The sequence below is a fragment of the Drosophila nasuta genome, chromosome 2L (assembly GCF_023558535.2).
Source record: "Drosophila nasuta strain 15112-1781.00 chromosome 2L, ASM2355853v1, whole genome shotgun sequence".
NCBI lineage: Eukaryota > Metazoa > Arthropoda > Insecta > Diptera > Drosophilidae > Drosophila > Drosophila nasuta.
This window is the reverse complement of record NC_083455.1, coordinates 1,390,475-1,512,370: the sequence shown is the minus strand read 5'-3', so window position 1 is coordinate 1,512,370 and position 121,896 is coordinate 1,390,475. Positions and strand designations below refer to the sequence as shown.

The 121,896-nt window shown below is 37.0% G+C and overlaps 3 protein-coding genes and 2 non-coding genes across 8 annotated transcripts; 4 read left to right on the top strand and 1 right to left on the bottom strand.

Annotated features, from left to right (window-relative positions):
• Positions 1–1,075: 1,075 nt before the first annotated feature.
• On the top strand, positions 1,076–1,147 carry Trnap-agg (transfer RNA proline (anticodon AGG)). Its single transcript has one exon. It is a non-coding gene; the product is annotated as a tRNA-Pro (tRNA).
• Positions 1,148–1,520: 373 nt separating this feature from the next.
• On the top strand, positions 1,521–1,592 carry Trnap-agg (transfer RNA proline (anticodon AGG)). Its single transcript has one exon. It is a non-coding gene; the product is annotated as a tRNA-Pro (tRNA).
• Positions 1,593–1,666: 74 nt separating this feature from the next.
• Positions 1,667–71,569, bottom strand: LOC132798972 (protein outspread). Of its 4 annotated transcripts, XM_060811023.1 has the most exons (12): positions 70,321–71,569; positions 35,700–35,723; positions 33,123–33,203; positions 12,510–12,575; positions 11,875–12,448; positions 4,813–7,607; positions 4,618–4,752; positions 4,210–4,349; positions 3,991–4,140; positions 3,812–3,923; positions 3,257–3,590; positions 1,667–2,866 (listed from the first exon to the last, which is right to left on the bottom strand). In XM_060811023.1, the coding sequence occupies exons 1-12, from the start codon at positions 70,525–70,527 to the stop codon at positions 2,589–2,591; spliced, it is 4,896 nt and encodes a 1,631-aa protein (XP_060667006.1). In that variant the 5' UTR covers positions 70,528–71,569; the 3' UTR covers positions 1,667–2,588. The 4 variants fall into 4 exon arrangements, with proteins under 4 accessions (XP_060667006.1, XP_060667007.1, XP_060667008.1 ...); XM_060811024.1 differs by lacking the exon at positions 35,700–35,723 and having other exon boundaries at positions 1,668–2,866; XM_060811026.1 differs by lacking the exon at positions 3,257–3,590 and having other exon boundaries at positions 2,730–2,866; positions 70,321–71,568.
• LOC132798976 (alcohol dehydrogenase) lies at positions 15,207–17,110 on the top strand. Its single transcript, XM_060811032.1, has 4 exons — positions 15,207–15,297; positions 15,963–16,098; positions 16,176–16,580; positions 16,657–17,110. Exons 2-4 carry the CDS (start codon positions 16,006–16,008, stop codon positions 16,921–16,923), a joined length of 765 nt encoding a protein of 254 aa, XP_060667015.1. The 5' UTR covers positions 15,207–15,297; positions 15,963–16,005; the 3' UTR covers positions 16,924–17,110.
• On the top strand, positions 17,186–18,377 carry LOC132798974 (alcohol dehydrogenase-related 31 kDa protein). The gene is made up of 3 exons (XM_060811029.1): positions 17,186–17,324; positions 17,385–17,789; positions 17,848–18,377. Exons 1-3 carry the CDS (start codon positions 17,229–17,231, stop codon positions 18,166–18,168), a joined length of 822 nt encoding a protein of 273 aa, XP_060667012.1. The 5' UTR covers positions 17,186–17,228; the 3' UTR covers positions 18,169–18,377.
• Positions 71,570–121,896: the final 50,327 nt, after the last annotated feature.

Sequence of the window (121,896 nt, the reverse complement as noted above, 5' to 3'; positions counted from 1 at the left end):
CGATGGCTTGGTGTGTCGGTGGCACGTTGGGTTTGTATGTCGATGGCGCTGCGAATTCATCAATTGCTCGTTATCTTGATCGAAAAGAGTTGCAAATTCGCCACCATATTCTAGCCTTCAATTTGTTTTTGCTCATAGTGAAACTTTCTTTTGACTATATTTTGTTCTCTTTCATGCATTTTTTTTAATTAATGGCGAATAAAGACAATACAGTTGCAATCCAATAAAGGTTGAAAGTGTTTTAGAAATTTCAATTTATTACAAATTGATATGCGTAAATATCGCAGCCTGATAATTGTAAATACAATGTACATTGTTAAGTCCACGTTGAACTATTTTCTTCAACTGAAACTAAATTTTAACTTGAAAGTGATTCGCCTGAAACCCAATTTCGATTTCCATTTAACTGCAATAGTTGCGGAACTTACATCTGTTTAAGTGCATTGTGATTCCAGCAGTCGTAAATCTAAACCAGAAACAATTCTGGAGACCAGCCCAAATTCCTTCTGCAGCGAGTGTTCGTTCGACAAAAAGTATGCCAGCAACATTTGAGGCTTTTCTGATGCTAGTGCAGTTAAAGTGGCACGTAATTGTTGTTGTTGTTGCACGTCGCTTGTCGCATGTACTTTGTTACTTGCTACATGTTGAATACCCCAAGATGCGATGACACATTAAAGTTGTCGTCGTCAATTAGTTGAATGGCTGTATAAATTTATGTTATCAGCCCTCAATCGTAATATGCTCAAAGCGTCCGAATAACAAAAGACTAAAAAGTTAAAAAAAAACAAAGAATCGATTAGCTTTTCCCCTATTCAAGCATAGCTTCTTAAACTCATTATAAGGCGCATGTATGTGTGATTACATAAAAAAAATGTTTGGTTCTTACATTTTTGCTATATACAAACATGATATGAATATAGATATTATTTTTTAATACACATTTTTTCAATTTTATAGAAAGACACTTTATTTTGGTTTTCTGTTATTCATTTTACTTTGACAACAATAAAATTAATTTAGTGTTTACTATTTGAGATGTAATATCAAATAACTTTTGACCAGCCATCGCAACACCGGCTCGTTGGTCTAGGGGTATGATTTCCGCTTAGGGTGCGGGAGGTCCCGGGTTCAAATCCCGGACGAGCCCAAGTGCTAATATTTTTTTATAAACATTTTGGAAATTTTAAATTAAAAAATAATGGTTTCTGTTTTTTAAAATATAAATCACTCTTGGGCTCGTCCGGGATTTGAACCGGGACCTCCCGCACCCTAAGCGGAAATCATACCCCTAGACCAACGAGCCAATATGTTTTGGTTAACTTTACATTAAAAATTGGCCAAATTAATATAATAATATTAATATTTATATCTTTTCTTTAAAATTTACATTTTTTAAATTTGTTGTATATGATTTTACATAGTAGCATTAATAAAACACAAACGTCATTTTCATTTTATGAAAAAACCAGTATTTTGGTGCCTTTGCCTTAAATATCTTAGTTGCCGCCAACCATCCAATTGGCTCGTTGGTCTAGGGGTATGATTTCCGCTTAGGGTGCGGGAGGTCCCGGGTTCAAATCCCGGACGAGCCCAAGTGAAAGACTTTTTTTAATTGTGTAATCAAACAAACTATAGACATTGTTTTATAAATTTTTTTTATTATTTAATTTTGTTTCACAAATAACGACTTAATTTTAAATAATATTAAATGTATTGTATTTGCCACTAATATGGTAAGCTTAAAATTCCATCAGAAGTAAAATATTTCATTAATACCAATGGTTAACAAAACAAATATGTATATATGTGTATTTAGAGTTCTACATTTACATATTTATATATACACACATACGCAAAGATATGCATGCTGCAAAACAATTTAGATATAGTATTAAGGACATAAACACAACAAGTTACATGCAATGCCTTCGATGCATAAATACAATAGTTGAGCAATTAGGTTGTATAGTATGTATTAGTTATTGCTCTTCGATTTGATTTGATTTCAATTCATCTAAACACTATATAAATAAATGACACATTGTATGGACATAGAAAATTCTGGTAAACGTTACAGATTCAATAATAGAAAAGCTGTTGATAAATACATAAATTTAATGCTTTTTTGCCAAAAGAAAAACTATTTTGTCTAATAACAGATAACAGATACACGTACTGTTATTATTGTGAGTTGTGAGTTGTGTTATTGTTGCTGTTGTCATTAGTCATTCCATTGCTCAACGTCCCTTCCTATATCCATCGGAAGGGGGTGAACAGTCGTTGTTAGCGTTTAACTCAATCTTTTGCTGTGTAAAGTTTACAAGAAGCTTTGCTGCTCCGCTGCTGTTGTTGTCAACATCACCAACATCATCTTTGTTAATTTATAAAATGATTTTCGCATATTTACATGTAAGTGTGTATTCTTGTTTGATTTTTGCATTTGGTTTAGTTAATTATATGTTAAATAATTAAAATTATTTATTTATTTATTATTAGCACTAATTATTCTTTGGTTGTTCCACTGGTTCTGTTGTTGTTGTTCGCTCTTGGTTATTTGTTTTATTATTGTCGTTATTTCATTGCATTGATCATTGTGCTTTTTCTTGTTTTATTGCATTGTCTGCGTGTTGCTGTTGTTGAATATTAATAACGGCATCTGTCTTATAGATTCGATTGTGACTGGGTCCCTTTTTGACGGGGCTCTGTACTATTATTGTTGCTGTTCTTCGTGTCTCTGCATTTGATGGTGATGTTGATGACGACGATGATGATGCTGGTGATGGTGATATTGATGACAATGATGCTGGTGATGTTCTCGCAGTGGATTTTCTTAAATTCTTTCCAAACGTCGAGTTGCTTTTCAAACCTTCAATAAAACGTAAAAAGACATTAAGGTTTAGCACTGTGCATTTCTGGATATTGGTTAACTGTTATATTCTAAAACGAATATTGTGTTATTTTTGTGGAAGCCAACAGGTGAGTACTTAATACTAACAGAAATGTGCTTACGTATATTTAGTATGTATGTATGTATGTCCCATACCCAAAAACAAAAACAAAATAACAGCGACAGTGAAAGACGAAGGCAACAATAGATGAGAAAGAGGAGGATTATGTTGTGTTGAGGAGAGTGTGGGAGTTTTGTATTGTGATCAAAGTGTGTACGAGAGCAAGAGAGAAAGAGAGAGAGAGAGAGAGAGCGACAGAGAGAGAAAGTAACGGAGAGACTTAGAAACGAGAAATGCATTTCGTTTACCTTGGAAACAAAAACGATTCTGATACAGGGCAAATATATCGCTCGGCTTGTAGCACGGTTCATAGACGAGCTCATCGATGTTATCGATTCTATCGAATTTATCGACATTAACGATATCAATGCCACTATCAGGTATGCTTGCAGCAGACACTTGGCAATGATTTTGCCTATGGTAGGGTATCACAAACAGGTTCTGATCCAATTTCTCGGGCACTCCCGATGCAGGGGGTTCTATAGTTGTTCTTCTTGTTCTTTTACTTGTGGTCGTTGTTCTTGTTCTTGTTGTTGTGTTTGTACGAGTATCAACCATTATTTGTGGTGCACACTGAACAGGCTTTGTTTGTGATCGAAATTTTGATATTCGATTGTTTTGATTGTTGTGGTGTTGTGTGTTGTGTTGTGGAAGATGGTAATAAAGTTCAGTTAGTTGCTTGTTTGTCCTTTCTCTAATATTAGGGTTAGTCACAGGTATTGGTCTTTCTACCAATAGGTAGAAATCACTTAAGCATAATCACACTTCACAAATCCAACTCGCATAATCAGAAGAATGCTCACCTCGCTATCTTCACAAGAAGCATCGTCTTTGGAGCCAGCTGTTAGGCCTTGGACGAAATGCACATCGCTGCTAGGATCGTCAGATGCCAGATGGGCGCGAAATTGTTGATTTCTGCGATATGAAATTAATGATGGTTAGTTTCTGTTTCTCTGATCAGTTCTGTCAGATTGAAACTTACCTGAGCTCCAGCTGTTGCATTTGCTGAAAATGCCTTAACTTCCCGTTAGCCAGATGCAGCTTCTCCTCCAATGCTGCGTTTTCCACACACTTGATGGAATATTTTTCAGAAAAGGACAGTATCTCCAGACGTAACTCGTCGAGCTCCTCTCTGATTGTTGTTTAGAGTTCAGAATAAAATGGAAGTTAGGGGTATTTCATTGCGGTAAAAACGACTTACTCTTTTAGCTTGGCGCCATCTCCTCGCATGTGCTCACCCCGTTGCACCTGATGCAAAAACTCAGACTTGAACCGTGAAACCTCTCGTTGCACCTCACTCTCATGCGCCTTACGCATGGCGTCCAAAGCGGCCAGTGTTGCCTAACGAATTATAATCATTAAGATGTAAAGAATTTGAATGGAAAATTGAAAGACAGTTATCAAAAATATCAATAGGTATAGAAGCAGGAGCGGGAATTGTTTTCAGCAACGCCAAAATGATTCTTTTAAATATATATCCTGCTCTATAACATGGATCAGTAGTATTTATATTTGATATATTGATACCCAAAGTAAGGCACCAATATGTCAAAGGAGTCTTATAATTAAGTCATATAGAAAGCACTGATGGCAAGAGAGTAACATAAACCTGTGTCTCCTCAGCTAGAGCTGTTTCCTTTTCCGCTAGCAATCGATCAATTTCTATCTTGTGCTTCTCCTCCATATCGCATATAAGTCGGCGATGTGATGATTCCATGGCACTGAGACCCTTTTCGCAGAGTGTCTAAAATGAAAGTGTCTCTCGTTAATATCGAGGGGATATCAAAAAGGGGACCCTATTTACCCTCAGCTGCTCAATCTCAGTCTGGTAGCGCTTACGGAAACTCTGATCCTCTGCAACATTGTCATGCTCATGACGGTATACCTCGCGGAGGCACTCAAGTTGCTTGCCGTGCTCCCTTTCCAGAAGATCAAGACGCTTCTCAAGTCGTTTGCAGCGCTCCTGTTGCCGACCCAGTTCATCGCTGAGCTCATTACGCTGTTGCAGCAAAACTTGCTGCTCATTCTCCTGGCTGGCACATTTCTCCAATGAGATCGCTAGTTCTCCCTCGCGCTGTTCCAGCAGCTGCTCACTACGCTGCAAATCTGTTTCCGTTTGTTGATGAAGCGTCGTCAGCTTCTCAATGCGCTGATGAAGTTCGCTGCACTTGTGGCAGGCTTCCTGCAAGCAGGAGAGTTCCATCTGCTCGGTGACCAGCACACAGGTCTCGACCAGAGCTCGTTCCAACTGCCTGAGTCCATCTTTGCGTTCATTTAGCGGCGATACGGATCGACGGCTGCGCTGACCAACACGCAGTTGCTGCAGCTGGTTGAGACTTTGCTCCAGACGCTCCTTGGTGTTCAGCAACACATGCTCCAGACTGTGCAGGCGTTGCAATAGATGCGCATTCAAAGGTGATGATTGACTACTTGAGTCCCCGCTGGACTCAGTGGTGCTTGCTGTGCTACAATCGCCGGACTTATGCTCAACAGTTTCTCTTTGCAGCTCACTTAATTTCAGTTCCAGCTGTTCCTTGCCCTTAAGAGAGAGAGACCGTCTTCGTTCGGACTTGGCTAGTTTCTGCTTCAAGGCACGTACTTGTCTTTCCGATGTGCTGTACTTGATGGTCAGATCCTGAATGCGTGCTGCCATCAGCTGCAGCTGGGCGCCGTCTTCCATCTGGCAGCGTTCTAGCTTTTGTTGCAGTGCTGTCTGGATCAGTTCCAGAGCATCGTACTGGTTCTGTGACTGTTTGAGTTCTCGCTTCATGGCTCGAATCTCATTGACTGCCTTTTCGAATCGAGTACGCAACTCATTGTACTCCTCGGCAAGGGAATCTCTCTGCAAGCAGTAGGGATCAATGTCGCTAATAGTCGTTAGATCGCTTAGAGAGTCCATGCGCTTCATCTTGTGACGCTGCAGATTGCTCAGACTGGCCACTTGGTTGTTGTCCACTTGGAAATCACGCAATCTTTTATATAAGCTTTCGTTCTCCTCAATCCCCTGGGCCAGACGATCCTCCAGCTGTTTGATCTTACACTGGCTCTCTGTTAACTGCAGGCTTAGAGTGTGGACCAGCTCCGCAGCACTCTGTTTGGCACTGGTCAGTTCTCCATTCAATTGCTGCTGCTGCTCCTGCAGACGGGCCGTGAGTTCCTGCTCGGTACGTTGTAGTGTTGTAAGCAGCTCGGACATCCGTGCCTCTCTTATCTTGGCCTCGGTGCGAAGCGTCTCGCATTGTTGCTTTAGCTCACGCTCTGGTCGAATCTCCTCCGGCACGGCCATTAGGGACAGCTCATCGCTTGTCACGCTATCCACGGTGCTGCGGCGTGAGCTTGGTGGTGAGCTTCGACTGCGCTTGTGGAGACTGGCCAGGCTCCGGTTTCGCAGACAGCTCCGTAAAACGGGAGGAGATGGGGACAGCGGAGAGCCCCAGTCTAAACTATCACGTCGTCCGCCTTCTGATGCAGTACGATACTCCTCGTCCGACGAGAAATGTGGTCCATTTGCCGGTGTACACGGTGTTCCTGGCGTTCCAGGTGTAGCTGGACTTGAGCTGAGCGGATGTGTTGAATGTTGTTGCAACTGCGCTTTGATAAAATCTTGCTCAATGTCGCTGGACTTTATTATGGCTGCAGATGATGTCGCTATTGGTGTCGTCGTCGATGTCTCTAGTTGCTGTGTCAGACCTGCCGCACTCCGCAGGATCGCTAGCCAACTATTACGTGAACTGGGTGACAAGCTGGCCAAAAACAGTCGCTGCTTGTCCCAAGTGATCAGCTGAAACGCATGCTGCTTACTGGCACTAGGTTCCTCAACTACAGTTGATAGGCTGTTGACGTCCAGGACACCATCGAGAACGCCGCGTTCTTCGCAAAGCGGATCGCGATAATAGAAGAGTGCTGCTCCACTCAAGGTGAACCAATGCTTGCTCCATTCGCCTGTTCGGTTATCCAGCTTCATTAACCAGCCCTTTTTGGCATTTAGCGATTCCTCAACACTTTTACCCAACGTCTTATTAGCTGATGCTGCATTCTTGTTGCTGTTGTTGCTTAACTTGCTAACCGATCTCAGCTCATCCGATTTGGACATGTAGTTGGCGCACAGTTCGTCCAGATTGCAGCCACCATCTGGATCCCCACGTTCATGCTGATAATGCTTGGCCGATTTCACTTGTAACTGCAGTTCTAATCGACCAGAGGACTTGTTGTTCTTCGAGGTGTCTTCTTTTAACAGCTTCAATGAGTGTTGTTGTTGTTGCTGCTGGGAGACGAGTACCGTGGGTATCTTCTTGACTACTGCTGACACAATTGCTGGCGTCGAGTTAGCGGCTAGTGGTAGTGACTTTGGCCTTAAATTAACAATTGTCTGTGGCTCACTGCCAACGTTAAGAGATTTGCCCGAGGACATCACCTGGAAATCGGTCTCGTCGCAAGATGTATGGTATTGGTAATGATGTTGATGTTGATTATTCAACGCATTGTTCACAGCCATTGTGGACCAGCGTTTGCTTTGTTGTTGACTTAGGTTCGTTATTGTGTTGGCTATATCCTTGATTGACTTTTCATCCCGCCGTATATCCTCGATCAACAAACAACCTGCAAGATGGGAAATTTAATAAGTTTCAAATTAAATACTAGTTTTTTTGTTTAATGTAACGATTAAAGGTTTTTATGTATTAGGTATTAACTCTTATATTTAAGAAAATAAAAATATTTTACAAAATAAAAGGTTTATTTCGCTTTCAAATAATCATTAAATTTAAAATTTTAAGAATGTTATGGCTGTCATTGCAATGTTTTCCAGAATAGCTATTATTTTTGTAGGTTAATTCGATGTCAATAATTTCTTAGCTTAACAATATAAAGAACTTATTTCACTCTCACGAAAGAGGGCCTAACAAGGATAAGTTAACAGCCCTTATTTCCTTTAGCGGACCCTGTCGATTGGAATAGTCCCATCCCTAACGATTTTTTATGGCAACCATAAATCCATAAAACGCAGTACTGTTAAGTTATTCGTGGGCAAATATAATAAAACGATGAAAACAAGTTGAATGGTAAGAGGATCCTCCTCAGGTGATGTGCGATAAGGCGAACAAGTTTGCTCATCTAGTCTGTCAGGAGATTGAGTCGATAAGTAGCTGAAGGGAGAGCACCTGAGCAGGTGAGGGACCAAGATGGAGACATAATTTTATTAACACTCAAGTAAGCTGAGGATCCATGGGAAGAAGTTGTCCCATAAATATGTATGATTACAAAATATATATTTAGACAAAGCTGTTCTTGTCCTCTGGGCAGACCTGTTTAGGTTTATTATGATTATGATTCGAATTTCCGACAGACCATTAAAATCTTTGTGAGTCTGCGTGACTGACCGGAGTTTGAGTTCGAGTTTTGATTTTGAGTGCGATACAATTCGGTCAGTCGAACAGGTTGCACTCATAGCGAGCAACACGACGAAAACAGCAACGCAGCGTGCAAGCTTAATTTTTAGACATTTCGGCCAATCGAACTCCCTGCATTTATCTCGATTAGTTGGCCAAGAACCATAAGAGGAAGCATAACTAATGGAGCATCAGGCATGCTGGCTGGCTGGTTGTGTGAACTCCTTTGACTGACTGAGTGACTGACTGAGTGACTGACTCACCTAGCAGGTTCAAGGTTACTGTGCTAAATGCTGAGCTCTATACCTTTAATTGGCCGACTTGTTGGTCCCCAGTCACTTGCTTAAATAACACGACACGACAGGGCAGGGACAGGGACACAGACAGAGACTGGCAGGAATTGAAAACTGGGGCTGGTAAGGGGACCACGACGCCATCACTGATTATACTCAGCCCGAAAAGCTATGAGTATGTCCAGTATGTCTGCAATGGAATTTATAATGCTTATGATATTATACACACTGGCATTCAGGCAGGCTAGGCCTCTTGGATGGAAGACGGAGGAGAGATACTGCTTCGACGATTTACTGTCAAGTTAAAGCCGAAGCTATTTTACTCTCACCATTCCATTGAAAAGTGTACTCAAGATTGATTTGAATTCTTTAATTGCGAGCTTTATTGGCGGATGTGTGGCTAAAGTTTCACAATCGAATGATATTATTTTCAATGATTTGATACCAGCATTTAATTTTGAGGAAATGAGTTTATGATTGATTGAGTGGACTCCGTAAATATTGCAAATGGTTAAAAGACGCGTCCTTTCTCTTTCTCCTGATATTTTTTAATTAAGCATATTTGATTAATTATATCGACCATTACGACAAACTAAGGAACCCACTTAATCATGGCCAAGTGCTTCCTGTAACTTACAAAACAACTCCGCCTTTTCATAATAAATAAATAAAACCATTTGCCATGTTCTAAGCTAGCATCTTTTGAGGCAATGAAACGAAATGAAAGCGAAAATTGCTTTTGCAAGAATCTAACCCATGCCACTTACATCTATACTACATACTCCATACTCCATGCTTCATTCTTCACTCTCCTCACCTTGGGCAGCTCACATGATGACTTTGAATAATTTCTAACTGACTGGATCGATGCATAAATTGAGCGCCAGAGCTTCTTGGGCAGGAACGGAGTTTTTGCACTTATGAATATTTATTGCTTGCTGCGATGCCAAGCCGGCAACTCTTTTGAGTCTCTGGGGTCTCTCGTAAATTATAAAAAGCGTGTCTTTGGTCATAGTATTCGCCATCTTTGTACTCTTCGTCTCAATTCAGATATTGAACTATCGATGCCAGTTTCTATTGGCAGTGTAATCCAAAACTTGATGCATTATGTTCACAAAGTACGTTTTGATTTAGCAAAGATTTCTTAAAATTTCAAGTTTCAGAATGATCCTACATTCTATGGTATTCTAGTCATCCGACTTTTGAGAGCAATCAACATTCGAAAAATCCATTCTCTATCGCTCTACCCCCTCAATTAAGGTTTGCAGCACGCCAAGATATATTAGTACTGTAATTATTCACTTTGTGGCAACTGCCGTGAATCTCGCCCATTACAACTTCCAACTGGCCACATGCATCCCGGTCTACGGAAATGTATAGGGCGGAGGACTATCTAGAAATGCCAGCTTCAGCGAGAAACATACAGACATATATGCATTCATTTATACAAATGTATGTTCTTATGTGTATGTCAAGAGTTTGTATATCAGTTTCAGTATGGGCCGCCTAAGACAGCCGCAAGCCCCGAGGACATTAGGTGAAGACAGTTTACAATCTTTGTCGTTGTGCATTTTCAAAGTGCTCTTTCATCGCGAATGTAGCCAGAAAGCTTCTGTCTAGGTCAATAAATTGCCTCATTTGCTGGGCAATTTGGCTCTCTGATGGAAAATAATAAGTTTGTGTCAGCTGAACAATTCATAAAACTGCTTTCAGTAGTAATAAACGATAGAGCAGGTGATAGTAATAATAAACTTAATATTTGGAATAGGACACAAAATAGAAATGGAATTGTCTTTGAGTTATCAAAGAACCCAATGAAAGATGGAAAATGTGAAGCAAACGATTTGAAAATTGCAATAAGCATTATATCGATTCACGAATAATAACTTGTAAATAGATCGAGTTTAAATTGTTAATTTTGTTTTTGTAACGCATTAGCATTTCATGACATGTTAAAAATTTAAAACTCATATGAATCATATAACGCTATGCGTACGTATTTTTGGGGCATCAGAAGGTATGAGTATGTTTGGCGGATACACTATAATTTAAGCGTGAATATCATTTTTCCATGAACAAGTATCCTGCAGCAATGCATGTGAGAACATTCACAGTATCTGCAATTACGAGACTCAGCTCGGTCAGCGAGTCAGTTCTGAAGCAACCTGAGCTGAGCTGAGCTGAGACCCTTCTGAAACCCCTTTTGGGCCATTTGGGCATAAGCTATGAGGTAGAAGAAAGACTCGCAAATACTCGTAAGTGTGTGCATCTGTCTGTCCGTCTGTTGGATCTAAAGAAAATTTATGAAGCCTACCATTAAGTAGGGATCTGGGGAGAAGCTGGCCCTGCACGTTTGTGCCTATTATTGTTGTTGTTGTGGTAACTGTGCGAATTCAAGGTTAATTTTGTAGCTGCGGATTTAACTAGCTGCTCCGCATTGCCCTCTTTGCCAATCAGGAAAGCATCTACCGCCGCAACCGCCGCCCTTATGCCACCCAGCTGAGAATGTGTCTGGGCCCTTCTGGTTGATAATTTTGATTGCTTGAAGCCATAAATGATCATAAAAATTATAACAGTCGGTGCAAAGAGGCCAGCAAAATGTGAAAAAGGCAAAATACAACAACTAAATACTAAAACAGCCTGCGAAGGGTGGGGCTTAAGCAGAAGAGAGATGGGGGGAGAAAAATAAAATCACAATCATGATGCAGATTGTGCAAATATAGGCTTTGAGGCAAAAGTAAAAGTCGCTTTATCATCTTCTTAATACATGTTTATATGAACTCGTTGCTGTATTTTAGTTGGCCTCAATACAAAGAGATCCTTGACCAACTGTTCCATTATATATATATATATATATATATATATATATATATATAAATATATAATATATATATATATATATATTCCTTGTGTACCCGCTACCCAAAGGGTAGATATTATCATTATCAAATCAGAAGGAAGTATTTCCGACGCCATAAAGTTTATATATTTTTGATCAGCGTCAACAACTGAGGCGTTATAGCCATGCCAGTTTTTTTTCGATAGCACTTGTTATTTTTTTTAGATTTTTAGCAGTGGAGTATTTATGATGTTAAAGTATGTTGATATACCAAACAAGCCTTCGGTATATTTTTGTATTTTTCGGGTATGAATGATTTTTAATTTTATCAAAATAGAGTTTCATACCTCGATTTGTAATTTCGTTGCCTGCATTGCGATTGTTCTCGTCCTGTCCTCCGATGCTGCTAGATGATGATGTGACTTTGGCTTTTCGGGACGTTGACACTTGTTGCTCCTCATCATCATCACCATTGTCATTTTCGTCATCATCCTCATCTTCGTCCTCCCCAGTTTCAACACCATCATCTTCATCATCATTGGGTGTTGAGTTTCTTGAACTGGGACAATCAAGATTACCAATCAAACTTGACGCGGACTGTGAGGACGTCAGCGTATCCTTGTGATATGAACTATGGCGATTTCCCAACTTGATCGCCAAGTCTACATTGGCGGATTGGCGAAGACAATTGATCTGACCACCCGGCAATGTGGTACTCCGCTTGTGACGACCCTTCGACTTTGGAAACGCTGTCAATATATTCAGCCACCATTGCGATTCCTCTGAGTTGATGCCCTTCACATAAGTCACTCGCTCCGGCGCTGTTATGGCAATGGAGTTTGTGTGGCCGGTTACTTCCTCCGCGCTGCTTACTTCCATAACTTTGGTCATATCAATGCAAGCCTGTGGCACCGTCTCGGGCTACACAGAAGATTTTGGTTTAAAATGTTTCAAATAAATAGTAAGTTTACTGTTTACTTACAAAGTCATCCACTGAGTAAGTGAGCTCTCCATCGTCATAAAGCACAAACCACCGTCTCTGCCAACGCTAAAATGGTGAATAAATGGAAAAATTGTTTGTTATTTATAACGAAGTCTCAAAATGTGAAATAATTAGATTATAAAAAATGTTCTGTCGATTTTTATCAATTATCACAATTATTAATTTTTACTATTATTATGGTAATATATTACCATGTGGTGCCTTACTCACAGCCAGAGCCAGACAAATATCCAGAGCCTCAGCCATACCTATAACTATGGTCTTGGTTGTAACGCCTCCACAGAGGAAATCAGCATTCATATTTCATTCATATGCCATCGGGTTTTTTGCTGACGATCCCTCTCAAAATTGCGAGTCAATGCCTACGTTTATCTTAACACGACTTTGATTATTACTGTTGTCACGAAAGATTACAACAACAACAAAGATGGTGCATAGTCTACACCTAGGCGGAGAACCGTCTCTGCTCGGACTGCAGAAAATTGCAGTGATGGTGATATTTATGCAAATTGCTAAAAGTCAACACAAATTAAGCCAAAGATTCAAAAAGATGACATTGAAATGTTGCATCGTCTTTTAGTTCGTTCCTAAACTGTATTCCATATATAACTTGATTTTCCTGCCTCCCACATTAAAAGCACAACAAACTATTCAAATAATTCCAAGTATATACATGTATTCGTGTGAATATGGGCGTGTCCGTGTGAGGTGTGTCGAGTGATTTATTTTTAAACAATTACTATTCGCCAAGTTGGTGAGCATTCATTGCCAGCCTATCGCCTAAAATATGAATTCAAAGAAAGTTTTTTTTTGCCTCCTTTTCAGCGTAATATCCAAATATTATCATATGTTATTTATTCCCGAAAGATGGTAAGTCCATTGAAAACTAATACAGTCTGAGCAAACATATTTAAAATAACTTCTAGAAATATTGCTCACTAAATTTTCGAAAAAATATATTAATCTACTAATCAACTATGTATAATAAGGAAACTAATGCTGATAACTCTCGGTATGTACTATTGGGAATGATTGATTACGAGTATGCAATTTTCAATGTAAATTTAATTATTTGGAATATAATATAGCTCAGTTGCTATGGCTAAAAATGTGGCAATACACATGTGCTGCTTAAAAGGGGCATTAAGTGCAGCCTTTAGTGTCTGAATACTAATTAGGGCTAATCTCAATACTGATTATAATAATTACTTCACTCATTGATTAATATATAAATGAGAACATATATGACAAACACTTTCTAATAATATATAATATCGGATGGGTCAAAATAATGTTAAAGAGTGTAGTTCGGCAACGATTTTCGGCAACCGCTCGCGGCTGATAAGAACCCATATCGCCGCCAGACGTCTGAGGTTTCTTTTGGGTCTCAATCAGTCGATTACATAGCTCGAAGCTCATGGCTCTGCACGATGCAAATGGCCAAAAGTGTTGCTAAGAGAAAGAAAGCATTTATATATTGAAATTTTATGTTGCGATACTGTTTAATATACTTTATGGCAATAACATGCGATATAGAATGTGTAGATCATTTTAAAATGCCATATGATGTGCTCTGCATAAAAGACCAATAAATTTACTTAACTACACTTGAAGTGCGTATATAGTATTTAATCTGCTGCCCATTCTATTTACAAGCATATCTCTCATATGTATAAACAAAACAGGCAACACGAGCCCACTCTTTCGACTCATTTATATCACAGATTGTAAACAAGTTTTATTTTTATACTCTTTAGGAGGGTCTAGTAAATTGATTCAACCAGAGTGATTATAAATCCAATTTACCTAGGCAATTTGTTGTGTTAGGGTATCTCATTTTTGTAGAGTCTTTGCACGATTTTTCCTTGCTCGTGTATTCTGCGTCTATTTAACATTTTTCCGCGTTCTATCTCTTTCTAAGTGTCTATTGCTTTATTCTACAATCCAGTATAGTTTCTTTAACCCTATTACGGTTGCTGAGCTTCTATTACTTTGATTCACTTTATAAAGATATCAAGATTAAATATAGTTTTTACAAAAATGAATACATAAGGAATTAAAGCTAATATATTTTATTTCTATAATAAGTCAATTAAACCAGAATTTATTAGGGTTAAGACTGATCTCTCCATGCACATGGCAAATTTATTTTTTGCGCTCTTTGGCGACTGTGGGCTCGGCAATTTAAGGCAGCCTGATGGGATGCGTTTCAGCGGGGAGAGAAGGTGTGTGCGGGTGTGTCTCTCTGTGTGCTCGTGTGTGTGTTTGTGTGGTCTCCTCACCACACAGTCTGTCTTTGCCTGTCTGAGTATGTGTTAAACTAGTGAGAGGCCAAGCATGCTGATACCCGTCTTGATGCCCCCAGCCAACCTAACGAAGTGCTGCTCGGCTATGCAAATGAGCCGATGTTCAATTTGTGACCACAACAAAGCAAAACATCTTGCCTACGTCTATTGATTTGACTTTCAGCGAAGGTCAGATCTACAAGCGTGCTGCTATTTATGTACTCTCAGTCTTTCCTTCTGTCTATCTATCTCTCTCTCCTTCTCTCATCCCTCCATGTTTCATATCGTTTGTTTGTTTTCGTTTTACACTTGCACATTACATTATACATGCACACATATGTATATACAAAGTATGCTTGTGTGTATGCCCGACTTGGATAGCGGCTTGGACTTGGGCGTATTTAAGCCGTTACTTGCTCTGAGGCAAACGATTATTGTCAGCACTTTGAAGGCAGTTAGACCGGACTCATAATCTAAGCTAAGTAAGTAAATATTATTATTCTAGCACAGTGCCATGTGTTCCTTCATCTAACATAAGATATGAGTGCGATAAACTAGTCGAAAATGTGGCGCGTGCAGACTAGATATGTCAGTGGTTTATAATTAGATAAGGCCTCGCAAGGGGCATTTAAAGAGGAGTATATGTGTTGCACAGAAGGACAATTAATCGCAATTATAATCGCAATTGAGGGCTAGAACCTTTATCAGTCGATAGATGGGCAATCCCACCTGCAATCTACATCAAAACGACTTAAGAATCATTCTACCCGCGAACAGCAACCGAAAAATGGGCAAACGCACACGAGCATAATAAATAAAACTAAATATATACGCCATGCGGCTATATAAAGCCGGCGAAAAGTTGACTGGAAAAAAACCAAAACAAACGAAACAAAAACATACGTAAACATACGACAGCAGCTGACGGTGACATCGACAACGTTGACGTCGACGTCGACGACGCACTGAACATCGCAGTCGACGTCTGCTGCGCTGTAGACATCTCTGCCGACAACACGCGTCGGCAGTGATAAGCCGTTTGCAAACGAGACGGTACGGGAGCCACTCGGAAATCTATAGAGAACTATTTCAGCTATAAATAGAAGACTTCGTCTAGCGAATCTAACATACAGTTCTTCATTCTCAGCCCATACAGGTGCTCAGTTGAAAATACGCAAAACAAATTCAGAATGGCAATCGCTAACAAGAACATCATCTTCGTCGCCGGTCTGGGAGGCATTGGTCTGGACACGAGCCGGGAGATCGTCAAGAGCGGCCCCAAGGTAAGTGTTGCACACTTTCCAGACGTCACTGTGAATGTGTCCTTCATGAAAATTCTCCGCACCTTATGGTATTTTAGAACCTGGTGATCTTGGATCGTATTGAGAACCCCGCGGCCATTGCCGAGCTGAAGGCAATCAATCCTAAGGTTACCGTTACCTTCTATCCTTATGATGTTACTGTTCCGCTGGCGGAGACCACCAAGCTCCTCACCACTGTGTTTGCCCAGCTCAAGACTGTTGATCTCTTGATCAATGGCGCCGGCATCCTTGACGATCATCAAATCGAACGCACCATTGCCGTCAATTTCACCGGTCTGGTCAACACCACGACCGCCATTCTGGAGTTCTGGGACAAGCGCAAGGGCGGCCCAGGCGGCGTTATTGCCAACATCTGCTCAGTGACTGGATTCAACGCCATCTACCAGGTGCCCGTTTACTCAGCCTCCAAGGCGGCTGTTGTCAGCTTCACCAGCTCATTGGCTGTAAGTATCATATATCAGGAATTCTAGGGCTGTTTTTTTAAACTTCAGAGTATACAATGAAATATTCTTCATACAGAAACTGGCCCCTATTACTGGAGTGACTGCCTACTCCATCAACCCTGGTATTACCAAGACAACTCTGGTCCACAAATTCAACTCTTGGCTCGATGTGGAGCCTCGCGTTGCCGAGCTGTTGGATGAGCATCCCACTCAGACTACTCTCCAATGCGCCCAGAACTTTGTCAAGGCAATTGAGGCTAACCAGAATGGTGCCATCTGGAAACTGGACTTGGGTCGTTTGGACCCCGTCAACTGGACCAAGCACTGGGACTCTGGCATCTAAAGTGTTTAGGCAGTTTAGAGCAAATCATTATTGCGCAGTAGGTTAAGGTTATAACATATATTGTAAATATTCACGTATCTCGCGTTCCACTCGTTTTTAATTCGGTTCGAATCGTTCACTACGTTCTATTGTATTTTGAATATGATAATAAACATAATAAAAAAATCCATGAAATTCAAACAACAAATACGAGATAAGTGTGCTCAATTAATTAAATAGATAAAAAAATGGACTAGATGGGTTGCTTGCTCCACTTAAAGACTCCGTCAGTGGTAAACCAGAACTCGAATCGTCTAGTAGGAACAATGTTCGATTTAACGGGCAAGAATGTCTGCTATGTGGCTGACTGCGGCGGAATTGCGCTGGAGACCTGCAAGGTGCTGATGAGCAAGAATATTGCTGTAAGTGCGAATATTCGAAACCCGAGCTCTCTCTGATTTAGAAACTGTTTTTTATTTTAGAAACTAGCTATGTTGCATAGCGTGGAGAATCCTCAAGCGATTGCACAACTCCAAGCCATTAAGCCCAGCACGCAGATATTCTTCTGGACCTACGATGTGACCATGGCAAGAGAGGATATGAAACAATATTTTGACGAAGTCATGGTCCAAATGGACTACATCGATGTTCTCATCAATGGAGCAACCCTCTGCGATGAGCAGAATATCGACGACACAATCAACACAAATCTCACGGGAATGATGAACACCTGTGCCACGGTGCTGCCCTACATGGATAAACAGCAACTGGGCAAGGGCGGGCTGATTGTGAATGTGACCTCTGTGGTTGGATTGGATCCGTCCCCTGTTTTTTGTGCCTACAGTGCCTCCAAGTTTGGAGTTATTGGATTTACGCGCAGCCTGGCGGTAAGAAAGGCGAAAAATATGCTTCAATTTTTCAGACGCTAAGTGCATCCTTTTATAGGACCCACTGTACTATACTCAGAATGGAGTGGCTGTAATGGCGGTTTGCTGTGGACCAACCAAAATGTTTGTCGATCGGCAACATACCGCCTTCCTCAGCTATGGACAACCATTCGTCGATCGTCTACGCACAGCCCCTTGCCAAACGACCTCTATATGTGCCAAGAATATTGTGAAGGCCATCGAATGTGCTGACAATGGTCGAATATGGATTGCGGACAAGGGTGAACTAGAACTGGTCAAATTACATTGGTATTGGCACATGGCTGATCAGTTGGTCAACTATATGCATAGTCCCAGTGAAGATAAGGACGACGATTAAGGCAGACAGTCAACGGGGATGTATCTGTAGTTCTATTCCAAAAATAAATGATAATGTGAGTGTGCCTAAAGTATGCTTTGTATTTCTAATCAAAAACAACCCCAAGTAATATTCTAAAGCCCATTAATATTTGTGGCGCACAAAAGTATGCATTCGTATTGAATAAGTTAAAAAATATATATTTCATGCAGAACTATTTTGTAATAGAACGAGGTCGTTAGTAATGAAATTTTAATGGAGTTTTTGCTCAATGAAGTTCCTTCCACGAAAATATGACATGTCGTTGGCTTACATTCAAAGTCGCACTTAAAACCAATACAATTTGGAATGAAGTAATGAATCAGAAATCAACTTAGAATATTCTCATGCAGATTCTAATCTACGCCCCTGAAAGTATGCTCAAATCTATTACTAAAATATTTACCCACAAGTGTTTTTAAAAAATGAAAATAACCTCTTACTCGTGTTTCTCATTTTACAACGTCACAAAGTTAATCGAACTTTGGCACATTTCCTGAGTTTCGCTGCGAATCGCATGCAGACCGAGAAAAAAAAATTATGAGAAGGTATTCGGATGTTTTCTTGAATAATCAATAGCCATTAGCCGTAGGAACAATAAAAAAATAAATAATAAAGCTACAGTTGAGAGTAGAGATATGAATAAAAGGAAACCAATGCGGTATTCACTTTAAAGTATACAAAATTAATATGCCGCAAAAATACTAAACATATACCGAATGCTACATTTGGTATATTGATATAATACTACATTCATAATATACTGCATACAGTCCAAATATATCAGATTGTTAGCCAAAGCAAATAAGACCCATTGCAGTAGGAGTTTTTCCCCATATGAAAGTATTTCTAGAATAACTTCTACACTATACTATCTACTATAGTTATTATTGTATGTAATAAAAATCCGCTCTCTTCAAAGTTATGCTTGTTATTCGAGTTTTGTCCTTTTGTTGGACATGAAACAAACTTGATCTGCGTGCAAGCATAACAAATGCTGTCGAAAAAAAAGCATAGCTCTATCTCTTATAGTCTCTGAGATCCAGTGTTTCATACGGACAAAAAGACAGCCAGACGAACATAGCTATATTGTCTCGGCTGTTGAATCTTATGAATAATATATGTACATACATATATACCTTATGGGATGAAAGATGTCTCCTTCTGCCTGTTACATACATATTCTGCAGTTATAATAATTGTCATTTACAACAACAAAATGTGTTAAAAAAAATTATGAAAGCATATTTAATATTATTTTTTAATAGAAACTAAGCAAAGCTTGCAGTCACAAATTATTTTATGTAATAATAATAATAAATACAACAAAGAACGGTGAGAGAGAAGAGGGAGGGATTGGTAGAAAAAGAGAGCGAGAGCGAGGTAGTGAGGGAGAGAGAAAAAGAAAGAGAGAGGGAGTGAGACAGAGACAGCAAAAGAATGTACGATGTTGCAGTAGGTGGAGATTAATCAAAATGCTGTTTAATTTGCATTACGTGCTTGGTCACCAGCTATTTTTTATTAATTAACCTGACGGATGAACGTTGAAGCAACGAAAGATTATAATTATAGTATTACGAGTACGAGCACGGGTCGCGAGTCGAGTCCAAGTGCACATAGCATGGGCCTGTCGACATTCAGTTGATATTATGCATTATCTACATAATCATGCATACTTTTCATAAGCATTCCTATAGCACGAGAATTTTATAATGAGCAGAGTGAGTGACAGTCAAAAGGAATTAATATTGTTGCTTGCATATGGAAGGCCTTACTTCTTAGTTAAATACCTCTTAAGTGAAGTATTAAATAATACTTAATAAATAAAATTGAGTATACATATATCTGTTCTGATAAAGTCACAAAATCCATATCTACCACCAAAACTCTTAGTGTACATATTGTACATATTCTTAATATTGAAATTAAATATAGTTTGGAAGGGATTTTAGTCAGAGATGAAACGTTTATGTCTTCTTTGTTAAGGGATTCGTTGGCACGTGACTAAATTGTTTGGAAATTGTTGGGCTGCGATCAATGTTACTCATTACTCATTTTTTGTGTGCAGAGTCAGCTCAGGTATGACGCTGAGCAGCTGGAGCAAAAAAGACAGTCTTCAACCGGTCTACAGAAACAGGAAGTAAGTTTAGTTTTGGATGACTTCGTTGTATGTCCCGTCCCATCCCGTCCATCGTCAAGTTCATTGTCATAGAGTTGTGCAATTGATCTGGGCAGCAAGCGAGCGTCACCCCAGACTTGACGATATCGATGATGTTAAAGTTGTTGGGCGAGTCCCAAAGCCTTTTACCGGTCTCAGTCCTGCTTGGGGCCTACTCGGTATGCGCTTTGCGTGCCTGCCTGCCTGGCTGCCTAATAGAATTTGCTTGATGCGATAGTGCCACAAGTATGTTACCTGCTTCAACCCCTTATTCTCGATTACTTTTTTCGCCTGCCTTCAAAAAAGGCAGCTGCATTGTCTATTGTGTGAATAAACTACCATTCTTGTAGATTGGTGATGATGTGCGACGCAATCGTTGCATCAATCTTGGCCAGTAGTTCAACATTTACTGTTATTGGTTGCACTTTTATGCAATTCTTTTTGGGTGTGTAAGATACCAAGAAAGGCGATTGGCGATCTTCAGAATAGTGTGCGTAGAACAAAGTTGAGATGCTCACAGAAAAATTGTGGAATGCGGCAAATATGAAACTGAAATAATATATTAAATATATCTTTCCATAAAGAATTGCTTGTCCTGATTGACTGATTCATCCATTATTGTTTTGATTGGGGTTTGAAATATATCTTTGTAATTGATTTTCCTTATTAACTGATTAAGCCGTTGAACTTTCAGCACGTAGTGTTATTATTAACAGCAATTTCTGCATATGATATCAACAATAAAAGCTTATCGAAACTAAAGACACTTTATACAATTGATTTGTAATTATTATTATTAATGTACCAAAAGAAGAACTACGTCAGATTAATACGTTGAAAGTGTAGGTTTTTGAAAGAAAAGCTGCGCTTTTGTGTGGAGACAAACAATTTTGGGGTAACGGTGAAAAACTGAAGCTGACCAATGAAAATAGAGTAAGTTCTGTTGCCACTAATTTGTATTTGATTGCTAATAGTAAAGTAATTTAATGGTATAGGGTGACAAAATTCAGTGAGAACCAAAATATATAATTTTTATTTTTGGAACGACGCGAATATTCTGAATCGGAAGGTTTTTTATCGTTTAAAAAGAGTCATTCAATAAGCGCTAGAACTCGTATAATATAATTTGATATCGTTTTGCTTATATTTTTATATATTTTGGCGTATAAAATCATTGTGTAATTGTGTATCTATTGGCTGTTTAATTTAATTTTAATTGAATGCCAGCTTGAAGTTATTTTTATTGTTTTTATCGTAAAGTTAGTACAACAGCTGCCAGCTTTTAAGGAAACTAGTGAAAAACCACTGAAGCAGAACGCCAATCAAATGTTGCGTGTGCGGCAAAATTATCTTGTATTTTACTGGTAGTATTTACTGAAATTCAGAGAGGAAAATCTATTGCGAAATGCTTGTTTGAAACAAATGTTGCTGTTGTTGTAGTCGTTGCTGTTGCCGCTCATTTCGAAGGCAGCTTTTGGTATTAGGTACTCTATACATAGATAGACAGGCCGACAGACAGCAGACGGAGACGGAGACAGAGACGGAGAGAGACACACACACACCCATAAATGGATACCACAGAATGCGGCCCCAAAAATAAAGTCATCGATGTGTTGCATACATCTGTATGTGCAACGCCTCGCGTGGAATGCTGCAACTGCAACTGCAACCACCTGGGAAATGGCATGGCATAGTCGAGTACTCAGTACTGCGACTGCGAGTACGGAGTGTAGCGCAAAATGCATCTACCGTTTACCTTGCTGGTCGCTCGTTTGCCGCTTGCTTCTCTTTCCCGCTGGAAAACTCATTCAGTCATTAAATGCCGTTATCTGCTGATTATACAATAAAAGCAACCATAACAAAAACACAGCTATAGCAACTACGGCAACAACGGCAACATTGGAGGCAACATTGGAGCAGCAGCAAGTGGGCGCTACTGGGTGCCCAAAGCTAAAAAACCCAATTGAAGCGCATCTGTAAAAGAAGAATTACGACAGCAGCAACAACAGGCAACAACAACAAAAGGCAAACGACAACAACAACAACAACAACAATAGTATAACGTAACATTTAGAACATCTTTGTTGCAACTCGCACACAACAAGTAATTTTTTTAGCTGGCATCATTCGAGTGGAGTTGCCTATGAGACTGGAAATATGGGGTGGGGCATGAGGCATGAGGCATGAGGCATGCAGCATGCAGCGTGCGGCATGCGGCAGGCCTGCCAGATTTGTTACGTTTGCTGTCTGTTTTCGTCTGTCTTCCTGTGCTGCGGCTGTCGCCTAGACTAGGACATGTCAGAACAACTTCCCCAAACTGCCACACAATTTCTGTTGGATGGTGCCTTTCACCACGCATAGCTGTTTTTTGCTCTCTCGGATGGCAATCAAAAGTGCGCAGTACTAAACTAAGCAAGCACGCACACAGCACATACGGTTGTATAAATAGCTGGATACATAAATACTATAACGCATCCGTACCTTTCGTAAGCACTCATTTTGTCCAGTTGTACAATTCTAATTCAGCTACCATACAACAATAATTCTATATTTTATTGATTAAACAAAATGTGATAAGTACTAAACAAATAAAATTAAATAAACAGACTATTGTAAAGAAAACTCTCTTAAGAGATCTAAAAAATAATACAAAAACATGTTAGTGATATACATATCGAAGACACATAGATTCATATCAATTCTAACCCACTTGTATGTGTATGCAATAATTGAATGTAAATGAACTTTACTCTAACGAAGGTCAATTGCTTTTAGCGAGTGTGTCTCGATGCTGTCATAGTGCTATAACACTCAAGACATCTGGTCGACGATACTTGCAAAATTCGAAAAGCTAATTACGAGCTCGGCGTTTAACTCTTAGACGTTTCCATTCCCCTCGCCACTACAAAGAACAAAACTGATTGAGCCGGGAAACAATACACGTATTGAGTAACGTTGAAAAAATAGTAAAATAAAAAACACATTGTGGCAATTAGTAACAGAGAACACAGAATAAGAAACAGGTGTGCGAAAAATTATAAATCTTTCGTAACTTACTGGTTAATTCATATAACGATAGCTTATAGAGTTCACCATAACTGACATTTATGCAGAAACCCGACCTTAGATCTCTCAATTACGAACAGTGCTCTCGATTAAGTACTATTTACTTAATTGACTGGAGTTTGCACGTCGATGGTCACGTTACTCACCTGAAAATAAATGAGAAGAACGAAAAGATCTATTAATAATGTGAATGCATAGAATATGAAAACATTTAAATATTTCTTCAAGTTAAGGAAGCAAATAAGATGGTTAAAGTTAAAGAGTTGAAAGTAGCCTAATTTTGCAATGCTATTAAAAAAAGCAGAGTAAAAGCAGTTTATGAAACCAACGAGTTTTAAGTAACGAGAGAATTAGCACCACAGCGAGAACATTTGATGAATTGTCAATCATGATGCAATCTTTAAGTAATACAGCAGGTTTATAATGGTATTCGTCTCGTTTCTCTTTCTCTCTGTGACACTGTCTCTCTTTCTTTGCTGCGTCGAGAGCAAAGAAGTACACGGAAACTCTTGCAGCAACTCGAAATGATCATGCGTTTCAGACATTTTACCGCTTGGCATGCGGCGCTTACACAGATCTGAAAAGAATGCCAGACTGATCATCATTTATTTTACTTTGGACACAACATCTGTGGCACAACTTTAAAAATATTGAAAGTAAACTCTATTGACATGATTCTTTGGAGCAGCTATTTTGATTCGATTGTTTCTGACCATAAACTATAACATGTTGATAAACGCCCTGGGATACCCATCATAAATCCCATCTATGTATGTATAATTAAAGGGCAGCGAAGAAAAAAACTTCTTGATTTGGTTTTATTGTCATTTACAATAGAATACTTAAAACCGTTTTCTTCAATTGGAGTTTATAGTTAACAAGTCAACTTTCCTCGATGGTTTGATGCATATTACCATCGTTGTATATTATTAACTAAGCAGTATATATGTATGTGTTTTTTAAAATTGCCAAGTCTAGATCAATAATTCCTTGAACTCTTTGAAATATTATATCCCATTTTTCACATTTAAAAGTTGTATTTCAAAATGTTATTTGTTCTCTGCCAAGCAATTTGTACATAGATACCCAACTATTTATTTTTCTTAAACATGCTAGTGCATTGAATCAAAATTTACAAATATGGTGTCGATAAAGCTGGTTTATTTCTACAACTTCCATGGCACCGAGTGCAACCAAGCTCAACATTTGTTTACACGAAGACCTAATACTCTTGTGTGTTGGTCAACTGAATTGCCAAGCGGAAAGTCGATTATCGATTATGTCATTAGCGGAGTTGAGCGGTCTAGATTTGAAAAGTGAACTCGCACGAGCTTGCGTTCAAGCATATTGATATTCGTTCGGTTGATTGGCGGCTGGAGAGCAGCTGTCACAACAGCTTCCTCTGGACTATTAACTTGTCAGTGGTGTTTTTTTCTCTTTCAGTAATTTGCGTGCCTATTACAACAAAACAGTGCTATATAGCCACAGGTAGGGGGTCTCATTTTAATACCCCGATGGTCGCCCAGTCGCCCAGTTGCCCCGTCACACAGTCACCCAGTCGTCAATCATTTTCGTTCATTCGTTTTGTTAAACGTGCCAAATAGCTCGCAGCGGAAATCGCTCACTTTTTATGGGTCTCTGATAGCGAGTTTATTAAAAACGCTTTGTATGCCAAATGCAGTCGGTTGCAACATCACTTCGCTGTAATGCAAGTGACTGCCACGCCTAGAAGCGAAATGGCTGACACTTCAAGTAGGCATAGTGTATTTGCATTTGTCAAAGATTGGCACTAACAACAAACCCATTTCGCAATTGAATATGCATCCTTACCATTCTTAATGACACATTTTCATACGCTGTATTCATCTAAGAGCCAAAGTACAAAATTAAGTTAGAAGGCTACTGACATTAAAAATCTTTTAGTGACAGCACTTGCCAGCACACATCGTATGTTTAAAACCAAAGAAATCTATTAATATTATGAATTTGATTATAATTATATATATATATATATATATGTATATATATATATATATATATATATATATATATATATATATATATATATATATATATATATATATTATATATTATATATATATTATTATATATATATATATTATATATATATATATATATATTATTATTATATTATTATTATTATTATTATTATTATTATTATTATTATTATTATTATTATTATTATTATTATTATTATTATTATTATTATTATTATTATTATTATTATTGTTATTATTATTATTTATTTTATTTATTATTTTATATTGCTGGAATGGACTAACTGTACTTGCATTATTCATAAAAAATTCACTCATTGCTCCAATCTCTTTTATTCTCAGATTAATGGCAAATTGTGCACATAACAGTTGGATGTTAGCTTTGTATGTAACCTTCTTTTCTATTACGCCTCAATCTCTTTTCCCTCTATCTATCTCTCTTACAGTCTCTGTCCCTGTCTTTGACAGTTTGTCAATGTAACCACACGAGCTCAGTTACCTTCCAAGTTACCTACTATGCACTTCCCCCTAACCATGCGAGACTTTGTAAAGCCGCCGTGCGCCGTTGCCCAATGACAATGACGGCGTGGAAACCGAATACGTGGATCCAAGTCAACGTCATCCCCGTTAGACGTACAGACATATACACCTATACATTTACGTATATGAGTCGTACGTATGTCTATGCCTTCCGTTTATGTAATTTTAAAAACGAGAGGGAAAAAACTCGACAAACTGATGCGCTATCACGTTGAAAGCTGGACGCAGAGAGTTGCCATCTTTAAATATGACTATGAACCATATGGAGGTGTCATTTTTACGTCAGTTGTTGCAGTTATGTTTTGCCACATATGAACTGAGTGATGGCCTCAAAGGCTGGCGAATAGTTTTTCTTCATCTTTCCTCATCTTTTAGCATTAGTTGCTAGTCATGCAATGCGTTGGCGTTGACGTTCGCGTTCGCGTTGTCTGTCTGCCGCTTCCCGTTAGGCACCCAAAAGCAATTAATTAACACACATCCCAAGTGACGCCTACTCTGTTGACAGTTACAAATACATTTTAATCATAATATGGCAATTGCAAGTGTATGAATGAGTAGGAGCTAATTTGAAGTTGGCTGCTTCACGTACTTCCAAATAGATCTACAGTTTTGCATTTAAATTTATGAATGAAACTTGATAATAGGAAATGACTGAAGGGGAGTTGTAGGAATTGTGCTTGTGTGTTCATTACTTGCATATTGAAATGAAATTCATTTTCTAACCAAGGTCAGTATGCTCCGTCCAAGTAGTAGCCGCTATTGCTGTTTATGGTAAAGAGTTTAACACGCCAAGATCTATTAGCATGTTAAGCTAATTGTAATTTATTAGAGGAGCGGTAGAGAAAGAGAGATAGACGCACAGATAGACAGACAGTCAATCCGTCAAGCTCTCTGCCTCATGCTGTTCAAGCTTCTATATGCAAATTTGCTGCATATCTTTAACCCACTTGCTGCTTAATAGAATGACGAGCAGATTAACAATTGTTTGAAAACAATTATTTACATATGTACGTACATACGATCATTTTAAGAAAAAGGTCCACCGGTACATACATACATATATCAGTACATATTTCTATATAGTGGATATTTGAATAATTAACTTATGTTCACATAAGATACAAAAAATTCAAATTATCTCGAGTGTGCTGGACTGTCAATATAATGCGGTATTACTCATATACTGAAAAATATTGAAAATATACCAAAGCCTATATGTGGTATATATATACTATTAAATTTATATTATTACATTTTAAATAAATTATACAGTACAAAATATCTCAAACCGATTTTGTGCAAACACAAAATGTATGTAACAGGGAAAGGAAAGCATCTACAACCCCATAAAGCAGTGTCGATATAGATTGGACGGTAGACTGACCTTTTGAATGAATATGTCGCAAGAACTTTAAAAGATAAATCTACAATTTTTTTTTACATTACAAATTAATCTTCTTTTTTTGAGTATTTTATTAACTATAAAAGTTGGCCACGATCAAATCAAAATGTCAGGACTTGCTTTGGTTGACAATGTGGTATGTTTTCTATCTTAGGTTTTTGAATGTAAAACTATATCTTTATAACAAATGATTATATTTCAGTATTTTTAAGTTGCATTGATATATTTTAACTATAATAAATACCACTTTACCAGTTTTTATACCCGCTAGAAGGGTATTATAACTTTGTGCCGGCAGGAAATGTATGTAACAGGCAGAAGGAGGCATCTCCGACCCTATAAAGTATATATATTCTTGATCAGCGTCAACAGCCGAGACGATCTAGCCATGTCCGTCTGTGTGTCTGTCCGTCTGTGTCTCCGTCCGTCTGTCCGTATGAACACCTAGATCTCAGAGACTATAAGAGATAGAGCTATAATTTTTTTTCGACAGCATTTGTTATGTTTGCACGAAGATCAAGTTTGTTTCAAATTTTTGCCACGCCCACTTCCGCCCCCGCAAATCAAAAAAATCGAATAACAAGCGTAACAATAACAAGCGTAGCTAGAGCTGTGAATTTTGGTATATACTATAATTACTATAGTAGTTATAATTCCTGAAAATTTGGTTGCGATCAGATAAAAATTGTGGAAGTAATTAAATAAATACTTTTGTATGGGCAAAAACGCCTACTTACTAGGGGTCTGAGTTGCTTTGGCCGACAATCTGGCACATTGTGCCGTTTATGGTATATTTTGAATGCGGTACTATATTGATATACCAAACATACCATTTGGTATATTTTTAGTATTTTTAAAGTATTTTCGGTATATTTTGAAAATAATACCGCAATATTTTGCCCTTATTAAAAATGGGTAGCGGGTATCTCACAGTCGAGCACACTCGACTGTAACTTTCTTACTTGTTTGTTGTTGTAATAGAAAATAGGAAGTGGGTATTTCACTGTCGAGCACAACCGACTGTTATTTAATATATTATAAATATTAAAAGATAAAACATTCTCTCTATATAAAAAAATCATTAAACATGCATTAATTTAATTTCCTAAGTTCCACCAATGTACATAGGTTATTTGTCATTTCATTTCATTGAGATTTGATTCAATTAGATTGCATTAGATTCGATTCGTTTCGTTACACTTGTTACACCCACATGCTTGTGGTCTGAGGTCTGGCTACACGTGAAATAATTGCAGTTGGCACTACTCTCTCTCTCTCTCTCTCTCTGTATTTCAATCCCATAGCATTACATGTCAAATTGTTGACTGTGTCTAATGAATTTGGTTGCGTTTTTCCGATATCTAAAACGTGTTTCAGATGTAAAAACCAATTGCAAATGTAACGGACTGTTCAATTTATTTCTCATTTCTTATTCTCTCTAAACAATTCCACTCCCTTTGGAGAATTGTAATTAGTTTTTCCAATCACTTAACAGGAAATTACTACTACGCATTGTGGGCGTATCATAAAAAGAAACCAAAATGGCCCCACCTAAAAATCATAAACGTTTTTATAGTAAATGCTGCCATCAAGAAGACTATAAGCTGAAACGCCTCAAATTCCAAAAAGCAGCAACAAAAACAGTATAATACGCAACATTTTGTGTAATTTTCATAGCGCAAAACCATTTCCTTAATAATGGTAAGACATTCCCCACAACCGACGAGTGAGTAGGACAGATTAGAAGAGAGGGAAACGGAGATGGAGGGGACCAGGAAGAGGACGGAGACGGAGACGTTCCACTAATGCGTGCATAATTTTTAATAAATATTTCAAGTTCTTGGCATGACTGCAAGCCTAGCTGGTGTCTCGAAGACAGCCTATGAAGTCTCGGGCAAACACTTCCTGGTTTAATTAATAAGCCAGACACGGATCGATGACCGGACCACGCTATGTTGCAGCGAACTGACAAAGACCTCGGGACTTGGACTTGTCAATCAACAACATTTGTGGATAGTTGCCTTACATAGATGATTGTGATTATCATCAACTGCATTACTCAGATCAGAAATCTGGAATCTGGACACTTCACTTTACTCTACACTGGCACTGGCGTGGCAAATACTTCCGTTTTGACGGCCAGGTACGTTGAACCTATTTTTAACAGCTCTTCGCTTCGGTTATCCTTCAAAGCAAAGACCGAACCAAACTACGCCGCACCACAGAGGACCCCTACTTCTTTCCTCCCAGAGCTACAACCGATCTCATCTACATGTTGGCTTATCGGTTGCTGCTCAACCAGCGCTTAACTTGGCCCACGTGTTGTGTCTCCGGTTATGTGCGTTTCTCCCTCTCTGCCTCGCTCTCTCTCTGTCGTTGGGGCCCCTGCTCGGCAGGTTTTCTTTCGAATGAAAATTGTGCACTTTGTATGCAGAAAAGCTGACTCGTCGATAAAAATCTACATAATTCTGAGCAGTACGTTTATTGCCGTTTCCTAGCGCGTTAAAAAATGCTCTTCACGGGGGAAAAAGAATGGTACAGAGTGGTAACCTGTTACTGCTAGTCGTGAAAGGTTGGTAAAGGGGCGACGACGGGAATTGAAAAGGGAGCGGGATTGGGGACACAGAGTGAAATAGTGCTGTGAAGGGCCGTTGCATGTCCCTTGAATTCACTGCATTCATAATTGTAAGCTGTATTACGTTATATGTGTATGCTAAACTATCTTAACAAAATTGCACCAGTGCAGTTCAGATTTTAATTTATCTTATTGCTTATGATGGAAGTTCTAGATTTACGGCCTCTCTATAATATTAAAATGCAAATGTTAAATACAGATGAGAAACCAACACTAACATTTAACAATATTCGTTGGACAATTGAACAATACAGAAAATTACTGGAGAGTGTGTTCGAGTGTGAGATATCCGCTACACATTTTCAATAAAAGCAATCATAAAGCGGTATTAATATTCCAAAAAATAGTACGAAGTTGTACTGAGGAAAAAAGTATCGGGACTGTGGCCCACTGACTTTCTATTCGTTTTGAGTTTTTAATTTCATGGCCATTAAATAGTCCTCACAACATGCAATAATCTTTTGACAAAGATTTTTTCAGTGTGCACAATATACTAAGTGAATTGCAGAATTCAATTTTTTGACTGCATTTCCATAAATTATGCGTGTAATATTTCATTAAAAATATCCGCTTTTGGTTTCAATACACCGTTGCTGAAAAGGCACTTTTTTCACTATCAAGGATGGATATATCAAAAACTAAAACGTATTTAAACTAGTAATCTTTAACGAACATCTATAACAGTGTTGCATTTTTTGCTTTTAGAATTGCGTTGAAATAAAACCTGCACAGTCCCGACACACAGTAGATATCTGAAATCATTTTGGGTGAAGGCCTTCAAATATTAAAGAAAATGTAGATAACTCCACACTCTAATGCTTTCAAAGATAATGCGCTTATAGTAATTTGACTTGCGAAAAAGAATGTACTGATGACTTAAAGGGTTTGCGATATATTAGATCTCAGTCAGAGAGACCACCTGCTAATAAACTATTTAAGGTTACCCAGTGCTGGAATACTTTCTAAAAATGTAGTATACTCGAAGTCACTAAACTTCACTGTGTGTACAAAAATTGATAACTAGTTTTTATTTTGCAATAAAAATGTTTTATTTTATATAAAATAGTCCATTAAAAACAAATTCTAATCATATATGTATTAATGTGTCGACGTTGCAGTGTTTTGTTTTGTTCACTTTCGCGCTCTCTGTTTCTTCTACTATCTTGCGCTCTCGACGCTGGTTAGCTCTCCCTCTCTTTGCATTGTTGGTGGTTTTTGTCTATCTTGCGTCTCGCTCGACCCGCACATACTCTCTGTGCTTGTGTTTTGTGCTCTTTGTAAGTACGGATCATAATAGTTGCAATTTAACCCTAGAGTGCCAATTTTAATTTTATTTTATTGCATATATATTATTAGGCAAACGCGGACGAGCTTCAGAGATGTATCGCGGGCTTTAAAAACTCTCGGATAGTTTCTTGACTTTTGGATTTTTGGCTTAAAAGTATGGACTCTTGATTGAATCTCTAAAGCGCAAAAAGGCCAAAACGCATATTTCCTTGAATGAGTTTTCTGTCCCTGATGATTTTTCCTTTTTGTCTGTACCATCTGCTGGGAAACTAACGTCATTTAGTTCTCCGTCTCTTCAACCCTAGGTAGTTTTTGAGGTTTTACATAACGGCATTGCTTCGATAAATGTCGAAGTGCCTACTCCCGCACTGATTTTGGTGTTTGCAGAGATGACGACGGCTGAATAAATTCAATCTTCATGACTCTCTGTCGAAATCATTATTCCTTCAACTATTTAAGAATCGACTCTAGCTTCTACTTTAGTTGCACATAATATGTTAGTTGCGGTGCACCGCTTATACAGAATTTTGGTTCAAGGCTTACTCCTAAAACGACATCTGATGATATTGGGGTAATATTAAACCAAATCTCTAGCTATTGTTAAGGCGGACAAATTTATTAAAATAAGTGAACAATTTAGCAAGATTTGCTGCAAAGAGTTTTGGCCTAAACACCTATTATTTAAAGAATTTGTTGCTGAGAAGAAAAATCAGCCTCTGGTTTTAATTCTTAATAGTAGCAGTAATTATAATTCTAAACTTCCTTCTGTCAGTTCAGAAAACTAACATAGTTATTTACACCGATTTTAGGAAAGTTTTTGATTCGGTGAATCATTATCTCCAAATACTGTAGTTGTGTACTAAAATTCGAGTAGAGGGTATACAAATTAACAAGCAATTATGTATCAATATTTCATTCATTCATTGGGAGACAAAAAAAGAGGGACTTGGGTTAAAAAAGAAATGAAAAAGATAGTGAGAGAGAGTGTGCCTCGCATATCCGGTCACAATGATATGCTAAGTCTACCCCATGAAGAAAATGTTAATTAAATACCTGTCTAACCATGAAAAACATACAACAATTTATGCTGTTAACTAGGAAATGCGCATTTCGCATATGCACAATTTTATTATTATCAGAGACGTTGATGTGGATGTTGATGTCGATGTGAGCGTTGATGTTGACGTTGCTCAAACTTCAGTTGAGCACTTGGCCATTTCAATACATATTTTCCCTCAGTCTCCCTCCTCTTTAAAGAGGCATTTGCATACGAGTTTTGTCGCAAATGCTGGCGGCTTAAATGGTGCCTTGCTTGCTGTTGCCTTCAGCCTGCAGCCTGTTGCAACGCCGCGACGTCATTCGCTAATTGGTCGAGATACACATCGGGAAGAGAGAGAGTCAGTGAGTAAGTGAGATAGAGCGAGGGGTGGAAAGGCGTTGCCTGGTCTAGACGAGTATTCGCAGTATTGAGCATCGAATACCGGATAGCCGAAAGCGGGTTGCGGGCTGAGATGCCATGCCAGGGATGTCAGTGTCATGGTTTTTCGACACCATACCACATCACGCCATATTGTCGATGCCACTGCAACGAACTGACACTTTCTTTATCCAAATAAACCAAAATCTAAAAGCTAAGCTTGCAAATTTTGCAGCATAGTGCGGTTAATTCGTTGAGTTTTGCATTATGATTTTTGCAATTTACTTGTACGTTAATCTACTGGAGTTTATAAAAGTGAGCAACTACATCTTCTATGTTTATATCCTGGATTTGCATCCTATATATCTATTTCTAAGTAATGACACACTGATTAGGAACAACATCAAACTCACCTTTGTTCTGTACAACGGATTGCTGAAATCCCAATCTGGTGCGACAAACAAATATCCACATTTGGAGACTTTTCGCGATGCCTGCAAAGAAAGGTTGGTAAATTACTTTAACATATTAAAATAAAATAAAGTGAGACTCTGAATTTGTTTTCTAACAAAATATGAGTAACAATGTTTGCCTTAAAATATAACATATAAAAATAAACATGCTCCTGACGATTAATTTTTATATAGAGTCATATGATGTTTAATTAAATATTTCATTCGTGGACACATTTAATAAAAAAAATCATCAACTTTATTAAGAATTAAACAATATCACATATGAATTTTATGTACAAGCACGATAACCTCAAGTATGACTAATGGAATGACGTGTACTTATTTAACTATCTACGAGTTTTTACTTGTTATTTTTGGGCGCTGGCAAGTCCCATAAATTACCCACGATTTCAAAGTACTCGAATTCTTGACAAATAGATTAAATGTTTAATAACTAGCCGCCTTTACTTAAGTGTCTAGGCGAAGCAAGGCGAGGGGCAACAGAAGGGAAAACGAGTATGTCTGCGTTGGCACCACTTGGTCGAAAAGACAATAAAACACAATTGGCCGCCTTAAAGTGGATTTTGACACTGATAGTTTGTCATACCAGTCAACTCGGAATGGTTGGCTATTAAACCTTATATCCTCAGTCTATCTGATCTGAATTTCAGATTTAATTAGATAAGTGAAGCTACATTCTATGTAGAAAGTGAACTTAACGATCTTAAATAATTCAAAGCTTAACTTTGGAAAGCTTTCTGTTTTCGATTTCAGAAAACCTTGCTGTCTCCAGTTTCTAAATTTTGTAAGATCCGGAGTTTATTGTTGTATTACCTTTCTACATTAGGGTATGCAGGGTATGAATAGATTTTAATATGAAAGTTTATAAATAAATATGTATTTAATTGTCTTCCTCAACATTATAAATTTTGGAAACCATAAAAAAGACAATTGTCTTAGTGTGGTTAAAATTCTTGGAATTTCAATTAATGCCAACATTTAAAGCTAATAGCATTATATCAAATGGGGATATTGTAGAATAGATAAAGGTAATTTCAGCGCCAGCTAGAAGAATTTGACAGCTCTTTAACTAAAATTACTGGGGGTAATTTCATTTATCGTTTTTCTTGCCATAATGTTTTTTCTTGTGAATTTTTGCTAGCGTGTTATGTATTGTAATTTTTATGTTTATTCGCACGTTTTGTATTTAAATAGGATGAAAAGAAAAAAAAAACTTTGCTACTGTGTTAACCTGTATTTTTGGCCAAAGGGAAATTTACATGGCTGCAGTTACCTTCATAATTGATTTTTACAACTCCAACACTAAGCACGTTTTTCACATTAATTGAAATAGAGTTGGCGATACAAGATGCCTAATTGGTGGCAAACGTGGGACAACTACAATTTCCTTTATACACCTTTTGAATACGAGTATTAACGACTACTTATCATGATCTACAATTCTCACATTTGGAACTGGAATGTATATGATGCAAATTCAATTTATTTTACCAAGTGTGTCATTAAGTTTAAACATATGAACATGGCTTAAAGTGTCTAAAGACTAATGCAATGCCAATAAAATCTTTGCGAGCTAATGGGTCCTAAAATATGTATGTATGAAGCAAAAACAAAACAAGCAACAGCACATTAAACTGCCAAGAATAATGAAGTAAATTAAAGCTGCTCTTAAAAAACTATGTATTTTGATGTACCCCTGGTTAGATGTTTATTAATAAAAAATGTATATTACTATTTAAAATAAGTAAGTAATAAAAGGAGAAGCCGTGTGCCTTATTCTTATCATAAGACGAAATGAATATACCACAAAAGTACTGAAATATGCCGAAAACTATATTTGATATATTGATTCAAACTAAAGACTACCAAATTGTCAGCCAATACAAGACTCGTAGTCATTTTTTTTCCATACAAGAGTATTTCTAAAGTAACTTTTACAATTTGTATCTCCATCATAAAACTGTAGTTATTATTGCAATCGCAACTCTATCTCCAAACTGACTCTCGGCTGATCAAAAAAAAAATATATATATATATATATGTTACAAAGATTATTATACTCTTCCAGCCTATGGGTAGCGGATATTAAAATGATAATAAAGATAATGTTTACATAATTTTACAAAATACAAAAAATGTATGTAGGTAATTGTATTTTATTGTCTACACTTATTCTTTCCGTTGCAATACAATAAAAATACATGAATTGTCATTTTTAACCGAAAAATATGTCACAGTAATAAAAAGATTAATTTACAAATGTCTATTTTTAAAATTATCAATGCACAAGCCTTCACAAATAGTGTATATTTTATAAAATGTTGAATTAAAGTGTGGGTAATTAAGTTTTGTGATGTACATTAATGCGTAAATTATACTGCGGCATTTCTTTTATTTTAACTTCGACACATGCACACATATGACACATTCTTCCATGCAAAATATAATTGTTATAGCATATGTGAATGAAGTATCAGTGATAAGTTCATAATTCCTTTTTCAGTTCATACTTACGAGTAGTGCCAGAGTCTTTAAAGACTGTTTTGTAAGCGTGCAAATGCAATATAGAATGCATTCGATTAGTTATAGAATACATATAGTTATTGTAAATAACGAGAGTGATGAGGGAAGAGGGCTGTGTGGAAGACTTTGAAAGCTGCAATATTAGCTGATGATGATAATGCATGACATTTAGTTAACTCTATGCTGAGATGACATTCAAGTGGCGAGCCTCGAAATGAATTTCAATTGCCATCAACTTGTTTTCGATTTAATTTGATAACGAGCCAGCCAACCCATCGCTGTCGTCTTATGACTGCAAAATGTCAAATCAAAAGTCACGTTTTTCTCGAAGCTTAGCCAAGCCACTATCAGAGCAGTAGCTTCAGCTTGAGATACAGCTTCAGTTTGGGCTCCATCTTCATCTTTATGTTACTAAGAGCGTTGTTCATAAGCCGAGCTATTGCTCGAATAAAATTTCACTTTTTCTGCTGAGACCGCGACTAATACACCGATTGACAAATAAACAATTTGTGGCGCACACAAAGCATAGCGCATAGCACACATAACAAATACAACGAAATAGATACATACACACGAACTAAGTGTATACTTATGTATAAAGACTTATGAGACTGCTCAGACATATCGAGAGAGACGCACGCACACGTGGACGTGTGTCCAGGTCCAAATCAAATCCATCTCTAAACTCGCCACAGCTGGTGGAAAGTTGTTTGCATTGTTGATGTTGTTGCTGTGGTTATTGTTGTTGTTGTTGTTTTTGTCGTTGTTGCTATTGTCGCTATGAGATACTTGGGCTTTTAACTCAATTTCAGGCTGGTTTTGTCGTCGGCTTTTTTGCTTCTTTATTTACACAAATGTGTTTTTGTATTTTCAATGCTGTTTAGTTTTCGAACCGTGGCTTAACAAGCCGCTAAGGCAGTAGCCAAATCGATTCACAGTAAAGCCACCAGTACCAATATTAAAACAACATCAACAAGCTACAGAGGAATATTCTCGACTGTGAAATACCCGCTACCCCTTTGAAATAAAACCAGATTCTATTAATATACCTTGAAATACTAAAATATACCGTACTCTACATTTCATAGAGTTTAAAATATACCAGATTGTCGGCTAAATCAACTAAGACCCACTTCCAATTCATGTTTTTTGCCATTCAAAAATAATTGTAAAATAACTTCTACTCTTTTTATCTGAGATATCTGATAATTATTATATTTTTTTATTTGCAGGGCAAAAATTTTAAACAAACTTGATCTGCGTACTAAAAAAACGTACACCTCTATCTTTTATTGTCTCTGAGATCTTAAAGTTCAAATGGATGGACCCACAGACAGACGGACATGGCTATATCGTCTAGACTGTTGTTGCTGATCAAGAATATATATACCTTATATACTACCCCAACGAGTAGCGGGTATAAAAACCAACAGTTTTGGTTACATGTTTATTATACTTATACAATAGTAATTATCGTAAAAAAATTAATAATTTCTATAACGTAAAATTAACAATGTTTATTCAGAAATCGTTTTTGTGTAATATAGTTATTTGAGAAAAGTACAAAATATGTAATATCATCCGATCAACAGCAAGTAGAGCGGATACTCGGTTTCAAAACAAGAAAAACACCAACTCCGATCAAATGTTTCATGAATGAAATTTCTTTAAACAAAAAATACCATAGTGAATTCCAGTTGAGGATCGATGATTGCTGTGCCAGTGCACGTGTGGTCGCAGAGGCAAACTAGAGATCGGGTCGAACAAATCGAAAATATTTCAGAAACGAAAGAAAAACCAGCCTTTATATTCGTAATTAATGTGTGAGAACAACTTTCCAACGATCAATGACGACGGAGCGGCGCATTGTAGCTGTGACTGAGACAGAGACAGAGGTGGAGACTGCGACGACTACGACTGTGACTCTCTGATCATCATCTCCGGTCGAAAGGCTGACCATGACTTGACGTGAAATAAAAAATGAAAGTGGTCGCCCGATGCGTTGTCGGACAGAGGCAAAAGACCCAACCAAAAACTCGGTGCGGCGAGGCAAGTTGATGTTGATCAAGGGCCACTCTCGGTTATTAGTCGCGATTAAAGCGAATGGAGGCTAATCTTGGATCATTCATAAATACCACACATGAAATTGGAAACGTCGCGATGTCTGCTTACGATGTGATATGATTAATAAGTTTCGCACGCCTATTAAGCTTCCCCACTGCGATATGTAGAAAGTGTCTGTCTGTGTTTGACAAATCTCATACAGAAAAGCAAAAACGAGATGCACTGTGAACTTACTGATAAGCTGACATCCAACAGGTTAACATTCAGTGTCAGTGACCATAACGCCCAAGAGGTGTACACTAATTATCGTTTCATACAAAAACGTTAGTATAAAGTAAGTATTTTTATAAATTATAAATTGCTCATCTGCCTAAGATGATGATTGAGTACTATCGCATAGCTATGGCGAACTTTAGTTGGTTAACATAAACAACGCGCATACCTTTTTGGATTTTCAAGGGTATTAAAATCGAAAGCATAAAAGAAATCGAAAGCGAATGTGGAACGCCATGTTAAGCTACACCGTGGAACTGTGGATCGGAGTCAGAGTCGCATTCGCCGTCTCAGTCGCAGCCCGAGACGAACATCAAGTGCATCGAACGAAATGAACCGATGAGCAAGTGCATGCGAGCCGAAACAGAGTAGAGAGAGAGAGAGAGAGAGAGAGAGAGCAAGCGAATGGAGTGGGGAGAAACTAAACTGCGCGAGGTGTGGAATGAAGTAGTAAGGCAATGGCACAGCACAGCACAGCAAGGCACTGCACGACATCATGGCATAGTCAGAAATGTGAGTGACCATCTGAAGCGACTGCAGCGCGAAATGAAAGCGAATGTCGTCGCTGCTGACGCTGCCGCCGCCGTCGCCGTCGTCATCGACGGCTGTGACTGAGACCGCGGTCGTTGTGGTCGTCGCCCCGCGGTGCGCAACAGTTCAAGCTTCATTAAAAAAAAAAAAAAATGTGCAGTTTTTAGATCACAACATCTATTTTGGTTCGTTTGGGTTCGGGATTCGATACGAAGATATAGATAAAGCTGTTGATTACTTTTTGTTGATACTTCAAGTGCTGTTTCTTTTACGCATTGAATGAATCAAGTCAACGCCCTGTTTTTGGTTGTGGTCTCATTATCATCTAACCATCCGCACTTATACAAATTATGAAACTAAGAATATTTTCACTTTTATTTATATTTTACATCTAACCAAAACATAAGTATATTTGAATTTAGTGAACACTCTCAAAGGGCAAGAGTAATTTAAAATGTATTACAAATTTAGAATTTGTCGGAACTTTCGTTAGGCATTAAGTGTTGTGGAGATTATTTTTATTTTAATCTTATATGAAAAATAAAAGTAAGAAAGCTACAGTCAAGTGACAAGCTTGACTGTGAGATATCCGCTACTCATTTTTAATAAAAGCAAAATATTGCGTTCAAAATATACCTTAGAGTGTGAAATATACTAAATTGTCAGCCGTAGCAACAAAGTTGGTTACAATTTCTATAAATACTGTAGTAAAGTTATGCTTGTTATTCGATGTCGAAAAAAACCAGTAAGAATGCTACAGTCGAGTGTGCTCGACTATGAGATACCCGCTACCCATTTTGACTAAAAGCAAAATATTCCGGCATTATTTTCAAAATATACAGAAAATACTACAAAAGTACTAAAATTATACCAAATTAGGTATTTGGTATATCGATATAGTACCACATTTAAAATATACCATAGACAGTACAATATACCAGATTGTTGGTCAAAGCAACTAAGACCCCTAGTAAGTAGGCGTTTTTGCAAATACAAAAGTATTTCTTTAATAACTTGCACCAATTTTATCTGATCGCAACCAAATTTTTAGGAATCATAATTACTATAGTTATTATTGTATATACCAAAATTCGACACTAGCTTTAAAATTACGCTTTTTGTTGATTTGCGGGGGCGGAAGGGCCGTGGCAAAAATTTGAAACAAACTTGATCTGCGTGCAAACATAACAAATGCTGTCGAAAAAAAATATAGCTCTATCCCTTACAGTCTCTGAGATCTAGGTGTTCCTACGGGCTGACGGACAGACAGACAGACGGTCATGGCTAGATCGTCTCGGCTATTGATGCTGATCAAGAATATACTTTATAGGGTCGGAGATGCCTCCTTCTACCTGTTACATACATTTCCTGCCGTCACAAAGTTATAATACCCTTCTACCCTATAGGTTGCGAATATTAAAAGTCATCACAGGCTACATATACAAATACACTCTCAATTACATGGGTGGAGAATAGCAAAGAGGGAGGGATGTAAAATGCGTTTGTTATCGCGTCAGATATTACAAGAGAAAAGATGTTTGAAATTGATTTTCCATATGAAAACTGTAGAGAGTTGGAGTAAGACAATGATAATAATAACAATGGTAAACAAAAGATGTACAAAAACAGAAAATCAAAAAATACAGCTGAGCAACATTTCACTTTCGATGGGATGCGAAGAGATCTCAGTGCAGCCCCAAAAGCGAGCCCGAGGCAATCATTTATATGGATGGTAGTATGTAGCCACATAGCTACAATACGATAGATGCTTGTAGATAGATATACATATGTATATGGAAAGTACATACTCGTACACATTTAGTAGGTAACTTCATCATCTCTACCGCAATGTCTCTCTTTCTCTATCGCTCTCGCTCTCGCTCTCACTGTGTTTCTCTAATATATTTTGCTCTCTCACACACTGTTTTTGTCGATCTATAACTCCATCTATGTATCTCGCATTTTTACTTTATGCGTTAAGCTATTGTACAATTGTTGCTGAGTTTGTTGTCTCTTCAATTATGCCATTTGAAAGTCGAAGTCGGCACTTGAAATCGACGTTTTGGCTGGTGGAAAATCGTGCACATGAGCTTTTACTAAGTAAAAGTAAAAATCACCTCTCCCCAACACCAACCAACAACATTAAGTCTGAGTCTAACATTAACTGTTTCGACTTCGACTGTTTGACTAGATGCTGGCGGATTGTTGTTGTTGTTTTGTTGTTGTTGCTATTGCTATTGCTGTTTAGTTTCGAATTGTTTCTCTGAATTTGGGCGCCGTACTCGTATTCGTATTCGTATGTGTTTGCATTTTGTGTTTTGTGTTTTGATTTTTATTTTAACTGCCGCCGCACATGAGCTTGCAACTTGTCTTTGGAATGGCACTCTCCAGCTGCTGCAGTAGATAGGCATCACAGTTCGTGCCTGCTAGCGACAACAACAAAAACAACAACAAAAACAGCGACATCGACAACAACTACATCAACTAGTAAGGCATCGACGACTACGAATACGTTGCCAAGCAAGGCGAGTCCATGTCATATTACAATTCATTTAAAACTGCATTTAAAAATACATAAAATACTTTGAACACTGACTGCAGTGTATAAAATGAAAGTGAATACTTGTACGAGTAGTATGCCAAACGAAAAGGAAAGTTTTGTAATCGCAAAGTGTGACCAGACTAACTGTTTTTTTCGTTTTCTTCTTTCATTCCGTCAGGTGAGTTAAACTGTCGTCACACGTTACACTTTTAAAATGCACATTATTCATGTCCAGTTGTATCTACAGTATGTCGTATAGACATCCATAATTATAGCTTTCATATTAATCGATGCAACTGGTCAAATTGAAGAAAGTCAACAACAATGATAACGACAGCTTCCATCATTATTTACGGCGATTGCACAACGTTTTTTTCTGTAAAAGGACCACCCGGATAAATGCTCAAACAACTCAAATTAATCATCTGTCCAAGTCGAAAAGCAGTCAACAGTCAGGAGACAACAACAGATCATACAATCGGACTTCATAAATAACAACAAAATCGTTGTCGTGCCCTTGTGTGTCAAATCCATCATTAAATGTCAACGCTTCGGGCGACCTTATCCGAAAGTCTGATGAGTGCAGCTTTTTTCTTTACATTTTGGTTTTGGAAAACGGGAAAACTGGTAGGTTCATCTAAAAAGGTCAACAGCTCGTTTCCAATTTAGTAACTTAACAAGGCGGCTGCATTGCTCAAGGAAAGACCACAAATTTCATAAGCCGAACCAAATATGCGGAACGCTCACGATGTGAATGCTCGACCAGAAGATGCCCTATGCTATATGCATATATGGTCAATGTAACTGTGTGTGTGTGTATACATTTATTTTAAATATTAACAATTATAATTATTACATTTCACTTATATTTTGCTTTTGAGTATTATTTTTTTGAAACCTCAAAAATAAAATGTAATATCGATTTTTATTATAAAAGTCGAAAAATAAAAGTTAATTTCAAATATTAATGATAAAAATTATATTGATGTTTATACATATTGTCTATATATAAATGTTTTTATATATGTGCATAAAAGAATTGGCTTATTCAACAAAATTATGAATGAATTCCTTATTGTATTGACAGTTTCTTTTTTCTTTTTCTTTTACTATAACAAAATACTTTTTTGGCAATTCAGAGCATGAAAGCTGAAAGAATTGCGATAGTTAGGAAATTCGCAGGACAGTTCGAGATATCAGCAAAGCAACTCAAACTTTCGTTTTCAATATAAAATGTGAAGAAAGAAAAGCGAAAAATGGCAACGAACCTTCAATAGACGGACAAAGTCAAGTTTCCCGCATAAATTTCACAGTAACTGATTGGGGGGAAGACGACATTCCCGGTGGAAGTAAGAGGCGAGGTCGTCAGAGCAAAACGAAATGCTGCTTGCTGATGAAGATCAATGATTATCATCATCAGCATCAGCGTCGGCTTCAGATTCAGCTGCAGCTGCAGCAGCAGCAGCAACAACTACTTTATTGACACTAAGTGAAAGTGAACTTGATGGGACGTCGTCATCGTCATCGTCATCGACTCATGATCCATGCTTGCAAAATAAAGGAACTTTTTGGAGAGAGTTCATAACCACAGCTAATATATATTCCGTAGTTAGTTAGTTTGGGGAATAGAAGCATGAGGTAAATTACCTGAAATTAATGCATTTGAAACTTATTGAATCTATTTTCTTTCATACCCTCATTACATAATAGTTAACTTGTATTTATGGGTCTTCAACAGACTAGTAGATTCCAAATGTTTCGTCTTGACCGACATAGATAAGGCGAATGAATGGCATTATCGCGTTTTACGCTTGGATTTAAAAGGTGCTCTTACCTGAAAGTAGATAAAAAGTACACACAATTAGGTGGGGGCTATGATAGTGTTATGTACGCAAGTATTGTACTAACATATATGTAAGTAGTTTGTGCTTCATGAAGAGAGTGCGTTCCAAACGGGTCAACTGACCGCTGGAAAAGTGGCACAAATGTCTTTATTTGAAGAACAGCCCGAAATGGTTTGCTTATTCGTTCATTTGTTTGTTTGTTCGTCGTTCGCTTTAACCGCCTTATGCTCGCTGTGAGCCAACTTGGGCCGTTGTGATACGATGCCGGGCCGCGGCTAGCGGTATTGTTGTAATTACAAAATTGAGTGTGGCGCGACTGAATTGAAAGCTAGGCCTCTTCCTCTAATGCCTCCATCTCAGCAAACCTGAAGCTACCGCAATTCTTTTCATTTTTATGAATGAATCCAAAGTCGGTAGCCAGACAGTTGTTTATCTATTTATGGCCGCAACATGACTTTATCAGTTTGGGTAGGATTTCAGATTTCATTCACTGGAAAACCGTTGATCAATAAGCGAGAACCGAAAACTGGAACAACTTACCTCAAAGACAAGTCTATGAATGTTCATTACTTCCTTTTTGCTATGTTACTGTATACAACAGGAATCTTTGAGATTTTGCACTCGGGACTATTTACTTATCTATCCATTTAAAATATACAAAATAATGGAATTCGAGTTTTTGTGCTTAGTACAGGAAATAAATATATCATGTAGAAGGAGGTATCTTTCACTCCAAAAAATATATATTTATTCTTGATCATAGCGAACAGCCGAGACGGTATATGTCCTGTTGACTGGTTTTCAGTATGAGCACCTAACAATTTGGTATATTATGTACTCTATGGTATATTTTAAACAGTAGTATAACTTTATACCGTATATGATATACCTTTTGGTATATTTAGTACATTCGACTATAGTCGAAGGTAGGCAAATTGTAATGTACTGCTGTTATATACATATGTATGTATATTTCGATTTCAACAAACCTTCCAAGCAAAAAGTTCATCTAACCCCATTTTTATAGTGCGTATTTTTAATTGGTTTTCTGGTGATCCAAATTTGAATTCACATTTATTACCGCTTACATATTTAGGTATCTTAGTGACACTTTTTTTTTGTTAGGCTATTCAAGCTGGAAGTAATTTTACAGTTAGTATGTCAGTGGGTCGAGCGAAGCGAAATTTAAACATTAAACGAAATGTAACTGAACTTCATGGTAAGTGGTCGTTTAAGATAAAAAAGGGAGTGAAGCCGGTGTATGAAACCAGCTGCATAATTACATAAACCATCAAAGTGCTTGGGGACCCAACTCAACTTCCGCTTTGTGACCATAGCCTACATACTTTCGCTCTTATTTATGGGCGTAAACTGATCTCGAATCCCTGTGGTAATAAAGGTAAGAAACAGGAATCTATCGAATGAAAGGAATGGAAATTCAGAATGAAGGGCGATTGTTAGGAATCAACAAGTTAGTTAAATATCATAAAAATTCTCACAAATAAATAATTTTAAATCAGTTTAATATCAAGGATGATCATGATCATGATCATTTGGCTTGTTGAAACGCCGACATTCAAATAACATAAATGCATCTAATTATACATACATAACTGGAAGTTGTAGTCGAATGTGTATCTTATTTTATACCATAGTTTTTAGGATATATATAATGTATATTATTCACAATTTTAATGATATCTATTACACACCTTATCGGCTGGCACTAAGCAATTACGACGTACAAAAATTAATTTTTGCCTTGGAGTGCAACGTTGCAAACAACACATGAGGTAGAACGGTGCAAGACGACGCAGAAATTGGTAAAGCGAAATTACTAAAGCTAGAAAAAGAACCTGCTAGCAAGACTTGTGACCGTATTTGTTATTGCTTAATAGTTGTTTTTGTTCTTATTGTTGTTTCAGCTGCTACTGCTGTTTCTGCTGTTGTTGTTGTTGTTGCTGCTGTCAGGTTGGTTATTCAATTAAATGGTTTTCTTAGGCAGAGAAAAAACTAGTTGGCTACTTTTCAAACTGAAGTAGGAGTTACTGACTGGAATTGCTCAATTTGTGCCTGCGTCGACTGCGACTGCGGCAGCGGCAGAGGCAGCGACTGTGGAAAATACATCAGAAACAGTGGCAGCGTCAACAACTCAGAATAAATAAGTCAACAAACGGTTGACAACATGGCGACGCTGGCTGAGACGTTGCCAAGCTGCTACGTTGCTACAACTATCAACGCCGCGTCGTTAGCAGTCACAATTGCAACTACAATCGCAATAGTATCACCAGCAAACAGCAACATCTGTGTGTTAAAACAAGTTAGCCTAACACCAACGTTTCATTCCGAAAATGACATACAGCAATCTTTGGTCTTAACTCTACAGTATCGCTAGAACCCTTTCTATTAAAAAAAAAAACAATCAATCAGTTTATTTGTATGCACGCTACGACAGAAGGAGTCACTTCCGACCCTATAAAGTATATAAATTCTTGATCAGCGTCAACTGCCGAGATGATATAGCTGTGATTCAGTACTTCTGCCCAGCAAATAAATATAAGTCGAACATCAAGCATAATTTTGAAGCTAGAGACGCGATTCTTAGTACATATTTATGGTTATACATATATCATGATGATATATTTTGAAAATATTTCGATATACCAAATATAACCTTCGAATATTTTTTCAAAAAGGTTTTATTGACAATGGTTAGCCAACATTTCACAGTCGGGAACAACTCGACCGTAGCTTTCTTATTTGTTTTTATTTTTTTTAGGCAATTAAATTACGTACGAAAATAATTATAGCGGCAAAGTGCATATTTACACTAGAATACTTTTTATAAAGTTTAAATTATTGTTTGTTATTGGAAGTTGCGATTGTTATTATGCAGGTCTTAGTTACAAATTTTAAAATTGTTGGTGTATATGGTAATAGTTGATTTGGATTTGTCTACAAATGGAATAAGCCAAGATTTCAGATTTTTATATCGGGAACTCTGACTAGAACAATACCGTATAGAACTGCATGTGCTTATATAACTATGAAATACTTGATAACATTTTATTTTTCATTCTTTTATTGGTTTGAAGTCAGTTTCAATTTGAAATTGAATTAAAAATTACGGCTTCAGAGGTCGCTCTCGTCTCGTGAATCGATTCAATGAATTTAAAATGCATTTAAGTTGAAATTTAGGTCAAAAGTAGTTGTTGCTGTTGCTGTTTTATTGGAATTACTGTTTGCCGCCAGTGCCGGTTACCGGTTGCAAGATGCAAGTTGCAAGTTGCAAGTTGCTAGGTTGCTGGTACAACTTGCTGGTTGCTGCTGCTGCTGCACGTTCGTCAAGTATAAAATATTCTTGCATGGCATTTGGAAAACAACTTGCGGCTTAGAATTACTGGCTTGGGCTGACTGCAGATTGCCGACTGTGGACTATGGACGCCGACTGGTTTCTGTGGAAAACTCTGATCTGAGAAGATTGTGTAGTGTCGGTAAAGTGCGACGGACTGCAAACGGTGACTGCATACAACAACTGCTTGAACGAACGGTGACTACGACTGAGACTGCGACTGAGACTCCAACTCTGTTGCCCTACGCCCCCGTGCTCCTTTATCTCTTGCGCTGACTATTGCAGCTCATTCTAATTGCACTTTTAGCACAGTCTTAACTCGGAGGCCGCTAAGAAGAGATCCAAGTGTCCGAGCCTAGGCTTCAATCAGATTCTGACTCCAAGTTGCAGACTTCGACTCCAACTCCAACTTCGACTCCGACTCAGAGTTTGAGTCTGTCTTCGACTGTGTCCATTTACAGCTGGGAAAACTTGTTTGGTTTTGTCAGCGACTTGCGATTGTGTGTTGGCCGTAAATATTTATGAGTTAAAGTCGGACTTGGACTCGAACTAGCAACATGTCTCAGGCGTATAGCGGTAGCCGGCTAGTCATAAAAATAAATCAACTAATATTTCGCTGATTTTCAGCTATTCAAACGGCAAGTGAAAATCTGTCAGTAGCTTGCGCTTAATTATACGAGTTTCATGTTCTATTTGTCTTACCAAAATGACAAAAAAAATAAATTGAAACGAAAAGCAGGTAAAAAACTGGATTACAAAATCTAATATATCAATGTTAATTAGTGGCTTGCTAGTAACTTTCACACTTTCCAGTTTCACACTATAAGATTATTAACTAAAAAGAAAAAATAAAATCAAGATCAAAATACAAAACGAAACCCAACCTTAGAGGTATTTTTTTTTAAATTCAGTTAACAGACTTTTGCTGTATGTTTGGCAAATTAGATTATTAAATACATTTTGCTTCACGAAGTATGAATTTGTAAATTTAAATAAAATTTAAATGTTTAAATTCTATTATGAAGATATGAATTAAATATCGGACGTAGACAATTCCGTTAGATACACTTAAAAAATGCTACCAAACATGAGCGAAGTGAAAGACAAAGGCTAGAGGGAAGGCTACACAGAGAAAAAACCGAAATTAAACAAATGTTGACTTAAGATATTTTCGATCTTAAAATGAATAATCTTGAAATAAGATTTATTGGTTTAAGCAATCTTAAATCAAGATTTTTATGCGTAATTGGTATTAAAGAATAAAAACATCTTATTTTAAGATTAAAATTTTGAATCAAGAAAACTTTATTCCAGAATGAAAAGCAATTCTGGACTTAAGACCTTTTCGATCTTAAAAAACAATAATTTCGTTCCTGTTTCTTAAAATGTTGGAGTCCCTTTCTTTAAAGTTAGAACCTAATTTTTGCTGTTGTTGCTGTTAGCTCAGTAGAGATGCCGTAAATCGGTTCCTATATAAAAAAGGGGTAAATGTTAAAATAAAACTTAACTAACATTAAAAATAAGTAAATATCACACATAAATGTGTTAAAAAAAACACAAAATCTATTATTTTTTGGTTTATTTTAATCAATCTAAGTTTACGATTATTTTTTGGTTTATTTTGATCAATCTAAATTTAAGATTATTCTATTTTTTTTTAAAGATTTTGCCTTCTTGGTTTAAGATTTTTTTTTATTCTTTAAACAAGATTCTTATCTTCAATTTCAAGATTTGGCAATCTAGTTTTTTGTATATTTTCGATCTTGATTTAAGAATAAACCTTTCTGGTTTAATTTTGACATAAGCACAATCTTGATTAAAAAGTTTATTCTTGATTTTAGCACGTTTTTTCTTTCTGTGTAGAGGAAGACCGTCACAGAGACCAGGAAGCAAAGAGCATACTGTGAGTGCATTATCAAAATGGTAAAAGGCTTCTGAAGCAGTTTTGTGCTGCATACTCTGACGATGTCGGCGTACCGACTTGTCAATCAAGCTATTGACTCTTGTACCAAATCCTAAAGACAATCTCGATGTACTCATCCAAGCCAAACGGTGACGATATCTTCGCTGAGTGTCTCAGCATGCTAGGCACAGTTCCAGTTGCAATTTCAGCGTCAGCTACAACCTCAGACGCTGCCCCGGTCCTAATCGGAATAGCAGCTTTAGTTGCAACTGCAATCTAAGTACCAGTCCTCGAGTCCATTCCAGTTTTGGTCCATTGTCCAATCTAATAAAAAAAAACAGCACTGTTGGGCTAGAATATGCCATTTCTTGGTTTACGTTAAGGCAGCAGAAAAAATATATTCCTTTGCCTAATTTGGTTAAAATGGAAATTCCGCACACCATATTGTACCGAGTACTTTAAATGACAATGTCTTTGTCGATAAGAACACAGAAAACACTCTCTATACCTCCGCGGAGTCGAGCTTTATTTGGTACGAGTATTTGTATCCAAATTTCAGAAGGAAAGAATCACGTCCTTGGATTTGTTGTCGGTTGAACTATGCTATCATGAGCATATAAAAAATGTTTTAATATTATCCTAAAATATAATTGTTTGAATATAAGATAATAACAAGCCAGTAGACTAATTATATTACTTACTATTATAGTTATTAATGTGCATACATATTTAAACAGTACAAGTTCTAAATCTGTTAACTCTACCTATTATTATCTCAGCGCTCTAAGTGTTTCTATTAATATATTGATATTGTTATTGCGGGTGAGTTCTGTGTAAGAACTAATGTTTAACATTTTTCTTTTACAATATTTTGTAGGTTATTTTTTGTCACATGCCACAACGCAGTGTGACCTTATCATTGAGTGTATTTAATAGTCTAACAAGTAAGAAAGCTACAGTCGAGTGTACTCGACTGTGAGATACCCGCTACCCAATTTGATTAAAAGCAATATATTTTGCGATATTTTTCTCAAAATATACCGAATATACTGCAAATATACTAAAAATACTAAGAATATACCAAATGGTATGTTTGGTATATCGATATAGTGCACCATTCAAAATATACCATAGACGGCACAATTTGCTAGATTGCCGGCCAAAGCAACTCTAGGGGTCTGAGTTGGCGTTTTTGCCCATACAAAAGTATTTCTTTAATAACTTCCACAATTTTTATCTAATCGCAACCAAATTTTCAGGAATCATAACTACTATAGTAATTATTGTATATATTATAATTCGCAGCTTTAGCTTTAAAATTACGCTTGGTTTTCGATTTTTTTGATTTGCGGGGCGGAAGTGGGCGTGACAAAAATTTAAAACAAACTTGATCTGCGTGCAAACATAACAAATGCTGTCGAAATTATAGCTCTATCTCTTATAGTCTCTGAGATCTAGGTGTTCATACGGACGGACGGACAGACACACAGACACACAGACGGACAGACGGACATGGCTATATCGTCTCGGCTGTTGACGCTGATCAAGAAAATATATACTTTATAGGGTCGGAGATGCCTCCTTCTACCTGTTACATACATTTCCTGTCGGCACAAAGTTATAATACCCTTCTACCCTATGGGTAGCGGGTATAAAAAGGACACCCAAATGTGAGGGCATATTTTTAGTCTAACTCGGTGCACTCCGACGATGTTTCAACTTCTGTCGATAATCGATTTTACTTTTACCTTTTATGAGCATTCCTTGTTAGTTATAAAACCTTTCTACTATACATTTCGCCCCCAAAAATTTTGATTAGGCAACACTTTGATTTCACACGCTTTACTGACTAGGCAAATAATTCAAATAGATGAATGAATTGTATCGTTCTTAACCTTTTGAAAGTTGTCTTATCATCTGTCATGTCTTTACTCCGTCCACATCACAACGTTAATACGAGTATATGAATAAATTATGCAAGTCAAGACAAATTTCAATAAACATGCGGTTTTGAACCCGCAAATTATTAATATCTCTGGGCGGAGAGTCAATAAAAGTAAAAGTAATGCCAGAGTTACGGAGAGGCCAAACAAAGCCATTAAATTTGTGTACCGAGTCGATCTCGGACCTCAAAGACAGATTGAGATACCTCTATAAATGAAAAGGAATACAGATGCCAAGCTCGGGCCTTGGGCCCAACGCTCAAGTCGAGCCATAGCCCAACTCATGTGGCAAGCCACATTTGAACTTTAACACACGATCTCGAGAGACGAGAAAGAGGAACGACCCAATGAGTGGTCGACGACGACGACGACGGCGATAAAATACCACAAAAATTTCAAGTTTGCCAGACGGGGGGCCACACGGGCCGGCACATGGCCTGTCGCCAGATCTGCTGAACCGGGGTCAAAATTATAAAATCGTTTCAGTCAGCGGGACAGCGCAAAATACAAAACAAAAAATGAAGAAAATTCAACAAAAAAGACAAAAAAAAGGCATCAACAATCAAATTATTTATGACCAAGTGCATGGTGGCTGCTTAAGTTATGGCCCAGGCCCAGAGTGCTGGTCTGCGACAACGACAGCAAAGCGTAGAGTAGAGATGGAGTGTGTGAGTGTGTGTGTGTGTGTGAGGGGAAAGGTGATGCTGCAGCTTGGAGTGTTAACTGCCTGATCAGCAATTGCAACTGCTTGCAACTGCAACTGCAACTACGAGTACAATTGTCATTTCAATTGCAATTACTGCAATGGCAATGCTCCAACAATACGATGACGAATCGTCTGCGACTGCATTAAATATGCGCTTTCGTCGCTAAAGGCGAAGTGCCTTCAGAACATGCCAGCTATAATGTGTGCGGGGTACTCAGAAACACAAATAAAGAGCCAAATAGAGCACGAACAAAAGAGAGAACGAAAGAGATGCCTCGTGTAATGCAGGAAATTTCTGCAATGTAAGGGAGGTGCCTTCTGTTTCTCTGTGTTTTTATTTCGTTTAGTTTCCCAACATCAAAAAGATTATACTACTGACAAAAGCAGCTGTCTCTTGCGATTCGATCTGACACCCATCGCCATGTGGCGATGCCATCAAATCAGACAACATTTCAAAAGATTGGGAGAAAAACAAAAATTAAAGTTACACATTTTTGGCAATATCACAGTAAAAAGGGATATTAAAATACATACATTTAAGTTAACATAATTGACCCTGCGATATTTTGGAGTTCAAATTGTTAAATTGATGATGATCAAGAGTATATTGATGCAATTTGTATGGTTGCAAATGTCTCCTTCTCTCTGCCTCATGCACTAACTTATTACACCCTTGCACCTTTGCTTACCGGTTTTGAAAACTGAAAAAATGAATTGCGAAACATTACAAAAGCAAATTTCATATTCAGCTTGCAGTTGCTTCATAAACAGGAAATAATCGCTTTTTGACATCTGATTGTGAAAGAAAGGCTGAACAAAACAGAAATAGAAGGAGTGCATGAGTGAGATTAAGTAAGATAAACAGAAATATTGTGGAAAATTATAGCATTGGCTTCATATGGGTTAATTACCAACAGACAACAGAAAAAAACTGAAATGCAATTCTCTTAAATCTGTGTCATCCAGATGAGCGCAGACCTGATGCTAAAAATAATCAAAACAATGCAAAGTGACAACTCAAAAACAAAAAAAAAAAGAGGAACAAAAATGGAAGAACTTATATGGAAACGCTTATAAGAGAACTGTTTATAAAATAAAATATCGACTATTTAATACTCTTTCTTAAATGTTTAGTTCTGTTTGAAGCTTGATCAAATTATATAATAGCATATCCTCCAATTGGAACATGTTAGCTATATATTTAGGATTTAAAATAATTATAACGTCTTGGTTAAAGCATCAAAATATGAAAACAAAAAGACTTTTACGCTGATGCTAATTATTTGGACGGCTGTGTCAGCTTTTTCAGCAGCTGCATGAAACAACGTATTTATTTAATGTGATTCTCTGAAGTTGAGCACAAAATGCATTTTAAAATGTCAGGTCGCTTAACCTGAGTTTATGTTGATAAGCTCCAAAAGAGGGAACTTTAATAACAGTAACTACTATTTTTAACAACATTTTTAAAAAGGAAAAGTCTTAAAATTAGTATGCAAGCAGAATTTTAATGAAAAAATGCAATTTGATTTTAGATGAGTTCGTGAACTTGCAAAAAGCAGAATAGTTATTATTGAAATATTCTGCTAATAAGAGTTATTGAGTTAATTAAAGGCAAAAGAAATATAACCAGCCAACTAAGCCTTAAGCTTAGAAAAGTCTATCATTAATTAACTGTGTACCGCTATGCTATGACAATGACATGATTGCAATCATTAGCGACTTCAGGGGCAACACACTGCATAGAATGGGTGAAGTCAAGGCGTTGACTGGGTATTCCGCATAGCTTTAAGCTCTTCGGCTGGCAGCTTATCGGTCGCATAAATCTGGATTTCTATTTCCGCCAGAGTTGCGCGTAATCGAATGGCAAACCTGAATCGCAATTTGTCAGCTTTTGGTAATAACTTTGGACATTTACCGTAAGCATCTGAACGATACTCTTGCAACTTGCAACAAGAAGTTGTGATAAATTGAACTTGTTATGCTTTGGGGGCTTTCATTTGACTCTCAGGGAGATAAGCGCTGTAGATAAGAATAATTTTGTCCAAAAGATGCGTTCAACTTCGCTTAATTGATTTTAGCATGTGACGTGACTGCATGACAATTTGATATCACACATGCAATTATTGTTATTCACAAATTGTTACCTCGTTATCTTTAGGTTTGGTTTTATGTCTTGGGATTTGGGTCCGTGCTGTTCAGAATAGCCTTGCATCAGAGCTAGGCATAATAAATCCAAAAGCTAATTTCTAAATTCAGGAACAGAACCTGTATTCATAAATAATGAAATTATGTTAATCCATATTGAATTATTTAATTCTATAAATATACTTCACAATAAAGCATTATTCAAATTTCTAGTTTGATCCTTTTAAGCAAACTTTTGTGTGCCTAAAATAAAGGTAAGATGAAATAAAACTCATCACTGAAACATTCATCTATGAAATGAATGCAAACGTTAAAAGAAACAGATAAGAGACTATATCCCAATCAAATTTTATTGTAACTTGGTTTTATTCACAAATTTTATTATTGTTAATTTCCCTTGAGGAGAAAATGCCTAAACATGTTTTTTTCAATATTTTCAAATTATTTTTGTATCACATGCAATTTTGCACTCTAATATATAATATATTTTGATTATACTATTACATAAATATACCAAATATAGACTTCGGTGTATTTTAGTATTTTTGGTATACATTAATTTCTGAATTATACCGCACTGAATTGCTCTTATTCAAAATTTCCTGTCTTACTTGTTTCTTATATGGAAACAGTACTTAAAGTTAAAATATTGTTCAGATCTTTAATATTGGTGATTTTTATCATCTGTATATATAAGCTTGATGGTCCCCACTTACTGAATACATTACGTCGCTGTAACTCGTATGTATCTGTTACAATACCAAATGTAATTACCTATGGTAACATGGAAAGATCTCTTGGTAGCTGTATCATGATTACACAATCCACATTGCAATTTACAATTTGTTTAACATAAACACGTACCTTCTTAGTGGTTGTGGTACTATCTTATTTAAGAAGTTACTACTAAGCAGACAGTTTTAGTTTTTTCTGTAAGTTCATTTTATATTTTTTGTTTTATTTGGTTTCGATGTGAAAAAGAGTCAAGTGAGGTCAACAACGACAAAATGTAGCTGGGGCTAATAACAACTACCTTCATTCGATTGTTGTTTTTGCTGGCAGTGCTGCTGTTTGTTTTTGTTGATGCTATTGTCGCTGATATTGTGGCTGTGATTTTTTACTTGTAATTTAAATTGTTACTGCATTTATTTTTTGCAGCTTGTAATTGATGTTATGTATTATACAATTGCCCTCAAAAACCAAAAAAAACTATGTAAAATTCAGAAGACTAGTTTTTGAATACCCTATCAAAATATTTTGATGTTGTGCTAAAGTCTATAAATGAGCTGTACTATCACAATGTATAAAATATACTGAATATTTAGTATTTTATACACTATTTAGACATAAATCGGAATAACATTTAAAGGGTATTTAAACTTTGTTGTGCCTATGATTTTTTTAAAACTTGTTTTACTTGTTGTTTTTCTTTGTTTCGACTGCTTCTTATTGCATTTTTGACATTTTAGCTGTGCGGCAGCTGAAATAAATGTGTCTGTGGCAGAAGAGGGGAAAGGGGTCGCAGCTTTCAATGATATTTGTAAAATTTTTCATTGGCGAAATATTTAAGATTTCGACAGATTGGCGCACTTTAAGCGACCTCTGTTGTTTCTCGAACGCTTTGTTCAAAGTTGTGGCTCTGATTTATTGATTTTTCCAAGAAGATAATGTGTGATTTTTCTCATAGCTGTTGCTTTTGTTGTAGCTTGCCTAATGTGAGAAACTTTTTACTTGTATGCTAAGATCTTTTGTTGCAATTTCTGCTAGTGATGCTATTGTTACATAAGAGTTTCAGAGCCTGTCGATGACAGTGTAATCTGATGTATTGTGCACATTATGTTTGTTTTTATAAGCATGATGTCTTAAACTAGATCTGAACATTGGCATTTAATCATAATATATTGCAGATCTCTACCCTTGGTCTTACTACAAGTAAGACTCCAAATATGAAAGATTTTTGAATAATCGTTAAAATGTACAATTTGTAATAAAAACTCCTCAGTTCATACAGATGAATTAAGAATATATTTAAGAATCAAACTCAACTTGTGGTTTCATCTGTCAAAAAAATACATTAAAATAGATAAATATACGAACACACATATGACACATAGTATTGTTAATTACTATGAGTATGAGGCAAATGAAAGCATCCGACCTAGAAGGCATCATAAATATTCTCGATCGGTGTAATTAGCTGAGATGAACACACGATAGCTCCACTAATTCTTCTTTTTTCAATTATGTTCTATTTTCTACCGTATCTATATGGATGTTCAATAAAACACATATTGATTGTATTTAAATTCACTGCAGATATAAAGTATACATTATGTAAGCTCCACTAATATAATTGCTAAACAACAAACCAATGTTGGCGGCATCTTGAAAGAATGAGATTTGAAAAATTTATAATTGAAATACTTTTAAGGTTAAATTAAAAACAAATTATGTTACTTAAAGATTATTGTACGGGTATAGAAAACAGAACAAAAGTAAAGAAGAAAATAAGACGAGCTATTGAGTAGATTTCTGAATATATTTGGGCGTGTCTTAAATTTCAATTCATTTGTTTTTTATAGGCATTAACCTGCAGGAAAGAAGGTAAAAATGCATGTTTGATATGAATTCGTAATTAATTAATTCGCTTCAAGCATCGTTTTTATATTTCTAAGATTCAGCTTTCTTGAGTTTTTCGATTAAGCTTTATCAATTATTTCAGTAAAGTAAGTGAAAGTTGTTTTAACTTCTAATTACAAGGAAATCCCCCGGATAGTTGCAGTAACTGATTGACAACTTAATAAATTACTCTTGTGGTTTTGGCAACGATTTATAATTAATATACATTATCTATTGGTATCGTATTTTAACCACTATAAAGAGAATAATTGCCAGATGCTGTATTTTTGATGATTCCTAATAAAACCAGCGAGGACAAGTCTATGCTATTTTAGGTCTCATATGTTTGCAGAATTAATACAATATGCAGTTTTTTATTAACAACTAAAATGTTTTCGACGGATATCGACATTGAGTTTAAATGTTGGATTTCAAGGAAAAAATATTTCAAAGACGGAACATAATAAAGTTATATAAATATGGTTAACGTTTTACTTAATTACCTTGTTAAAACTAACAAACATCATTGGCAAGTTATTGGTAAAAGTATGAAACTATCAATTTAAAAAGAAAATCATTCTGCGAAAACAGCAGCTGAGAAACGGAAAATTACAATTAAATAGCTTTATGATACGAGTAAAAGTTGTACATTCAAATTTAGCACATACGGTATGCATCCACCTCTCTCCCCTTTGTGCTGAGTTTAGTATACAAATATGGAAATGCGATGATCAACAATGGTGAATGGTGGTTTTACAATTATTTATTGCAACCGTAATTCAATAATTCAATGGGTATGTGAAAGTGCAGTGCAGCGAAAGGTTTGAAGAGGTAATTAACATTGCACTCACTGCCTATAACAACAAACAGCATTGAAAGCTGGCCTTATTAAACTAATTAGTTGCAGGTTCACGTCGTAGACAAATCGGACAAGAAAAGTAAAAGGCCCTACAAAAACGAAATGATTTCAAAAGCGCAGCAACAGCTAAAACTATTGGTGGGAGTTCCCCAAATTAGGTCATGGTAATGCTTAACTTGAGGTCAGCAACAAATGCTAGCCCGTTAATAGCTGCTGACTAAACTAAAGATTGTGGATTGTTAATCGCATCTCGCAGATTCCTTAAGAACGTGAACGTCAATTTACAAATATAATCGGTATCGGGTATAAAAATACTGCATAAATATATAAACATATTCATCTAATATAAAACGAACTTTACAACAAATATTATTTGAGTTCTCTTAATCATGATGATATGCAGGTAACGTGAGTTAAATCCAAATATCATTTCGATGCTGAACTACAATAGGTCCTTAAATCTTTTTTTTGATAACTTTTGTACATTTTATAGAGCACATTACATTGCACATTTATTAAATAATAAACGTAAAGTAAAGGTAAACAAAAACAAAAGAAAATAATACCAATAACGAAATCTATTTAAACTCGAAATATAAACGAAATACTGAAATAATACTCAAAATATTCACAATGATATTTTCAGTTTTGAGGAAATTACATAAGAGGTTTAAGCCGCAGTCGTTGCAGTTTAATGAAGTGGAAAATAAACATAATCGTATATGTGTATGTTTGTAACATATATCATATTGTGGAGCGAATAGAGGCCTAGTAAGAAAAGTTCATAGAGTAAGCAAAGCGGAAAATTTAATTAACCAAAAGAGTTAACGACATTTTCCAAGTTTACATAACATTTGACTGTCATCATTACGCAATTCAAGTTGTTTTCCATCGTGCTTATTTCGTTGCTGTTGGTTCAGTTCTGTTGAAGATTGTTATTGTTTCTGTCACGGTTGTTGTTCTAGTCAAATGTTCATCACCTTGCCAATGTTCCACTTGTTAGCGTCATTCGATTGACATAACTAGAAAGTGAATGTTATAATTAAATACAATGGATTATTGGCCTTACAAGAAATATTTGACTGACTTTTAGTAAAGGGCAGCTTTTGTGTTCCAATATTCGCTCGTTACTTTAATCGATATATCACATTCACAAATCGTTTTAGTCATACAAACCATGACTAACAAACCCCCAGCCGGTCACCTAGTTAACTGGTCAGCTGGTCAATTGGCACACACACTCTTAACACAATCGCATAAAGCAAATGTGGCTTATGTCAGGGGCACAAGTTGAAGACTGTGAAAATTCTCACAGTGCCCACAATTCGACGCATATGACATTGTGCTCTTTAGCAATAAATAATTTATGCATTTTGTATTTCACCTTTACTCACTTGTACTTAAACATAAAATATATTTATACATTTTTTTTGCACAATACCGAAAGAAATTAATAGCAATTGACAGGCGCGATGCAATTGATTTATTGACGAGATGGAAACGAACCAATGCTTCGTGTGGCAAAGAACATAAAGCGGGACACATAGGTTAAGACAGATGATTTATTGGCATTTTCTACAGTTAAGCGTGTTGACTAAGAATGCGAAAATAAACACCTTCATTGTATTGTCAATAATCTGTTCTACTATCTCACAAATGTGATCCGTATTTATTTTCTAATAATAGAATTGTTATCATGTTTCAAATTAAGTAGGGAGGAGTAAAAACATATTTATGTTACCCTCAGCTTGAAAATAATTTTGGTAAATGAACTCGAACTCGTCTGTAGATACTGAAAGGGTCAGAAATACATTTATGCACTTTGAACAATAATTTAATGAAAATTTTCGAACACACCTTTAAACTTGACTTAAGTTATCTACTCACTAAATAAATGGTATTAGGCCTTTGTTCCTAATATTCAAATAAAGAGATAATTCTACCTGAAGAGATATTCAGCCATTAATCGCTTAATAGTTTGAATTTCCCGTAAATTTAAAGGCGACGACTGAAAGAGAACTATTAATTTGTGGTAAGATCAATCCCAAAACCAGTCCATGATAACACATTGTGCTCGGGACGTAATTTAAATCATGTTTTAAAATAAATAAAATAAAAAAACTAAAAACAACAACTGAGGCTTCAAGAAAATAATTACGAAAAGGAGTTTAAAAACTCTAAATCGAAGCTAAGAAGCGTGTTAGTGTGGAAGGTCTCAAGTTAATTGACATCAAGATTTCATTATACTCGTTCGATGTTGATTAGAATTTGCATAGCAATAACGAATACCGATTTCTGACTCTCACTTTGTGTACTCTCTGCGTAAAATATAACAGTAAAACGGTATGCACAAACAAAAGTCCATGAGCGAGTGGAGTACATGATAATAATAATATTAATAATAATAATATAATTTTCTATAGTAGAACTAAAAGTACGGACGGTCCGTGGGATGAAGAAAGATGGAGGGAGCGCCAGACACACTGATGGACGGGAACAGAAACGAGCACAAAAGCCAAAGAACAGCCAACTGATTGAGGGAACAAAATTGAAACCAAGTTGTACAACAAGTTCAACAACCTTTTGAAACCGTTGAGGAGAGAAAGAAGCACGGAGAACGAGAGAGGAATGAATACTTACAACAACATTTGAGGCCAGAGCCAGAGTTGCTCGCTATGGTTTGAGTGGCAACTACGTAGTACGTACCGATTACTTCACATACACAACGCAACACAACACAACACAACACACACACTCGTGTACAACTTAGCAAGAGAGCTTTGAGACTGTCGATGTTGATGTCAATTTCGATGATCACGATGAGGAAGCGCGAATAGCCTACGAAAGGGCGCCAACGGTACATGAAAGTTGAGTTCTTATTCTCATTCTCAGTCTCATTCATATACTCATTCCCAGTGCTTTGTCTAAGCAATTTCGCAAATCGAATCAAAGTAATTTGCCCGCCTCGAAAATTGATTCCTACGACGAGTTTTAGTATCTATAGATACTTACTTTACGAGTTCATAATATTTCAAGAAGTTGAGCTTGTATCTGCAACCTGAAATTGTTTGCATGCTATACCCACAGTAGCTCCTCAAAACAATTATTTGATTTTGGCAGCAAACAAATCAAATAAGTAGGTAAGAGAGTTGTTAACTGACGATCGAAGTTGAAAACCTGATCAGTTTTGTTCTTTCGTTGCGGTTTTATAGAAGTCTTTATTTTTGCTTCATTTGAATCGAAGCTTTCTATTTCACAACTGATTTGTTTGTATATACAACAATCAGTTTAAATGTTTAAGTTTTATGACACACTTGTCAGCATTCAAAAATTTCAGTGAGTCCGTGTTACCAACCTTTGAAGACCTAAATTTGGAACGGAACTTTTTATGATCACACTAAACTCTATTTATTATTATTTATTTTATTTTGAGCTTTATAAAAATGTTTGAAAACACACAAATTTAAAATCATTTTCATTTAATTTGAATATTGTATTCCCATTAAATACCAAATAATCTAGTAGTTATTAATTTTCCAATAAATGAATAGATATTAGAGAATGAAGAATTGGAGAGTACACATCAGCTCGAGTCCTTTGTATACTGTTGTATGCTTTACTTTTTACTTTACAAGTTCACATGAGTACTCGAATATTCACTGCTCCAATGATTTTACCCGCGCGTGTGGGCTCTGCGAAAGAAATCTGAATGACAGCCAATCCAAAGTGAATATAAAATCAAATTGAAATCTGTAAAGCAATCAATTGACCAGTGATCCAGAGCAATAAAAGCCGGTCTGCTCTATGTGTGACTGTCAGATTGTCGATCTGTCCCAGAGGCTGCACCTAGACCTTGTCAATAGTCAAAAGCGAGTTCAAATGCGACTCTAATGAACACAGAAAAACAATGAATTGGTTTTTAAAAACTTACAATTACTAATGAACATAACAAACTTTATACACCCTCTATTAATATGCATATAATATAAATAATATCGTGCTCTTTAACAACAATATATATATAAATTCATATACCATCTATGCGTATGTACACATATAGAACTATTAATGTTTAAATAAAATCAGGACAAATATTACAAATAGTTTGCTGATACTAAGTCAAATGGAAAGTTTGTATTGGAAATAGACAATATCAATATCTGATCAAATTTATTGCTGGAAATGATCGATTCTATTGATCGTTCAACAGCAATTAATCGCTATTTGCAGTCATAATTGCAATGAAAGCTATAATGATATTCGAAAGAGTATCGATATTTCAGTGCAATGAAGTATTCGTATAATTTTCTTCACATCGATATAACAAGCACCTAAACACAAGCTAAATGAATGGAATGGAAATAAAGTAGGTCACATACAGCGACCTAAACTTGTAGACATGTGCGAGTTTATTGTTGTTGCGGCTATTGCTGTAGCTGTTGCTGTTGTTGTGGCTGTTGCTGTTGCTGTTACTGTTGCTGATGTATTGTTGCTGCCACATTTGTCAACTCGAAAGGAAAATGAATGAAACGCATTGAAATGCTACGCCGCGTGGGGCGGTCTTCAATTAACAATCAATTGAACAGTAACTAAATTAAATAGCCTGAAAGGTGTTTCTGTAAACAGAATTCCGTGTGCCACACCCACTTATTCTTTCACTGGGCGGTGAGAAATCTATGCTAAATGCAAGATAATTTGATTAATTACGAGAAAATTACTTAATACGATAGATAGTCGGAGACTTTCACATGAAGCGACATTAGCCCAATTCGCCATCATGATTTATGATTTTTTCTAGGTTCTGTAAATCGTTTTTACTGTTTTTTTTCTCTCTTTTGTTTCTGCATCTCGTTCTTCATCTTCATCTTCACATTCAACTTCATCATTTCGTTTTTGCTATTTTCTGCTTTTTCCATTTTTATTGTTCGTCATTGCAAATTAATTTCTCTTCGCGGTTGCCGGAAGTGGGTTAATAAGTGATAACGTGGCGAAAATGTAAACACAGTGAACAGAACGTGAAATACGTATTCGCTAAGTGATAAACAGTTAAATAGCAATGGTGTTCGAAAAGCGCACAAAAACCTGTAAAAACAAACGAAAATTGCTGATAAACGAGAGAAATCAAACAACTTTGACACAGTTTTTCCTCTCAATTCAAAACTTAGGCTCAATTTTGGTCAACAAAATTTCAACGTCGTTCTACACAATTTATTTGGCCATCAACATCATCAAAAGCTAACAGCTATCATCGCTCAATTTATTTACATAGATATGTCTGTTTGTGTGAGTAGGCGTAGGATTAATCATCAAATCATGTTTCCGCATTATTTGGGCATGCAATATAATTAATTTTAATTAAAATTGACAATTAAGGTATTTGTGAACCCTGTACAAAAAACCAGACTTTGGCAATTTTTTTAAATTAAGCATCGAAAGCTGAAATTCTCATTTCAACTTACATATCATTCATGATATAGATCTCGTAGTTGTAAACTATTTTCTGAAACTTTAATAAATGTTATTAATAATGGTTCCATCGTGTAACAATACCTTAATTTAGATCCAATAGATTACGATATAAGTTTAATTTTGACAGACATACATACCTAAAAATGAAAAAGAAAACATTGATTAATACTTATCAAAAATAAAGTTTTACATCTAGTACAAATATGTGAGAATGTCACTGTTGAGTGAACAAGCAAAAATAGAGTTGGTATATTTTACCATTATAGGGGGGATAATTCCTCACTACGCTTCCTCTACATACACTAACTATATTCTAGTATGCTACCCAATGAGTAACGGGAATATTAAATGGAACAAAGTTCCGACCTATACAACTCGAAGCAAAACGGTTGATAATTGGCCAATGCGCTTAGATATTTGCTTAATGACTCGACTGGAAAAAACACTTGCAATTGACCAACTAGAAGGGCTAATTATGACCACAGACTATTGACCTGTGCTGCTCCGGAGGTCAGAGTAGTTCAAACTAGTTTTGTGATAAATCAAGTTGCAACTGGGCCGAAGCGAGCAACGCAATGTTGAATTTTGTAGCCAAAATATTTCGGTCCAAATACGGGCAAGTAAGAAGTATCATTCGCAGTCGTACATCTGCGATACCTTTAATTAAAAGTACAGCCGTATAAATTATGCAAGACTTGCTCAAATACGGCAAACACCTAAATATTTCATGAGCTGAATTCCAACTACCATTACCATCTCAGCGTCTCAACGTTCCCCTTTTGCTCTAACTCATGCACACACATTTAGATTCAAACAATGGCGGCTCGGTCTTACGCTCGGGTGTGTCTATCGTGCCACATAGTACAATCTCTAGCAATTGTGCATGATTTGCTCAAATGGAGCTCGCCCAAGCTACTTTGGCCAGGCCATAGCTGTAGCTGTAGCTGTAGCCATCGGCGGTGGCATAGTTATTTGTTTATAGCTGTTTTTTGTCGCCACTAACAGCAACAACAACAACAACAAAAACAAAAACAAAAAACAAATAAACTGCACAACAGCAACAACAAGAGCACTAACAGACTTTACTACATTTTGACTGTGGCCCACGTACGTGAGGCAAACAAATCGAAGACAAAGTTGAACAATGTTATAGTCGGTTAGAAAGGAGTGACCAAGGAGACTGTGAAGAGAAGAGGGTGATGTGTGTAGACGCACCACCCACAAGTAATGCAGCAATGAATTTTGTATCAAAACTGAATTTAAATCATCAATACATGTGGAGCATTATATAAAACCAATCACATGACTTCAATGAAACAGCGCTTACCATTCTTTGATAGCGTTATACTAATATTTTCTTGTCAGCACTCATTTTTAAAATACTTAGATTATGATTACATATTCCTATGCATTTCTACATTTTTTTCGTCTCTTTCTTTAACCAGCTCAATTTTGTAGGTCTCTAAAAATATATAATAATAACAGCTTGATTTTTTTTTTTGGGACAACAAATTTATTTTATTTAAATAAAAATGCACTCGAGGGCAGCGGCCGCTAGAAAAAGGTAAAAATGCAGGGAGAGACGTTTTTGCTGTTATTTTTTGGGCGCGACTTGGAAATTGTTTTGTTTTTTTCTTTTTCATCTGGTTTAGCGGTGGAGGAAACCTTGGGGGTTTCTCAGTCTCTCCCAACTCTCTGGCAGCAGTTTAGAGACTATGTTTGGAGTGTCGGTGTCTGCAATTCGAAATAATCGCGTCCACCTACATAATTTAGCATGTGTTGTTTGTGGTGCTGCTGTTGCTGTTGCTGTTTCTGTGGCTGTTGCTATTGCTATTGCTGCGGTGGCTGCCTAAATTATTGGTTGTAAATAAAAGCATTGACGTCGTTGGGGTCCGTTGTGTTGTCTATTGCCGTAATTGCCTAGACTCTACATTACAAGTTCATATATAAAAAAAACTTTTGGAGCTAATAACTGTCTGTTTGCCTTTTGTTTGGGTCTGAAAACACAGATTTCAAACTGGAATGTAGATCCACAAACTCAGTTCTGGGCACGTTAAAATCTGTTTAACAAATATTTAGCATCAATCTCATTGAATATGCAAAATGTTTTCTACGAAAACAAAAAATATTCAAAATTATCTCAAAACGTAAAATATCTCATAACAATCAAAACAAGAACATTTCAATCGCGGGTGCTTGACTTCAAGATACCCTTTCGTATGGCTTATACTCATTATCAGATTAGAAACTGAGGTTTTTTAAAACAGATTTATTGTTTTATTTATTATTATTATTTATACCTGTGTATAAAATGTTTGTCAGCTTTTCTCAAACATAATATACTCCACTATTTTTTACGTACAAGATTAAAACAAAATATTTAATCAAATTCAAGATTGTCAAATAAAAGGCAGGGTTTTAAATGATTTATCGTCTCGCCAAAATACCAAGCGACATCAACAGCTTTAGCAGAAATCGCATCGTCTTCCTGGAAGTGCTAAATTAATTTGCAGAATTCGGCCCGTCACCTGCCTCGGGTTTTTTGATCGCTCGATTGCTCCTTAGCTCACTCACCTTGACCGCACATAACAGCCAACAGCAATATCAACAACTACTATAAGAACAATACAACACGAAAAAACATCACATTTGAATATCGTAAATAAAAAAATAACGAATGGGCAAATATTTTTGAGACCGGGCTACCCAGAGCGGAGAAGTTTAATATAATATAAATTTGTGCTGATAGGAAATATACGAAACAGGTAGAAGAAGGCACCTCCACACCTTATATATAATTTCCCCGCTAAAAAATCACCCCATTTATGAACTATAGTAATACATTAGGAGACATCTAAAGTATATACATATAATAAACATGTTCAGAGATACTTTACTAAGCATTAGTAACTTAATAAAACAAAATTAAAAAGGGGTGATATTCTTAATTTTGTAACTGAATGAAAATTCTTAGGCAAAGCTAAATATTTACAATTTTTGGAGATACCAAATTTTTTAACATTAATTTTTAGGGTTGCACGCTGAGGAAGTTAGTATTAGAACTTTCGTTTCCGCTTAGCAAATTGAAAAAATAACAACTTTAAATGTGAAAGGTTAATTCCGGTACATAAATAAAAAATCTATTATAAGTGAGATACAATTCGAAGTTAGTTCGAGTCCAGACACAACGCAAACAGCTCTTTTTTTTGCACCTGACCAAAATGAAACGATTATTTTAATTAGTTATTTGCACATCACAACATTATTCCTATTGATATATTCGTTATAGAAGAATGGGCAAGACTGATGCAATAAGTGAAAAAAGATGCGAACTTAGCTATTATTTTCACTAAATGACTTTCTTATTAAACGTTAAATTTTGAGGTTTGAAATTTGAAAAGTAAACATTAGACATTAGTAGACATTAGCTTCTACCGAATAGTGACATGCCCAAAGATGAAACTGTTGTTAGTTAAACATTTGATTAAACTTGTTTTTTGCATTTTGTATTACTGTTCTATGATATGTTGTTGTCTTTGTTATTGTGACAGCAGACTGAATGATTGATGATTTGTTGTTTGTATAACATGATAAGATTCGCTTGTCTAAAGCAACTATTCGTTGAACAAATCTGGCAACTCTGGCCATTGTCTGGGGCAACCTTGCTCATGTTGAGTGACAGAAAGGTTCGTGCTGATAATTGTTGAATGCAAAAATACGAAAGAGAAAAATATATGAAGACTTCGACGTACAACTTTGGAGAGGGGAATTTGAGAAAAAGGCAAAGTCAACGAATCTCAAATCTTTACTAAATAATTATATGAATAGATACATAGATAGATAAGATAGCTGCCACAAGGCAAAAAATATAGGCAACATTATAATAGCTGGCGATAAGGAAAATTTTAACGATAATTCTTATCTGCAGATTCTCTTACATTTAGAGTCTAAAATGTACTAAAACAAGTAAGAAAGCTGCAGTCTACGTTCTTTAAATAACAGCAAAACAATACGGTATTATTCTTAAAATGTACCAAGTTAATACATCGAAAACATTCTAAAATATGTCAAAAGCAATATTTTATACTACTTTATTCGAGATATACTTTAGTACTATATACAAAATATTTATATGAGATCAGTGTCGAGAGGTCTAAAAATATTTATATTATAACCAAATCTTTGGAAACGAAGTTACAGTAAGAGATAAAGAGAAGCATTTAATATCTATGTACATGTATTGCCTCGATGTTTGACGATGATAACAAATGATTAACAGATACCTCGAAGTATCAGCAAAAATTCCATGTTAAAATTAAATTTAACACACTTAGAATCTTTAATTATCAATTATCAACTACTGCAATTTTGTTTAAGTGTGTTGTTTACAGTGTTAATTACTTGTTATATTATAAAATACATATTCTAATTTCTAAATAATAGTTCACAGATACTAAGCATATTGTTAACGCTGCTCACAACCTTCTAGAAAAGTTCACACTACGCATCTCTTCAAAGTTCAATGCACCTGTCTAACTAATTAACCTAGAAAAATGCAAATAGCCATTCGCACAGCAACATTGCCCTCAACACGCCCCTTAAGAGTACAATAACGTCAACAGCAACAACAAAATCTAAGCCAAACAATCAATCAACGCTGTCGCAACAGCAACAAAGTTCTCTTGAGCACGTCGTGCAGAGAGACCGAATCGCATCTAAAAGCACACAACCCTGTATAATTATATAGAAGTATGAACGCACTCATTCTTTTTTAAATACAGTTGCATGTCGCATAACAAGGTGGGTTAAGATAATGTTCATGCATGTAAAATTATTTTTTAAATTACTTCTATGTCTGTTGTGCATCCAACACTACAACATTATTTTCATTGGATTTTTAACAATAAGTGACCTGCTTTGTAGCCATCTCTAATGTCAACTTTTCATTCGAAAATGCAGATCATGGAATATGGAATAAGAATGTTGCAATATCCAGAGTATCTCAAAGACACTAATTGATATTTTCAAAAGTTAATTCACAATTCAACATCTTAGAGACGCACCTAATCAATGTCTTTTAAGTGGCCCTCTAAGCCGCCACCGTTGACTGTTTTCTAGTAGTTGACTGTAGATGGTCACATTGGTAATTCGAGAATTAACTGAGATGCAAATACAAACGAGATGCATACAGAGCAATTATGATCACATTATACACAGTGACAGGCAAGACAGGGGCGATTGTGCAGAGGAGAGCGAAGACAAGAGAAGAAAACTTCGAGGGTAGTGAAAAGGCAAAAACAAAAGCAAAGTGCGTCTAAAATTAGATGAAACGTCTAGGGGCACCGTTTTCCTAGGGCCCTGTGCCTGGGGTCGATCTTTTAGGTGATTAACCGCACAAGGCCCCAGCAAAACTCGACCGAATGCTCGTATGCTTCTGACTCTTGACAACCAGATACGAATGCCTTCTAATTGCAGCTGAGCAAGAGAGAAAGACTCACTATATCTATTTTTATCTATAACCGAGAAATTCAAGGAACATTATATGCTACAATTCACGGAACGTCATAATAACTATTACATTATATTTTTTAAGCTAAGATAGATTAAGAATCACTTTATATGATGCAGATTATAAATTACCCGCAAATGGTATAATTATAGATCATAATAAAATAATACAAATAATACTAACATTATTTACAATACAGACAGCATCACAAGAAGTCACACTTTAAATATTATATTTTCGATCTTCTTGCTTCTACGTCTGGGGTTTCTTTAACTATTTGTAGAAAACCATGTAAATTGATTTAACAATTTTAAATAAAACTGCGTGCCAATCTTAAGTTAGTATTTTTATATAATTTTCATTTTTATCTTTTTGCTTATTTTTGTTCAATTTATTTATTATCTTTTTTAGAGACCAGAAAGACGTCTTACATTTTATTGGCAATCATTCACTGAGAAATTATTTATTTCTGTTATTTTTGTTTATTTATTTGTCTTTTTTTCGATATTTCTGGGGATTAATAAATTTTGTATGTCACAAATAGTAAAATTTGTGTAAATTTGTTCGAGGTAATTACGCTTTTAGCCGGCAATTGGCATAATTTTAATTGATGTGATTGCAGTATTGGATCGCCTTGGGCTGAAATTGTTTCGACGGGACAAAATTTGTGCTATTTTTGGGCTGAATGTTGAATTCAATTATTTTGCTCAGACCATCGAGCTTCACAGCGAATAATCGGACAAAAAAACTGTTAACAAAATGCTTTTAAAGTAAGCATGAGTAGTACACTTCAGTTCAATTCACTTGGGTTTCCATAAATTCACAGTTCGTCTTTGAAAAGAGTGAGACTCTAAAGACGATAAGTTGGATGGCCCTCAAAAATTAGCACAAAGCACAACAATTGTTGTCGTGAGAATAGGAAGTCATAAACCGAAGCCGAGGGCAAGTTCTTAACACCAAATGGAGCACTTAACAGATATGTCAATACTTCGTTTATTGGTATAGCTGCTCCTTTATTTACATATACATTGTATACCCATACTTACTACTATATCTTGTTAGATATTTACAAAAATGAGTGCGGGTGAGCAGAAATACACCATGAGTCTTTTGAAACCCATTTCACTCAACATCTGAACTGAAGTGGCAACTGTTTTAATAAGGGACTCAACTGCGAAGTAATTCTGTTGATACAAAAGATTATGGCTAAAAGTATTCAAAAGATTTACTCAATTAACAAGCTAACAATTTTTGTTGTTGTCAAAGCATCATGGAGAGAAATGAATACAAAATTCTTTAGTTTGTAGTACTTTTATATACAAAGTAAACTACATATTTCCTTTTGCAAAAAATGATTCACTATATTCTACAGCATGATTAAATTCACTCTCATCAAAAGCCAGATTTCAAACTTTTCTTCTATCCACCTAACAAAAAAAATTTCAAAAGCCCTTTAAGACAAAATCAACTTTTGCCTTTTACGTTTCTAAGAATTTCAAGCCGAATGCGGTCAACGTTTAATTAAAATAACAAAAAAAACCAATCAAAGCATTAAATTGTAAAGCTAGCAGTTCATGGGGAACCTAAAGGTATACGGGAAAAAGTGAAAATCAGTTGTGGCATTAAAATTTACGACAAACTGAAAAATACAAAAGTATTTTGTATACATGTTTTAAAAAGATTAAATTTCTATTGGACAAATTTGAATATATTTGTTTAATATTTGAAGACCCTTAACTCTTGGTAGAAATAAAAAAGGATCTACAAAATGTGCTGCTTTAAGTGTACACAATATATATATTGAGAATCATCAATAATACTGCCAGAGCATGCTTTGGTATTTTGTGCGAGTTTATTTAAGAATCGGTTGAGCTGCTTATGTGATAAACAAAATTTCATAAAGATCCAATCATATTCATATAAAGTTTGTTTTAAATTTGAGCCACGACTACTTCTGCCCTGGCAAAACATAAATCAAATGGCGATTGGTTGCGATCAGCTTAAAATTGTAAAGAACGGCTGCTGATTCGGTTCACAATCTGGAGTTTTTTGTAATCAATGGTGCATTTAAACCTAAATATATATCGAAAGCCTTCTGTAAAATGTAGTATTTTTCCGGTATATTAAGTTGCTAACATTTAAGAATAATATTGTAATGTCTTGATCTTATGGTTCCAGTTAGTTGACACTTACGCACGATCAATTTTCTTATATTGAAGTACTGTATAAAACGAATAGTTATTTCGATAGTTTTTAAAAAATGAATTATCGTGTTTATTTATACCAATACACGAGAAAAGTTTAACACCGAAGCAGAGCCCAACAAAATCAATTATTATAGTTTTTATATTACATTATTGAAATTATATTGATTGAAGTTATTTTTATTTGATATGAATTAATGTTATGATAAACTTTTAAATTTGATATACAGACAAAATATCGGTTATCTGTGAATTATGGATAATAATATATAATCCCTTACATTCCCATAGGCAGATTATACAAATTTATTATTTCTAACCTATTTCCAGTCGTCAAAAACTAAAAAAAATTGAGTTAACAGTGTGGCTACTACTTCAGTGGAATAAGATGGGAACGCAGAACGATCTTTTGGTAACATAAGAAAACCATTATGAAGAATGCTACAAGTCCATAAAAACAGCACACAAGATATACAAACTGCATCTAACAATAAATATATGTGGTACATACAGAACTAGTGAAAAAGAGACAAGGATAGAATGTATCTATGATCCACACATGGGATCCTAAATTCTCATTTATCGCCGACACTAGTGGAACTCTTCTGTTCATCCACCCCACCTCTCCACACCATCATGTTTTACTCACCCTATTGCATTCCAAGGCAGCGGCACTGTGCTCCTCCCGTTGACGAAAACAGTGGCTGCATTTGCTCTTGTTGAATATATTTGGTGAGAATTTACGACAGTCCGCGGTACGTCCGCAACTCGCAGTCAGCGGGGGCGTTGAAACTGCCGTTGTCGCTGCTGGGGCTGCGGCTGCTGATGTTGTTGTTGTTATTGTTGAAGTTGACATTTTCTGCAGTTGCGTTTTGATTTTTTTTCTCAGCTGCTGGACCGTTGCAATTGGAAGTGAAAGAGAAACGAACGAGCAAGATAGACAGAAAGAGAGAGAAAGAGGCAGATAGAGCTCACCTCAGCGTTGTTGCTTTTGCTCAGGGCTAAGCGGCATTGTGTTCACATAAACAACACACAAAAACGCACACGCACACTCGCACACACACTCGCGAAACTGCAAATACGCGAAAAGAGCAGCAAAACACAAAACACAATTGGAATAATTTTGCACAATTTGTGCTTTTTATCTCTCTTCTTCTGCTTCTTCTAATTTATCTTCTTCTTTCTTGATGTTTGTCGACACTTGATAAAAGGTGGAGCGCAAGCAGTCGCAGAGGGGCTAACAATATGACACGGGAGGCGGGTTCTGGCAGCCTTACATATTTATGCAAATGCGCCGACCGACGACGCAATTGATATTGTTATTTTTGCTTGCTGTTGTTGTTACTTTGCTGTTGTTGTTGTTGTTGTTTTTCGTACTCCACAGAAGCAACGGCACAGCAGCCGTAAGGCTTTAGTGTTGCTCTTGTTGTTGTTGCTGTTGCCGTCGACGTCGACAGCGACGTTTCGTTGTTGTCGTTGTTATTCTTTGCTAATTGCTCCAAAAATAGCAGCACAATCGCTGAGTCGGCTCCTTGTTGCTGTTACAATACACTTTTTAACTTGAATTCGCTAACAGTTATGCGCGTTTGCTTTGCCCTTTAGATTTTTATATCAACTTTATATTTTTTGGCATGGCAAGCAAATAATACGAATATATATGAATACAACCGAGAAAACGGAAAATACACAAACACATCCACATGCACAAGCACATTTACTCACACGCAACGCGCACACACTACAAAAATTATTCAATTTTGCTTTGCACTTGGCTTCTTTGGGACACACCAACAAAACACTTGGCTGTGGCTGTGAAGTTTCGCTAGAAGCTGCTGCTATTGTTGCTACTACCGACAAACACGCGTTCGTTAAATGTTGCTCTCGGTTCGAATGCACACACGATACTGACTACCAGACCCAACAACAAGTCGAGCGGCAGCCACACGAGCGCCAATACCAGAGAGTACCCAACCATAATAAGAGAGCGCTTTAACGCTATGTCAAAACCAAGATGTCGAGAGACATTAGCAACGCAATTTGGAGTCGGCTCTCTTGGTGGAGGCTCTCTCTCTCTCTCTCTCTTTCTGTCTGTGGCTCTCCGACGCTTCGGTCCGTTGTACTTAAAGTTAACAGGGTATTAGTTCCAATACACTGTGCATTTGATAACTGATAAAATGGAATAGCAATGAACAAATTTACGTGTAAAATAACTTATTAATAATATGAGACGATTACAAACAGAGTATTAAGAACTGCATTTCAAATCAATCAAAATACCGTCATACATTATATAATATATTACTGCTTTATTTATAATTTATGTAAACATATGTACATATGTATGTACATATTTACCAGTGCATAATTCTTAAAAACAAATTGTTAAAAAATCAACACGAATACTGTAAAGTTCTGTGACATCATGCTCTCTGCTGCTCTTCTACAAGAGAGCAAGTGCGCTCATACTTAAGCTCGGCTTCAAACTTGGTTCGATGGAGCTGTTGCCATCGTAGCGGAAAAACCACTATTTAGCCCCGCTAAAACGCAAACGGCTAGAAATACATATACGATTTCCAAGTTATAGCTTAAATTTACTGGAACTATACATCCTGAAATTACAATGTATTACCAAAATTCAAATAAAGTGTACAGATATTTAATTTATCTAAAAAACACTTTTATTTGTGTAATCAAATTGAAATTCTTTACTCTTACAGTTCTAATGAGTTTTTTAACCTGTTCTTGGCACTCAAATTGTTCTTTTAAAGTGTAAAAAGCAATGCAACCATTATCCAACCATTCTCCATACTCGATGTACTTCCCGAATCGATTTGTTTACAACAACATCAATCTAGACACAGCAACAATAACAGCGGCAACTACAGCAATTAAGTGCACGCTTCATTAAGAGAACCTCACACAACAAATTTTCAAGTGTGCTGCAAGAGGCGAGAGAACGAATGATTGAGAATCGGCGAACCAGATATGAGGAAAATGGTAATGCAAAGGTAAAGGTGAAAAGAAGGACAAGGTAGAGACGTAATTAAAATACCACAAAAATTGATTAATTGCGCCTGTCATTCTCATGAGCGGCTTGAAAGGGAGGCAACAGACGAAAGGTGTTCACTATGCAACTTGCAGGGGTAATGTCAAATATTTTGACTGATTTTGGGTTCTTGGCGCTAGGGATGATAGAATACTTGTTTTTAGGATACAATAATGTAAAATAGTTACGTCCTACAATTCTTCTTGCTTCCAATTCTCTGGCCCCATTAAATCTAGTTCACGACTATCTTATGTCTTTCGATTAGTGTCACGAATTTCGGGATTTCTATAGTCCTTTGCTGAGATATCTGGGGTGTACTTTTGCAAAAGGAAATATTTTGCAGCTCGGGAAATTGAATCATAAAAATTCTTCGTAAAACAAATGTTTGAATGTATAATATAAAATAGTATTATAATATATTATTTTTTATTGTAGACTTATAAAAGAAATTGAACTGTCGATTGGGTAATTAGTTGCCACGTGTTTGCTGATTCAACTGCAGCATTAGACATTCCATGGGGTCATTTAGTATTGTGGCCTTTCAGTCAAAGATGCCGAAACATGTTGCATGATAATGGATTCTTTTTTTTCGGGAACTGTTGTCGCATTCGCTTCGACTTACTGCGACTGTGTCAGTTGCATTTGTGAGAAATACCTGCAACACGGCTTTCAATTGCATTACTGCATATTGATTTTTAAGGTAGCTAACAATTGTATTTGGCGTTATTGTTGTTGCCGGTGCTACTTCAGTTATTCAGTTTGCTGTCTGCTCCTCGTTTTGCACATTTTGCACTCTCATTCAAATGTCAAGCGAGTCACGCGCGTCTTTGGACTTCACAAAATGGTGACAATAATGAAACCCAGTTATACAGTTATTTCTGAATCTGAATCAGTATCTGAATCGGAATTGGAATGTGTGATTATCTATATCTGTATCTGTATCTGTATCTATTCACATCTTTGCATCTGTTTCTATGACGGTTATCTATTTACATACATAGATCAACATTTGTTTCGGAATAAATGTTTTATATGGGGATAATTTTGATACAACTTGTTGTCAATTCAAAGTCGACGAATCGAATGAGGGGCGAGGACAAAATGCTGCACACACGAGATTGCAGCTTGTTGTCGCAGTTGTTGTAGTTGTTGTTATTACTGCTGCAGTTGCTACATATTAAATTCATTGCAGCTGCGAGCGGCAACTCGCCAAACACCAAACAACAAACACCAACAACACGCTTTCACTTTTCTATGCTAATTGAAAAGCCAAAAAATAAAACGATCCAACAAAATAAACAATTTTCATAAGGCGCATTTTATGTATTCGAAACTGTCCTTTTACGGGTTTGAGGGAGCATTGACTTGGCAGATTTTTATGGCAACCACTTTCAAAAATCGCCTATGGTTTGATGGGGTTTCGACATTTTCCTGCTGCTGCTCTTGTTGTTGTTATTGTTGTTAGTTTTGTGATGTTTTCAGTCAGGTTAGAGCCGTTTGATTAATTTATTTTTAATTTTAATGCCACATTCGAGAATCCAATCAAAATATTTGTCTTGGCCCGGCAATAGCTCAAAGCGTCGGTATTTTTGGGATTATTCTTCAGAAGTTTTTCTTCTCGCTACCAAAAATAAGTACACGGGCATATTAATTCCATGCTGATTTGAAGAAAACAGAAGAAATGAGGTTATTATGGCATTAGATAAATTTAGGGAGAAGGTTCTATACTGACATACAATGTGATACGTATTAAATTGTAATTAGGAAACAATTGTTTCTATTCTATTTCAGTATTCAAATTAGTTATTTAACACCACATCGCAATAATCGAGTTACCGGGTATCTTGAAATCGAACACTATTTATTGTCTTCACCTCTACCACTCTTACTATATCGAGATAACTTAAAAAAACAATGATTTATGTTGAATTAGCGACTTTTGTTTATTAAACGTCCGTAGAGCTAACAAAGCCTACAACATGAATTACGAGAGGGCGATACTCGAATAGACTGTATTTTCGGAAATAGCTGCATGAATTGTATAATTTTATTGACTTCGTTTTGATGATGAGTATGAAAGCATTTTTACTGAATCATACACGATTTATTTACCTTGAATGAGGGAGTATGACTTCTAGAGCTAATTTTAATTGAAATGTCGAAATTAATAAAAAATAAAATAAAGGGGGAGGATTATGAAAATTATTACTAAGAGTTGTGAGAAATAAAACTGAATCTATTAAATAAGTAGCCATAGGATACCTGAAAGTAGCTAAACATCTGTATAGCTGACGTTTCAGTTATTTTTACTACTTTTACCAAGAGGATTGTAGGAATTTGTAGTACACTTTTAAAGAAAATCAAAAGAGAGAGAGAGAGAGAGAGAGAGAGAGATAGAAAGATAGAAACACTGCAACTCGATTCACATATTGTCCACCTGCAAAACTACCGTTTCAACAGGTAGTTAATGCGCAAAAGAGGCAGCCTCGAAAACTGGCTCATCAAAAACTCATTGGCAACAGCACTTCCTCGATGAGGAAGCACTATAGCTAAGCCAGACATGGGCGTCAGCTCATGGGCAATCCAAGCAGTCCAAGCAATCCAGCTAACTAACCAAACGACCAAGCGATCTCTGACCATTATTTGCCTGCCTGTCTGACGGCAACCACCTGCGAATAATTTCCCATAAGAAAATAATAAAAAAAAAAAACAGAAAAAACTCGTGAAAAACGCCGCAAATCGACGTCTGACAGTCTATGGCTGGTACCAATTTGCCGTCGATTCGCAACTCACGCTATGCCACAGAGAGAGAGAGAGAGAGGGAACGAGGGGAGGAAATCGGGGAGGCGTCCATAGACCTTTTGTGAAAGTGAAAATTTTTCATAAAGCATGTGCTGCAACAGCCACAGCAAAAGCAACAGCAAACGCAACAGCAACGAAAACTGCAACTGCAGCGACAGCTACCTAACTTCAGCAGGACCACAAAATGATTAGATACCCTTTCCTAAACGTATGCCCTAACAATTTTGCCTTTTTTCGCAGGCATTAAAACCGGAACTAAAATTTCATGTTCGATATAATATTCCCATCCAAATTCTTTTTATACCCGCTACCCATAGGGTAGAAGGGTATTATAACTTTGTGCCGGCAGGAAATGTATGTAACAGGTAGAAGGAGGCATCTCCGACCCTATAAAGTATATATATTCTTGATCAGCGTTAACAGCCGAGACGATCTAGCCATGTCCGTCTGTCCGTCTGTGTGTCTGTGTGTCTGTCCGTCCGTCCGTATGAACACCTAGATCTCAGAGACTATAAGAGATAAGGCTATAATTTTTTTTCGACAGCGTTTGTTATGTTTGCACGCAGATCAAGTTTGTTTCAAATTTTTGCCACGCCCACTTCCGCCCCCGCAAATCAAAAAAATCGACTAACAAGCGTAATTTTAAAGTTAGAGTTTTGGTATATATAATAATAACTATAGTAGTTATGATTCCTGAAAATTTGGTTGCGATCAGATGAAAATTGTCGAAGTTATTAAAGAAATACTTTTGTATGGGCAAACACGTCTACTTACTAGGGGTCTTAGTTGCTTTAGATGACAATCTGGTATATTGTGCCGTCTATGGTATATTTTGAATGCGGTACTATATCAATATACCAAATATATTATTTGGTATATTTTTAGTATTTTTGCAGTATATTCGGTATATTTTGAGAAAATTATCGCAAAATATATTTCTTTTATTCAAAATGGGTAGCGGGTATCTCACAGTCGAGTGCACTCGACTGTAGCTTTCTTACTTGTTTTAAATGGAAATGGATTTAATATTTTTTAATTTTTTTGATTGAACTGATTCGTTACTTCGAAGCAAATTAACTAAATTAACAAAAAACTCATCACTTAAGAAATATAAAGTTGGTTATAGCAGAATATAACAGAATATCAAAATATTGGATTTAGGGTGTCCTTATTGATATGGGCATTTCTAAAACGATTACTGAGATTAAAAAATAATATATTAAAATTATATACAAGCATGAATGTTTTTATTTTAAATATTTATTTCAATATTAATGAGTTAAAATGTTGCTTTTGAAGCGAAGTTACATTTAAACTCCTACTGTCGTCGTTGCTTGATAAGTATAATTGAAGAACACTTAATTTAAAATCTATATCATAGTAGCATTTTGTACGTAATTTAGCAAATATTCGTATTACACATAGAGTATAAATAAAGCGACTCGTTACCATAAAATAGCCAGTTTTCAAGTAGTGCTTTTCATAATTGAGTTCAACCGCGTGAATAATATCAAACAACGAGTAGTTAGGAAATTGCGTTTCATTAACATAGCAAAATCGAGTAAAAATAAAAAAGTGAATTGAAAAAGCGATAAAAACTAAAAACAAAATGCGAGAAAAATAAAAGGCAGATAACATGTGATGTGTGACGGGATGACAATGTCAAAATTGTCTCTCCTAAGGATAACGACAAAATGCAACACAGGATTTGGGATTTCTGAGTATCCATTTTTGTTTTGTTTTGGGAAAGTGTTACGAATCACAAGAAAAACGAACATATTTATTTGTAAACATTTTTTTATTAAGGTGACAAGAGCATAATTTACCGTTAACTCTTCGTCATATGCCACGGAAAATCTGAAACCCAAAGTCAAACTCAAACTGAAACCGAAACTGAAACTCAAGTTTTGCACGCAGAGGCAAATGTGAGGCGATGGTTTCCTAGTTGGTTTTTCGACCATTTGGCGTGTCTTATGATTTATTTGACATGACAGTCAAATGAACAGAGATTTATTTTCAATGCTGCATTTTTAATGATTTTCTGTTCAGCTCGTGGGGCATTTCAAATTGAACAGCCAGACGAAGATTGAGACACAGGCAGACGGATAAAGAGACGGAACTGTGGTCGTAGACGTAGACATCAGCCGTAGACAGGGACAGAGACAGAGATAGAGACAGAGACACGCAATTGCCGCCCAGTCACCCATGTGTCCAGTTTGAATCTATACACCTTACTCGGAACTGTGGCCAGTTCCCGATATAGAGTGTCTCGTGCTTCGCAGCGAACTTATTGCAATGTTGTACTAGCATGTAGCATGTAGCATGTGGGCCACATTGGTGTAGCTCTAATTTGTGCACCTGCTGGCAAAAGCAAAAATCAATTATAAACAGCAAGAGAATTTCAAATCGAAATGCACCAGGCACAATTGCTGAGTGAAACCCAAACTCAGCGAGCTATAACAACATCGATATCTTGTTACTCTTTCTTCAAAAGTTTACTATTTATTTTCTTGTATTTCATTGTAAATTGAGATCAACTCCTAACATTTCAATTGGACTGAGACTGTTCTAAAATTACCAATATAAAATACACAAACAGTAAAAAAACGAGTAAAAATCATCAATTCCATTTGTATCTTAAATCGTATGCGGTTTCCAAAAATATATTCCTATTTTAAAATGAAACCCGATAAAAGTAGATTGAAAAAATAAATTATTATAAAATATTTTCAACATTTATACTTAAGCTGGAGAAGAAATTAAATTTTGATAAGTGTATCTTGATCGAGTGCATCTAATAGAAAATTAAAGAAAATATTAATTTCACTTTTGGCTGCACTTGACCCACTCTCCACTTAAGTAAAGGAGAAGTGTGAGTATGCGTGGCAGCTGCGTTTTCATGACTCAGGTTGCAGATAAATCATATACTAAAATGAACACAGCGGGATATTCGCCAAAGGGGCTGTCTAATTTTTGGTCTTGGATGCAGATTCAGATTCATTTAGACTGAAGATTCTTAATGTAGAAACAGAGTCTAGATCATTCAGATTATATCAGCTGTTGAGTCATGGATAACAAAATTAAAAGCCAACTCAAAGACATTGGAGAGACAACAACAATGACATCAGTAAATAGCAGGAAGAGAAGTATCTACCTAGTTGTAAAGCAAATTGAATTAACCAACACGATGATAGGAAAATGTAAAGTAAGAGTCAAGCCCGAAGGAAACTCTCATTAAAAGGTGGACCCCATAAAGTTATACATTCCTGATAATAATAATAATAATAATAATAATAATAATAATAATAATAATAATAATAATAATAATAATAATAATAATAATAATAATAATAATAATAATAATAATAATAATAATAATAATAATAATAATAATAATAATAATAATAATAATAATAATAATAATAATAATAATAATAATAATAATAATAATAATAATAATAATAATATAATAATAATGAAATAACAGCACACTTGAAAGTCGTTTACTCCCGCCCGTTATATTCTTATTTACTTTCACATAAGCAAAGTGCACAATGTGGCAACAGCATTTGAATACAATTAGTAGTTATGATTTTCACTTTTTTATAGTCAGCAATTTAGGCATTGTTGTTGCTGTAGCCATTCAAATTCATGTGGCAATGCAAAACTACAACAACAATGGCCAATGGACACGTGTGTCTCGCCTCCGTCTGGGATGATTGCCTGGGATGCTGGATTGTTGGGCATGGTAGTTTCATAAGAGCAAACGATCAGTTCAGCTCAGCTCGAATCATTTTCGATTGCAAAACGACAACAACGTGTTGCACATGGGGCAAGCAGACAAAATGAATGCCCAAAATGATTGTTACGCGAGGTTGCAACAACGCCAAAGGTGACCAATGAATGATTCAATATGTGAGTATACTCGGACTGTCGCTTGCATGCGATACGGGTTGCGGTTCGTTTTGCCATGCGAGAGAAACAACCAGAAACCTTTATTTATAAAAACATATTTCAGCACTTTATCGCATTTGATGATCTATTTGTGTTTTTCATAAGTATTTCAACAACTAATTAGAATTTAATGTATATTTTCTTGAGTGATTTTAATTGCTTTTGTCGTTTTATTTATATTAATTTTGTTTTCTAGTTTTGGTAATTTTAAAAATAAGCCAATTTTAATAATCATACAATTTAATTAATAGATTTTATTTGAAAACTATTCGATAGGCCATTAACACTTTCAATTTCATTGTCTGCATAAGAGCAAAAGCTTTTCAGCGACATCTGTGCAAATCAGAAAGAAAGTATTGACGTGTGAAATTTAAAGAAATTACAGAAATTATCATTTGATGCATAGTTGTAGATAAAATTGGAACTGAGTTGCGCAGCATATTATGTTATAATTGAATTATTATCAAATTATTAGTTTGGGTATTCAAAACCTCATTTTTGATTATTAAGAACAATATTTAATGATAGGGTTATAATTTATTCACTTATTTTTCTTTGTTAGTTGGTTCACAATCTGGTATATTTTCTGCTCTTTACTATATTTTGAAGATAATAGTATATAGATATACGATTTATAATCTTTGGTATATTTAAATATATTAATAGACTGTTTTGGTTTCATTAAAAAACAGTCGAGCAAGCTTTCTTATTTGTTCTATGAAAAATTAAACGTCACTCCAATCCGTTGTTAGTATTATTAATAAGTAACTGAAGAGAAGATGTAATACAATTTATTTCTAAACTTCTAAAATCTATTCGGTATGGTAAACATTACACGAAATTTACAAAAAAAAAAAAAATATAGTTTGCAGAGTTATTTTGTCTCTTTTTGATAAAGTGTAATCGTAGAGTCGGTACTCGACCTACAGAGTTTTGAAAACCATTTGTACCAAAATATTCCATAAATTAAGAAATTAAAATATTTCAGAGATTACACACACTGATCTCCATGCAGAAGCTCCTGATTATAAAATGAGTACGAAAATAATATCGAAGTCACATCATTTGTGATTTGCTGAAAGGGGCATGGCTAAATCGATATCAAATCATCATCTACTTATCTGCGTGCATTCATGATATCTGATTTTAAGATGTTTTTAAGTGTAGCGATTGACAGACAGATTGCTTTTGTGGATTAATGCAGACATTAGCTTCAACTTCTGCTCTTGTGCATTAGAGACATCAGATGGTAAAACTACTGCACGTGGTAGGAAATTGTTGAAGCCAAAGTCTTTCGGCGTTGCCGACATCGTCAACTTGACCCAAACACCTCAGTTAAAAGCGTTTACAAATTACGACTTAATCGCGTGCTGCTTGAACCCTACAACAACCGCAACAACAACAGCAACATCAACAGCAACAAGAGAATCAACAACGACCGCAACAACTACAATTACTAGTACAAGCATAATGACAACAGTAACAACAACAACAACAACAAGCAGAACAAGTTGCCAAGTCAGCTCCAAGTTCAAAGCAAACCACATAGCAAACAAACTTGGGAAAACTGTCTACAACTGTCTGCAGTCATTGAAATTCTTGCAGTCTTACTCTTGACTCTGTCGTCAGTCAGTCTGACCGTCAGCGTCACCGTCACCGTCACCGTCAGCGTCAGCGTCAGTCTGTGTTTTCGATTTGTACTTCAACAATGGCAAATGCTTTTCTAGACTTAATTAACACGAACTTGTAAATAAGTACAACAAAATAACGACAAGAGATCGAGACTTGAGACATGTGTTGAGGTTTTACTTGGGCGTCTGACGCCCGAGTTGACCTTGTCCCATGGACAACGAGATCTCTTAAGAGAATGGCTCCTTCCAGCTTCCCCTTTCATGCTGGCCCATCGCCTACATAACATACAAAGCTTAATTATTCTAATTGTTTTGCAGTTTACCTGCCGAAACAGACGAAAACGAAGAGGAAGACAGAGACGGAACTGCTCAGACTCGATTCTTTCTTTCACACATTTTGGCATTGATTGATGAATTTCAAATTGGTTTAAGATGATCATCATGGCACAACAAGCGCCAACTCTCCTCCAATCATCCAAGGCGAAGTGAAAATTAAGCCAATGACAACAACAACGACAACAATAACAATAAGAACAAGTAAGAAAGTTACAGTCGAGTGTGCTCGACTGTGAGATACCCGCTACCCATTTTTAATAAAGGCAAAATATTGCGGTATCATTTTCAAAATATACCGAAAATACTAAAAAAAATACTAAAAATATACCAAATGGTATATTTGGTATATCGATATAGTACACCATTCAAAATATACCATAGACGGCACAATGTACCAGATTGTCGGCCAAAGCAACTCAGACCCATAGTAAGTAGGCGTTTTTGCCCATACAAAAGTATTTCTTTAATAACTTCCACAATTTTCTTCTGATCGCAACAAAATTTTCAGGAATCATAACTACTATAGTAATTATTGTATATACCAAAATTCGTAACTCTAGCTTTAAAATTACGCGTGTTATTCGATTTTTTTGATTTGCGGGGGCGGAAGTGGGCGTGGCAAAAATTTGAAACAAACTTGATCTGCGTGCAAACATAACAAATGCTGTCGAAAAAAAATTATAGCTCTATCTCTTATAGTCTCTGAGATCCAGTGTTTCATACGGACGGACGGACAGACGGACAGACGGACAGACACACAGACGGACAGACGGACAGACGGACAGACGGACATGGCTATATCGTCTCGGCTGTTGACGCTGATCAAGAATATATATACTTTATAGGGTCGGAGATGCCTCCTTCTACCTGTTACATACATTTCCTGCCGGCACAAAGTTATAATACCCTTCTACCCTATGGGTAGCGGGTATAAAAATAGAAAGAGCAAGAGCAAGAGAAAGAGCTAGTTGCCGTGACCATTTCACTTGTCCAGTTGACCAAAATCTAAATATGCCAGGCCAATTTCACACGTCAACTCAAACAGCAATTCAGTAAGAGAGGACAACACGAATATGAATACATTCATGAATATGAATGCATGATGAATGCACTGTCCGAACGAAGACGTACGAATTGCCTCAATGAATGACCGAATGAGGTGGCACTACGTTTAGGTGTGCGGTACTCGAGTCTCGAGTCTCGAGCACAGTGGAGCAATGTGTTGCGAGTGTGGGTTGAAAGCAATGTGCGGATTTTTTAATTCACTTCGCTCCACTGTAACTGCCTGTGGGGTAAATCAAAGTGAAGTGGCCGTAACGGCAGCAGTAGCAGGCCGCCTTTTGGGGTCTGTCATACGCCAAAAAATGCCGACCCCCAAAACAACGATGAGACTCAGGCTGCTACAATTGAATTGAAATTGGAATTGCGGCTGGCAAATGTGGCTCACAGTCATCTACGTATGTATGTATACACCTACATTGAGGTGTATGTTTGGTGTCGCACTAACGTATCATGTGAATAGTTTCCCCGCGAATTTGCATGCTTTGATTTGGATTTGGATTTGGTTTCGCGTTTGGATTTTGATTTGGATTTTGACAGTGGAACGGCCATGAGTTGTCATAACACCACTTGGCCAGCTATGAGAGTTCATGGGGGCAGCAAGAAGTGGGGGCCGGATGAAATTGCAATATCCAACCGCGTCTTTGAGGCCTCCGAAAGTTGTTAGTTGACATGTTGACGGCAATTTGAGCGCTCTTTAATTAACTTCCATGTGTATAACAAGAGAGTTTTCCTTGAATTCATTTGCATTACGAATAGAAACGTTTTCATTTCACACTTCACAAGGAAAAGATCTTAGTTTTCCGATTATACAGCTTTCGACACCTGTCATAAATAGAATAAAAAGCTATAAAAGCCTCACACGAACATCAAAAGACCGATAATAAAATTAGGCATTCATGGCGATAGCTAAATGTAAAGTTTGATCGAGGAAATATCATCTGAGTTGCATAGAAATTTAAATCAAGAAAGAAAACTTAACTTTACCTTATGAAATTGTCTTTGTGTACATAAATATTTGTTTGGTGTATTTATCTGATTCGAAATAAAATTGAAGAAATATTACATACTCTTCGAATCTATTGCACTATGTAGGATGATAAATTAGATTTTGATAATAGTGGAGAAATAAGTAATGGATAGTTATTTAAAGATATTAACAGATTTCTTTCAAATCGAGTGGGATTCTGAAAATATTACAAATTAATCTGAAAACACTCGTAATTAGTCGCAGCTGAAAATGGTTGTGATTCATGATCAGATTCCTTTTCATTTAGCGCTTTGTGATCGGTTCATATGAGTCCATTAAATGCTATAAATACAAGAAATATGCAAATAAAAAAATATTCACATAAACAAATAGAAATCTCAGTCGCAGTCGCAGTCGCAGTCGGAGTCGCATTCGGACCCAAACAGAATTCAAGCCCAATGAGAAATGCCAATGCACGTGTCTTGATCATAAATTTAAAACATGTTTCAAATGCAGCCGTCGCCGCGTTGTGCCGCGACCAGACATCGCTGCTGAAGGGGGGGGGGATGGTGGGTAGATGGAGACGGCGGCAGAGTCCACAAAAAGCAATAATAAACGCATGAAAATATGCCTGAGGCGTGCGCCAAGCGATTTCACCTACCAACTGGTGGTGGAGGAGGAGGTGGAGGTATAGACGCTGGAGGGGCACTTGGAGGTGTATAGGCGGGAGAAGGTGTGAGCAGTGAGTGGGGACAGGGAAGAGGGGACTGGGGACTGGGGACTGGGAAGTTGGCTTCGTTGTCACTTTTTGCATAAACGCACCCAATTTTCAATGTTGCCGGGGAGGTGCGTTCCATGGAGAGTCAACCATTGGCCACATGCCAGTGCGTATGCTTGCCGAAGTGGAGGCGACTCGCAGAAGAGTGCAAGACAGAGAGGGCGAGAGAGAGAGAGCGAGAGAGGCATGGAATTGGAAATGGAAATGGGTTCGAGCGTTTGCAGAGCCGCGCCTTAACCGTGGGCACAGTTCGCCTCAGGTCTATTGGAAGCCAAGAGCTTGCCTTTGCCTCGCTTGCCACTTTGCCACGCCGCGCCGCACCGCGCCGCTTCGAACTACTTTGCGTTCGATGTGTTGTTAGCTTGGCTTTAATGCTTCTGTAATGGCGTACAAATTGCTATTGTTGTCGAGAGGTCTTTGAGCTTGGCTGGGATCGTTCCCAACGCCATGTAAAAGGTTCGTGCTCTGCATTGCCGATTGGCTCCGAAACATCAGACGTCAAATGCCACAGAATATTTTTGGTAGCTAAAGTCATCGAATGGCTTGGTCTACATATGAAGACACTACAAGTATACTTTGATGAATTAATTTGGCGTCTGGCTGCGCTTAATTACGATTTCCCCATGCAAATCACTTTTTGTATTAAGAAAGTTCAGCGAATGCAAATATTGGGGTGACCAAATTTATAGACTATGTAAGTGCGACAACTGCAAATAAATACCTGACTATTTCAATTTTATAGGTCAAACATTAGGATCAGTTGTCATGAGTTGACCACATATTATTTGATTATAAGTAATCACAGTCTTAATTTGAAAACAACTAAGAAAGCTATAGTCGAGTGTGCTCAACTGTGAGATACCTGCTACCCATTTAAAATATACTAAATTAATATACAAAAATATACTATTTAAATATAGTACATTCAAAATATACCATAACGCATAAAATAACTAGATTGTCAGCTAAAGCAACTAGAGCATATACGAGTATTTCCAAGTTTTTAGGAATCATAAATAAGTATTGTTGTTCTACCAATACTTTATGCATGCACCAAAAATCCCGACTCCAGCTTCAAAATTACGCTTGCTAATCGTTATTTTTCGATTTGCGACACAAAGCTATAATACAATAAATAACCATAGGGTGAAACAATTTTAAAAATAAGTAAAGGTTATTCTTATAGCTCTGGAATAAACCTATATTTAAAATAAATTCGAAACTTTTTCTATTATACTATAAAATATATATAGTAAATTCTTTTATTTGTGTTTTTCGAACGGGTTTGTTGATTTTCGCAATAATCTTATAACATAAAAATAATTCCAAAATCATGATTCGTTTTAATAAAAGTGTCAATCAAAAGCTGAATTATACTTTAATGCTTTTTTAGTAGTATTCTATAAAATTATTTTGGTAAGTAAATACTTCGAAATAACATAAATGCGATATTTGGTATATTGATAAATTATAAAGTTCGAAATATACCAAAGAAAACAGATTGTCAACCATAGCATCCCGACTGCAGCAGCCATTTTTTGATATTTAATATTATTTTTTGAAAACATTTAAAAATGTTATCCAACCATAAATCAGAAACCATAAAGACTTAAGTTATTATTGTAAGTACATCGCGACTCTAGCTTTAAAATAATATTTTCTTTTTCTCTTTGCGTGCAACAACAAGAAGTGTTGTCGAAGAAATTATAGCTTTATATGGGACAAATGTATAAAACCTTTTTTACGTTATTGGTAGCGGGTGTAAATTAGTCAAACCCGATTGTGACTCCTTATTATCTATGGAAAATAAATAATACTCGTATCTGTAAATACTCCAAGGTGGAGATATACAATAATTGGCTGCATTTCACATTTCGCGGCAGTCGAGAAATCAAAGGGATTGAGATCGGCATCGACTTATCGGATTGCAGTAATTAGAGTAAGCATTATAGAGAGTAGTCAGTCAGTGGCAAGTTGCGAGTCGAACGCAAGCGCATTATGTTGCAGGCGTTGGCAATTAAGGTGGCCATGAGTGCATAAAAAAGACGGAGAGATGCCGACATGACGAAGACTTTCGAGCGGCACTATACCAGCTTCTAACGAGCGAAAGTGTTGTTAAATATTTTTTCAATTTTTTGTTTCGTTTTGTTTTTTTTTTATATAGATTTTGTAGTTGAGTTTTAGTCGCATTTGTTTGGTGACTTGCGTCGCAAATTGCACATTTTCAGTTTTTCCCATTTATTGTTTTTCTTCTCCACCATTTCTATTTTCATTTCCATTTCCATTTCGATTTCGATTTTTAATTGCATTTTGAGTCGCTCTTTTTTCTCTGTTGTGGGCTTGCCCACTCGCAGTCCCCCAGGTTCCAGGTCCCAGGCCCCGCTCCAATTTGTTGACAACAAACAGTTAACATTTTTCACCTCATGCGATGCGTCACAGTTGATCGGATTGGGCAACACTCGGCGAACTGGGTGATAGGGAGGGACACGGGAAGGTGATGTTGGGTGTTGGGTGTTGGGACGGGGTGTTGCTAAGTCGCTTTCCAGTTATTTATGCGCTTAATTAATTTTCGTCTTTCTGTTGTTGTGAAAATAAAGTGTAGAAAATGCAATCTTTGGACTGTGGAAAACTTGTTGAAAATCGCTTGTCCGTACTCGTAAGCGTTTGAGGCTAAAACTCTTTCGCCAAATTGCTACCAATTACTTTCATTTTCACAATATGCACTTTACTCAGTTACTCAGCTACTATTGCAACTGCAACTGCAACTGTTGTATGCATTTTTATTAAATTTTCATTTGATATACATAGCTTTTGTGTGATTGTTGTGATTATGTGTGAGTTGCTGAGAAATAACACAGGAGCCAATTAAAGAACCCGTTGAGTTATTGTAAATCAAAACCTTACGCTTAGTGTGACTCATTTCGCAATTGTAACAGACTTTAATATAAATAAATGCTTTCATTTTTAGACCTACTGAAATTGTACTAGTAATTAAAATAGCTTGAATCATTTAATGATTCACTAAACAATTTTATAAAAGATTCTGCTTTAATTCTCTTAGTCCTAATATACTATATTGCTGTTTTCTGAGTTTTGAATTTAACAAGTAAGATAGCAAAGTGAGAGATAACCGTTTTTAAATAAAAGCAAAATGTTTCAGTATTATTCTCAAAATATACCGAAACAAAATACTACAAATATACTAAACGTGGTACGAATTTGAAAAAAACTTTATCAGCGTGCAAACATAGCAAATGCTGATGAACACCTAGATCTCAGAGACTTTAAGAGATTGAGCTATCATTTTTTTCCGACAGCACTTGTGATTTTTGCACTTAGATCAAGTTTGTGTTAGATTTTTGACACGCCCACTTCCGCTTCCCAAGTCGACAAAAATCGAATACCAACCGTAATTAAGCCAAAGTCATCTATCTATACATACAATAATATCTACAATATTTATGATTCTTGAAAATTTGGTAGCGATCGGAAAGAAAATTCTCGAAATACTGTGCAAAAAAACAAATTTACTGTAATCGAGTCTAAATTGCTTTGTCTGATAATCTGATATGTTTTGTACTCTATATATTATATATATATTAGTATATTATATTTTGAATGTATATTGTGGTATATTTTAGTATTTTTGGTATTTGGGTATCTCACAGTCGAGCTCCACGACTGTATTTATATGTAAGTCATTTTATTTCACTTATAAATGTCTTCTAAAAAAGACCTAGACGTAAACCTTCTAGATATAAATAATTCCTATAGCAATTCATCAAATAAACCAATTCCCCAATTTTGCACTTGACAGTCTTCGTTGTGTTCTTTTGCGAGAAAGAAACTCAATTTCAATTTAGTCAGCCTTCGTCCCCTCTCTCCGTCTTCCGTCGATTCACGTTTCTGCGAAGATGGAGGCGGGTGTCAATTGCTGGCCATAAATCTTCATAGAACACTTGACTGGCGGCGACAGTGTAAATTTTCATTAAAATTTTTGAATTATAGAAATGCAATAAATCAAAATCTCGTTAACTGCACGCGACGTTTGAGTTTCGTTTTAATTCGCTTTAGATTAAAAATCAAAGCGTACAAGAAGGATGCTGAAAATAGTGAACGAATCAGAATTGAATATAGTCAAATTGGTATTTGACTAAGGATGCTTAGTTTCATGCTTATAGAAATTACTGTGCTTCTTTGATAATCCACATCTCTGTCTCTCTACTTCACTTTCTTTCTCTTTTTTTTTTCTTTGTCTTTCTGCTTGATGATTAATACTGTCGAACGATATAACGACAAGCAACACCCAAAACCACCCAGTGGATGTGGTGGCATGTGCATGTTCAGTCGTGTGTGTAGCATCAACATCAACAGCAACTGCAACATCCACATCAACAGCAGCAACTGCAACAAGTTCCCGTTGCAATCAGGCAACAGTCAGCTGAAGCTTGAAGCTTCAAGCCAGCTAGGCGGCTTGTTGCATGCAACCAATGATTAAAACGCGCAACGCCAAACTTAATTCTAAGGCATTTTCACTGAATTGTAAAATATAATTTCCAAAGAAATTCTTCATCTCCAAGTTGCAATTACTACTTTTCTCTTGTTATTTTTCCAACATACCCTGTTTGCAGTATTGTCATGGAAGAGAGTATACCAAACTATAACTGCATGCATTTATTTGTTATATGTTTTATTGTTAAATATTAATTTTAACTTGAGAGACAAACCAAACCTTTTTGAAAGTTTATTCAACATGTATGAAATTAAATGTGTTCATTTTATAAGTATAAAATCGATGCAGGGTATTTGCTAGTCAATGACATGCGACTAGTGCAATGTTTTCTTATTTTCTCAACTAGATATTGTGCTCGGGTCTCCATGGGCGACTTCATTTAACTGTGGTTTGCATGATTATTGCTCCAGTTACCAGCGACAACAACACTCGCAAAAACAACAACAACCACAACATCAGCAGCCACAACTACAGTATAAAGAACAACTTTAAAGACGGAGGCCAACTTTTATATGTATGTTGAACAACAGAATCCAAATGTGTGCCCACTTCCACTTCCACATTATCTCTCAGCAGCAGATCGAAAAAAGTAATACTTCATCTATGAGTCAATACAATATAAGCCGAAGAAAACTTTTGGCATTTTAATTATTATTACTATTAAATCAACTAACTAAGCAAACCGAACTAAACTCTGTCAGAACTAGAGTAAATTTTAGTATATCGATATCGATATACAAACTATAATATATTTATCATTGTTGTGTGCCAATTAAAGTTGGCATAATTCTTAAGGCATTAGACGACACTATTCTCCTAATTAAATACACACTTCAATTAATATCGTATGTAGTCTGAATAGATCATCTCCTGCACTTGGGTGGGTCTTTTTAGAGCAAGTTTTCATGCTCGTTATCTGTTGTATTTATGTCATCGTTAAATTTGGCTTCCAGCTGGTTTTAACTTGGCTCAAAACAAGCGCAATACTCACTCCTTGTTATGCCACAGGTGTGCCACGAAAATATTTAGCATAAAAATTAGTAAAAAAAAAAGAAAGAAAGAAAAAAAGAGGAAAAGAGAAGAAAACTAGTCTAATCACAGAGCACAAGTTGCTGCTGCGCGTGTTCTTCAGATAGCACTTAGATCATTCACAATAGACTAGCTACGTTGCAAGCTGCACTTGATGTGTTATGTTTTTACAGATTTGGATTTATAATGAAATTGTAGTCGTTAATCATAAGTTAGATAGAATATTTTGTAGGTTTACCATGCTGCTCAAAATAAAAGCAAATAAAAACCACATAAAAAAATCAATATTAAGACTATAAAAAAATTCACATTACACATTACATTACATTAATCTAATTATATGAAAACGGAAATTATCCCTAATTATTAGAATCAAATTCTATTGCTGATGAGCGAGTATATCGCAAGTGCAAATGATTGATAGGATGGAGGAATATTTTCAGTTGGTTGCATGGTCACTGCCATCAACTAAGGGGTTTCATCATCTAAGAGATGTTTAAAACTGGTTGCCTTATTTTAAAGCCCGCGAACTTGCAATTTGCATGCTGAATAAGCCAAAAAAAAGGGGATTGAGAGAAAGAAAGGGGAGCGAGAGAGAGAGAGGCGCTTAACACATTTCCTGAGGCCTCTCAAGACTTCGAGATACTCAAGAGAATGAACTAAGCTCGGTCAGAAAAGGAATATCAATAGTTGACCCAATTAAACATGAGGAAAGGGCGATCCAGAATGACATCAATCATTGCATTATGAGACACTCGCAACTCGCAACGCTCGATGCGATGTGGGTCAATTAGAAATGACTCGGCAGCTTTTCTTGTCTCCCTTTAGTTTATTTTGTGTGAGTAAAAGTCGAAACAGAAACTGCATTTCAAAGGTTTTCTCTGATGAACCCACATTCATCAAATCCACATAGCGGTAGCTAGTGACAATCGATTAGGGTCAGTCGACTGCAACAGCAACAGCAACAGCAATAGCAACTGTGACTGTGACTGTGACTGGTGTTACACTGCTGCAAAACACAGTGATGGGAATGGGACGCGAAAGTAGCCTAAGATTTGCCAGCCAGAAAGACCAACAACAAGTCAAGTCAATCAGCCCAGCAAGTGGCGCCCCCAAAAGCCACTCCAATCAACCAAGCGAAGCATACTAACTCACGCTTGGCCGGATCAGCTTCAGATTCACCAAGGAGCAGCCAGTGACTAGAGTCGCTAGTCAAGTGGGCGCAATGGCGACGATTTGCATGACCGGCTGACTGGATCAATGGGTACTGAATACTGAGTACTGAATACTGAATACTGGGTGCTGGGTGCGTGTGGCGAAGCCCCAATTCCAAATATTCGAATGTCCAACTGATCCAAGTGAAAGAGCGAAACCAGAGCACTTCCATCTCCACCTCGTCAGTCTGTCGAATGTCCGTCCTCTGCACTCATGCAAACCATTTTTACTAGCCAGTTGCGAGCCATGTTAACCAAATGCTGCTGGCATAGTGAACCACTTGATCATTTGACCATGGAATTTGCATACTCCGAAACAACAAGAATGCAATGCAGATTTTCTGTTCTGCCATTCCATGTTTGATCACCAATTGCCTCAGGCTGCAAGTTGTTAGCGAGACATCATAGCTACTTGTATATTTTTTGAGGTTTTGAGGTTTCTTCACAACTAATCCTATGCAATTAATAATTTGTTTTTCTTCTATAAACACTCTATTCGTTGTATAAATTTGGTCATTAAACAAATATGTTTACATCGTAATCAGAATCTGAATAACAAACTATACAGAAGTGAAACGATTTCGAAAGGATCAATAAAATTTAAAGGCAGACCTTCTCTCTAGTTTCTACTCGTTTTATTCAGTTTATAAAAAATTATATTTCTCGAAAATGTATTAGGAAATTTGCTAAAACGATGAGTTTGATATTTTACACAAGAATTTGAGTTTTCGAATTGCTTATTATGATGCAAAACGGAAATATGTAGAGTCGATTAATGAATAATAAACTGAATTCTTATAAACTTATTCTTTTTCAATTAAAGTATTCATATTCGGTTGATATGTTTGTATTCCCTTCGATATTCTTCTTCTTCTTCCTTCCTTTTGCACCCTTAAACAGATGTTTAAATGATGCAACTCTGGCTTAAAAAATTGGATCATAGAATCGCTTGATTGATCTAAATTAAGTATTATGGATTCTTTCTAGTTGAAATATTATGTAGCATGTGATAATAGTTTAGTTTAGATGTTAAGAACTACGTAATCATTACTTAATGTAAATGTTGATGAACCGATATCAAATTTTTATTTCAAATAAACAATTTCATTACATATCATTTAATTTTGATTATAAGCATTAATCTTATAAGCTAATAAATAAATAATATAGTTATACTTGAAAATAAAATAGACCATTAAAAGTAGTTCAATCATAAGTTGGTGACAAGCACCACAATTTATAAGCTTTAGCTTGTAAAGTTAGCAAACAAATAAATTAATAAACTAAGTTTAAAAAAAGGCTAAAAACACGCTCGGCTTGAATAAATTGACTCACAATTTGTACATAGAATTTAGTGCACATTTCTTAAGATTATTAAGGGGAATGAGAGGAAACTGTGAAATTAAATAGCGTTTGCATTTGGAGACACGATGGAGTTAGAACAAGTTAAGTGAAGTTCCTTTCGAGCCACTTCCTCAATCAGTAAATTATAAATGGCTGTCAGTAGTGCGATTTGCAGCTAACTTCATATGAAAAAGACCCATTGCATTGGCTGTTGCACTTTTTCAGTTGAGCTGTTGACTAGTTGCAGTGTCTCGTCGTTACTTTAGTTAAGTATGCCAAATTGCTGGCAAGTTGCCAAGTTGCCAAGTTTGCAACGTTTTGTTGGGTTCTCGGTTTGACCATCTATTGGAAAGATATGCTAAAAGCCCAGCGAGTACTTCAATGTGTCCCACTCTCCTGCTCTTTTACACTCCCCTCGCTGCAGCTCTATTTCTCAATCTCGCTTGGGTGCTGCAAACACTTGGCTTAATGACACTCGTCTCCCCAGCTGCTTCTCAGTGTTAATTTGCGGTCATTAGCCAAGTTCTTTTTCACTGTTTACTCGTGCGTTGCTCGCGCGAAGCCTTTCCACACACTCTCTCAACAGGCTCAATCAATTTGCGTCTCTTAGACGACACGTGCATTTTTCTTTTTGGTAAAAGCCTTTCGCAGACAATAAGCTTTTGACGTTGCTGTTGCCGTTGCCGTTGCCACACAATAGGCTTTTGTTAACTCTTAAATTACACTTGATGCTGCTGCAGCCTTTTGGGCTAATGATGCGTGTGTGAGTTTGTGGAAAGGAGAGAGGTGGACAGAGGTGCGAGAAGGGTTGTGTAAAAATGCTAATTCATTTGCACTTTGACTTGCGACAACTGCAGAAATATTAACAGAAAAACTCAGAATGCGGGAGAGACAATAAATAATGAAAAAGTGAATGTTAGCGCTGCAAAATGGGTCAAGTTTTTTTTATTATCGAGAATGTGTGTGTGTGTGTGTGTGTGTGTGCAGAGATACTTTTTGCTGCTGCCACGCCCCGTTCTAACCCAATTTCCAATTGCAAATTGTGTTGGCGCTGCAGCGAACTTCCTACCAAATTGACCAAAACACCTGCTGTCTGTTCAGTTGGCCAACAAATTTCACTTATTGCCAATTTGCTGCCAATGAAATAAAATACTTTTTATGCGCACTTCTCCGATAGCCAAGACGATCGAGCAAGAAGGCCCCGAACCACAGTTGGAGTTGCGACTCTCCGCATGGACTTGAACAGCAGCCAACGCGGCTGAGCAATAAATAAATTGCAAAATTTATTTGGCAGCACTTATGCGTCGCTTTTCTCATCGAATGCATTTTCCACATTGATTTATTTGCACGGCCGATGGATGCCTGAGTGCTGGAGCATGCGGGGAGCGAGACGCATCGAATCGAATCGAAAACTGGGCAGCCAACTCCAAAAACATATCTCAAAAGGAAGAAAACAAATTCTAGTCTATAAACTGACAGAGATGAGCACGTTCCTTGGCAGTTACTTACTTCGCTACTCTATAGTTAGTCTTAAACTGAAATTACTGAATTTACATCTTTAGGAAAGAAAGTTTGGTTAGCGCCATCTATTGGTCGAGGCTACTTATGCTTCAAGCGTTCAAGGCACATTTCGAAAAGTGTCCCACAGCATTATTAGCTGAGAGAACGAAAACATACCAGACACCACTTGTAGGGGAAAATATCAGGTAATTACGCAGCGAGTCTCAACGTCAAGTACCTGTTGGCAGCCACAGATACTAAGTCTATGTCTGTGCCCAGGCAGGCACTGGTTAACTAGCTTGGCCGTGACTCGGCAGTTCAGCGCTGTTGCTTAGCTCAGCGTACGATACTCGTATTGTAGTCAGATTCCAGCTTCCAGCTGCTTTTCCGCGAATCCGTCTCCTTGACTGCTTGGCGCATCGGCCTTTCGGGCAATTTCAATTGATTTTGAAATTTATCAAACAGGAAGCATCTTGTGAGGACGCAGCAACCGGCTGCAGAACTTGTTGCATTTACCAGTTGCCTGCTGCTAGTTGCAAGGTGCGAGTCGACGGTGCGAGGTGCGTCTCCGTTTAACGGCACTTAGAGGCTCAGATTCATGGCCAGGCGCGAGAAGTTAGCCACTTGTTGGCCAAAAAGGCAAAGTGTTTTTCGCACCATAATTTGACGGCTTGTTGTTTTTTTTTTCATTTTGATTTTCCTCTTCCAAATAGTTTTATTTTTAAATATTTAAATTTTGTAAATCTTTATTTCTTTGTTTAAATTTATTTCGTTTTAATCAATCAACTTGCAAATTTATCTAATGCTATTTAGATAATTCTAGTTCACTTGCGCTTCTCAAAGCTTTTACTTAAATACTGGGTGTGTGTCCAGGCTGTTCAACATGCAGAGGTTTACGTCTTGGCTAAAGTGCAGTTCTCAACCAACGTGAAGTTGGCTGCGCAAGAATTGATGGCGGTTGCGCAGTGCGCACTGCGCACAGCATTAGTTACATGTGAAGTTGGCTGCGCTTAACAATTGAACGGCGCCAAATTTAAAAATTCACTGGTATTGGTAAATTCAGTAATGTTTTGATAATCAATTGATAAAAACCTTATTATTATTATTATTTATCTCTAATATTTGACGTATCAAGTTATTTTTATTTATTTTTTTATTTGCATGGAAACCACTTTTGAAGATGGAAGCAGACTAGATTCCCAAATCAGAAAGCATATTCCTCAAATCGTAGCGTATTTTTGTATGAACATACGTATATGTGTTTGTATTTTATTGCAGTACTCGTCGCTCAACTGTCACTCCCTCTCAACTCGCATCCAGATCATCCCAATGGGTGGCTTTTCTTCCGCCTGTCTGCATACACGTCCTGGCTGACGTTGACATTGATGCGGCTGTAGCTGTGAGTTGTGAGCTCTGAGTTGATGTTGTTGTTGTTTTGTAAGCATTCGCCATGCGTGATGGATTTTAGCAGCTTCCACAGTGTGACTCGTGACTGCTCTCCTACCCGCGAAAGCAGCAAGTTGCCAAAATGATTAACGACTCTTCAAGTGACTTGCAGCAAACTCAGTCACATAACGAGCAGAACAGAACAGAACAGAACAACGTATCGCTGTAAGGATCAAATTTAGCTGCCGACTAAAATAGTGGGCGTAACCCAGCTACAAATAAGACCTAGACAGATTCTATTCCTCTTGACTTGCGTATCCCAGTGTGCGTGTGTGGGCACTGGGGAATTAATGATTTAAATGACTTGAGAGAAAGGGGGATGGGGGATGTAGGAAAGAGCGAGTTGGGTTGTCGGTTGTCATGTCATTAGGCAACACTCGCTGTGCCCATTTTCACCTGCAGCTGCAGTCATTTTTCAACACTACTCACGACCACGAACACGACGAGATGATGGGAAAGTGGAGGATGAAGGGAGAGGGGGCAGCAGAGGGGGCCTGAGCACATCCGTTAATTGCAGGCAAACGTCAAAAGTCGTCGTCTGTCAGCTGCCCCCAAGCCGAAGCGTTCCCGTCAGTAGCTGTCAAGCTCCAAAGTATACGAGTTATATACGGATGGTCATGGTCGATAGTTGCTGTTGCTGTCGCTCTTGTTGTTGTTGCTGTTGTTGTAATTGTTGTTGCTGTAGCTGCCCACTTTTGGCAACAACAAAGATTGATGTGTGTTGTACAGCAGCGGCAGGCAAAACGGAAAATAAATGATGTTGGTGATTATTTTTCTTCATTGAGCGCAGAGCTCTCTCTCTCTACCCTCATTCCCTCCTCTTCTCCTCGCTCTCTCTCACTCTCTCTGGCAGACACTCTCTATATTCGTTGTTTCAACAGCCATTTTGGCCATCAATCTCAGGAGCGTCAAGCAGGCAGCAGCAGAAGGCTGCCTGCCACATCGTGTGGCTCATTCGTTCCTTTATTCCTTCATTCATTCGCTCGTTCATACGCAGCACATTTGAACAATCTATCAACTTGCAACTTGGAGTGGCGTCGAACTTCAGAGGTGTGAGAGAATCTCTGTTTGTTTCCACAATCTACAAATTATCACTATTTTATGTATTTTATGGCAGTTTCCAGGAGTGCAAAATATTTTCTTGGCCGTATCACAATGCTAATAGGAAAACAATGAAAGCCTAAAATGATTAAAACGTTGATCCGTTGGTGTTTCTGCTAACTAAAATAATCCAAATTAAGCTTTTATTTACTAGAATTATAAAATAAAACAACAATCAAATTTATTATAACCTAAAGAACAAAAAAAATATCAAAGACATACTCGTATTTATTGAGAATTCTTCATAATAATAATAATATTTTAATTAAAATATTTCAGTTTTATGGTACCCACTTTTTGTGTTCTTAGAATATTAGGAAATTTAATGCGATCAAACAATTTACAGTTTAAAAGCTTTAACTATTGATCACGGTTGTTTATTAATACTTTAAATCGGTGCTTTTTATAGAAAAAAGTACAAAAACAAAAAATATATTTTAAGAATATTGCATATTTCATATCATTCATATCTGAGATCGAGGATTTAGTACAAATATGCAGACTTTAAAAAGATAACCAGAAAGCTTGTAATTGTAGATTGTGGACTTATCTGCATTGGGAATTGAGTTGGTTGGCCTTTACTATCATTGGTTGAGACTTTCAATTTGGAGCCACAGAGTTTGCGAAATAGAAGTTCAAGGAGTAATATATTCGGTTGGAGCTCATCCACAGTTGATTCAATTCGGGGAAAAGTGCAGCATCATCAATTACTCGACAAATTTAGTACCATTGGCGTTGAGAACGAAGGAAAATAGTCAGAGAGAGAGAGAAGAGGAGAGATAAGGAGAGTGAGAGAGAGAGAGAGAGACAGAGGCAGAGGAAGAGAAGGAGAGAGAGAGAGAGGAAGAGTGGTAAAACGAAATGTCCGGATGCAAACAATAAAATACATTTTCCGGTTACTTGTCACCCACTTTTCCAACGCTTCATTTTCCCGTCGCGTCCCTTGCTTCAGCTCTTGCAGCCCTCGTTTGTCTCTCTGTGCGAAACCAAATCCCCACCAAAGTTGACACATGCTGTTCCTTCAGACAAGGCAGACAAGGGGCAAGACCCCAAAGTCCTGGCAACTCCTCAGCAATTGCCAACAAAGCATTTCACTTTTGGCCAACTCGTGTAGTTGTTCCTGTTGCTGCTCCTGTTGTTGTTCTTGTTGTTGTTGTTGTCCAAAGTCATGTCGACAATGGCTTTAGCTTTGCTTTTGACACTTGGTAAATGGTGCCGCCCGTTGAGCCCGTCCGCAGCTGCAACAAACATTTGCCCAACTGGGCGTGGTCTGCCTTGGCCTGCCCTGCCCTGGCATGCCCTTCTTTGGCCCGCTGAGGGCGGTAGTTCATGTCGTGCTCTGTTCCAGCAACAGCTTCTGCTTCTGCTTCAGTTGTTGGACAGCGAATTGTTTACCGCTCCACTTACGCGTCGCACTTGAAAGCTGCCGGACACTTTTCTTCTTTTGCCCACTCGGGAGATGGAATGATAAAGATAGACCAAGAGAGGGAACGAGAGAAGGGGACAGAGGATATATGACAGAGCGAAAGAGAAAGAGAGGGAAAGAGAGAGAGAGAGAGAGAGAGAGAGAGAGAGAGAAGAGAGAGAGAAAGAAATGTGCTTTGCTCAATGTCCTTATTGCCTTTTAAATATAAATTGCAAACTGCACACTGTTCGGCTCCAACTTCTTCCTGATACCTCACCTCAAACAAGCCACGTCTTGTCCTTTCATCGCATGCCACGCACAGCAATTTATCATGTGCATGGCAGAAGCTTGACACAAAAATTGATGTCCTTGTTGTGGGATGTGTCAAGTTAGGACTGCAATCGATGACAGTTGATTGAAGAAGATAGACAGAGAGTAGCTTCGGAACAGGGCCACAAAAACACGACGCAAATCCTCGCACATTTGTTATTACTCTCTACGGAAAGTGACTCCAAATTCCGTAGGAAATCAACGTAGTTTTGCAATCAATCATAGTCAGCTCGTAAAAAAACAAATTACATTTTCCGATAGCCAATTAATAAATTCTAGAAAAAATCTAGCTGATTCTTAAGATTGCAATTATTCATAATGAGTTTAACATGCACATAAAAATATCCTAGCTAAATATATATGTTATATTTTTGTTCTCCAAATAGATAACAGCAACATTTTTGAACTCATACAAATAGCTCTCCGGATGGGGAGTTGTAGGCTCAAAAGGGGGTGCTATTGGTCCTATGGGTTTCAGTAATCAACTATCTCCTTTATAATGTAATTTAAAACTTTTATGAAGTGACTGCAAATGGATAGCATTAAGACCCCTGAGAGCCAGATTTCTGAATAGAAGCGATCGTGTCATTAGTGTTTTACGAAGATTTGGTTAGAGATTAGAGATTAAATATGTATGCATTCAATAATTAATATTATTATAGTAATAAATAAGAATCCAACTTATATATATTTTTTTCTAGGGTTAAAATATGCATTTTCCTTCTTTCAGTTAAATATCAAATGGGAAGAGCAATCTAATTAATTCAAATAAATATATCTAAGTAGTCGTGGATCGTACATTGTCTAGTATTACAATAGTTTTTTCAACCACTACTGTGTCACTTGAAGCTGCTGTTGTTAATTTGTACCAAATGAAGACTTTACAAGAGCGAAAAGCCCGAAGCTTGGGTGTGCAAAGTAAAATGACCAAGATAGAGGACAACTTCATGGATCTGTGAGTAGATGTCATAAAAGTGTAATGGCCCTGCCACACTTATGAGAACTGCAGTTCCACTCTTCGTGGTGTCCAGTCAAGGCGGGAGAGAAAAGCCAAAAAGAGAAGAAAAATGGAGAGCATAAATCTTAGCGGTAAGTAGTAAATTTTCATTTTCACACCTTTCAACACTCTTCACGCTAACACAACCAGAAGGAACGTTTTGCTGTCAAAATGTGAAATGCAAAAAAAATGAGAAAGGAAAAATAGGAAGCAAACTAGTCTAGTCTCTCGTTCCGTCTCTCTTTTCCTCTTCGTTCCGCACTACATCTGTCTCCTTCTTTCTCTACACAAATTCTGTCATACGCAGTGTAAAAAGCAAGGCGAGCTGCTAAGGAGGCTTGGGCTGAGGATGCAGCCGAGGATGGGGCTGATGGGGTGGCAGCTAGTCAGACAAAGTGCCTCTGAGCGTAAATAAATTGGAAATGTCCTTTGGCCTGGCACTGACTGGCGTTAGCCAGAGCTGTAGTCGTTGCCATTGCCATTGCCGTTCACGTTCACGTTGCCGTAGCAGTAGCAGTAGCTCGTTCTGTCAGCTATATCTATGGGGTCCTTGCATTGCAATGCGTCCGACGATGGAAGCCGATGCTTCCATTTTAATATTAATTTTACCCCAAAGCGCAGACGGGGACCCGAATAGCATAGAATGGGTATATAGGGATGAGGATGGGAATGACGAAGATGGGATGGGGACTGCGATTGCATTTGGGATGGGAGAAGGCCAAGCGAAAAGTTATTGCCTTGGCAGTCGGCAAGCAAGCAGTAATCATGGTGCAAGGTTCCTCGGAGCTGCTGTATCTTTATCCCCCTCTGTCCACCGCTCATCGCCCATCTAGTAGCTGTAGTTGCCTCTGTCGTTGTCAGTTGAAGCAATTTATGTCAGTGCATATCCGACAGGCTGGCAGTTGCAAGCCATGCCATCCATGTGCGGGGCATAGCTCCTACTCCTTAAACCAACACCGAAGTGTCCTTGTTGGCAACAACACAACACAACATAAGAGAACACAACGCAATACAGCGACGACAACGACAAAAACAACAACGAGAACAACTACAATGCAGCACCTATCAAGTTATCAAGCTGGCAAGAGTCGCCTGCCTGCCTGCCTGCCCACTGCATCCTTAGTCCAGCTCATCCTCGCCACGTTCTCAGTCTCAGTCTCAGTCTGTCCGCGAGCCTTGTTGTTATCCTGGCAACGACATCGAGCAGGCCAAAAGTTTAGTGCAACCTTTGATTTATATTTCTGCTGTTTCCCTTTTCCTCGCCTTATCTGCAGCTATGCGATGCAGTAGCAAGGCAATGGCAACGAATCGCTCTATTTTCAGTGCGACATCTCTGAGCACCGAGTGCAGCCATCTCGACTCTCGACTCTCAACGCTCGACTCGCTCGCACATCCTTTTTAGTACACAGGAAGCTAAAAAATATTTATTAGTTTGTTAAATTGTGAATTGCCCCGGCACGTTGTTCATTCTTAGCTTTTCTTCGATTCCTTTCTCCTTTTCCTACTCGTAGTTCCTTCCATTCCTTCTCTTCGCTGTTCAGTTTTCTGCTTTGGATTTCATATTTTAGCCTTCTGGTCTTTTGGCTTTTGGCCCTGCTTCTGTTCGTTTGTTGTAATGACTCTTGGCATTGGCAAGGCTCTTGGTCCCGTCCTGATTTGTGTTCAAAAGGGATTTCGTTATTCTTTTTCATTGACATGCTCTTTGACACCAAAATCTGTGAATTATTCTCGGTAATGAGGCTCACTAGCTCGATAGGCGACTATTTAATGAAACTTTCGATCGTACCAATAATAATAGCATTGTAATTATATTTGCTTACGAAAAGAAATTGAAAAATATTTATTGACTGTTTCACATTATAACATATATTGCTAATTAATTGAGATTTTATTATATTAAAATTACCTAAAATTTGTGTTTAAGCAAGTTCGAAAATATTCCAACGAGCTTTGATAATTAAGGTTATCTCTTAGTGTTTTAAATAATGTTAAATAAATAATGATGGGTTGAGATGAATTTTCTCAATATTACCGAAAAACGCAGTTATCGTTAGTTAGGTTATGTTTAATTAGTTTTATGATCTGAAAATGAAAAACCAAATTGAGAACAGTTTATAGCTGATAAATATGTTTTGCAGATTAAACACAATTGGGTTCCAATATATCAAGTATATTAATGGAAATAGCTCATTAAGAGCGAGATCTGGTTCATGGGGAAATGGCTGGTTCATTTTGATATATAATATTTTAATTAAAATGTAAATCGAAATGATTAAGTGTTTCCAATTTATATGTAATTTTTCATAAACATAAAGCACTGAAAATTGTCGGTAGAATACAAAAGGCGCATAATTAATTACTGCGCCCCGAGCAGCACGAACGAATGAAACGAAGGGCAACAACAACAACAACAACAGCAACACTGAGCTAATGACAAACGAACAGTCGTAGTCCAAGCTGCCCGCCCTCTCTCCACTCTCCACTCTCCGCTCTCAACGAATCAACTCTCCACTCCACTTCTCTCCCCTTTGACGGACCAAACGAATGTTGGGAACAGCAGCTGATTAATGATGGGCAAGGCATGCCGGTTATAATGCGAGCAAAAGAGATGGCAGATGCGGCTGACGAAATGAGCACAACATCATCATGATAATGAGCATTATGTGATAAATCAGAGAGAAAGAGAAGAACAGCAACAACAATAACGAGCGCCGCACAATAATAAATTAATATAAATGATACTTAATATTATGATTAATGATATTGATGAGTTTCCACTGGCCGCTTCACGGCTTGCCCACTGGCCACTTCGTCCCTCTCTTCAGCGGCCAGCCATCAGCCATCAACCATCAACCGGCAGTCGCCACTCGACGGTGCGAAAGGGTCGAGGAGTCCCATGAAAAGTTTCAGAAATTTATCAACGATAAATCAGTGAAATTGTTGGACCCTGCGGTAGGCTTTCTTCCCGTATAATGTACAATAAATAAAAATAAATAATACATAATTACAGTGTTTGATTATACGGTATCCCCCCTTCCTCGAATTGATGGGCTCCACTGACGCCATTGACGCCTTTGTCTTCGTTTTCGACTTCGACTTCGCTTTTGGTCGATTCGAAGTGTATTTAGAGACCGCAAAAAGAATTTCGGTACTCTTCCTGAGCCCCCCTCTGTGTGTCTGACAAATGATGTGCCCCATTTCGGCCACATGACTCTTTACTCTTCCCAACCCCCTTGTGCACACTTCAAATTGATTGATATTAATACTCGAAATTAATATTTATCGTTTTGTATATTTTTTGTATAATTCCCCCGAAAACAAATTTATTTTTGATGAGCGCCAAATTGGCAAGCAAGATATCTACAATTGTTATTTTATTCTCATTTTAGATTGTACGATTTACTCGATATTTAGTCAATAAGTATTTTTAATATTTTCAAATTAAAAGCCAAATAGAAATATTTGAGAGAAGAAATAAGAATTTCGAATACTACAATATTTCTTTATAGATATAATAAACTTAAAGATCTTAATTGATGATTTGGTTCCTACATTTTGTATGTTAGCAGGTGGTAACTCATCATGGACCATGAACGAGTTCAACTACAAATGGTGAAGAAAACAATACTCGTATAGTAATTTAGAGATTGCGTAAGTCACTCAAGAGGAAACTGTCAACGGCAGTCGGAAGAAAAGTTACGGGTTGGGTTACAAAAGTGAAAAGTTAAGCGAAATGAAAAGCAAGGTTAGACAAATTCGCAATCCCTTAGTCCTTCGTTGCTGGGTTTGTCACCCGAGTGGAAAAATGCTTTCCTTTTGGCATTGTTTCTATCATTTGTTCCAACAAAAGTGCAATTTGCACCCAACACAGCCGCAGCTGGTAGACTGAGATACAGAGGACGAAGGTGGAGAGGCTTTGGTTGATAACCAGACAGAACAGTGTTGACAATGGCAAAAAGAACAATGAAGGAAACAACATACAATGCAACACAACACACATGACAAAAGCAACGGCAAAGAAAAATCTCTTTTGTACTGTGTAACAGCAGTATAAAAAATCACGAAAAACTTTTCAAAATGCCAAACTTTCGAGTGTGTGGCATATGCTCCGGTCTGTGTGCTTGTGATGTCTGTTTTTCTGCAAGTGTGTGTGTGTGTGTGAGTGTGAAGGACCCGCAATGGAGAAACTGCTGCCGCTGGAAACCAGCGATAAAAAGACAGACAGCACGACAAAACGGCCAAACACAGCAAGAGAAAGTAAAAAACTGCAAAATTGCAGTAACAGCAACAATGACAATAACAAGAACAACAGGAGAGACGTCAACTGGCGGCAAAGGCATCATGACACGCCCCCCAAACACTGAACATTTTGGATGGAACAAATGCGTTCGTGATACTTTGGTGGCTCAGATATAAGAACGTCACATAACTCAACGTGATTAACGTCTTTTGACGCTCTCGGCCAGACCAAGCCGGGACTCCTACCCGATCCCCAATATCGAATACACAACCTTCCTCCTCATATACATATACATATACATATACATATACATATACATATACATATACATATACATATACATATACATATACATATACATATACATATACATATACATATACATATACATATACATATACATATACATATACATATACATATACATATACATATACATATACATATACATATACATATACATATACATATATACATATACATATACATATACATATACATATACATATACATATACATATACATATACATATACATATACATATACATATACATATACATATACATATACATATACATATACATATACATATACATATACATATACATATACATATACATATACATATACATATACATATACATATACATATACATATACATATACATATACATATACATATACATATACATATACATATACATATACATATACATATACATATACATATACATATACATATACATATACATATACATATACATATACATATACATATACATATACATATACATATACATATACATATACATATACATATACATATACATATACATATACATATACATATACATATACATATACATATACATATACATATACATATACATATACATATACATATACATATACATATACATATACATATACATATACATATACATATACATATACATATACATATACATATACATATACATATACATATACATATACATATACATATACATATACATATACATATACATATACATATATATATACATATACATATACATATACATATACATATACATATACATATACATATACATATACATATACATATACATATACATATACATATACATATACATATACATATACATATACATATACATATACATATACATATACATATACATATACATATACATATACATATACATATACATATACATATACATATACATATACATATACATATACATATACATATACATATACATATACATATACATATACATATACATATACATATACATATACATATACATATACATATACATATACATATACATATACATATACATATACATATACATATACATATACATATACATATACATATACATATACATATACATATACATATACATATACATATACATATACATATACATATACATATACATATACATATACATATACATATACATATACATATACATATACATATACATATACATATACATATACATATACATATACATATACATATACATATACATATACATATACATATATATGTATACATTTTTCTCCGCTTGAGGATGACTTCCAGCTGTGTTTAAGTCAACTTTAATGACACTTGAAGCGATCGACAGCGCCGGTTGGCTACTGGATTTCTAATACACACACATCCAGGAACAAAGGCTACACATGGACTCACACACAGGTATAACTCACTTAAAATGCTCAGACATTAATCATTAGCAATGCGGTCCCAGCAGTATTGACTTCAATTCGAACATCGCAATCGGTTTGTGTGTTGTTCACACATTTCAACTTGAATTAGTCGACGGGTTTCATGAATGGAAACTCAACTCTTAATATGGTTTTAGGGCGTCTGTGGACTGGTCTTTGGGCCACATGCGGCTCTCGCACAATAATAAAGAAATCTGCCGACAAAAGTGCCCACAGCTTTCGGTATCATTGAGAAATCAAGAAATGCGCAAAAGTAATGCACAGCAATCGTCATCATTATTATTTTGTAACGTTTCACGTTGAGTTCAAGAAATTGAAAACAGCGTGAGGCCATCGGCCAGAGCAACCAGTTAGACTCGGAGACCCGGAGACCCAGAGACCATCAGGCCAGACCCATCAGTGATTTCAGTCCGCCAGCGGCAAATAGCTTTGTGTGTAATCGGTTATACTCGTATTCGTAAGCATTACCTGCGGGGGTTTATTTTCTTATTCCAATGTTGGGAAAATGCAAAGCTCTTTCTTCTCGATCCAAAGTGGTTTCATTTACAATGCGAATTTCTATTGTATTCAACAATTACTTACGCTCATCAAATAGTTGGCAGTCACTCAAGTATATGTATTCTTTCAAAATGTTAAAATGAAAGTTTTTCTTAATTGCTATTCACAAGAATATTGAAGTAGCGCTGAAGACGCACTCAGAAATATTAAACTCGCCAGTCAATTTTAACCCAAAAGGTAAAATTATCCGAATAAACAGAGTAATTATAAATTTTCATTTAAATGCACATTCTTAATATTTACTTTTGCTCTTGGGATTCAGGAACAGTCCTTATAATGTTGGAGATGGCTCCTGTTATATACATTTGGTTAAAACAAGTATATTTTTAATAGACACAGGGGAAAAAACAAAATAAAACAAATCATATTCAGCAAGTAATTAAGCTACAGTTGAGGCTGTGAGCATGTACCATTTTTAATAAATCCAAAACAGTTTCATATTATTCTTAAAATATACCAAAAACTCTAAAATTACCGAAGGCTATGTTTAGTATGTCGATATAAAACACCTTTAAAATATTCCAGATCATCGAGCAATAGTAACTACGACAAGACAGAAACAGATTTTTGGAAATCAAAAACTAATACTGCTGTGTAAATGTTCGGTGCTATTACGAATTAAAATAATAAAATACGAGCACATTAACCTATTCAATACGCATCTAAACAAAGGTGTTGTGATAACGGTCATATGGCTTCAGGTATGGCTCTCGGAACTGTTCTAGTCTAATCTCACTATCCGCTATTTAATACTCCCTATGTGCCACTTGCCAAGAAATGTAATTAGGCCTGACGCCATGTGGAACGCATTCGCATTGCTCAGCAGAATACGGAGCGTAGTGGCACAACTAAGAAAGCCAGGGCTCAGTAAGCAGATGGTTGCAGCTTCGGGCGCACCGCTGATGCAGTTGCAAGTTATAGCCTGCAACCAAGAAGCATTTGCATTCCCCAGACTGTGCCAAATTCGCACAGCAAATTACAGTTTGGTTAAGCAATAACGGAACAAGGTGCAGCCAACAGCGCATCAGCTCTTCGTCTCTCTACAACTGTGTGGCATTCGCCAGCACTTCATGTAATAATGACATTATTAAGTTTCGTTACATATGTTCATGGGGATCCTTGCAATAACAATTTAAGACAAGGGCGACAATCACAAGAATTATTTTAACAAAAACCACACATTATTATTCCTTGAGTATCAACAAATTCTATTTTCATTGTTAAGACCATTATTTAACAAAAATTGGCAATAACCTATATATTCGTTAGAAGGGACAGGTAGGGTAACAGTTATAATTAAGGTGCATCGATTCTTCGAGTATTGGGATCATCTTTATCGAGCTGTTATAATTATATCAGGACCCATAAGGAAGAAGAGATTTATAACTTTGTACCGGCACGAAATGTATGTAACAGGCAGAAAAAGGCCCACCCTATGAAATATATATATTCTTGACCAGCGTCAACAGCCGAGAGGGTATATCCATGTCTCTCTGTCCGTCGGTCCGTATGAATACCTTTCTGAGACTATAAGAGATAGAGATAGCACTTGTTATGTTTGCAGGCAGATCAAGTTTATTTTACGCCTACTTACGCCACCGAAAATCAACCTAAATTGAATAACAAGTGTAATTTTATAGCGAATTTTTCTTCAAACAATAATATTTATAGTCTTAGTGATTCCTGAAAGTTTAGTTGTGATCAGATAAAAAATGTCGAACATATTATAGAAAAACTTTCGTATGGGGAAAATGCCTATTTACTATGGGTCTTGTTGATTTGGCTGACAATCTGGTATATTTTGCACTACGGTGCACCTTGACTGTAGTATTGTATCGATATACCTAAAATAGCCTTTGGTATATTTAAAAATTATTACCGAAATATTTTGCTTTTTTTCAAAATGGGTAGGAAGAATCTCACAGTCAAACACACTCGACACTTTCTTACTTGTTCTAATATATTTCTATTTCTGTCAAGTCAATAAAGCTGTGTACTCTGCATCCTATGAGCATGCGAGTATAGATGTTGATATACATAGTTAACGGTTATAGCTATGGTACTGCATTTCATCGCAAGGGTAATAATATATAATAATATATATAATAATATATTCAATCCCTAATTAGAATCTGTATGGGAAGCTTTCACAATGCAGACAAAAAATGTTTTAGTCCTCAGGTTTTGTTCTGTCCTACATATTTGCTGATACATACAATTCATAAAACTTTTGGCCTTCGATATACACCAGTTAAATTATAATAAATAAAATCGTCTCAAAGACTTATTGGATCTTTAAATATTTGTTGCGGTATCTTTATGAATTTTTGATCTGATAGATCAAATTTTCGTTCTTATTATCTGAGTTTCATTTAATGTTATTGTTATGGTCCTTATTATAGGTAACGGAAATAACCAAGCTAAAAATATGCAACGCGAAATCGGTAAAAAAAAGATGCAAACGACAAGAGCAGAAAAAGTACAAAAGTTAAAATGAATAGGGAAAGGAATACAGAAGAGTGAAACGAGTGGAGTGATAAAGAATAATGACCACTTTACCATCTCGTGGCAAATAACCATTCATCAAATTGTCCAAATTACAGACATTTCACAATGACGCCAGCGCTCACCTCCCCCCCGCGTTTTTCCTCACCACCTGCGAATTGGACAGCCTTCCCTTCCTCTGATGAGTTGGCAGTCAGTTGGCCGCCGTCAGAATGGCGACTGCAATTCGTTTACACCAATTTTATGGTAACAAGCTTCTCTGTCTTCTTTCTCTGCCTCTTGCGCCTCTTTGTCATTCTCACTCTCTCTCTCTCTCTCTACCTCTTTCTCTCTCCCGCAATCATTGTTCGTTAGTTCCCGTGGCAGCTGCTGAGCTGAGTTTGAGTTTGAGTCCGAGTTGAAATGCTCAAATTACCGGCCGCATTTTAGATTCCCGTCATCGTATTATAGTGAACCTCGAATAAAGCTCACATGAAACATGAATCAAATACTACGAAAACTAAAGGCTCAAGGTAAAATCAATTAATTTGTTTAGATAGATATTTATTAAGGGAAGAAACGGTACAATAAAAAAAACGTACTATAACTAATACCCTGTGAGAAATGAAAACTCGATTAATATGCTGAAAATATACTGAAAAACTTAATTATTAAATTATTCATGAAATTTCATATAAAACAGCCCTCTAAAATAATTAGGAGTATTAAATAGAGTGCTTTAACTTCAATTCTCAGTGTTAAGATCATGTTTTCATTCTTGTTGGGCTCTATACCGTGTTCTCTGTAAGGGGAAGGACAGCATTCAATTTCATGGATCGTCGCTGGCAACAACTGCAATTTGGGGACATTAAGTTTTGACATTGAATAATCACTGCTGAAGGCGTTGACGAGCTACACAATATTACTAGGCTGCAACAAACACATACTCACTCTCTCTCTCTCTCTCTCTCACTCTTTCATATGAAATCGCGGCCTATAATAAATTCCTCTCACTCATCAACGCCGCAACGCTCATGAAACACTCATAAGGGAGAGTCGACTCAAAGCAGAGTGTGGACGTATAGGGGGAGCAAGAAGGAAAAGGAAGGGAAGGGAAGGGAGAGGACTGTCGCTGCTTAGACTGGCCAAAGCCGAGACGGCTTTTATTTTGATTTATTTGCCACAGACACGACAGTTAATTTGATATTTTGATTAACTGCAACAACAACCGCACTGCATTGCCAAATGGAATTGGGATTGGGTTTGGGATTTGGATTGGGGAAAGGTCTCTTTTCGGAGGTAAGCACAAGGGCAGCCAAGGGTCAGTCAGCTGTTGCACTCAGCTAATCTCAGGCCATAAGGCATAACAGCTAACAAGTGCTGGCGACCCTCATATACATATGTATGTGTGTTATGTGGTATATTCCGAGTGGGCCCATGTATGAGTTTATAGCACATCGAAGAGCGAGAATGAAGTATGTTTTCGGTTCGTTTCTCTCGCGAAGTCTACAAAAGAGTTCGAGGAATTTTGTAATTTTTATTCACTTTGCGAAAATGTGAAAATAATTGCAGTGCAGTTAATTTATTATGTCGCTGCCAAGTCAAAGAAATTGTATGGAATACTTACCCCCAAATCTGCTTAGCCATGTCACGAGTAGTCACAGTGGTCTAAACTGAACGAAAATGTGTCGCAGCATGTTCAGTAAAATGCAATGCAGTTTTTATATGAGTTTGTTATTAAGTCGATGTTATATTGCTTACCACTTTTGTTGTGTTGCTTTTGTAGATGCACTTTAGTGGGCCATTAAATTGATTTGTTTCGTCACACTGTGCGCCCTGGGCACGCCTGGTGCTGGCAACTGTTTATTGTGAAAATTGATTTATTATCGCGATGGTCGGGTTTCTGTTTCTGCGCCTCCCCATGCACACACCACTTGCATACAGCTGCCAGTCTGTCATACAAAATTGGAGTGGCTGCCGCTGTTGCATGCACCACCGGCAACGCAGTCGATTGTTTATGTTGCAGTTGCTGCTGTTGTTGTTGTTGTTGCCGTCGCCATCGCCATCGCCGTCGCATATTTGCATCGATTAAAATAAGAATTTTACATGCGATTCGTGTTGTCGTCGCCTGGCTTTGTCTGCCACTCATTGGACCCGACACAGACCCCCAGACCCCAGAGCCCAGAACTCGAACCGAGGCGGCTTAATAAATTTATAAAATAGCGCCAAGGAGCGGCGAGAAGGGGCATGCCGGGGAGGAGGGAGTTGCGAGAGGCGAGGACGAGAGGCAAGTACTGCTAAAAAATGCATGTATGCATGAATTTTAACGAATTGCTGATGAAAATGTCGCATCATAAATTATTTCATATTTAGGGCTGAGCAAGGAAGAGAAGGGAGCTGAGAAACTGGGGGAGAGAGATAGATTGAGAGGAGTGGGGACGAGGATATTTTCCGATTGTGTTGGGTAAAAAGCCGCGTGAGATAAATTGCACTGCAACTGCGTCCAGCTGGCTTCCACTCTCCTCTCTACTCACTCCTCTCTCCCGTTTCTCATCTCCTGTCTCCCGTCTCCCATCTCTCTTTTCACGCTTCGAGTCTCTGTCTCTCTCGCTGTGTGCATGCATAAATTAAATTTATATTTTACTTTCGAGTTATGCGTTTGGGTAATTATTTTATCTTTCGGGCCCCTGTACACAATGCACCAAGGGCTACGTGGTCATGCATGGCATTCAAAGGTTAATTGGCATTTTCGAGCTTAATTGCCTGCCGAGTGGCACATGCAGCATGCAACATACTTACACACACACACACACGCACAAATTGCACCTCACGACTCAATACGATATCATCATCGACATCTCCAACCACCACAAAACACTGCTCTGAGGATGACACTCAGTTGATTGATTACCTGGCGAAAGTTGACTCGACTGCGTCAACTTATGCAATTTTACCTTCTTGGTAATTGGTATACCTATGTGAGATTACCGTTAGCTAAATTAAGTTCTCTTTTCCCTTATTTTAATTACGATATGTGTGTTAAAGTACGTTTTAATCAAATTATATAAGTTTGAATTGAAGTTTTAAAATACCACTAGAAAACTACTTATCACCTTATTTGTGAAAATTAAAGACTGATTTAAATTTTAATGACTACAGTCTTTATGATATCTGCTTTCCAATACAAATTTATTGAAGATTGTTCACTATCCGGAATAAAAATGTATCATAAAAATAAAAATAAACTAAATACGTTTTCTATTTTCTAAAATTTTAGTATTTTTTCTGTAAGTCAATTTGGAATACGATTGTACCGTTTTTGCATTATTTTACTTGTTAAACTTAATAATATCAGATATAGGCTCTGGTATATTTTACTATTTTGGCGGTATGTTTGTATATATTTTAAGAATATAGTTTTCTTGAAAATGGGTAGCGGGTATCTTACAGGCATACTTAATTTTATTTCTACTTTTTTATATTCAGGCAATGGATTGAACATAAATTTAATAATCAGACCCCTCTTAAGTGGATTCTTCGTTTAGTCCGGTCGGGAATATCTTGTAAACTTTCTGTGATATGCAATTACTTTCTGATGAATGTACAATGGAAATTATGCGACAATGCAACCGTGACTTAAAGATTTGAAAAAAATTGTTTAAAAATGTGTTATATGCTATTTCATATTAATTTACTTACAGGATAATTTTTATTGTTCACTAAACAAAAATATTTGTGTATAATTATTATGTGAATATTTATTTATTGTCTAATTGGATAGTTAGACTCTAACAATAAAGGAATTTGTTAGTTAGTCTCAATTTGAGAAGGAAAATTTGAATATTTGTGTAATATTTGTATAGTTTACTGCTAGTATTTAAAGATGGCGTGCAATGCCAAATGAACGTCATGCCTCTTACCCATAAAAATTGCAATTGAGAGAGAGACCGAAAGAGAAACACATGAAGAGGGATAATAAAGATCGGCCCCAAATGCAATCCTCAACTTCATCTCCAACTTCAACAGTGTGTGATGGCCGTGTCGAATGTTGTTAGGGGCTGTCGTGTCTCGGCAGGCGTCAACACTGGCGCGCCAGAATTGGCATTAATGAGTAGACAAAGAGCCAAAGCCAAAGCCAAAAGCAACAACAACGGCAACGGCAACGACAGCAACATCGACATCAACAAGAATGGCCACTTAGCAGCAGAGCGGCGCAGAAAATGCGTCGATCAAATTAACAATTTAATTTCTAAGAAAACTAATTAAAAATCACGCAACGCGCCGAGCTGTGCAGTTGAAGTGCTGCTAACTCCTTCTTCTCTTCCCCTTCTCGCCACTAACTACTATGCTGACTGCTTACCATTTTCTGCTTACCTCGCTCCTCCCTGGCAGCTCTTTTGATTGCTGTCTGGCTGTCTGGCTGTCTCACTGGCTGAATGACTTGGCTGAACTGTCTAAGCGTTGCCTGCTTGCTGCCAGTCTCTCATCTCTTCGAGTTGTTGCTGCTCCTGCTGCTGTTGCTGCTGCTGCTGGTGGTGCTGTCTGTGTCTGAGCCGAGTGGCTGCAACATGCGTCAAGCATTCGCAATTAGCGGAGTTGCAGCCATCAGTCGCCCATTAAAAGCAGGCAAACATGCGCACACTTGATTTTCCAATCAGAACGCCACAAGTCTCGACTCGGGGCCCTCGTAGAACAGAGCCCGAGACGTAGACGGAGACGGAGACGTCAGCCACATTTGTGCCAGACTCTTGCCTCTCGTGTAACAACAACTCTCGGAACAGCAATGGCAACAGCAACTACAGCGTATAGTAAGCTGAAATATTATACGGGGAAAATCTACCAAAAGAAGTAGAATATTGAATACCCTCAAGAGGATGTTCTTACTAGTCTTATGAGTGACGACTTGGTCTCACTGCTGAGCCAATTGACCCCATTTGCCATCAGAGTATTTCCCATCAACGTGCAACTTGCAATTGCTGTCTGCCAGCGGCTGATGGATGGATTGCCTGTTTGACTGGCTGGCCTGTAGCCTCGCCTCACTTCGCCTTTAGACCGAATGCGTCTTGCCTCGCCTCACAGCTTTGGCCTTCTGCGATGCCACACATGCTAAACTATTTCACTCCCTTGACGTCGCCGCCGTCTTTCAGCCTACTACTGCCCCTACTTAGGAGTATGCACGCCCCTTGTTTGTTCGCACTCGTGTGCTTGCTTGTGTGTGCCAAAGAGTGTGTGGCAGCCACTGGGAGCGGCATTGCAATGTGCGATCGGGTGGACAGATCACTCGTCAGGGGAGGGGAGTGTGTGTTTGCGTTTTGGGTGTTACTGCTTGCTGGTTCTTGGTTGTTGCTTGCTGGTTGTTGGTTGTTGGTTGCTGGTACGTCGTCAACGTTGACTGCTAATAGACGCTCACGCTCATGCTCACGACTTGCCACACATCAGTCAGCCTCAAAGTGAGTCGAGAGCTGTTGTGCAGGGAATGCAGGGAACGAAGGGAAATCAGGCAGTCGGAACGTTACTTGCAGCTCGAGTTGTTGATGTTGCATATAATTAATTTATTATGTTGTTGCCGCACTGCAGCCTTTGGCCATATTTTGCGACATCGCATCCTCTATCAATGGCAGCTTGTGTTTATGACGCATTTATGGCTGCATTTATAATCTTGGCCAACCGAGTCGAGTCGAGCTGTCTCTGTTATTAGTTTTGCATTTGAAACCACATACAGGAAATTGTGTGAGGAGAGAGAAAGAGATAGAGAGAGAGAGCAGTGAGAGTTGGAGATGACAACTAACTGGGCTCTCGGACCAGCTGCTTGTCGGATGGCCAAGAGGAGTAGATGGTTGATGATGAGTTGATTTGCAGTTGTTGCACTTGAGTGGTTAATGGGCAATTTGTTCGTGCACATTACTTAAGCACCGCTCGACATCATCGAGTGGCAGCTAACGAGTAAAATCTGTCAGCCCCTTTGCGAGTCAATACAGCTGTCAAGTTGGTTGAAATGGAAACAATTGATGTTTGAGAACTAGTTGTCTTAATAATTCTTTTTTGGTTTTGTAGAACCTGCAAAATCGATTGAAGTAAGCTAATCAACAGTCAACACCAATTTTAAATAGGATAGTCAAAAATATAAACCAAATAAAGGAGAGTGTACAATATTTGAATAAAATGTGTTTTAAACGTATTTATAAATTTGATAAAATATAAATAAAGTTTATTTAAAATATAAATTAAATTTAATGTGCAGCTCAAAATGCGGTAAGGTTGTTCTGTGTATGTTATTACTCAACTATGCTTAATTATTCCTTTCCCCTCTAAATATTACGTCGCTTAGCTACTTGCAATGTTGGTCAAAGGAGCAAAGGTTATCGATAATTGGCGTTAAATTGTGCACTTTGCCGACGAGAGCTGTCTGAGTTGGAACGGTTGTCGCCGCAATTCAGCACCTGCTCAACGTTGCAACGGCAACTTGTGGCAAAGTTTCGACTGCAGTTTCAATCAATCAAACGAGGCGCTGGCAACGGACATGGCACTCACGACAGACCGCAGCAAAGGTCAAAGGGCGCGTCAAGGGGCGTGCAACACACAAGTTGCCACACACACACACACACACACACTCACACCCAATACACAGCACAGCAATAGCGACTACAACAACTACCCACAACAGCAACGGCAACGGCAACGGAAATGGTGCATGCAACGCGCTGACGTGGCCTGACTAAAAGTTTCTCTGCTTTCCGGCAAGAGAGGCAATTTAATTGAGGGACTTTCAAATACGAGTTTCGAGATTGACCAAAACCGCAGAGCTTTTGGGTCGGTTTATTAAGCTGGAAATTGGATTTGTTGGCAGATTGGTTCCTGGCAAATATTTGCACAGCCAATTTATCATTTCATTAAATCGCACAAAACTGCAACTGCATTCGACAAACATTAATCATACGACATGTTGACAGCTTGTCAACACCGTTCCGGATCTCCTTCCACCTTCCCCGTACAAACCCCAAACATATAGGTTGCTCAACTGAGCAACATTTACCATAAAGATACTAGTTTTAGGCTCAAGCACTGTAAAAGGCAGATAATTATTTTAATCCCTCAACTGTTAATATACTTAACATATTTTTAAAAGTTTTAAAACAAATGTTCAATTCAATTGATTTATTTGTCCGTCTTTCTGTCAAACAATTTAAATACATAGATCAATCTTTACAAAACAAGCTACTTTAAAATTGAACAAGTGAGAAAGCGCTCGAATGAGATACCCGCTACCCATTTTCTAGTAATATACCAAATTAATATATACCGAAAAATACAAAAATTTTGTCTTTCGATGTAGTCCTACAATCAAAATATACCATAGAGTGCAAAATTTACCAGATTGTCTGCAAGACCAACTAAGACCATATTGCAACAGCCGTTTTTTCCATACAAAAGTATTTATACCCGCTACCCATATGGTAGAAGGGTATTATAACTTTGTGCCGGCAGGAAATGTATGTAACAGGTAGAAGGAGACATCTCCGACCCTATAAAGTATATATATTGTTGATCAGCATCAACAGCCGAGACGATCTTGCCATGTCCATCTGTGTGTCTGTCTGTCTGTCCGTCTGTCCGTATGAACACCTAGATCTCAGAGAGGTTAGAAAGTTACAGTCGAGTGTGCTCGACTGTGAGATACCCGCTACCCATTTTGAATAAAAGCAAAATGTTGCGGTATTTTTTCAAAATATACCAAAATACTAAAATACTAAAAATATATCAAACGGTATATTTGTTATATCGATATAGTACCACATTCAAAATATACCATAGACGGAACAATAACACAGATTGTCAACAAAAGCAATAAAGACCCCTAGTAAGTAGGCGGTATTGTCCATACAAAAGTATTACTTTAATAACTTCGACAATTTTTATCTGATCGCAAACAAATTTTCAGAAATCATAAATATTTTAGTTATTATTGCATACACCAAATTCGCAGCAATAGCTTCTAAATAGCTAAAATTACGCTTGGTATTCGATTTTATGGATTCGTGTGGGCGGAAGGGGGCGTGGCAAAAATTTGAAACAAACGTGATCTCCGTGCAATCATAACAAATGCTGTCGAAAAAAAATATAGCTCTATCTCTTATAGTCTCTGAGATCTAGGTGTTCATACGGACAGACACACAGACGGACAGATGGACAGACAGACAGACGGGCATGGCTAGATCGTCTCGGCTGTTGATGCTGATCAAGAATATATATACTTTATAGGGTCGGAGATGTCTCCTTCTACCTGTTACATACATTTCCTTCCGGCAAAAAGTTATAATACCTTCCACCCTATGGGTAGCGGGTATTAATATACAGTTTGGCGTTTTTTGTATTTTTAGTATATTATTTTGGTATATTTCGATTATACCGATTTTTTTGCTTTTCAAAATGGGTAGCGGGTATCTCACAGTAGAGCACACTCGACTATATCTTTCTTATTTGTTCTAATTATTTTGAATAGCATTTCGAAGAACTTAATTTGTAAAGAAATTTGGGACATATTCTACTTTACAAGCGAACTCTTAAATTTGGCATTCATCAGCAGATTAGTAAAATTTCCCAAAGGTGATGAACTCAAATAAATAATAGCATTATGAGTAGGTTTAGTGCTTTGTCAGGTTCATTTTAACATAATTATAACCAAAACATGCCTTCACAACATATTTGTATTGTAGATCTTCATAAATTGAACGCAACATATCAACATGAACAATGAAGAATAATAACGCTTGAAGAGTGAAAAAAAGAGGAAAAGAAAATGGAAAGGAACAGTGCAGGAGTACATAATAAGCTCGTTAATCATGTGGCACACACATTTTCGCAATTTCTCATCATCATTTTAGTTGTGCTGACACTCAGCTTAAAATGGCGTGGCACAGCTGTCAAAGGGGAAATGAAGGGCTAGAAAGCTGAGAGTTGGTGAAACACCGTGGAATCATTAATTACAAGAGGAGCATTCAATGAGGGCTGCTGCAGAGTGTCATTATCATCTCCAATTGGAGTCACATCATATCGTCAAGTCGGACAAATTTGTAAGACTAACAATGGCAACAGCAACAGCATCAGCATCAGCTGGCATCATCGCTTCCGAGGCATCATCGAGGGGTAACGAATCAGATAAAGTTTTCCAGCCATTTCCGTTTTGCTACGGATTCTTATAAAAATTTTCACATTTTTCAACGGCTGTCAGGATGGGCAAAAGAACATCACCATTGCATCGCATCGCAGTCTTGGCTCATTTATAAAACTTTCGGCTGGACAAAGGCACCGGCATCGAGTCGAGATGTCTGACAATCCATCTGTCTGTCCGTCCGTCCCTCTGTCAGACGGTTGAACGTCTGTCAGTCTCTCAGTCTGTCAGCCGTGTCGACGACTCAGTGCGATGAGATTTTTTGATTGATGGCGAGTGTCACGTTGTGCAGTTGCTCTCAAATTTATATAAATTATCATTTTCTATCGACACAGCAAACAGCCAACATATTTTTCATGTCAGAGGCGTAGGCCCAGCAACTAACGTCTAGCGAGTAGCGAGTATCGACTCGCGTCTCGTTCCATTGTGCAAACTCAGACCGCCCTGCAATTGATTGATGAAAATGCGAGGCGTGTTCGAAGTACGAGTAAAAGAAATAATAATATTAATAATGATATATCTATGCAAATTACGTACTGAAATTATTAGTTTCGTGTTTTGTACCACGACGCGACGTTCCACATTTATACTCTGATGAATTTAATATTAATTTGCCAACCATTTATCATTGCCCCCATGCCACGTTGCCGTGGGTCTCTGTCAGACTATTATCCAATTGATTTTATTTTTCGGATAGGTAATATGTTACTCGAGCTCTTGTGTGGGTGCATTGACATCCTCTTTGAAGGTATTCAAATGAGAACTCGACTTTGTTATTGTTGCAATATGAATTTCGTATTGCAACATAATACAAAATGTTAGATTTCGATCCAAATTTAATAAAATAAAGTGAAGATTTACAATTGATGTCATACTAATGAAAAAAATTAAAACTATATACAATTTATTGGAACATGCACACTCTAATATTTTGATGTTGAAGAGTCATACTAATCAATAATTGCAAGTTCTAGCAGTATAAAATTAAAAACTACAATAATAATGAAGCAAAGTATTGACCTTAACTCGGTTGAGATAATCTAAGATCATGCTCGTTTCCATAGCATTTTAAATCTACTTTGTTTAATTTTAAAAGATTTAGCTGTTCGAAGCATTCGGATATTTCGCATTCTCAGTTAATTAGTCTTTTCGAACATTAAGTAATTGAGCATTACAAAGAAGATGTGATACAAATTGATTCACGTGATTGCATAGCAATCTATGCGGGGGGAAGGTCGGCAAGTCTAAGGACATTCTTTTGACTGAATCTGTGTGCATTTCAACAAGTTCATTTTGTGGTTTTTGCCAAATGCAATGTCAGCAATGTGCCAACCATACCAAATTGTGGTATTGGGGATGTTAGTTGTGGTGGGTCAAAAGCAAAAACAATAAGTGATTCAGTATTTAAACTCACTCTCTGCTCTGTGGAGTTTGCTCTGATTGCGGCTAAAGGGGCAATAAAACTATTTACAGTTCAATTTGCTATAATATTTGCAGTTGAAACCGCAAACGACAAATATGCCGACAACAACAGCAAAAACCGCAGACGAGCCAAGAACGAGACTAAGACCCAGACTCAGACCCTGTATCCAACCTCGACCACGACCACGACCCAGATCAAGATCCTTGTGCAGACGCCGTTTGCGCAAATGACGACAACAACTTTTTAGAAATCGTTGGATGGGTTGGGAAGGGAAAAGAGATGTGAAGATTATAGACAAACCAACATACACGCATATATAGTGCAGTAGACTGTGCTGCATATCTGAGAATCTACAGACAATAATCCAGTGTATGGCAAAGGGATATGCCACAAAAGGCAACTCCGGACACCATGGACATCCTCGACACTTTCCATATCAAAACCTCATGCCAACAACAACAACAACTACAACAGCAACGATAGCAAGTGACAACGACAACAACAACTGGCAAGTTATGCAACCAATTTACATACAAAAACAACTCAATAAACGTGCGAAATGCTAACGATTTGTAAAAGTTGAATCCTCTACACAAACATGTGCATATGTACATATTTAGTTTGTAGGTGCTTACTGGAGTATATGTGTGTGTGCGTGTGTGTGTGTGTGTGTGTGCTATTGGATTGGTCTCGATGTGGCAGGGCTCTCGAGGCATAGCACTGCCCAGGCAATTTAGCAAAGTATTTCCTCGTCGCCCTAAAAAGTTGGCCACTTTTTGCTACACTTACACGACGATGCAGTCGAATAGTATGTGAGTATGTTACTCGCCTTTCTCCTTTCTCCCTTCTACTTCCCCTTTGCCCTTTTCCGCTTCCCTTTGACCCATCGGCCCCACTCTCCGCACAACTCGTAAACTTTGGGCTTATTTCTGTGGCTGTGCCTGGCCATGAAGCGGAAATTGTGCATGAAAGCTACAGAGTTCAGTCCTGACTCCCCATTCCCCCCATACACTTCACACCCCTTATCCCATCGCATTCGGCACACGGTAACGAGAATCTAACTCGATTATTATAATATTCAACTATATAATCCAATGAGAAAGTTTGCTAATAAGCTGCTAGTTGAGTGCACCACTTGCCACTTAACTTTGCCACATCCACATCCACACACACACATACACTAGCACACACCTAGACGAGGATTTTCGAGAATGTTCGTTTTTATTGTTAACCAACCGCATGCCACTTCAAGTGGCTCAACTCAACTGAACTGAACTCAACTGTGCAGCCGGTTAACAGAGTCTATCAAAAGTGTAATTTTAATTCAATTTGATGATAGGAATATCGCTTACACAAAAAGTTTTCTTCTACATTTTTTATGAGTGGAATCGAGAAGTCCATTTTTTGCTTTTGATTTCATTTTTATTGCATGCAAAGAGTCAATTTTACAATAATGAAGTTTTTAATTCTCTAAAGCCTTCTAAAAATTATTACGAATTTATTTGTGTGCAATATTTCTTTATATATTTTTAATAATTTACTGTACTTTACCTTACGCTTCTCAATTTTGTATTTATTCTTTTAAAACTTCTTAAGAATATAAAAATGATATTCTTTATATTGAAGGTATTCTTCCAATATTAATTTCGTTTGTAATTTGTTGGGCAACCTAATCAAAAAATCTAAATCGTATAATATTTGATTATTTTACACATTCTTCCATTTCAATTGGCCATTACTTGCTTACCAACTATATGATTAAAAAACTATTTATAATAGTTGTAGTAACAATATTTAACTATTATGTCAGTTAAATTGTGACGCGTATATAAATTAGTAACATCGAATTCAATGAATTAAAGATTGATTTCTATAAAAATAATACGTAATTTGATAGTAGTCGACCAAAAGTCAGGGTATACCGGCTTTTTCGGTTTTTACAAATGTTTGCTTTTATATAGAAATTATATTTTGTATATGGACCAACAGATAAATTTGTTTATTTTGAATAATACCCCAAATATAGCACTCAGAACATTTTTTAATATTATCGATATATTCATTTGGTATACTTTAAGAACAATACTTCAAATGGGTAACACGTACCCCAAGTTCGACTGATTGTTCTAAGACTGTGAAGCAACAGCAATTACTTTTATTTTCAATACATTCGTACAATACACTGACATATGAACTAGAGCTTTTCTATTTGATTTTGTTTATTATTGTGAATTGCGTAACTTGTATCTATTTAAAATCAACTTCAAAGTGTTTTCCAATCGCGTGCAATGGGGCAGCTCTGATAGCCTTTGTTGCAACGATATACATAAGTAAACATAGTTTATGTTTCTTTTGCTCAAAGTAATCAAGTTTGAAGTCCCGATGCACATACCCGATAAGCAAGATTTCATTGCTAGTTATGGCCGCCCACGCAGTTGGTGTTTAATTGCCGCTAATCACACACAACACACAAGACACAACTATGCCGAACAGCTAAAGCAACAGCAGCAACGACAGGCAACACAAGTCTTCAAGCGACTCGAACGACTTTCACTAAGCAACGTGGCATGAAAAATGACTCAAATGCATCGAGCTCAACAACAACACATAAGAAATAACAAATAACAAACAACAAGCAACAACAACAACAACAACAAACGCCAGTTGCTGCTAACGGTATTTAATGACACATAAAGTCGTCAATCACTCAGTAAATCTCGACATGTCGCCATTGCCTGCCAGTCTCGCCGTGTGAGTCGTCGTCGTCGTCGTCGTCGTTTTTGTACCCACATCTCAAGCTGGAACCGAGTTCCCAACGCAAAACCATGCCCCGAAACTGAAACGAGACAAACGCTCCCGGTAGCAACAATTTGACAGCTGCCCGACAGTTTAAACTAATTGATTTATATGTACAACGAATAGAGTGGGGGCGAGAGGGAGATAGAGAGAGAGAGAGAGTGAGTGAGTTTGTATGCGTGTGCGCGAGAGAGAGCGTCTGCTATTCTCCTCTTCCGCGCCTAACTCCCTTCGACTGCTCCTTGTTTATCCCCGAAAAGCGTTGAAGCACTCTTCCAATTAGGCAAGTGTGGTATCGAATGAGCCATATAATCGGTGTTTACCATCTTGTCAAATGCACTAATATGTTATGG

Coding starts and splice junctions, on each gene's coding strand:
- LOC132798976 (XM_060811032.1), top strand. CDS start 16,006: ATGGCAATCGCTAACAAGAACATCATCTTCGTCGCCGGTCTGGGAGGC. Junction 16,099..16,175: donor TCGTCAAGAGCGGCCCCAAG/GTAAGTGTTGCA, acceptor ATGGTATTTTAG/AACCTGGTGATCTTGGATCG. Junction 16,581..16,656: donor GCTTCACCAGCTCATTGGCT/GTAAGTATCATA, acceptor TTCTTCATACAG/AAACTGGCCCCTATTACTGG.
- LOC132798972 (XM_060811023.1), bottom strand. CDS start 70,527: ATGTCAACTTCAACAATAACAACAACAACATCAGCAGCCGCAGCCCCA. Junction 12,449..12,509: donor CTTACTCAGTGGATGACTTT/GTAAGTAAACAG, acceptor TCTTCTGTGTAG/CCCGAGACGGTGCCACAGGC. Junction 4,141..4,209: donor GATGGCGCCAAGCTAAAAGA/GTAAGTCGTTTT, acceptor AACAACAATCAG/AGAGGAGCTCGACGAGTTAC.
- LOC132798974 (XM_060811029.1), top strand. CDS start 17,229: ATGTTCGATTTAACGGGCAAGAATGTCTGCTATGTGGCTGACTGCGGC. Junction 17,325..17,384: donor TGATGAGCAAGAATATTGCT/GTAAGTGCGAAT, acceptor TTTTTATTTTAG/AAACTAGCTATGTTGCATAG. Junction 17,790..17,847: donor GATTTACGCGCAGCCTGGCG/GTAAGAAAGGCG, acceptor ATCCTTTTATAG/GACCCACTGTACTATACTCA.